General features: G+C 62.5%; 7 protein-coding genes across 23 annotated transcripts; 3 read left to right on the top strand and 4 right to left on the bottom strand.

Annotated features, from left to right (window-relative positions):
* The first annotated feature begins 32,705 nt into the window (after positions 1–32,705).
* On the top strand, positions 32,706–99,535 carry CACNA1H (calcium voltage-gated channel subunit alpha1 H). 7 transcript variants are annotated; one of them, XM_030925381.1, is made up of 35 exons: positions 32,706–32,849; positions 33,099–33,415; positions 73,307–73,418; positions 73,645–73,778; positions 74,140–74,237; positions 76,797–76,956; positions 78,228–78,543; positions 78,687–78,779; positions 79,636–80,425; positions 81,989–82,431; positions 82,788–82,939; positions 83,812–83,997; positions 84,700–84,817; positions 84,975–85,130; positions 85,508–85,598; positions 85,750–85,958; positions 86,756–87,136; positions 87,774–87,874; positions 88,101–88,224; positions 88,314–88,382; positions 88,513–88,697; positions 88,899–89,025; positions 89,190–89,315; positions 89,428–89,517; positions 89,665–89,875; positions 90,215–90,232; positions 91,465–91,616; positions 92,691–92,800; positions 92,992–93,125; positions 93,256–93,326; positions 94,652–94,730; positions 95,681–95,802; positions 95,976–96,420; positions 96,794–96,954; positions 97,770–99,535. In XM_030925381.1, exons 2-35 carry the CDS (start codon positions 33,117–33,119, stop codon positions 98,781–98,783), a joined length of 7,077 nt encoding a protein of 2,358 aa, XP_030781241.1. In that variant the 5' UTR covers positions 32,706–32,849; positions 33,099–33,116; the 3' UTR covers positions 98,784–99,535. The 7 variants fall into 7 exon arrangements, with proteins under 7 accessions (XP_030781241.1, XP_030781243.1, XP_030781246.1 ...); XM_030925383.1 differs by having other exon boundaries at positions 89,656–89,848; XM_030925386.1 differs by having other exon boundaries at positions 89,656–89,875; positions 92,796–92,800.
* On the bottom strand, positions 99,414–103,290 carry TPSG1 (tryptase gamma 1). 2 transcript variants are annotated; one of them, XM_010387793.2, is made up of 6 exons: positions 103,235–103,290; positions 102,667–102,693; positions 101,536–101,707; positions 100,752–101,017; positions 99,959–100,104; positions 99,414–99,859 (listed from the first exon to the last, which is right to left on the bottom strand). In XM_010387793.2, the coding sequence occupies exons 1-6, from the start codon at positions 103,278–103,280 to the stop codon at positions 99,551–99,553; spliced, it is 966 nt and encodes a 321-aa protein (XP_010386095.1). In that variant the 5' UTR covers positions 103,281–103,290; the 3' UTR covers positions 99,414–99,550. The 2 variants fall into 2 exon arrangements, with proteins under 2 accessions (XP_010386095.1, XP_010386094.1); XM_010387792.2 differs by having other exon boundaries at positions 99,535–99,859; positions 99,959–100,155; positions 103,235–103,287.
* Positions 103,291–106,403: 3,113 nt separating this feature from the next.
* Positions 106,404–108,231, bottom strand: LOC104681498 (tryptase alpha/beta-1). 2 transcript variants are annotated; one of them, XM_030924984.1, is made up of 6 exons: positions 108,193–108,231; positions 107,954–108,014; positions 107,629–107,800; positions 107,254–107,519; positions 106,962–107,125; positions 106,404–106,878 (listed from the first exon to the last, which is right to left on the bottom strand). In XM_030924984.1, exons 2-6 carry the CDS (start codon positions 108,012–108,014, stop codon positions 106,714–106,716), a joined length of 828 nt encoding a protein of 275 aa, XP_030780844.1. In that variant the 5' UTR covers positions 108,193–108,231; the 3' UTR covers positions 106,404–106,713. The 2 variants fall into 2 exon arrangements, with proteins under 2 accessions (XP_030780844.1, XP_010386096.1); XM_010387794.2 differs by lacking the exon at positions 108,193–108,231 and having other exon boundaries at positions 107,954–108,035.
* A 10,492-nt stretch (positions 108,232–118,723) lies between these two features.
* LOC104681499 (tryptase alpha/beta-1-like) lies at positions 118,724–121,418 on the top strand. The gene is given in 7 exon segments (XM_010387795.2): positions 118,724–118,736; positions 118,921–118,981; positions 119,135–119,306; positions 119,416–119,681; positions 120,825–120,988; positions 121,101–121,116; positions 121,119–121,418. Coding segments are annotated over 6 exon segments (825 nt in total). The 5' UTR covers positions 118,724–118,736; the 3' UTR covers positions 121,265–121,418.
* A 262-nt stretch (positions 121,419–121,680) lies between these two features.
* On the top strand, positions 121,681–130,843 carry LOC115895289. 9 transcript variants are annotated; one of them, XR_004055496.1, is made up of 4 exons: positions 121,681–121,771; positions 127,234–127,412; positions 130,152–130,251; positions 130,537–130,843. XR_004055496.1 is itself a non-coding variant. In XM_030925477.1 (4 exons), the coding sequence occupies exons 1-4, from the start codon at positions 126,143–126,145 to the stop codon at positions 130,648–130,650; spliced, it is 825 nt and encodes a 274-aa protein (XP_030781337.1). In that variant the 5' UTR covers positions 125,695–126,142; the 3' UTR covers positions 130,651–130,843. The 9 variants fall into 9 exon arrangements, 3 of the variants coding, with proteins under 3 accessions (XP_030781337.1, XP_030781335.1, XP_030781336.1); XR_004055491.1 differs by lacking the exon at positions 121,681–121,771 and adding an exon at positions 124,935–125,063; XR_004055494.1 differs by lacking the exon at positions 121,681–121,771 and adding an exon at positions 124,948–125,075.
* Positions 123,302–125,860, bottom strand: LOC104681500 (putative serine protease 29). The gene is made up of 6 exons (XM_030925479.1): positions 125,744–125,860; positions 125,527–125,593; positions 125,183–125,363; positions 124,823–125,088; positions 123,899–124,062; positions 123,302–123,815 (listed from the first exon to the last, which is right to left on the bottom strand). The coding sequence occupies exons 2-6, from the start codon at positions 125,591–125,593 to the stop codon at positions 123,651–123,653; spliced, it is 843 nt and encodes a 280-aa protein (XP_030781339.1). The 5' UTR covers positions 125,744–125,860; the 3' UTR covers positions 123,302–123,650.
* A 373-nt stretch (positions 130,844–131,216) lies between the features above and the next one.
* LOC104681558 (putative serine protease 29) lies at positions 131,217–134,291 on the bottom strand. The gene is made up of 6 exons (XM_030924458.1): positions 134,135–134,291; positions 133,819–133,999; positions 133,459–133,724; positions 132,206–132,369; positions 131,558–132,079; positions 131,217–131,228 (listed from the first exon to the last, which is right to left on the bottom strand). Exons 1-6 carry the CDS (start codon positions 134,193–134,195, stop codon positions 131,217–131,219), a joined length of 1,206 nt encoding a protein of 401 aa, XP_030780318.1. The 5' UTR covers positions 134,196–134,291.
* Positions 134,292–134,705: the final 414 nt, after the last annotated feature.

Below are 134,705 nucleotides of genomic sequence, written 5' to 3'. Positions count from 1 at the left end.
ACAGATTAGCTTCCTGGGGCTGTCCTGACCACGTGCTGCAAACCTGGTGGCTAAAACAACAAACAGTCCTCCCAGGCGCTGGAGGTGGAGTCCGACCTGGGTATCAGCAGGGTCTGGCTTCCTCCAGAGGCTCCAGGGAGGATCCTTCCGGCCTCCGCCAGCCCCGGGGCCCCCAGTTCCCAGGCTCGTGGCTGTTTCGTGTGCTGGGCCCGGAGCGGCTCGAGTGTGGCGTGTCCACCCGGGGCTGTGGCCGGCGCGGGGCAAAGCTGTCATTGGAGACCAGGTTGGTTGGAGCGAGGGCCACAAGATATGATTTCCATGCTGTGGGAACCGCACAGGTGGGGCTGGGTGCCCCCAGGGGCCTGACCCTGTTGGCCCAGTTAACAGACCTGAGGACGCAGGGGTCCCCACCCACTGCAGGCCCTGGCCAGAGAGGGACACAAATCGCCCTGGTGCACTCTGGGAATGTGGCCTGTTTCTATAACGGCGAGGCCCTCCTGATCTCGGCGGAGAGACGCTCGCCAGGCCTTGGGAGTGGGGCTGCGGGGGGGGCCGAGCAGGACCCCCACTGCCAGGCAAGGGTCAGGGCTTCCCACGGGGCCGCACCCCTCCCGCTGGTGTCCGGGGCTGCCTGGGGTTCTCGAACTGGGGGCCTGCCGTGCGGTCCCGTCTCTCACGGATGCCCTCGGCCCGACATCCCCTTAACATGTCCTGCAGGCCAGGGGTCCTCTCAGGGGAAACCGGCTCCCCCGGCTCCCAGTCTCGGTTCTGACGTCACTTGCACCTCAGCCTCCCAGCTTGTGGGCTGGAATTCTCCATCTTGTTCTAAATGTTTCCCCCGAAACCCCCTCCCACACACAACAGGGAGGCCTGGGAAGCTGCACCCCTTTCCCCGGAGCCCCGAGCCTGGCCGGGGAGGGTGTCAAGTCAGTGGCAGAGTGGAGGTGAGGGTGCGTTTCAGGGGTGACACCCCTCCACGCACCCACAGTGCCCAAGTCCACCTCCAAGGGCTCCCAGGCCCCAGAGTGGGCCCGAGTGCCCAGGGGGCCGGGCCCAAGCCAGGGAGGGTCTTTCTGCCCCTCCCCACCCCAGGGACCAAGCGTGCCCCTCGGAGGGCCGGATTCACACATCCCCCGGCCCGGGTGGTGACTTCTCCGTGCCCTCGGGTTCTTAACAAAGCGCCCGGTGTCCTGCCTGAACTCTGGCCTGCTGCGTCGGTGATCAGTTGGTATTTTTAAACTCTTTAATGGTGTGCGAGTGACATAATGGGGCTCACCATCCCATAATTGTCCCGGATCAATAGGGAGCATTCAGCTTCAGCCAGGCTGCTGCCAGGCCGCCCCTCGGGGCCCCCCGCCTATCCCCAGCTCCGTCTGGATACCCCGGATGGCACCGGAGACTCAGAGGCCAGGGAAATCGTTTCTGGGAGGACTCAGTTACTGGAGTCGAGAGAGACCCAGGGAGGGGTTGGCTGGGCCTGGGTCCCCGAGGGGCTGGGGGCTGAGGGCCACGGCCACAGCCCTGGGCAGGATGCATGTCCTCGTCTGGTATCCAGAGCCACCCCAAGGTTCAGGCTGAGGCAGGTTCCCGTGCAGCCCCGGGGGTCCCGCCCAGAGGCCCTGGTGAGAAAGCACCCTGTGTGTGAGGGGCACAGGGACGCCGGGGCCCAGGTGACCAGCCAGTCCCTCGCCGAGCCCTCTCGGGTCCCTGGGCCTGTCGCCAGCTCTCCTGGTGATGTCAAAGGCCTGAGTCACGCACGAGAGGCAGCCTAGAGCGAGAGGGGACTCTGCAGCCTCTGCTTCAGCAAAACATTGAAACAATCACTCCTGAGGGTGCCACGTGAACACGCTCAGGCAGACAAGACATTGTTTGGGCCCTGATTATCTTCAAGAGAGAGCAACAGGGTATTCTGTGGGGCTGCTCCGGCTGGACGGACACGGGAGGAGGTCCTGATGCCTGGCCGATTTACCCCACACGCGGGCGTGAGGTGAAGACGTCCCAAAGCCCGGGGCCTCCGTGTGCTCCTCCCTGCCCGTCTAGAGACACAGGGTGCCTTGTGACCTGCCCACCGGCCAGCCGTTTCCCACAGCTCCAGGGTGGGCAGGGCCCTGTGTCTCAGCTCAAAAGGAAAAGTCCTAAATTCTCTGCCCCAAGTGGCAAAAGTCCTGGGCCCAGCTCTGGGGTACGGTGTGAGGGAGGGCAGGGGGCAGGGACCCCAGAGGCCAGGGGAGTTTCTGCAAGGGGTTTCCTGGGAGGACCCCCAGAGAGGCACCAGGGTGGGTGCTGGGCGGCTGGGGGAAGACCACCTCCCTGACGTGGACATCGAGGGATGGAGGGAGAGCGTGTGGGGGCCGTCCCAGCCCTCTTGTTCGGGGTCTGAGAACGAGGAGAACTTGTCTTCACACACGACTGGACCCTTCTGCTTGCCCTCTCCATACCTGGACGGGCGCAGTCCCTGGGAGCTCTCAGCCTCCTTCAGGAATCAACTCGTGATCCCTTCACTCAAGGACCATCTATGGCTGCCCACTGCCCATAAGAAAAATGTGCCGTCCCCTTAGCCGGCACCCAAGCCCTTCGATGACCTGCACCAGCTCTGTCCCTGCTGAGGCCTCAGTGCTGCTTTCACCCTGTCCCGCCTGATCAGTCTCCCTCCCCCCTAGGCCTGAAGCACATCAGCCGTGGTCCTACCTCCATACCCACCCGAGCCCTACCCAGCCTCCCGGCACCCTCCACACTCCTCAGCAGCACGGCCCTGTCCTCCTCCAAAGGCCCCTGGAGAGGCTGAGGTCCTGGGGTCTCCCCTATCAGTGGAGGGGGCCAGGCCAAGCAGGCTGGGAGGGGCCTGGTGATAGGGGACTCAGCTCCCGCTGCCACAGGGCTGGGGGCTGAGCCTGCGGGAGCCCCGTCCCTGGTTGCAGGACAGCCAGCTGGGATGGGGGCCCAAGTCCCGGGCTGTGGGGCTGGCTCAGGGCCCTCCCTCTGCAGTCACCCCACCCGCCAGTTCTGAGCAGCCCCTGGTACCTGGGGCCGGCCTCCAGGTGCATTTTGCACATAGAATCTGACCCACACATTGTTTGATAAGGGGAAAATCCTGAAATCCAGGAGGCCCGTGGGCCTTCGCCTCCAGCCTCCCGAGCGCCTTCAATTCTGGTCCCCCGTGTGCAGCTGAAGGTCTTGTCTGCCTGCAGGTCCAGCGGCTGCAACTGGGTGGCTCCTCCTCCTGGGAGTGGCAGGGACTGGCATTTGTGGTCTTCGGAAGCCCCTGGACCCTCTGCAGGAGCCTTGGCTTTGGGCTTCTGGAGTTCTCAGGTACCCGGATTCCTGGCTGCCCTGTGCCTCCGGGACCCCAGGAGGGAGAGATGGGTTGACCCAGGCCTGGTCCCAGTGGGAAACCCAGCAATGCTGGAGGGCGAGGACAGGAGGTGCCCTGTGGGGCTGCCCTGTGAGCTGTGCCGGGGCCCTGAGTACTGCACGCCTGGAAAAGGCCCTCCCCCGTCCCAGGACAGACCCTTGTACAAAGCTGGGGGGACTTCCCTCCAGGGACCCCGCCCTGCCCGGCCAGGCCAGGGCAGTCTCCCCCAACTGCCTGCGCTGCCCCCAGGACCCCAGCGTCCAAGGTGGGTCAGGCTGGACTGTGGGGCTGGGGGAGGCTGCGCAGTTCTTCCCATCAGCTCCTGGGCCAGCGCTGAGCTCAAGTTTAAGTTGCTGGCGCAGGCACTGCAGGCCTGGGGGAGGGGCTCGGCTCTGCACTGTGGGTGAACCCAGGGTCCAGAGCTGTGACGTTCAGGGTTAACAGCAGGAGGTGAGGGCGGTGGCAGGAGGAGCCCTGGGCATCTAGTGGATGGGACGACAGGAGCCACGGGGGCTCCGGGCACAGCTGTCTCCGCGTCGGCAGGTGGAGGGGCAGGGTGAAGAGGTCCCCATCGCTGGACCTAGAAACCAGGGCCAAGGGGTTACCGTGCACTGACCCCCTTCAAGCCCACCCCACCCTGTAATCTCCTCTGCCCTGTAGCACTTCCTGCCTCTCCCTGAAGCTCCCTGGCCAAGGGGAGAGAAGCAGGAGGCCGGGACCGGTGTGGCCTGGGCTGGGCCCCCGTTGGGCTGGACGGGAGCACGCAATAGAGGGGTCTCGGTGTCAGTGCTCCTCCGCTCTGGTAGCTGCACTCGGGGGCGTGGGCAGCCCCAGCTGGTACCTGAGCAGGGGACCCCCCAGGTCCAGGATGCCCTGGTTTGCACAAGGATTCGGAAGCACAGGTAACGGCCCGGGTGGGCAACCAGAGCCCAGGCCACCTGGGGACCCGGGAGCTTCCCCTCAGGGCAGGCAGGTCAGAGCATGGGCCACCGAGCCACAGCTGTTTAGAGCAGGTTGGGCTCCCCCCACCGGCCCCGTTGCCTGGGAAGACAGGTTCAGCGTTGCCTGCAGGGTGGGGGGGCTGGGGTCCCTCAAGGTGGTCCCACGGAAGGATGGGGCCACAGCCAGAAGCCCTCACCCACATGGAGGCCTCGTCTCCACCCAGGCCCTGACCCTTCCAGGGGGTCTGCAGGACTGACGTGCAGGGAGCGCCCCACTCCCAGCCTGAACTGGCAGGAGTTCTGGGTTCAAGAGAAGATGGACCATGGAAGGTGCTGGAAGACCCTGCCCTCCACCCAGCAGGGTCCTGAGTGGGCCCAGCTGGGCGCTCCAGCTCCCCTGCCAGGTGCGGGGCTCAGCCCTTGGGGAGTGGACCACACTGGACCCCTGGCCACAGGATCGACATCCTGAGGCTCCCATGCCTGGCTGGAGGCCCCCACTGCCCTCACCACAGGAAGCCCTGGGACAGCATCCCAGGACAGTGGGGACCTTCCCGGTGGGGCCGTCTCTGACACCTGATGTTCCTCTCTGGGAGCCCATGGGGCCCCCATCCTCTGGCCTGCAGGACCTCTGGGCTGTGGTCTCCCCGAAACTGTCAGAGCACCGCCAGGCCACCCAGGATCACCACGGCACTTTTGGGGAAGCTGAGGCCTATGGAGACGGGGCTAGACCCTGGTGCCCCCGCAACCCTGCTCTGTACAGAGGCCCATGGAGACCTGGCCTTGCCTGAAGGGACCCAGGAGGGGCTGCACCCGGCACGGCCTCTCCTCACTGTGGCCCAGGCAGAGGGGACAGGCAGCTCCCGCTGTCACTTTGGGTCTAGCAGGAAGGTTCCCCTCCGCCCCCTGAGCCTGGAGTTCCACCGTCGAAGCTGCTTGGCCTCTCAGCTCTAAGCCACAGCAGCAGCCGAGAGAACTGTCAGCCCCTCCTGGGAGCAGGGCTGGGGTTGGGAGCCTGGAGCTCCAGGGCCACCCCACCCTCCAGGGCCGGCGGGCCGCGCCTCCCTCTCCCGGCCGTCCAGGGTGAACACCGCCGCGCCTTAGCAAGCGGCAAGACATAAATATTGGAACCCGGGTTCCTCCGTCCTACGGAGATGGAGACGCCGGATGCACGAGGTGGTTGCCTGGCAACCCTGCTGCCGGCGCCCACGCAGGCCCAGCCCTGCCTCCACTCAGCACCTCCTGCTCCGGGCTCCATCTGGCCAGGCTGTGAGAGGACTGGGTGCAGACCCCCTCTTGAGACGGGCCAGGCCGACTCCCTGTCCCCTGGGGTGGGCTTCGGCCCGCAGGCCCGGATGGTGGAGCGGAAGGGAGCCCTGGTCGAATCCCCCTGGGCGGGTGGGGCGTCTGCCGACTCCCCTATCCACAGCATCCTGTTGCCCCAGGGCGCCTGCCCCCAAAAGACAAAGAGAGAGCCAGGGAGTCCCCACCAAGAGCACCCTGGCCCCACTCCAGCCTCTGAGTGACCTCCGGAGCTCCGGCCTCTTTGCCATCCTCAGATGAAGGACTGAGGCGCAGAGACTGGGCCAGCCCGTGGCCAGGTGGCGGGTTGGCCTCATCAGGAGCAGGACCGGCTGATTTAAGAAGTGGAATTTTAGACCAGGGGTGATGCCGCCCGTCCCCATGTGATGTGTGATCCGGGGCTGGCCTGGGCGGTGGGAGGCTCCCAGTGAGAGATCCGTGATGAAGCAGCAAAGGGTGAGGCGCCCTCAGGCTCTGGCTCCCCGGGGCTGGAACTGACTCCACGGTCACCTGGTGAGGGAGGCCCAGGTGCTGAGAGCCACCTGCAATCATATGGCTGGGCCAGAGCTGGAACTGAGAGGCCTCTGCCCTTCTCCCCACCACCTGCTGTCCTGAGGGGGCTCTGGGGACCAAGGAGCCCTCTCCCCACTCAGGACTCACCCACCCGGAGTGAGTTTTGCCGTTTCATCTCTGCAGAGGACTCCGCAGCCCGAGAGCCCCACTTGCTTACCCTCCCAGAGGGGCTCAGGGCCCTCTCTACCCCATCCCCTCCCTCCCCTACAGGGCCCCGGGCCCCTCCCCAGCCAGTCTGGATGGTGGAGACACCTGGGGACAGAGCAGGCAGAGAGCCCTGCAGGGGAGAGCTGAGGGCGTGAATCTGATGACAGACCCCAGGGACTGGTTCAGGGCTGGGAAGGAGGAGACCAGGCACTGGGGGTGGGGCCGTCCTGAGCCAGGTGGGGGAAGCCCTGGGGAAGGCGCCAGAAGGTCCCAGAGGAGGGGGAATGGGGCTGCACTTGGAGGCGATGCCACACTGCATACTCTGAACACCTACTGAATGCGAGAATGGCTGGGCAGGGTGCAGGGAACACCCGGGAATGGCCCCATTCAGGTGGCGGGGGACCGGACGAGACAGCAGAGGAGGTGTTGATAAGGACTTGGGAGAGCGCAGGAAGCTGGACGATGGGACGAGAGGGGCCCCAGGCGGCCCCCGTGTCCCCAGGACACCCCCATCCCTGCTGCTGTCCGTGGGAGCCGTCAGTGTCTCTGGGCTCTGGGTCCTGGGGGGCCCCTGCCGAGGTACATGCCTCTCCATCCCCGTCCTGGTCTCACCCATGGTGACCAGGCCCGACATCCCAGCCTCGCCATAGCCTGGGCATCAGTTTCTTGCCAGTTCTGACTGTGAGGACTGGGGACAGGGGACACAGCTCTGGAAACACCCTCCAAGCAGCAGCTGCCTCCCTCCCTGGTCTCCCATAGAGCCCCTCCTGAGAGCCTGGGGTCCTTGGGCAGACCCCAGGCTGACCCCTAGAACCAGCCCTTTATGGGGTCCCCAGGGCCTCTGGGTCTGAGCCTGTGTTTCTTGCCCCATAACATGGGCAATAAGGGCCATGCCCTGACTTCTGGGGTCATCCACGCAGCAGCAGCCGCAGAGATACCCTGGCCTGGCTCACTGGGGCACAGGCACAGTGGACGTGGGAGGATGGGACAGTTGCCCCACCCAGGGATCCTGCACAGACGCCTCCAGGCCCACATGGACGTGTGCTGGAAACAGGTGATACTGGCCTTTCGAGGCATCAGGCCTGGAAACTGAATGTCTTACTCTGGGATCAGGCTGCCCAGGTCTCACCGCGCCAAGTCCACCTCCAGCCTGTTTACGGGGTGGGGGTGAGCACTGAACCCCATGGTCCTGACACCTTGGTGTGCCTGCCCCGCGGAGGCCGGGTGGGCCTAGGAACACGCCCCTTGTTAGCAGGGTAGTGTCCGGGGTCTTCCCCAACCCTCCTGTCCCCGCATGGTGACCCTCTGGGCACTGAGGGCCTTAGCCAGTGACCACTGGGGTGGGGTCTAAATATCCCAGCTCCCTCCTGAACAGACACAGCGGGGAGGCCCGTGCCCTCCGCTCTGGGACCCCCTTTGTGGCCCTCACACCCAGCCTGGCCGCCCTCCGCCCAGGCCTGTCCCCACTGCTGGGTTTTCCTGGGAAGGCTGCACTGAGTCTGGGTCTCAGGATCTGCTTTCGGAGGGGATCTGCTTCCAGAAACCGGCCGGATACACCTGGGGACACTCAGCCTTCCCGCACTTCAGTCTCCCCTCCACCTGCTTGCCCTGCCTCCACGTGGGCTGCCGCCCCTGCTGGTAAGTGCACGGCTACTGTTTGCAGCCCCCCATCCCAGGCTCTGGCTGGGTCCACAAGGCACGTAGCGTGCTTCACCCTCAGGGTGAACACTGGGGGCCTCATGCCTCGCTGCTGGGGCGTCTGTGCCAACCTGCAGACTGGAGACGGCGTGCAGGGCACCCAGCTGGTGTGTGTCTCCTTGCTCGGTTCTGCCTCTCTCACCGTGCCCCGGGGCCTCTGCAGTCGCTGTGTGGAGAGGGCAGACCCCAGCAGCCAGTCCAGGGCCCAGCACCCATGAGTGCATGTTACATGCTGTGGACTGGCAGCCTCACTGCACCTGGGGTCCCTGTCTCATCCTGCCCCTGCCTTCCTCCAGGCTGCACGCCCTGCCCAGCTCTGCCTGCACCCCTGGGAAAGGTCTGGCCCCACCCCCGGCTCCCCATGAGCTCGCCTCTGCCTCAGGGGACAGCTCTGCCCTTTTCCTGAGGCACTGGACCGTGTTTCCTGGGGGTCAGAGGCACAGTTCATTTATACGAACCAAATGGATGGAGGGCGTTCAGGGACCCCTGCCCCGTCCTCCAGGCCCCCAGCCAGCCCGAGGTGCCTCAGGGCCTGCGGTGGCCACAGCCGTCCCTCCTGGCCTGTGCACCCTCCCAAGGAAGAGCCCCATGTGGAGGCCTTCACTTCGTGAGAGCTGGGGGCAGGCTGGGGTCCTCAGAGACCCCCAGAGGCTGCCCAGGAGGCTGGGGGAGAAAGACCAAGGGCATGGTCTGGGGTCCATCTGGCAAGGGCCAGGGCAGGCTATGGCTGAGGGGCCAGAAGGTCCCTGGGGCAAGGACTGCCTCCGGCCCCTTCATCCCTGTCCTCTGAGGTCTGCGTGATGGGCGACCCCATTCCCGGGTCACACTGCAATGACCTTTGACCTCCAATGTATCCGTCACGCCAATAATGCTGCCCCTCACCCAGGCCACCAGCACCCAGGAGGCTTTCCCGGGTCCACCTGTGGATGTGTCCCCCAGCCCCACACCGGGCCTGCCCTGGGGAACACAGCAGAAGGGGAGGGCAGAGGGGGACCGGTGCAGGTCAGCTCCTCCCCAAAGTGCCTGGCTCGTCTCTTGCTGTCTGCACCTAAATCATCCCCCAAGCTGGCGAGGCTCCCCTGGGTAGGCCAGTGAGCGGGGGTGCAGTGGGGGTGGCGGTGGGTGGGGTGGGCGGGGGCGCAGTGGGGGTGGGGGTGGGCGGGGTGCAGTGGGGGTGGGGGGGGTGGGGCGCAGTCAAGGCGGGGGTGGGTGAGGGTGCAGTGGGGGTGGGCGGGGGCGCAGTGAGGGTGGGGGTGGGCGGGTGCAGTGGGGTTGGGCGGGGGTGGGGGTAGGCGGGGCACAGTGGGGGTGGGGGTGGGCAGGGTGCAGTGAGAGTGGGTGGGGGTGCAGTGGGGGTGGGTGGGGGTGCAGTGGGGGTGGGGGTGAGCAGGGTCGCAGTGAGGGTGGGGGTGGGTGGGTGCAGTGGGGGTGGGGGTGGGGGTGGGTGGGTGCAGTGGGGGTGGGGGTGGGGGTGGGTGGGTGCAGTGGGGGTGGGGGTGGGCGGGGGTGCAGTGGGGGTGGGGGTGGGCGGGGTTGCAGTGGGGGTGGGGGTGGGTGGGGCGCAGTGGGGCTGGGGGAGGGCGGGTCGCAGTGGGGCTGAGGGTGGGTGGGGTGCAGTGGGGGGGTGGGCGGGGACGCAGTGGCGGTGGGGGAGGGCGGGGTGAAGTGGGAGTAGGCGTGGGCGGGGGCGCAGTGAGGGTGGGCAGGGGTGGGCGGGGCGCAGTGGGGGTGGGGTCGGTGGTGAGCTACCCTGGTGCCCACCCTCACCCACTGCACCCGCCCACCCCCTTCCTGGCATGCGGCTGCCCCAGCTCCAGAGACTTCAGTATCAATCCCAAACCGAGACCACCATCCGGGCTGCCTGCCCAGAGCTTCATGGGAACCTGGGACCCGGGTGCCCAGAGCCCAGCTCCAAGGAAGCTCTGAGGCCTGGGCAGCCTGGACGAATGTGCCCCTTGGGTCCTCCCCAGGCCTGGGCCTGCCTGAGCTGGGGGCTGCAGAGGAGCCTTCCTGAGGGTGAGGCACCCATGGGGCAGACCGCCCAGCCTGCAGCCCCCAGACCGGCTGCAGCACAGAGATCCCCGGACTCCCACCCACACCCCCTGAGCCCGTCCTTGGTCTCTCCTGCCTATGCGCCAGCCCTTGGCACGCTTCCCCGTGGGCGGGAGCAACACCCCACCTTCCAGCGCAGAAATCCAGGTGTCTCCAGGTGCTGGGTCCTCACCTTCCTTCCAGGCCTAGGGAGGCGTCCCGCACAAGAGCGGGCACACGTCCCAGGTGAGGGTCTGAGTGCTCAGACCCCCCTGTGTGCACCTGGACAAGCGTCAGGGCCTCCCTTGACCCTTGCTGGGACCCAGGAGCAGGGCTGTGGCTGCTGGTCGGGACAGCTTTGTGCTCAGCCCATGGACTGGAAGCTCGGGCAACGTGTCGGGTTCCTGTGGCTTCTGTGCCGCCCCTGGGGGGTGTCGAACAACAGAATAATCCTCTCTCCCAGTGCTGGAGGCCGGAAGTCCAGCGTCGGGTGTGGGCAGGGCCGCATGCCCTCCGGAGGCCGCAGGGGAGGCCCATTCCTGCCTCTTCCAGCTCCCGAGGGCTCCTGGCATCCTGGGCTCTGGCCTCTACTCTGACTTCTGAGGATGCCAGTGTTGGAGCGAAGGCCCACACGGACGATCCCACCTGGAGGTCCTCGACTAGGGCCGCGTCTGCGAAGATCCTTTTCCCAGGAATGTCGCCTCCACAGGCTCCGGCCGCAGGATGTGCTCACGTTTTGGGGGGTTCCATCGCCCAACCCTGCGCAGGTGGCAGCTCAGAACTGCTTTGCAAGAGAAGGCACAGCCCACAGAGAGCACAGCCCACTGCCTGCCTGCTCCTGCTATGTCCCCGCCAGGCTTCCCCTCCCCACCAGGACAAACCTCCAGCACCGGGACCACCTCGTGTCCCCTCCGGCCCCCCATGGGGCAGAACCGCTGGGTCTGGGGCCACCTGCTTAATTCCAGAGCAGCTCCCTCCTCTGATTAAACAGGGGCGTGAGATCAAACAATTCATTAGGAACCCGTCCTGGGGGAGTGTCTGCTGCCAGGAAGTGGCTTCGACTCAGCCAGAGAGGGGCGGAGGCCAGGCTGGGGCCGAGAGACGCAGAGGGGACTTGGTGGGGATTTGGTGGGGTGTGTTGGGGCTCCCACACAGTCGGGCCGTGTGGGGGCCACTTGGTTTGCATGGGGGCTAGGAGGGGGTACTTGGGGGCACGTGGGATGCCATGCCGGGGCTGCATGTGGGATGCCTGGGATCTGCGTGGGGTCCCCATGGGGTCTGTGGGCCCATGTGCTCAGCCATGCCTGCAGGACCACAGCACCCACCGCCCTGTGTGCACAGGCCACACGAGATTAACCCTTCTAGGACATTCTGGGACCCCCTCCTGCTGGCCCAAGGCTGGGACAGATGCTCTGTCCACCACTGGCTCTGCCCTCCCAGTGGGACTAACGTCTGCCCAGGAAGGCCCCCAGGGAACCCCGCCTGGTGGGTCCGGGTGAGCTCCTGAGCCCAAGGGCAACGGCCACCCCTCAGGCTTGGCTCAGAGCAGGCCCAGGCAGGCTGGGTCAGGCTGCTGCCGGGAGACAGACCAGGGCGGAGGCCTTGGCGGCCCAGACAGGGACTCGGGCTGGCCTCTGGGCGCTGGGGGAGCTGGCCGTTCCACTCTTGCTTACAGAACACAAGAAAGTCCGAGGCTTCGCACTGCCTGGTCCCCTCTGCGTCCCCCTCCCCAGACCTGCGTCCACCCCCAGGTGAAGGGAGTGAGGGCCAGTCCAGTCCAGCAGAGAGGAGACCCCATACTGCGCCTCCCAGGCCACAGGCTCCCACCTCTGCTGTCCCTGCAGCCCTGGATGGCCGCTATGCTGCCAGGACACCAAACCAGAGGCGTGGTCCCCTGGAAGGCTTGCGGCTTCCCCCAGCCCTGCAGGCCTGCTAAAACAAAACCGGGATGTCCAAATGCACCTTACCTGCCGGGTGTTCCCTGGGAGTGGGAGCGAGAAGATCCCCAACCGCTGGGCCTCGCTCCTCCCCGGGCTCTGCCCAGCTTCCCTGTCTGTCCTCTGGCAGGAAGGTCTGCGGAGATAACCAAGGCAGCCGTGGACGTGCCAGGCACCCAGGTCCCAGCCAGGCACACAGCTCCTCTGTCTCACAGCCATGGCCACTCTCTGCACAGGAACAATGACTAAACCCATGTCACAGGTGAGGAGACCAAGGCTCAGGCGCTAAGGACACCTGCCCAGGTCACGCAGCCAGGCAGGCCATCACGCTTCAGACCCAGATCTGCTCTGAGTGATCCAGAGAGGCCACGGCCAGGTGTGGCTGGTCTATGTGGCGGTGGGCTTGCCGAGGCGTCCATGAGGCTCAGGCTCCCTCTTTCTCGAGGTTTCTTCCTCCCTGCCCTGTTTCTCCTCCAGCCCTGGTCACGCCCTGAGGGCCAGCCCAGGGTCCCCAGACACAGGAGGCCTCAGGAAGCGTTGGGTCCACCTGGAAGGCAGCCATGGGCCTGGCCTGCGTGTGGGTTCTGTCTCTGCAGTTCCTGGGGCCTGCAAGACATTGCGAGGCCTGCTCACCTCTTACTTCCTCCAGGCTGACACTCTGCAGAGCCGACTCACCCCAGCCCTGGGAGCTCTGTGCAGAAGCCACTCCCCCGGGGGACCCAGAGCAAACACCACGGGGCCCCATGGTCACGAGGGCCCTCCTGCCAGGCAGTTGGGGTAGGGACGTGGGACACCAGGACTGCAGGGCCCCCGAGGGCTTCCTGACACCCACGGAACCCGCCATGGCAGAGCCAGCCAGGCCCCGCTGGGAGGGACTTGGCTGAGAGCATGGGGCATGCTGGGCCCGGGACGGGAGCTGACTCCCCTCAGTGCATGGGTGGAAGCCCTGCTGGGCGGGGTCTTCACAGATCACGGAGGGCAGGGAGACCAGGCACCTGCCCCACCCCACTCCACCCCACTCTGCGTCTCTCTAGGAGTCCGCTCAGGAACACCTTTGGGGAAGGTGGGTGGGGCACTGGCTGCCATCTGGAAATTCTAGGAGCCCCCCACTCCGGCTCCCGCCTGGGTCCAGAGATGCACCGTTCCCAGGTGTGGGAGGGTGGATGAGAAGGGGCTGGTGGCTCATCTTCTCCCTGGGACAGCACGGTGAGGGACGGTGTCTCTGATGGGCTAACTAAGGTCTGGACCCTCCGCAGAAGGGAGCCCCAGCCTCTCCCGCCGTCTCAGCTCCAAATTCAGGGACCACACCCTCCCAATCCATCCGTGGACTCTGAGCCAAGAATCTTGGGTGAGCCAGCCCCGCTGCCACCTGCGCAGAGACGGAGAATAAAGTCCTCCCCTCAAGCCCTCCCCTCTGAAGGGAGGCCGGGGGGCACCTGCTATATGCCTGGTAGGCAGGGCCTGGGTGCCCCACACTAGCATCCCTCCTCCCAATTTCAGGGCCCGTCCCCGTCGTCTCCCTGGCCGCTGTGCTCCATCAGCTCCTTCTGTTTAAATATTTAATCCAGTTAAATATTAAACCTCTTCCAAGTCCCAATTACAGCCGATCGATTCTCTACCACAGCTGTTCAGGCTAAGCTGACTCTGCCTCCCCACCTGACGTCAGGGCAGCCTGGGGGATTGGGGTGGGGGGTGCCTGGAGGCGGGGGCTCCTGGTGTAGACCCATCGCAGCTCCGCCCCCCTGTTCTTTACCTATGAGACCCCTGCCCAGCACGGCTGCCCCACACACAGACGGCTGGGCAGGGCAGGTGAGCCATGGCTCCCAGCCCTAGGTCCCCTCCAGCTCCCAAGGACTCCATTGGCTGGAAACACGAGAGAACCGTTCTCCGCAGCTCACACCACGGTCTGTCCTGCCCCCCACGGGGCCTGGGATCACCTGAATTATTCGCAGGGTTCCTGTTTTCCTAGTGAGGGCTGGAAGTGGATGAAACCGTCCCTGGGGTGAGGCTGGGCCACAGAGGGGGGACCCTGAGAGCCAAGACCTATTTTTGTTCAAAATTGGTTTTCTTTGTCTTTTCTTTCTTTTTTCTTTTCTTTTCTTTTTTTTTTTTTTTTTTTTGAGCCAGGGTCTCACTGTGTCATCCAGGCTGGAGTGCAGTGGCCCAATCACAGCTCACTGCAGCCTCCACCTCCTGGGTTCAATTAATCCTCCCACCTCAGCCACCCAAGGAGCTGGGCCCACAGGTGCAGGCCATCATGCCTGGCTAATATTATTATTATTGTTATTGAGATGGGATCTTGCTTTGTTGCCCAGGCTGGTCTCGAACTCCTGGCTTCAAGCAATCCTCCCGCCTCCACCTCCCACAGTGCTGGGGTGACAGGTGTGAGCCCCTGCACCCGGCCTCTAAGGGCTTTTAAATATACTGAAAAGTAGAGAAAGCAACAGCGCTAACCGTGCACTCCCTCCGAGGTCTAGGCCCCCATGGTAGGGCTTCAGGGGTGTTTAAATTCACAGGAGGGGAAGCCCCCAACTTCACCTGCCTTTCACCGGCTGCGCTTCTCACCCTTCCCGTGAGTGAGCCCCCCACGGGTGCATAAATGTGTGCATTTGCAGATGTGCAGCAGCTTATTATAAGTTTTACTGAGGTAAGCCACGTGTGGCACATGATTTCCAAACAGTAATAAAATATGGGATGGAGCTCTGCCGTAAATCCCACATGGCTGATGGATTCTGACGGGCGCCTCGGCTGGCTTCAGCCCGTCTCTTACATTGCAGCCAGCCTGAGACTCCACAGAGCAAGGCTGCTCCCCACCTGCCGATTCTTGCCCCGATAAGTGTGTTATCCGTAAACCTGATCTGTGATCCACTGTTCAACTGTTTCTCACCCTGGTACAAATGATATTCCTGAAATGGAAGCTTCTTTCACCTTCAACGCTAATTGTAAGTGTACATGATTTAATTTTTAGTTGCGGCTGCGTTTAACAAGCAGCTCACTCATTTCTTGGGTATTTAACCACTGGCTCTTATGAGCTGGTACGTGTCGGCCCCACACGTGGCTGAGTTGCCTGTGCAGACACCTGCTGGCCTGGCTCTCCCACGTCCCTGCACCGGACCCTTCTGCTGGGGGTGTGGGGATGCCTGCCCAGCGTTAGTTCTCCCTTCTCCTCTCCTTGTCTTCCCCTGGTGTTTTCATGACTTTGGCTTGGCGGTCAGCCTTGAAATCTCCCCTTATTATTTTTTCTTGAAATTGAAATTGGCAGCCGGGCACAGTGGCTCACACCTATAACCCCAGCACTTTGGGAGGCTGAGGCGGGTGGATCACCTGTGGTCAGGAGTTCAGGACCAGCCTGACCAATACGGTGAAACCCCGTCTTTACTAAAAATACAAAAATTAGCCAGGCGTGGTGACGGGCGCCTGTAATCCCAGCAACTTGGGAGGCTGAGGCAGGAGAATCGCTTGAACCCGGGAGGCAGAGGTTGCAATGAGCCGAGATCATGTCACTGCACTCCAGCCTGAGCGCCAGGGTGAGACTCCGTCTCAGAAAAGAAGGAAACACAGCTACAGGGAAGGATGTGGGCGGGCAGAGGAAGAGACTGGAGCCACATGGCCAAATGCCGGGGAAGGCCAAGGGTGGTTAGCAGCTCCAGAAGCTGGGGGAGGCAGGAAGGGTCGTCCCCGCCGTCCTCAGAATGACCGGGGCCCTGCCAACAACTTGAGTTTGGGCTTCCGGCCTCCAGAGTCGTGAGCCAGCGCCTTCCTGGTGGCCGGGACCACCTAGGATGTGATTCTTGCTGTGTGCAGCCTGGGGGCCCCGACATGGGGTGCTCCGGGAGGCCTCCCTGGTGCTCGCTAAGACCCACTGCTGCTTTTCGGTTTGTTTTCAGAGGCAGGGTCTGGCTCTGTCGCCCAGGCTGGAGGGCAGGGATCATGGCTCACCATTGCCTTGACCTCTCGGGCTCAAGCGATCCTCCCACCTCGGCCTCCCAAGTAGCTGAGACTACAGGCGCCATCAGGCCTGGCGAATTGTTTAATTTTTTATAGAGACGGGGCCTCATTGTGTTTTGCAGGCTGGTCTCAAACTCCCGAGCTCAAGTGATCCTCCCACCTCAGCCTCCCAAAGTGCTGGGATTACAGGCATGAGCCACCACACCAGCCAATAAACTGTGCACATTTAAAGCGTGATATATGGACCGTGCGCGGTGGCCCACGCCTATAATCCCAGCACTTTGGGAGGCCAAGACGGGCAGGATCACCTGAGGTCAAGAGCTCAAGGCCAGCCTCATCAACATGGTGAAATCCCATCCCTACTAAAAACATAAAATATTAGCCGGGCGTGGTGGCAGGCGCCTGTAATCCCAGCTACTCGGGAGGCTGAGGCAGGAGAATTGCTTGAACCCGGGAGGTGGAGGTTGCAGTGAGCCAAGATGGTGCCATTGCACTCCAGCCTGGGCAATAAAAGCAAAACTCCTTCTCAAAATAAAATAAAATAAAATAGTGTGATGCATGTACGTGCCTGTGAAACCGCCACTCCACCAAGAGAGAAAACATCCATTGCACGGAAAACTGGCGTCCCTCGCACCCGTCCCACCCCCAGGAAGCACCCCCCAAGCCCGCTCTCCATCACTGTGCGTGAATCCGAGGCCCCGGGATGACGTGTAAGCGGGATCAGCCGCATGCGCTCTTTTCCTCCGGCTTCTCCCACCCAGCACGATGGCCTTGACATTCAGCTTCCGCATCCGCAGCTCACTCGTCCCTGGTACGGCTGAGTCATGTCTCGTGCTCTGAACGTCCGCGGTGGTTTAGCTGTTCTCCTGTCGGTGAACACGTGGGCCGTTTCCAGCTCAGGGCTACTGTAAGTCAAGCTGCCACGAGCACTGACGTAGGGAACAGCGTGTGACACATGCTTCCATTTCTCCAGGGTCAACACCTAGCGGTAGAGAGACGGGATCATGCACCCGGTACACTGTTGCTTTTTTTTTTTTTAGACGGAGTCTCACTCTGTCACCCAGGCTGGAGTGCAATGGCGCCATCTCGGCTCACTGCAACCTCCGCCTCCCAGGTTCAAGCAATTCACCTGCCTCAGCCTCTGGGATTACAGGCACGCGTCACCACACCTGGTTTATTTTTGTATTTTTAACAGATATGGGGTTTCACCGTGTGTTGGCCAGGCTGGTCTTGAACTCCTGACCTCGGGTGATCCACTCACCTCGGCCTCCCAAAGTGCTGGGATGACAGGAGTGAGCCACCACGTCTGGCCAGTGGGTGCATATTTAACACTTTAAGGAATCCCAGAACTTTGGGAGGCCGAGGCAGGTGGATCGCGAGGTGAGGAGTTCGAGAATAACCTGACCAACATGGTGAAAACCCATCTCTACTAAAAATACAAAAATTAGCCAGGCGTGGTGGCGGGCACCTGTAGTCCCAGCTACTCGGGAGGCTGAGGCAGGAGAATCACTTGAACCTGGGAGGCGGAGCTTGCAGTGAGATCGCACCACTGCACTCCAGCCTGGGCGACAGAGTGACACTCCGTCTCAAAAAACAAACAAACAAACAAACACAACACCACTTTAAGGCACTGCCGAACTGCTTTCCAAAGTGGTCGCCATTTCACATTCCCAGCAGCCGTGCCGAGAGCTCCACTTCCCGCTTACCAATGCGTGCTGCCGGCATCCCACCTCTGAGTCCCTCCGACAGGCGGGAAGGGTCGCTGAGTGGTGGTTTGTCTGCGTTCTCCCCTCGTGACCTCTGACGTGCAGTTTCCCTCCTGTGCTTATTTACCATCTGTAAAATCTTGGCTGGCATGTTTATTTCAGTCTTCTGACCATTTTCAAAGTGTGTTGTTTTCTTTTTAATACTAATTTTAAAGGGCCAAGTGCAGTGGCTCACGCCTGTTAACCCAGCACTGTGGGAGGCAGAGGCAAGAGGATCACTTGAGCCCAGGAGTCGGAGACCAGTCTGAGCCGCATACATAGGCCCCATCTCTGCAAAAAAATTTAAAAATTAGCCAGGCACGGTGGCGCCTGTAGTTCCAGCTACCCAGGAGGCTGGGGTGGGAGGATCACTTGAGTCCAGGAGGTGGAGGCTGCTGGGAGCAAAGATTGCACCACCGCACTCCAGCCTGGGCAACAGAGCGAGACCTCGTCTCAAATACTTTTTTTTTTTTTTAATTTCAGCCGTTTTTGGTACATTCTGAGTACAAGCCCTTTGCCATGGATCTGCACTGTGAATATTAACTCCCAATCTGTGGCTTGCATTTTGCTTTTTTTTTTTTTTTTTTGAGAGGAGTCTCGCTCTGTCGCCCGGGCTGGAGTGCAGTGGCGTGATCTCGGCTCACTGCAGCCTCTGCCTCCTGGGTTCAAGCGATTCTCCTGCCTCAGCCTTCCAAGTAGCTGGGATTACAGGCACCCGCCACCACACCTGGCTAATTTTTGTATTTCTAGTACAGACGGGGTTTCGCCATGTCAGCCAGGCTGATCTTGAACTCCTGACATTAAACGATTCCTCTCGCCTTGGCCTCCCAATGTGCTGGGATTACAGGCCTGAGCCACCGCACCTGGCTTGATTTTGTGGGTTTTTTTGTTTGTTTGTTGTTGTTGTTTTGAGAGAGTCTCTGTTTTTGTTTGTTTATTTGAGAGAGTCTCATTCTATCACCCAGGCTGGAGTGCAGTGGCATGATCTCAGTTCACCACCACCTCCACCTCCCAGGTTCAAGCAATTCTCATGACTCAGCCTCACGAGTAGCTGGGATTACAGGCGTCAGCCATCAGGCCCGGCTAATTTTTGAATTTTTAGTAGAGATGGGGTTTCACCATGTTGGCCAGGCTGGTCTCAAACTCCTGACCTCAGGTGATCCACCCACCTCAGCCTCCCAAAGTGCTGGGAATACAGGCGTGAGCCACTGCATCTGGCCTGTGTTTTCTTTAAGAAATATTTGTCTACACCGAGATCACATGGATATTCCCCTCTAATTTCCTACAGAAGCTTCGCTGGTTTTCCTCTGGTGGGCAGTCGAAGAGCATGTGTGTGGCGTGAGGCAGGGGTGGCAGCTCATCCTGGGTTCTTCCAGTTTCCCCAACACTGATTGCCGAGAAGCCTCCTCCTACAGTGTCCATAAGGCAGCTTTTCCTTCTCTCTGCTTTCAAGATTTTCTCTTTATTTTTAGATTTCAGAAGTTTGACTGAGTTGAGCTTGGGAGTGGTTTTCTCCGTATTGATCCTGGTTTGGGGTGGTTGAGCCTTTTGGATCCGTAAGTGCTGACTTTCCAGCATATCTGGGAAATCTGGGGCCATGCTCTGAATTGCTTTTTCTGTCCTGTTCTTGGTTCTCAGCCTCTGAGGCTCCACCCGCATGTGCATTACACCACTTGAACCTCACAAATGTCTCTGAAACCCTATTTCCCTCCTGCCACTCTCCCACTCCAGGGCTGTCTACTGTCCCTCATGGCCTGACCACTTGGACTCAAATCCATTGCTCAAGGCTCCTGTGCACATCAGAGTGCAAGGCCGAGACCCCCAGGGATGGCTGCCCTCAGACAGCCCGGCGCCTCCTTCTCCTGGCGGCACTCAGGCCTCCCACCCGCACACCGCCCACGCCCACTCCCGCCTTCACCAAACACTGCTGACCCCCAGCCCCCACCTCGACAGCTGCCCCCCACCTTGGGCATCCCTCGATGTACAGGCCGGGGTCTCCCCATCCCAGACTCACCTGGCCTGGCACCTGTCTCTGGTTACTGACATCTGACTGGGTCTGAGAGCAGGGGCTGCTTCTAACTTCTCCCCAGGCCTGGCACTCAGGTCCCAGCCAGCACGTCCTGGGCTCACGTGGGACGCTGGACCTCCCAGGAAGGTGCATCCTCCTTCTGGCATCCCCAGGCTGTGTGGCTCCAGAGTCCTCTTTACGATCCAGCCTCAGCCCACCCAGAGGGATAAGGCGGGGGCTCCAATGGCCAGTGGAGGTGAGGACAGAAGAACCCTTGGACCTGTGGGCAGGGGCTGGACCAGGAGGCAGAGGCGGCCAGGCTCTCCGCCGCCTTGGCCCCTCCGCCCCCCAGGCCCCTCCTGAGGCCTGTAGGGCCCATCAGGGGCCAACAGACCCCGCCACACTGGCCCAAGCCTGCAAATGCTCAGGGACCCTTCCAGGTGTCACGCGGTACGCCTGCCCAGGAACAAGAGGTGCCGCTGTTGATTTGCTGAGCCGCTCCACGCCCCTGAGCAGCCCGACGGAGAAGGGCCCTTTCTGCTGTCCTTATCTCAGTAATAAAGCCACAGAAGAGGCTATAAATCCAGGAAAATTAAAGCTTCAGCATCTCCCGGGCAGAAACCTGCATTGCCTACAGCTGCTCTCTGACCAGGGGAGGGCCAGGAGCTGGAGGAAGGTCACGGGAGGCAGGGCGGCGGGGGGGTCCTGGAGAGGCCGTCCTGTCATCATCCCTAGAGCCTCCACACTGACCCCGCGACTGGCCAGGGGACCACCCCCGCCCATCACTCGCAAGGCCTGTCCAGCAGGCATTGCCTGTTCCCCAAGCGCCCAGCCTGTGCCTGGGATTGGGGCTCAGGACCCAAATGGAGGGCTAAGGGGTTGAACCTCCAGCACAGGCCTAAGGCCCAGCTCTGGGCTGGGTCCCCGGCTCCGCCCAGCACAGGCCCAGGTGTGCAGGTGCCCCCGTAGCCTCCTGAGACCCCGGTAGTGGGCGGGCTCATCCCAGAGGAAGCTCCGCTTCGAGGCCTTCCTTCAAGTGGGCCCTGTGCTCACCGTGGCCACTGCTGCCGGACCCTTCGCAGAGCCCGCCCATCCCTGCTGCCCCCGAGTCCTCACACTCTGAAAGCATCCCCTACAGGCCTGATCCCCCTGGTTCCACCAGCCCGTCCCTCTGAGCGAAGGCCACGCCTCCCTGGGGCTGGGCGGGGCCGGGGGCAGCCTGCAGGCTGCTGAAACCTGCAGCCTTACTTTCCAACCCCAGCCCTGCGCCACAGCACCCACGCTCCCAGGTGACCCCGAAAGCACCTGCCACCCCATCCCATCCTCTTTCCCTGAACCCCTGCTCTCTGCTGTCAGTGGCAGGAGAGGGCCTGAGAAATGTACTCACACTGCAAAGGCGATGGCTGCTGCAGCTTGGTGCCTCCTGGAAGGATGTGGCCTTTGAAAAGAAGAACCTAAGCCTGGGCACCGTAGCGAGACCCGTCTCTACAAAAATGAAGAAAATTACCAGGTGTGGCAGGCACCTGTGGTCCCAGCTACTCAGGAGGCTAAGGTGGAAGGATCACTTGAGCCCAGAAGGTCGAGGCTGCAGTGAACCGTGATCGCACCACTGCACTCCAGCCTGGGTGACAGAACGAGACCCTGACTTTAAAAATAGAAAACGAAAAGCCGGGCGCAGTGGCTCACGCCTGTAATCCCAGCACTTTGGGAGACTGAGGCGGGCGGATCACGAGGTCAGGAGATTGAGACTATCCTGGCTAACACAGTGAAACCCTATCTCTACTAAAAATACAAAAAATTAGCCGGGCATGGTGGCAGCGCCTGTAGTCCCAGCTACTCGGAAGCTGAGGCAGGAGAATGGCGTGAACCTGGGAGGTGGAGCTTGCAGTGAGATGAGATGGCACCACTGCACTGCAGCCTGGGCGACAAAGCGAGACTCCATCTCAAAAAAAAGAAAGAAACTCATTGAGGGCCGGATACAGCAGCTCACACCTGTAATCCCAGCACTTTGGGAGGCTGAGGCGGGCGGATCACCTGAGGTTAGGAGTTTGAGATCAGCCTGACCAACATGGTGAAACCTTGTCTTTACTAAAAATACAAAAAAAAAAAAAAAAGAAAAGAAAAGAAAAAAGTTGTCTGGGCGTGGTGGTACGTGCTTGTAATCCCAACTGCTGGGACGGCTGAGGCAGGAGAATTGCTTGAACCTGGAAGGCAGAGGTTGTAGTGAGCCAAGATCGTGCCACTGCACTCCAGCCTGGGTGACAGAGTGAGACTTTGTCTCAAAGAAAAAAAACAAAGCCGAGCGCGGTGGCTCAAGCCTGTAATCCCAGCACTTTGGGAGGCCGAGACGGGCGGATCATGAGGTCAGGAGATCGAGACCATCCTGGCTAACACGGTAAAACCCCGTCGCTACTAAAAAAAAAATACAAAAAAGTAGCCGGGCGAGGTGGCGGGCACCTGTAGTCCCAGCTACTCAGGAGGCTGAGGCAGGAGAATGGCGTAAACCCAGGAGGCGGAGCTTGCAGTGAACTGAGATCCGGCCACTGCACTCCAGCCTGGGCAACAGAGCAAGACTCCGTCTCAAAAAAAAAAAAAAAAAGAAAAGAAAACAAAAACAAAAACAAAAAAGAAATAAAAAAAGAAGCTGATTTACTAGTGCAAGATGGAAAGAACAATAGCCTCTGTCCTCCCCTTGCTGTCTGAAGCCCAGAGGAAATGAGGGGAAAACCATCAGGGTGCTTGATGCAGCCACGCGGCATGGAGGGGTGAACACGCTTGTCATCCTAGCTGGAACGAGGCCTTTGTGGCTGTGCACGTGCACTAGAGGTTATCGAATTGCACATTTTACATGTATGCGGCTTATTCTGTCTCACCACATGGCACTGTTTCAAAGAATGCACTAGAACGGGCAGACTCCATGCAGTGCATCTGCAGGGTGGACTAGTCCTCAGCCCCAAAGAGGAAGCGCTGACTTGCACTCCCAAGATGCACCTTGGAGCACCACGTCCAGAGACAGAGAACAGCCTTGCACACATCGCAGCCACGTCCAGAGACAGAGGACAGCTTTGCACACATCGCAGCCACGCCCAGGGAAGGAGGCCGGCCTTGCACACGTCGTAGCCACGCCCGGGGAAGAGGCCGGCCTTGCACACATCACAGCCAGGCGGGGAGGCAGCCAGGCGGGGAGGCAGCCAGGCGGGGAGGCAGCCAGGCGGGGAGGCAGCCAGGCGGGGAGGCAGCCAGGCGGGGAGGCAGCCAGGCAGGGAGAGGGGCGGCCGGCCTTGCACACATCACAGCCACGTCCAGAAAAAGAGGACAGTCTTGCACACATCGCAGCCAGGTGGGGAGACAGCCAGGCGGGGAGAGGTGAGGTCAGCCTCGCACACATCACAGCCACGCCCAGGGGAAGAGGCTGGTCTTGCACACATCGCAGCCAGGCAGGGAGACGGGAGGCCCCCATTTCCCTGGGGTAGAGCAAGGCTGGTTTTGGAGGCTTGCAGGCAGCCTCTGGGGCCCAGATGAGGGGAACCACCAGGGTCACTTGGACTCAGACGCCCCCACCCAGGATGGCCTGGACCTCATCCCACATGGGTGATGGGGGCCAAGGCCGTCAGAGTGTGGCCCACGACCCAGCCAGGCCCAGGGTACAGGAGGGCCCTCCTGTACCCAGAAGAGACCCCTGTGCCCTGGAGCCCACTCTGAGTGAAGCCACTCGGCTGGACTGGCTTGCACCTGTCCTTGGTCCACACATCCCACCCTGCGCCAGCCTCCAGGACACAATGGCTTCCAGGTGGTGCTGGGGATGGGAGACAAAAGACCTGTGACAATGGCCCCGGCCGGCCTGTTGTGCCCTGTCCCGCCCCAGCCTGCCATGAGACCCTGCTGAGTCCCCTCCAAGGCTGCCACTGGCACCCCACTGTTCTCCAAGGCCCCCAGAGACCCTTAAGGGCTGGGAACCCCGGGGTTCCTGAGGCTGGGGCTGCAGAGTCTCGGCCCCATGGCCAGTACCACGGCCCCCGTTTCTGGGCCAGAATGGAAGGAACAGGCCTTCTTTGGGCTCCCAGAGTGACTGGTCATCACTCTCACGCCTGAGGTGCTGCCATGGCCAGCTCTGGCCCAGGAGGCCTCGTTGTCCCTGTCTGTCCAGGATGTGGGGAGTAGGAGCAGAGAGAAGGTGTCTGTCCTGCCAGCTTCCTGCTGTCCCGTGCCGCCTCCCAGGGAAGGGAGGTGCTGATCTGGGGTGCCGGCCGTGTGGGGGTGCACGGGCTTGGGCAGGCAGCCGGGCAGGGACGGCCACGGCTCTTGTGGGCTGGATACCTGGTCTCAAGGCAGAGCCCTATTGTCAGGCGCAGCCCTCCCTCCCCGAACGTGGACGGCTGCCTGCGACGTGACCCGGCCGGCAAGCCCAGGAAGTCGGTATTAAGTGGAATCAGCAGAGCGTTAAACGAGGCACAAATGATTTGCAATAAATTATATAAATGCTGTCGGAGCTGTCGGGCCGCGGCCCCCAGAGCCCGTGAGGTCTCCTCGGCCAGCCTGGGGGCACAGGCGTCCGGCACCCCCATGGCCATCCCTGGGGCAGCTACGCGGCCTCTGTGGACGCTGCCGACCTTTGTCACAGCCAGGAGGGGGCCTCCCTCGGGAGGGGCTGTTCAAATATTGGCAGTTGATGACTTAACTCAGTTAACCGTAAAGATAAAAAAAATCTCCCGGGTGAGTACAAAAGGAGCTGGAGTCGGAGCGCCTGGCTGCACAGCTGGAGCCCAGCCTCTCTCTGCAGCCAGCGTGTGTGGCGTCGGCCTCTCCACTGGCCGCCTGGGGCTCACAGCCGGCTCCTCTCCAGTTTTCCCACGTGACGCAGGCTGTGGAGTGGGGGCCGCCCCCTCGGTGCCCGACCCCTGGCCCCTCTGCACAGGCCCCCACCCCGGGTCTGGCTCAGCTGGTTCCTCAGATGTCCCTGGGCGGGCTGGCACCTTCTCCAAGTGGCTCCTGGGTGAAATTCCCCCCAAAACACACTCGAGGCCCATACGTGGCCATCTGTGGTTCTAAGAGCTTCGCCCGCTGGGCCGAGAACTGGGGCACCTGGCACCTGAGGGTGGGAGGGGTGACGGACCTGGGGCTGCCTGCAGATCCACATTCCAGGGGCTCCTCTTGTGTGAATCTCCTCGGAGCTCCCGGGGCTGGGCCTGGGCTGGGGGAGAGTGAGGTGGGGGTGTTGAAGGTGGTCCGGTGGCTGGACCTGGGATCTGGGGGACCTGCTGCATTGACTTCTTGAGGACTCCCTAAGAGAGGACCCCACTGAGGCCTGGAAGCTGTGGCTCTGCACCAGCTCAGCCCTTCCTGCAAGCAGAGGGGCCGTGCAGAGCTGGGTGCTGGTGAGGGAGCCAGGCAGGGAAGAGGGGTACCAATGTCTGCTTTGCCACTTTCACGGCCCCGTAAAGTCTGTCTGGAAGCACCCGGCCTGGGCTCACCCCATTCCGTCACTTTCCTTCCCAGGTCAATCCTCATCCTTCCTGCTCCACAGTGATCCGGGGAACTCGGCGGCTCAGGCAGAGTTGGGTGCTGCCAAGCACATGCCCTGTGCCCACCCCCGACTCAGCTCCCTGCCCCCCATGCCCTCAGAAGAGGCTTCCCTGACACATTTGGGGCCAGGAGACTTAACCAGACGTGTCCACCCCAGCCTCAAGGACTTGGCCCAGGCCAGAGGCAGCCCCACTGCTAGGGCCTCCAAGATCCTGAGGACCCCAAGGGGCAGGCTGAAGGCTCTGCTCCCCCAGCCCAGCTCCATCCTAGGTTCTGTCTCCTCCCACGAGGCCACGCCCTCTGGCTCCGCCCCCATGGGGGGCCTCCCTCTTTGTGAACCTTCATCCAGTGCAGGCTCCTATCCTTCATGACTGTTTGCACAGCCTGAGACAGGGCTCACACACAGACGGCTCACCCACTTATGGACACTGTGCTGCAGTTTTCAGTGCACCCAGCAGTACAACCGTCTCTGCAGGTCTCGCTCTGTCGCCCAGGCTGGAGTGCGGTGGCACAATCTCTGCTCACTGCAGCCTCGACCCCTCAGTGTCAAGCAATCCTCCCACCTCAGCCTCCTGAGTAGCTGAGACCACGGGTACCACCACCACACCTGGCTAATTTTATTTCATTTTTTTTTTCTTTTTGTAGAGACGGGCTTGGGTCTCAGTATGTTGCCCAGGCTGGTCTCAAATTCTTGGGCTCAAATGATCTTCCTGCTCGGCCCCCATAAGAGCTTGGATTGCAGGTTTGAGCCACTGTGCCCAGCCCACCATCAACTGTCATCACCCTAAAATAAACCCCTTTCTGTGTTAGTCTGGTTTGTGTTGCTGTAAACAAATGCTTGGGACTGGGTGATTTCTAAAGAAGAGGTTGATCTGGCTCACGGTCCTACAGCCTGTACAGGAAGTAGAGCGCAGGCACCTGCTTCTGGGGAGGCAGGCCTCAGGAAGCTTCCAATCATGGCATGAGGGAAGAACCCAAGAGTCACATGGAGGGAGAGGGTGTCAGGGAGAGGAGGGGTGTCAGCACCCATGTGAACTACCAGAGCAAGAAGGCAGTCATCACCACTGGACAGCAGCAAGCCACTCCTGAGGAATCCACCGCGATGCAAACACCTCCCACCAGGCCCACTTCCAACCCTGGAAGTCACGTTTCAACATGAGATTTCGAAGGACCACACATCCAAACCAAACGAACCGCCTACCTGCTAGCAGTCTCCCCTCCCCACCTCCCCCAGCCCTTGGCAGCCACCCATCTTGGTTCTGTGGATTTCCCTGTGCTGGAAAGCTCATATCAATGGCATCCTATGATGTTTGTCATTTTGTGTCTGCCTTATTTCACCTGGTACGATGTCTTCAAGGTTCATCCATGGAAGTCAGAATGTCATTCCTTTTTTTTTTTTTTGAGACAGAATTTTGCTCTGTCACCCGGGCTGGAGTGCAATATCACAGCCTCGGCTCACTGCAAGCTCCGCCTCCTGGGTTCAAGTGATTCTCCTGCCTCAGCCTCCTGAGTAGCTGGGATGACAGGCATGTGCCACCACGCCCGGCTAATTTTTGTAATTTTAGTAGAGACAGGGTTTCTCCATGTTGATCAGGCCGGTCTCAAACTCCCAACCTCCTGATCCGCCTGCCTCGGCCTCCCAAAGTGCTGGGATTACAGGCGTGAGCCACTGTGCCTGGCCGTGTCATTCCTTTTCAAGGCTGAATAATATTCCACCGTATGGAGAGGCCACATTTTGTTTACCTGCTTATCTGTGGGATACTTGGGATGTCTACACCCTTGGCTTTTGTGAACGATGCTGCTGTGGACGCCCGAGTCCACAGTTCTGTGTGGACACACATTTTCATTCCTCTTGGGTACACTCGGAAGAGAAATTGCCGGGTTGCATGGTAATTCCATATTTAATCATTGGAGGACCGCCTGTTCATGACCACTTTTTATGTGATGAAGCATTGATTTTCCAGAGGAGGAAATTTAAGGCTCAGATAGGGTAAGACACATGTCCAAGGCCACGCAGCCAGGAAGTGGTGGAGCTGGAATTTCAACCCAGACTGTGTGTCTGCAGAGCCAGAGAAAGGCCCAGAGCCTCCCTCCCGGAGTCCCTAGGCGGCGTGCGTGTCCCTCACAGCCCAGTGATCCTTCAAGCACTCCACAGCCCAGCCTCTGCCTGCAGCCCCTCCACAGCCTGTCCAGAGCAGGGAAGTGCCACCTCGCAGGCCACCGCCTTTTCCTCATAGTGCCTGGGGGCCGGTCTTGGGGACAGTGGCGTGGTGCCCGTGCCCCTCCCGTCTTCCACACAGACAACTGTGTAGGTGAGAAGGGTGGGCGGCGTCTAGACGGCGCTGTCCACCCAGCGGCAATAAAACCGGATGTTTCCGCACACAGCACCGTCACAGGCTTTCGCCATTTAATACAGGAACTCTTTTTTTTGTTTGTTTGGTTTTTCTTTTTGAGACGGAGTCTCGCTCTGTCGCCCAGGCTGGAGTGCGGTGGCGCGAACCCGGCTCACTGCAAGCTGCGCCTCCCGGGTTCACGCCATTCTCCTGCCTCAACCTCCGAGTAGCTGGGACTACAGGCGCTGCCACCACGCCCGCCTAATTTTTTGTATTTTTAGTAGAGACGGGGTTTCACCGTGTTAGTCAGGATGGTCTCGATCTCCTGACCTTGTGATCCACCCGCCTCGGCCTCCCAAAGTGCTGGGATCAGGAACTCTTAAAATCATTACTGCTGAGTTAAAACTGTCCTGAGCTCAGGAAAGGGCTCGGGGCGCCCACCAGCCGGCAGCCACCAGGCTCCCCGTCCCACGGTGTGGGGTCATGTCTCCTGCCCAACCCGGTCTCGAGGGTTGTGGATCCCAAAATTCCCTGGGATGCTAGTGCAGTCCCGTCAGCCACCCAGTCAGTGGGCATTTATTAGCACCTACTGGATGCTGGGCAGGAGCAAAGGACGCTCACCTGCTCCCCACTCCAGGGTCACGTGTCTCTGACTCCATGGTAGGACGAAGACAAGAGCCCGCCATGCTTCAGGGCGGCCTATCGGGCTCCGTTCTGCCCTAGAGTCTGCGACTCAATGGGGCTCGACCGAGGCTACTCCCAGGGAAGAAGCCTTAAGGCTAGGCAGGGCCCGGGCCTGTGTCAGTGAGAGGCCCTGTTGCCTGCTCTGGAGGCTGATCCCTGCAGGGGCCAGTCTAGGCAGGGACGCCCCTCTTGTCTGCATCTTCCCGGGGCCTGGTTTCCTGGCTGCATGGGCAGCCTCCTTGGTGGCAGTGGCATGGGTCCCCAACTCACAGGCTAAAGGTAGCAGCAGAACCCAGAGCTGGCTGGGAGAAGGGGTCTCACTGGACACCAGGCAGGGACCGCCACAGCTGGCTCTCCAGGCTTTGCCAGGACAGGACTCTCTCCACCAGCCCTTGGTCTAGTTTCTAGCAGACCAGCCATGGGCCCCACTGCTGCAGGGAGCCAAGGACCAGTCGGGCCGTGCCTGTCCCATCAGTGCCATGCCAGGCCCCACTGCCGATGTCCTCCTTCCCCTGGGCAGCGTGGGCGATGCTGAGATCTGGGGGAGACCCCAAGGGGCCCACCCCACCTTCTTGGGTTCCACCTCATGGTGGAAAGAAAAAAGGAAACAGCAAAAAGCAGAATCAAATTTTCCAGAGACCTGGAGAATTAGAAACAACACATCTGAACGTTCTGTAGTTGAATTAAACAATCTCAATGCCAGTTTCCAACTGTCCTGGGCTTCTCTCTGACGCTCAGCGAAGGGCGCAGGTCACGGCATCACTGCTCTCAGGATGGTTTCCCGTCTTGTCTCACCGGACTGCCTGCCTTTTATGTCCTTTTTTGGTGGAGTCCCTCACATCACGTTGAGGTGGACCCTGCTCCGGCTGCATGAACGCGGCCTCAGCTGCCTCATCTTCTGGCTGATGGATGTTCAATGCAGGGAGTGTCTACGTCCCAGGCGTCCGGGCGCCTGTTCCGCCGGACGTGGACCGCACAAGTCAGTGGGCAGCAGCCCAGGGGACACAGAGCCCTCAAGGACAAGGTGGGCACACTATCCGATTGGCGGGAGTGAGCGGCAGGCGGTGGGAGGAGGCCTCCCTCCCAGACCTTGAGCTGGAAAATGCCCATCCAGGTGCTGGAGCGGCTCCAACTGGTCTGCAAATTGTCCGTGGGATGCCTGGCGACCACACGCTTTCTCAGATTACAGACGCTTTCTTTGAAAAATCACGTCTGTTGGCCGGGCGTGGTGGCTCACGTCTGTAATCCCCGCACTTTTGCAGTCTGAGGCGGGCGGATCACAAGGTCAGGAGTTTAAGACCAGCCTAGCCAACATGCCGTCTCTACTAAAAATACGAAAATTAGCTGGACATGGTAATTACATGCCTGTAATCCCAGCTACTCGGGAGGCTGAGGCAGGAGAATTGCTTGAACCGAGACCAGGAGGCAAAGGTTGCAGTGAGCCGAGATCACGCCACTGCACTCCAGCCTGGGCTACAGAGGGAGACCATGTCTCGAATAAAAAAAAATGTTTTAGAAGTCCGTGGTCCTTTTCTCTTCTGGCGACATCTGGAGAACAAAGAGTGGACAGGAGGACAGAAAGTGGCCGGGAGGGCAACAGCTGCTGTGTTTAGAATTCCAAGATGTTTTCCAGTTGCCCTCTGGGTCTTCCCGCTCCCCAGCTCCCTCCAGCCTGCCACAGGGCCTTTGCACAGGCTGCCATTGCTGCTGGAAAGAGCTCCTGCTTCTCTTTTGGCTGCCGGCTTGTCCTCACGGAGGCCCTGCCCTGGCCTATCTGGGCGCCCCCTGGCACTTAGCTTGGAAACCGTTTCCTCCTCTCCATAGGATGGAAGCTGCAGGGCGCGAGAACGGGGTCTGTCTGGTCACAGTCAAGGCATCTCCACTCTCCAACCGGACCCCTGCACACCGTCCACTCTCAACTGCCATTTGTCCAGCAAATCAACCACAGCCCCTAGCTAGAATCTGGAGCTTCAGTCTGTAGCTTTGCCTTGGCTTCAATTAATTTATTTACTTATGGCCGGGCGCGGTGGCTCAAGCCTGTAATCCCAGCACTTTGGGAGGCCGAGACGGGCGGATCACGAGGTCAGGAGATCGAGACCATCCTGGCTAACATGGTGAAACCCCATCTCTACTAAAAAATACAAAAAACAAAAACTAGCCGGGCGAGGTGGCAGGCGCCTGTAGTCCAGCTACTCGGGAGGCTGAGGCAGGAGAATGGCGTAAACCCGGGAGGCGGAGCTTGCAGTGAGCTAAGATCCGGCCACTGCACTCCAGCCTGGGCAACAGAGCGAGACTCCGTCTCAAAAAAAAAAAAAAAATTTATTTACTTATTTATTATTTTTTTGAGATAGAGTCCTACTCTGTCACCCAGGCTGGAGTGCAGTGGTGTGATCTCGGCTCACTGCAATCTCTGCCCCACAGGTTCAAGTGATTCTCCTGCCTCAGCCTCCAGAGTAGCTGGGACTACAGGCATATGTCACCACGCCTGGCTAATTTTTGTATTTTAGTAGAGACAGGGTTTCACCATGTTGGCCAGGCTGGTCTCGAACTCTGGACCTCAAGTGATCCAAACACCTTGGCCTCCCAAAGTGCTGGGATTACAGGTGTGAGCCACCACACCCGGCCTGCCCTAATTTTTAATGAGCGGGGTGTTGAGAAAAAGATTAGAGGTTCCCAGTGCCTTCTGGACAGGACTCCAATTCAGCATTTGTGTCTCCCCACCTGCTCCAGCCTCTCTCCACAGATGTGTTCAAAGCACTGGGCTCTCCTAGGTCCTGCTCCTCTGTGGCTGGGACCTTAACTGCTCTTTGAAGGCCTAATTCACCAGCTGTGGCCCTCCATCGCTGAGTAGTTGCATGAAAATAGACTAAATGTTTTCTTTTTCTTGAAAAGTAAGCTTATACAGGAGGAGGTACTGCTGAGGAGGACCTGTACCCCAGCCGGGCCTCACACTCTCGCCTTCCAGTTCCTCAGCCCACCCCAGGTGCTGTGTCCTTCTGGGCCCCAGCTGGGCCGGGCCTGTTCTCCTTCCCGAACGGTGTGGCCCACCCAGGGGAGGTCCTGCTTCTCTGCTGCTCACCCGTAGGTGGAAAGCCACAGCCGCCCCACAGCCTCTCTGGATCTGGGGTCTCAGGGTGGGCCCTGCAGCAGGGCCTCTTTGTCTGGAAGGAGAAGAGGTCTCTTCTTCTTCTATCAGGAGCCCCTTATTGGCGGGCGTGCTGAGGTGCAGACCTGGGAGCTCAAGTTCCCTGGTGCACAAAGCAGCGGTCCCAGAAACAAAACCACCCTTCCAGCCTGGAGGGGTGCCCTGGGAGGAGGTGGGAGCCTGGGCACCTGCCCCCACCTGCTGGCACCTCGAGGTGTGGTGAGCCCTCCCTGGGACATGGGCCTGGCCATCCCCAATGTCTGAAGGGGCCACCTCTTCATGACCAAATCACTTGCTCTGAGGGTCCAGGGGAAGGCCCCTCCGCTGGCCTGGCTGAAGGAGCAGCTGCTGGGAGGGAGAGGGGGCCTGCACTTCTCCTCGGGGGTCCCTCGGTGAGTCTCGGTGAGGCAGCGGGGTTGAGGGGTGCAGGAGCACCAGGCCGCCGTCCCCAGGGTCCCCCAGATCCCCACACGGGAGGGGGCTGGAGACGGGGACAAGTTCGCGGAAACTGCCCGTGCGTGTGGGGAAGAGATGCGCATGCAGGAGCACCCAGAATCCCACCCACGGACTCCAAGCCGCAAAGCACAACCCCGCCCGCCCCCGCGCCCCATCACACACGCGCGCGCGCGGGCACACCCGGGACACACACGCGGCGGGGAAGGGGCACGCAGCCTCTCCCCTTCCACGCCCGCTCGGTCCCCGCCCCTCCGCCGACCCGGGCCCGCGTCGCAGTGGGGGTGGGGGCGTCGGCGGCGGCGCGCGCGGCCGCGCGCCGGGGGAGGGGAGCGGCAGCGGGGGGAGGGGCGCGGCATCCGCGGCTTGGCCGCCCCCGCAGTTAGGGGGGCGGGGAAGGACTTAGGTGCTCCCCTCCCACCCCGCTGGAGCCTCCCGCGAGCGCCCCCTGGTGCACCCCACGCCCGGCATTGGCGGGGCAGCACGATGAACGAGGAGCCCCGTGCGGGGCCGTGGAGGGGGCGAGGGCGGGGTCCAACTTCCCCGACCCAGGGGCGGGGTGGGGCAACGGGCGGAGACGGGGAGGGGTGCTCGGGCGCGCGCATCTCGGGTCGGGGGCGGATCCTCCCCGGCACCCCCGCCCGCCCCCGCCCCTCCGCGCCGGCCCCGCCCCTTTCCCGCCCCGCCCCGTCCCCTGCCGCTCAGCCCGAAGTTTCCTGCGCCGCGCGCGGACGGGCTCGAGGCTGGCTCGAGGCTCGCTCTCTGCCTCACCGGCCCCCGGCCCGCGCCCCGCGCCCCCAGCCCCGGCCTCACCCGTCCGCCCAGCGGCCTCCACGCCGCGCCGGGGCCGCTGCCGTCGCCTCCGCCGGGCAAGCCGGAGCCGGAGTCAAGCCGCAGCCGGGAGCCGGGCGGGCTGGGGGCGCGGGCCGGGGGCGGAGGCGCTCGGGGCCGGGGCCGGGCGCCGAGCGGGGTCCGCGGTGACCGCGCCGCCCAGGCGATGCCCGCGGGGACGCCGCCGGCCAGCGGAGCGAGGTGAGACGCGGCGAGGACGTGCGCCTGGGACCCTAGTCAACTTGCGCGGAGCCGGCCGGGGAGCCCCTCGGGGTGGGGGTGGGGCCGCCGGAGGGAGGGAGGGGGCGGGCGGGGGCGGGGGGCGCGTTTGTCTCTAATAAGAAAAGACAAAGACATCCCGGCGGCAGCGGCTGTTCCCGCAGCTCCGCGCCGCGGGAGGCAGGGTGGGGGCGTCGCCACCGGCCTCGGGTCACCCCCTGTCCTCCGTAGGTGCTGCCGGCCGCCACCATGACCGAGGGCGCACGGGCCGCCGATGAGGTCCGGGTGCCCCTGGGCGCGCCGCCCCCTGGTCCTGCGGCGGCTGTGGGGGCGTCCCCGGAGAGCCCCGGGGCGCCGGGAGGCGAGGCGGAGCAGGGTTCCGAGCCCGGCGTGTCGCCCCCCGAGAGCCCGGCGGCCGAGCGCGGCGCGGAACTGGGCGCCGACGAGGAGCAGCGCGTCCCGTACCCGGCCCTGGCGGCCACGGTCTTCTTCTGCCTTGGGCAGACCACGCGGCCGCGCAGCTGGTGTCTCCGGCTGGTCTGCAACCCATATCCTTCCCGGCCGGCGGGGGGCGGGGGGCGTGGGGAGGGCGGGGGTCCGGGGCGCGGGACTCCCTCGGCGTGCGCCCCCGCGCGCCCCTGTAGGTGGGACCTGGCGTGGGCCGGGCGCGCGGGGGTGCAGGGCAGGGGCGCGAGGTCGGCGTTCTTCCTTCCGTGAGTGGCGGGCTTGGGGGTCCACGGGGCGCCTCCGGACTCCCTTCCCCAGAGCCGGCTCCGGACGGAGAAGGTGGAAGCGAAGCGGCGAGGCCTCCGCTGGCTTGGCAGGGAGAGGAGTCGGGGAGGGAGTAACTCTTTGCGCCCCCAAGAGTGTTGGCCAGGACGGGGATTTCCCTCTGGCTGTCTGAACGTCCTGCCCTAGGCAGGCCCCTCGCGGGGGAGGGGGAGGCCAGAGAAGCTGGAGTCAGGGGTGCAAAGTTTTCAGCTGGCGCCTGGTGGTTCCGAGTGCGTGGGGAGACCCGTGGGGTCTGTGAGCGTTGCCAGGGCCTTTTCCATGGAGAGAGGCGGTGACGTTGGTTGTGAACTCGCTTTTTCTGGCTGAACTCGGTGGCGGGGCTGATTTAAGTCATGCGCAGCTTAAGGGTGGGGGGCAGGGAGGCAACTGGCACTGCCCAGGGGGAGTCCCTTCTCCCCAGCCCCTTTCCTGGCTGGAGAGGAAGGGGCAGCCCCTTCTGCTCTTGCGAGAGCGGCACAGACTTACAGCGAAGGTTCCAGAACAGAGTTGGGTCAGGGCCAGTGGCATTTCTGGGATGTACACGGAGGTCCGGGGGCCCTCCAGCAGGTGACCTTAGGGGCGGGTCTCCGCACACCCTGAGAAGGGCCTTGCCTGGTGCCTGTGTCAGGGCTGGGTCTCCCCACCGGCCCTCTGAGGTGGCGGTTGGGTGGCCAGGCTGTGGCTGCTGCTCCGGGCCTGGGCATGGGTGGTGGGCGGCCTAGGGTAGGGTTAACACCGTGCCCGCAGACGTCCCGTATCCGAGGTGAGGAGACAGGCTGGCAGCAGGAGCGGCCTGTGTACACTTCCCTACTTTGTGTGTTTAACTGTACAAATATTAAACATAAAAGAGGAATCAGTACGAAAAAAGTCATAAAGCCCGTGTTTCTCCTTTCCCAAATCTAAACATGGAGTGAGTCAGACTCATCTCTGCTTGTAGAGGAAAGGGAGGCCGCCGTGGTCCCGGGGGCAGCCGGCCCCGGCCAGAGGGCTGCCTCGGAGCCCCACACCCGCTGCCATGGTGGCCTTGGCCTGCGTCGCCCGAGGGTGGTGTCTTCGGGTAGGTTGGTGTCTCTGGGAGCCGAGCTTCAGGCCTGGCCTTGAAGGGCAGTTGTAGGTTTGTCTCCTCTAGAACCAAGGCGGGAGGTGGCCATGCCCCTTTGTTCTGGTGGAAGGTGTTCGGGTGTGGGGTCAGTCCGGCGGTGCCGGCAGGCTGTGGGGAAGGGGCTAGAAGGCACTGCATGTGTTAGGACGGGAGGCTGGCGCCGAGCCAAGGCCTGCGTTCCTTGTTTCCAAACGTGTGCAGACCGGAGAGGGGAAAGAAGCAAGCAGGGCCTGGACTCTCCTCACAGCCCCGAGCCTGGCTGCCTGTTCCCAAGCAGGGCCTGACTCTCTCCTTACAGCCCCGGGCCTGGCTACCCAGTCCCCAAGCAGGGCCTGGACTCTCCTCACAGCCCCGGGCCTGGCTACCCAGTCCCCAAGCAGGGCCTGGACTCTCCTCACAGCCCGGGCCTGGCTATCCTGTCCTCTTTCGGCCGAGAGAGTTTTAGAGCCTGGCCCTGGTGTTCTGGGCTGGCTGTGTCCCTCAGGGCTTCCAAGGTTGTTTGCGTTGCTGTGTGCAGGGAAGGTGTTGACTGGGTGGCCTCACACAGGTGGGATGAGCCCTCCAGGGGGAAATGAGGGCTGGGGGCCGGCAGCATCACGTGACCCAGGCCCAGTTCCCTGGGCATCCTGAGGTGCTGTCCTCGTGGGCTTCATGACCTGACAGGAGGATGCTCTGGTAGCCCGAGAAGGTCTTGGGCGCTGTCCTGGTCTCAGGGCCTGAATGGTGCTTTCAGTCCGGGAAGAGTAGAGTGTGCCCCATCCCTGGTGTTCCCAGGGCTCCCCGGGCCGGGAGAGGACGGGCGGTCGGTCGGTCTCCTGTCCTTCAATAGCATCCCTGGCTTGGAGCACTGGGCCTGCCTGCAGCATGGTAGGACTCCCACCCTCCTCGCCACCAGCACTTCCCAGCCCCAAACCCAGTGATGTGGGGTGTCCCCAGTGTCCTCCGCTCCAGGAGACGTGGGAAGCGGAGCTGAGACCCCAGGCTCGGTTCGTTCTTGGCCCCGTGGAAATGCCCATGGTCAGGTGGAGTGGGCTTGTGGAGGCCCCTGCTGCGTGGCAGTGGGTTGACCCCCCGCAGATGCCTGGCCTGGAGTGAGGATGTGTGTCTTGGCCTCAGAGAGAACCTAAAATAAGCTGGCAGGCCTGGACAGGTGGGAGATTGGCTGAGCCGGGGAAGCCCGTGTGGGCCACGGCTGAGGCTTTCCAGAGCTCTTCAGATTCCTGGGAGTTGGGAGGGGGTGGCTTTGCAGGAGGTGGAGGGGCGGTGGGTGGCTGGTGTGGCCGGGGCGTGTCCTGTAGCAAGAGGGTGCTTCCTGGGCCTCAGCCTCCCCTCCGCAGGGCCCCACACCCCTCCCGAAGAGGGTGAACTTGAGAGGGAGGGATAATCGGATTTGCTCCGGGAGCCCACACTCAGTAATGCGACTCCGTGCTCCCGAGGGGTTGGCAGAGTCCCAGCTGCTGTCCGCCGGGCCCAGCCTGAGCCAGGGTTCAGTCAGCACAGGAACCTGGGGGAGGGCCCGCATTTATCCCTGAACCTTTCCGGAGCCCCCAGGTAGACACCCCGCACCAGGGAACACGTGCGTGCTGGCTCTGTCTCCAGGATGACTCCATCCCAGGCAGAGGAGCCTCTAAGGACGGCCCTGATCCTTATTGATTGGTTTCTTAAAAATATAATTGTCTTAGAACTTTTGGGGCGAGTGCTGTTTCTCCTCCACAGGTTTATTTATAGAGGAAGGTGGGTGGGATCTGTGTGTTGTCGCCCGGCTGGGCTGTGTGCTGCCCGGGCTCCCAGGGTTCCTGACTCTGCGTTCGCCTGCGACACAGCTGCCACCGTCCCGGCACACGGGCGGGGCGGGGTGGGGCCCCCGGGAATGCTTGGAGGCCAGGAGGGGGGACCCTGCCTCAGTCCCTGCGAGAGCGAGGGAGGCGGGCTGTGGGTGTGTAGGGACCAGAAGGTGACCAAGGGGTGCTTGGGGGCTTGGGGATGGCAAGACCCTCTGGGAGGCGTCTCCCAGGGTCCAGGCTCCAAACACCCCGTGTCACGGAGCTCTGAGATGGGGAAGGATATGTCAAGGTCATCAGGATGTTGAAGGGCAGAGCTGGGTGAACCCATCTTGGCTCTGAGGGCCACGTGCTTGGCACAGCCCTGCCCGGGTGGGGACGAGCTGCAGGAGCCTGAGACAGCCCTTCGCGGCATCTCTGAACACTCGGCGCTTGGGCTGTCCCGCTGCTCCACGGGCGTCCCCTGGGAGTGCGAGAGGGCACCCGTCTGGAAAGGGCCAGTCCCGCCTGCACCTGCCTCCCCGGGCTCCACGTGCCCCGCAGGCCCTGCGTGGGCAGGACGGAGCTGGTCGTCCCCTACTGACCTTGCATCGTGGTACCCTCTTGAGCACTGTGTCTCAGCAGCGTCTGGATATCTGAACTGGTCTCAGAGGGGCTGCCTCAGTGGTCGGAAGTCACAGGCCCAGGAGGCCCCAGAACCGTCCCGTGACCCCTGGGCCTGAGCTCCGAGCTGGGGTCTCTTGGGAGGGTGGGGCTCGGCAGAGGCTCTGTCACAGACCAGAAGTCCCTCCTGCCTGGGTGGACCAGGGCGTGAACTCGGTGGTTGCGCCCCACCCATGGCCTGGCTTCTCTTGGCCGTGTTGGGGCGCAGTGTCTCCCGGGGACCCTGGGCTGCCCGTCCCTTGGCCCTGGCATCCTTGCCCGCGTTCTGACAGGAAGGAGAGTTGCAGGAATGGGTCTGTTAGTTTCTGAGGCCACCGACTGGCATCGCAGTGTTCCTGAGGTAGGGGTGGGTTCCCACCGAGCCCTACGGCCTGCCCACGACGCGGCTGGATGTGTCCCTGGCTCCTGGGCTAGTGTAGGGTGGGAGAGGCTGCCTCCCCACCCCCACGGCCGATCCTGTAGGGAAGCAGAGACACAGATGGGGCTGAGACGGGAGTGTTGCAGGGCTCAGGGGGAGGGGCCTTCCCACCCACCGAGAGCTGGGGGAGCCGTGGGGGCAGCTCATCCTTCCCGGGGTGGTGAGAAGAGGCCCCTGGGGATGACGGCAGGATAGGGGTCTGCCGAGCGCCTGTTGGGGTCGTTCCCTTCCCTTCATGGAAGCGTCGGGGCCACACACCCCTTGGGACGTCATCTTGTTCCTGCCAGGAAGTGGGCGTGACACCGGCAGGCTGAGCTCACCCTCTGGGTCGGGGCTACCCCCCTGGACTCAGGACTCAGGCCCCACTGGGGAGGAGTGAGGAGATGGAGCCCAGAGCAGGCCGGGCCCTGGCAGGGACCGTGGGCCTCCCAGACCTGCTTCTGCAGCCGGGGCTGGTGGGGATGTGACCTTGGTGCTCCTGGGAACAAGTTTGCCGGGAGCTCTGGTTCCTGAACCACTCCTGGCCCTGCCGCACCTCCCGTCCCTAAGGCCCCCACTCAGCCCGCAGCCCCGGGACCGGGCAGGGGTCTCGGCTTTCACTATCCTTCTGGCGCCCGGACTCTTCATCACTGGGATCGCCCTTGGCGTTGACTGATCTCAGGGCTCCTGTTTGCCCGCCTGGGGCACTTCAGGGTGGAGGGAGTCCCTGAGCGCGGCCTTCAGCCCCTGGCGGGGGGACTTGGGGAGCGGTGCAGAGTGGGGACGGCCTCTGAACGCCTTGGCAAACGTCTCATGGTCAGGCCCCGACAGAGTGCACGGGTGTCTGTATTCTGGGGTAGAGCGAGGCTGGCCTGAACCCTGTGAGCAAGGCAGGCAGGCGCCCCTCGGACGGTGGGGTGGGCCAGACAGGGACAGACTCTGTGAGCCCAGGGGGCCCAGGAGCCTGTGTGGGAGGAGGCGTTCAGACTGAGACCTGGATGGGGTATGCCGAGGGAAGAGTATCCAGGCAGGGGGACAATGCAGGCCCTGTGGTGGGGGGTGTCTGTATAGCAGATGGGAGGGGGGGCAAGGGCCACAGCAGGCCGTGGGGAGGAGATCTGGGCGCGTGGTGGTGGCACACCAGCGTGATGACCTGGGCCCTGAGGCTGCCCCCGGGAGCTTGTGGGCTGTGAGGAGGCAGAGTGAGGGTGGGGACCAGCAGGTGGGCTGGCCTGGGGGCCCAGGGCTCAGCTCTGCCTCTAGCTGGCGTCGCAACTGCTCCTTAGGAAGGGCAGGCCTGGGGCCAGGCTTAGCGGGAAGTCAAGGCGAGGGACAAGGCTGGAAGGGCAGGTGAGGGCTGCGCAGGGACAGAGGCTGGGAGTGGGGAGCGCTGGTGTCCCACACCCTCAGACCTAGAGGGCATGGCTGCTGCCAGCCCCTAAGGGAGGCTCTCGGGCTTGTGGGCATCCCACTCCGAGCACCCGAACTTCATTCTGGCTGGGGCCGGCTGCGGGCGCCCTCCCTGGCCCGGTGGAGCGCTCAGGGGTGGTTGTGCGTGCTCCCCTCACCTCCCCCGAGGGCTGAGAGCCGAGGGCGATGCGGCCACACCAGGCCCGGCTCCCGGAGCTGCAGAAGAGACGTCCCGTTCCAGGGTCAGGACCGGAGGAATGCGGGGGAGGGACCGGCCTGTCAAACACTCCGGGGATGGATCCACAGCAGCTCTGCTGGCTGAGTCCAGGCCGCGGTCACACAGTCAAGGTCAGGCGAGGAACGCGTTACCTTTGTTTATGCAGATGTCGGCCAGGCCGTCCGTCCAGCCGCCTGCGCTGAGCCCGCTGTGGGAAGGGTGGGGACTGTCCCTGCCCGCCCTCGCGAGTGGGCATTCCCCTCCCTGGCACGGAAGAGGAGTCTTTCCTCTCCTCAGTGGTTCATGTTGGCGTAACTTGGAACAACTCTACGTCGCGCAGGCCCGGGTTGAATTTCCAGGCTGGAGATTAAAGCCCGGCCGCTCACCCTGGGCAGAAAGAAGGGGTGAAATCCGCTGGTCGCGCCCTGAGTGTACAGCCCCGCCTCGGTCAGAGATGGTGGGGGCGGGGCTCGGGGAAGGAGCTCTGCTGGCTCTCAGCCCCTGCCCAGCTCAGGAGAGCTGGCAGCAGGTCCGGGCACCGTCCCCAGAACGCTGTGCCCGCCGAGGATGACAGATGGGGACCGAGTAGCAGCTTGCCGTGGTGCAGGGGGTGTGCCGCCACGTGGCCGCTGGTGTCCCTGGCCTCCACACACTCCTTGTGGGGCGGAGGTGGGCCCAGGCTGACGGGAGAAGCGGGCTGTTGGCGGGGCGTGAGCGCCCCAGGGTTTGATGAGCCGGAGGGTTGATGAATGTGCTCAATGAGGCTTCCTTTGTCCTCTGGCTGTCGCCTGGGTGCTTGCCGGGAGTGGAGCTGTGGGCAGAGAGAGCCTTGGGTGGGTGTGGCCGCCGCCTGCGTTCAGAGGCCCAGTGCAGCATCGACCCGGGAGGCCAGAGCACCCCATCCTCAGGTGCGTGGCCGGCAAGGACCAAGGCGTTAGCCCAGTGCGGCCCCCGCCCAGCCTCGGTGCAGCCCTGGGCTCTTTGCTCCAGTTGAGAGCAGGGCTGGCAGGGAGAGGACCTGGAGGCCCCCACGCTGCCTCAGGGTGAAGAGGCCCCTTTGACCACCAAGGGGTGTAGACCTGACGCAGGTGTACCCCCAGCCCCGCTTTGATGTCTGCGGACCTGCCTCCTGCAGAAAAGGCCTTGGGCGAGACCTCAGCCTCGGCTGGCCCCGCTGGACTCGTCTGACCTTGGGCTGCTGGTGCTGTGGGTGCTTCTGCCGTTGGCGACTGATGGGAGCGAAGCTGTTCCCATGTGGATGGACTGTTAGGTGACACAGGATGTTAGCATTAATGAATGCCGTCACTGAGCCGGTGGCAGAGGTGGGGGCAAGGCCAGGAATCTGGGTACAGAATGGTCTTGGATAGCAGAGAAAGTGCCCGGAGTGGGGTGAGCACAGACCACATCCAAGACCCTGGGCCTTTGCAGGGGTGTGCTCAGCCGGGGTGGGGGCCTCCTGGTCACTGTTTGTCCCATCTCTCCCACCTGGGTTCTGCCTGCCCCTGAGGGTAGGCTCCAGGTGGGGTAGGGGCCAGGGGGAGGGCTTGGAGCCCCGCTCAGGGAGCCCGCGCCTCTGTTGACAACCCCAGGCTGCCCTGTGTTCTCGTCCCTTGTCCCCTCCCCAGCTGTCTGCACCTGGTGGCCGTCGCTAGGCCCCTCACTGGCCTGAGGACTGAGGTGGGGACATCCTGAGTCCTTTTGGACAAGGTGGTCTTTAGTAGCCCCGGACGTTAAAGACTCAGCCTCAGTTGGGTGGAGCCTCTTGGGATTCTGGGGTCTCCCTGGCCACAGGAGGGGAGTTAGCAACCCCTGCTAGCCTGGGCAGTGCCTCCACATGTGCCTCAGTTTCCCTGTCACACCACCTTGGTCTGCTATCTCGGTCACGGATGGAGTGAGGCTCCCAGCAGGCCGGGTGGGAGAAGGGGCCAGATGGGGTCCTGGGGGAGAGGCTGTCGGCCCCGTCCAGTCAGTGAGTGGCCAGTGTGGTGGCTGATGGGGGACAGACCCCTGGCCAGGCCCCATGCCAGCCCTGTCCCCATCTCTGAGCAGCCCCTGGGCCTCCTGGGTCCCCTCGCCGCAGCCTGCCTGTGGGGTGGGCCTGTGGGGCAGGCCTGGTCAGATGCATTAATGGTGGCTCGGGGCAGATCTTTCTACAAGGCAGCAGAGCCATTGCGGTGGGCCAGGCTGTGTCCCGTGAAGTCTGCAGTGGGCTGGCAGAGGTGGGCACCGAGGCCCCTGCTCTGGACCCTGTCGGGGTCCTGTCACCTCCTGGCCGTTGGTTTTCTCTTATGTGAAATGGGCCTGCTGCCTGCATGGCCTCTGGGTGTGTGGCAGGGACTCCTCATCCCCACTCAGTCCCCAGCGTGGCGCGGGACACGGGATCCTGTGGGCCCCATGATCCCACACCCTGGGCCTCTGGCCTCCAGAGCCCCAAGAGGCTGTTGCTGTCTGAGGTCGCTACCTGTGGCACTCTGTTACAGCTGCCTGCAGCCAGGATGCCCCCATCCGCCCTCACAGCTGCGAGCAGGGGTGCAGGTGTCCAGGGAGGCTCCCAGCACCTGCTTGGCCCCTTCCCTGCTTCACCTGCGGCCCCCCCCGGAGGGAGAAAAATGGCCCGTGAGCAGGACGTGTTTGACGCTGTAACAGGAGTCAGCCCCTTTCAGGATAAATCGCAATTGGTCGCCCACTGTGTCAGGTTCCTGCGATGCGGAGCGGCCCCCGGAGAGAGGGTGCTCGGCCGTGAAGTGGGTCATTCGGAGCCTCGGTCGGCGCGGGGGCTGGTGTTGAGCTTGTGTGTCTGTGCCCTGGTTAGAAGCTGCCCCGCACAGCCGGCTCCTGTGGACACCTGCAGTAGGGGGGTCTGTCTAGGAGGAGCTGAGTGTCTTGGGACCCTGTGAAGGGGTCTTGGGGGCCGCGCTTGGCTCTGGTGAGCAGGGAACAAGATGGATGAGACCCGGGCCCACTGACGCTGGGAGGGCCGCGTCCAAGCTCAGGGACTGTCCGCCAGGGCTGTGGCGTGAAGGCCGAGGGGGTATGAGCAGGGGTGGGGTGGTCCTAGGTGGCTGGAAATAGCTGTGGCCAGGTGGGCGAACAGTGGTCAGTGGCCTATGGCCCCTGGAGCCATAGGCCACTCCCTGGGTGCCTGTCCCGGTGGCCACGCGGAGCTGTCTTTGGCTCCAGCCACAAAGGCTGTGGGGGCACAGTGGCCAGTGCTCCTGCCTCCCTGGACCTTGGGCTCGTCTGACCCTGTGTTAGCTGTGTGTTCCTCACTTGTCACCCAGCCTCTCTGTTCTGGGCAGGTGCAGAAAGGGGTAGGTGTGGGCCTGTGTGCCCTGGGGGGCTGATCCTCTGTCTGGGAGGCCACAGCCACCTCCACCAGCTCTGCCATGGACCTTGAGGCTCGAGACTGTGCCCTGGTGCCCGTCTGCAGGGCAGCGGGGGTGGCTTCAGCCCAGTAGGGCCAGGTGAGCATCAGGGATGTTGAGTGGGGTCCGGGTGGAGCAGGGCCTGGGAGGCAGGCACTGGGGCATGGTGTGCAGCTACGAGTCTCCGCACGTGATTCGTGCTCTTGGAAGGGGGTGCTGGTCTGGCCCGGGATTGTCCAGGGAGCAGCCGACCTGTGCCTAGCCCCTCTGAAGCTCCAGCCACACACAGCGCAGCCTGCCACAGGGAACCCGCGTCCAGATGCCGAGAGAGTGGCCACGGCCTGCCGGGAAGGTGTGGAGGGGCAAGGGTGTTTCTCAGAGCCACACACACAGCCCCTGCCCCGGCCTTTGCAGGCAGCCACCAGCCCTGGCTGTGGTCTGATGAGTCAGCCTGCATTAGCGCCTCATTAAAATGGACGGGAACTTGTCCCGGGCTGCTGGGGGAAGCTGGCCGCTGTCTCTGAGGATGGCTCAGGTTACTGCCTTGGCTGGTAGCTGGGACAACGCTTGCCCAAGCCCACTGGGCCACGGGCTCTCGTGCCAGTGCTGACCTCACGCTTGGGTGGCCTCCTGCAGGTGCTGGGGTGAGAGGCCCGGGGACGCCACCTCCTCTCCCTGAGAAGCCTGGTCATTGCAATGAGAAGTTGGGCTGTGTGGCAGCCACCTCAAGGGCCAGGTCTGAGGACCCTCCTGCCTGCGACTCAGTGGCTCAGCTTCTTGGTGAGTGAGGAGGGGAGAGGCCGTGTCTGGCTCAGCTGCCCCTGCCCCAGCCAAGGAGCAGCCAGTGGGCGCGGCCTGACGTGCTGCTGGGGTGTGAGGCTGCGTGGCCGCTGGCTGGGTATGGAGGCCGGCATGGGCGTGGGGGCACGTCTGCCTCCCATGGAAGCCACACAAGCAAGGGCCCTGGGCCTGAGTCCCTGACAGAAAATCCAGGATGCCCATTCAGTTACATTTGGGTTTCAGGTGAGTGAGAATGTTTCAGGGTGAGGGGCGTCCCTGCAGTGTTGGAGACGGGCAGCAGCGTCCTCAACTGCAGGGGTGCGGTCCAAGGCCCCAGGGAGGCCCGAAGCCTCAGATCCAATGAGCCATGTCCCGTACATATTGTTTCTTCTCTACGTTTTTGAGACAAGGTCTCACTCTGTCCCCCAGGCTGAGCGTGGTGGTGCAGTCACACCTCACTGCAGCCTCGATCTCACATGTTCAGACGACTCATGTCTCAGCTTCCCCGGGTGCTGGGATTATAGGTGTGAGCCGCCATGCCGGGCCTCATACTCTGTTTTTTCAGCCTGATAACGGACATGGCTGCTAAGTGGCCATCGGGTGGGCAGTGGCCTGCGGCGTGGGTCTGCTGAGCACGGGCGATTCGGACGCCTGGCAGCGCCGAGCGCGGCTACACCAGGCTCATGGCTGTACAGAATGGGGCACAGTTAAAACCTGGGAGTGAGGCCTGTCCGTCAGAGACCCTTTGGATCTCCCTTCTATGAGATCTCAGTCCTCAAGCCCCGCAGAGGGGCTCGTGAGGTCCTGTTGGTGGAGCTGGGGTCTGGTGGCGCTGCCCTCACTGACCGGGCTCAGGATATGCTGGTCGGGGTGGAGGGTGGCTCTTCACAGCCCTGGGGTCTGGAGGAGGTGTGGGTGAGCCTGTGGCCCCGTTTGGGTTTTGGGGGGTGGGTCGAGTCACCCCTTTTGCTGGTCCCTGGCTTGGCAGATGTGTTTTTTTCTTTGGATGAAGCAAGCGGGCCCCCTTGGTCCAGCATGGGCTGACCTCAGGGCGGTTTGGCTCTGTGGGGTTCTGGGGCGTGAAGGACATGCGTGCGGGGGCAGGAACAGTGGCACTGACCTGACCGGGCAAGGAGGAGGCTGATGGGGCAGGAAGAGCAGAGAAAGTGCTGGTGTGTCTGGGGCCCGGAAGTGGGTGGGGATGCGGAAGGCACCGGCGGACGACTGTGGCGCAGTTGCTGGGGAGATGGGGAAAAGAGCAGGGATCGCACGAGGCACAGGCCCCATTGGAGGAGCATTCTGGAAGCCAGATGTAGCGTCACAGGAATGGCTCCAGCGGGCCTGGGGGCAAAGACTGAGAGGCAGCAGACCCTGACCACAGTTGGTGTGTTTGAAAGCCGGGCCTGCCGGTCCTCCTGGGCCACACACTCGTGACGGCACAGAGCTTTTGTTTTCTAACCTTCCGTGGAATTCTGGGTCACTCACGTGAGGAGGATGAGGCTGATGGTCTGAGGGAGCCGCTCGGCCACATGGGCTGAGCCCCCGTCCAGCGCACTCACAGCCGGGCGGAGAGAGAAGCGCCCGGGCTACCCCTAAGTGGGCTCCGGTGCATCCAGACAAGGGGATTCAGGCAGCACAAGGCAGTCCAGAGCTGAGGCCCCCTCCCTTTTCCCCGCCTGTCCCCCCGAGGCTGTTGCCAGGTGACTGCACGCTGGGGACACCTCTCCTGAGGCTGTGGAGGGGCTGCCTCCCACCCCTGCCCCAGCTGCAGTGCAGGTGGCTCCCCCACCAGCCCGGGATTTCCTTCCTCTCCAGGAGATCTGGGGCTGGGAGCTGGTTCCCCTGCTCCCCTGGAGAGAGGGGTGGGTCCTGTGGCCCCTGCTTGGGTGGTGTGTGGGGCCTGGCCCGGCTGTGTGGGGCAAGAGTGGCGGGCACGCCGGCCCGTGCATCTTGTCATTGTGGTGCCTCTTTCTGGGCTGAGGCCCCTTCTCGGTCCTCCTCGTGCTGCTGGCGCCATAGGGGACGCGTTCCCGTTTGTGAGTTGGAACTGGGTGACTCTGAGAGCTGATGCTGAGATTTCTTGTTTGTGTTTTCTCACTCAGACTCGGAGGATGGTGAGGCCTAGGGAAGGGGCAGGCAGGCCTGAGAGGACGGTGGGTGTTGGGGTGAGGGTGCCTCTTGCCCCTGGGGGCAGGCAGAGTGTCCACGAGGGAGTCCTTTGCGTCCGGAGTGGGGTCTTCGCTGGCTGCTTCTTTCCTCTGCGTGGGGAGTGGAAGACAGGAGCTCCCTGTGGCTCAGACCCTGCTCAGCTCCATGGCTTCAGGGCCAAGTAACGGTGCCCGGATCCCAACCCCTGCCTTCCTCTCAGCCCTGCCGAGGAGGAGGCCGAGGCTAAAGGGCCCTCCGGCTGGCCCAGCACCCACTCGTTCCTGTTGTATTGAGGTAGTTTATCCACCACCTAACTCGCCAGTAAAGGGTCCAAATCGGTCGTTCTTCCTGTATCCTCGGGGTGGCACAGCCCCAGCAGCGATGGGTTCCAGAAGGCTTTCCTCGCCCGAGAGGAAACCCTGCAGTGAGCTGTCTCGGCGTCTCCCGCCGGCCTTTTCTGTCTCCAAGGTTGGCCTGTTCTGGACGTTTCCTGTATGTGGAATCCCGCGCGGTGTGGCTCCTGTGCCGGCGTCTCGTGAGCTTCGTGCAGACTGGTTGTCCGTCCTCGCCACAGCAGCAGAGCCCTGACCTTTCTGCAGTTAGATGTGCCCTTGGGTAGACGGGCTGCAGTGTTTATCTCTTCACCACCGGTGGATGTCTGGGCCGTTTCACTCTTTGCTGCTGTTCAAGGCACTGCCGGGACGTCCCTGCTCCAGGTTCTGGGGAAACCCTGGCTTCACGTCTCTTGGATACAAATCTGGGAGCGGAATTGCTGGATCAGGCGGGAACGGTGTTGAGTCCTTGGAGAAATGGCCGGCTGTTTGCCAAAGCGGTGCTCTCCTGTTGACCCACCTCTCACCCCCAGCTCTGGGGTCCCTGAGCGGTAGTTCTGCAGCTGTGACACCCAGCCCACGTCCAGGGCTGTGGGCAGTGGACACGGCCCTTCCTTTCCTCACTGACCCTTTGGGGCATCTCCCATCAGGAAGCGGTAGCCCCTGACCTGCCCAGTGGGGATGAAACGGGGTCTTTGCGGGGGGCCTGTGGCGTTTGGGCCTCCTGTCCACAGCCTGTCCCGGTGGGCGGGGCTCGCCCGCTGCCCCGCGAATGTCAGGAACCTTGGAGTCCTGACGCACGGGGGTGCGGGGGCGATACCGGCACGGAGCGGGCGGGGAGGCGCCCAGGCCGCGGGTGGGAGAATCTGCTGCGTGTGTTTGCACGGCATCCATCCCTCCATCCGTCCTCTGGAGAATTTCAACACCCACACTTGGAATTAAAAAAAAAAAAAAAAAAAATTATTAATGAGCTTGGTGCGGTTGCCATGGGAACCTGTTGCTAATGAATCTCTGGGGTTTCCTGTTACCTTTGCCGAGCCTGGGAAGGCTGGAGCCGCGCTCCTCACCACGGCAGTGCCACTAATGGGGTTGCCATGGCAACGCCTGTCACTAATCCCCAGCTGCTCCTGGTTGACCGGCCCGGCCTGTGTTACATAAAGCGGTTTGGCCCATGCAAGCCGGCTCCCGGCTAGAGACCCCGAGACCCCTCCCTTGCTCCCTGAAAGGAGCCCACCCTGTCCTCCAGGGACACACCGAGACACGGGAAACGGGACACCTGGAGCCGTGGTGCTGGCACGTGCTTAGAAAGTGCATCTGCAAAGTTGGGGCGTGGCCTGGCCGTCCGTCCACGGGGCCCTGGCTGCCCATGGCCGCAAGTGCCCAGTAAGCATTCGCCTCCCCAGTGCATGGAGCATGTGGGGCGTTTGGAGCCAGGCCTGTTGCCTGGGGCTGCCTGGAGGCGGCCGCTTGTCCCGAAGGCCTGGCGTCTGCATGTCTGTCTGCCCTAGGCCTTCGAATTAGGGGACATTTTGTAAGGAGCCGCTGTGCCTGGGCCAGAGATGTTTTTGGAGGGGGTGCCTGTACCCCGAGAGGTGAACCAGAATTCCCCTGGGGCGTGGTGTTGGGAGACCAGGACGGCCTCTGGTGCCCCCGACCCCTCCAGTTGGGGCGGTTCATGTGGACCCCCCCGGTGACAGTCTCTGCCCAGCTCACCCCGATGAGCCCACCATGTCCCGTCTGTTTGGACGCTGGCCATCCAGCTACCTCCCAGGGCCTGGACGTCTGAGGCCTGCAGCTCCCGAAGCAGGAAGGTCTGAAGCTGGTGGAGTCCATGCAGTCCGACCACCCACCCTGGGCTGTGGTTCCAGGATGAGGCCAATGATGTGGGGAGGCTGCTGGGCGGGCGGGGAGGCTGCTGGACTTGTGATTGTGGCTCCTGCGTGGGCTGCTCTGGGGGACCCTCCAGCTGCCCTGCCGGGTGCCCAGGTCACCCCAGAGCTGCGGAGATGCACCCTGCAGGCAGGGAGGGCTCCCTGGAGGTGGTGGCAGGTGGGGTTGAGGTAGGGAGGGCGACGGCCCAGTGTGTCTGGTGGTCCTCAGTGCCCCCGAGCCCCTCATGCATCGTGCCGGCTGAGTTGGCCCTACGTCAGAAGCCTGCTGGGCCCCCACTCGTTGCCCTCCAGACCCTTCCAGAGTCCCAGGGCACCGTGCCCCACTCTGGGTGCCTTGCCCTAGGGGAATCGTGGCGCCTCCCACCCCAGCCTTGCCCTCCAGGCCTCCCCTGGAGCCTGAGGCCCGAGGAGGGATGGGTGTGTCTGCATCGGGCACTCCCTTCTCCTCAGGCTGCTTCCCACTTTAGGGGCCACAGGGGGTGACCGGCTCTGAAATACCTTGGCCCGTGAGCCTCTAGGAGGTGGGCTGGGCACGCCCGTGTCCGTCTAGGGTGAGTCTGCCCACAGTGGAGTCTTGGGGTTTTCTCTGTCAGGGTTCCGAGTGCGTGGGCTCGAGTGCTCCGTAAGCTCGCAGCCTCAGCAGCAGGAGATGGAGGGAGGGAAGGTTCTGGACCATTTCAGATAAACAGAACGCTGGGTGTGCATCCCAGAGCATGCCTGGCAGCGGCCGGTTTTCCTGCAGTGGGGTGGGATTGGGGTTGAGGCTTGCTGGGGGTCTTAGCCCCGAATGTGGACATGGACGGGCTTCGTTTGCCACTGTGTTCACTGTGGGTGGCACTGTGGCCGGTGGCCGAGTCTTCCTGCCCCAGACAGCACTTGGTGAAGGGCTGGCATCAGATGATGCCTGGGCTGGCCAGAGCCCCCGACCTGCCCTCCCACCTTCCAACATGGGCATTGTGGACTGGGCTGGTGGAGTGGGCCCCGAGAGGGTGGCACGGGCATTCGCCTTGGTCCTCGCCAGCGTGCCCGTGGCCCCCGCGACTTTCCCCAAGCAGCAGCAGCAGTACTTGGCGGGCACAGCGCACGTCTCGAGTTCCCCGTGGGCAGCGGCCCCATGCTCCGGCCTCTCCCGCCGAGAGACACTTCAGAGCTGTGTGGGCCGTGGTTTCGCCTCTGCCCGTCAGCCGGCTCCCGGGGTCCTGGTGCTTCCCTCGGAGATCAGGGAGGCCCCAGCCCACTCCTCGGGATCGGCCACAGGCCGGTGGGGGCAGCTGACACACTGTGGCTGTGGGGGCTTCAGGCCGGCCAGGACTGGTTCCCAGGGGCATGTATCCGTCTGCCTCCTGGGCCTGGTCCCTGGCGCCAGGGTGAGCGGGGTCCATCCAGAGCCCAGGACTGGCTCCCCATGAGGCTGGACATGGGCGTGTGCGGCCACCCAGCACTGCAGTCACGTTGGGAAGCTCAGAGGTTTGGAGCTGGGCGGCTGGGGTGTTTTTCTGAGCATTTGAAATATGGCCTGCCCACGGGTCAGGATCAAGGATGTTTTAATTCCTAATTTAGACTGTTTATGTGCAGGGCTCAAGTCCTGGTGGGAAGAGACAGTGTGGGCTGAACCCCCCTCCCCCCCTCGCCTCTCCAGGGCGGCCTCCCGGCTTACAGCGAGCTCCCAGCCGCTGGGGGGTGCGGGGTCTGCCCGCGGGTGTGCCGGAGGAGGGGCCTGACCTCTGCACCCTGACCCCAGCCCGTCCGGGTGTGTCTCAACTGCAGGGCTACCCAGACCCAGCCCGCCCTGCTCCCACCGCAGAACTTTCTTTGTGAGGGGCAGGGCCCTCCCCACGCCTTTGGGCCTTTCTCTGGAATGGGAGCTGAGGTCGCACCTTGGTGGTGGCCATCAGGCGGCAGGGCTCCTTGGGGCGGAGCCAGCGAGACAGGGCCCGAGGAATCCGGGGCAACGCTGGGCAGACGCAGCTGTCGGCCTGGTTTACCGTAAAAGAAACTCGGAGAGACACGGAGGCGGGGGAGGGGAGGGGAGGGGGTGGACGGGAGGGGATGGGTTGTGAACAGCGAAAAACACGCCCACCACACTGGCCTGCAGCCCCCCACAAGCCCAGGGGCCGTCAGCCTTGGGATTTTCAGGTTTTCCAACTTCAATCAGGGAACACGTCTCTCCCCCTACAGGAGTGATCTGTGGGGCCTGGTCAGCTTCCTGATTTTCATGCCGCCCGAGTTTGCGGGGCCCTCCTCGTGCCCCCACCATCTGGACGGGGTTTCGGGGTGAGGGGTGCTGGACTGTGTCGGGGCTCCCGTGTGCAGCAGGAAGGGGCCAGGTGACGAGGTCATGGTGGGGCAGCTTCCTGCTGCGCCCTCTCTTTCCTGTGGGCCGTGCAGGCCTTCTTTTTGTTTTGGGTGCTGGCCCTGGTCCCGTGGCTCAGGGTTCAAGGAGCCCACCCCACGCTGTCTCCTTGGCTCAGCGGCTCTCGTATGGAGGGTCGGGGTGCCTGGTGTGGGGGCCTTCTGCTCCCCAGGGGGACAGGTGCAGTCGGGTGTCAGGACAGGGCAGACCATCCCTCTAGTTCTCCCCCTACCCGCTGCACCCACAGCCCCTCCCTCCCTCTCCCTGCATACTCTTCGCTCCCTGTCTCACATCACAGCCAGGCCTTTTTCCCTGCTGAGACCCTCACCTCCCCTAGCACATTCCCACCCGCACCCTTGGGCTGCTCTCTGGGGAGACCCGGAAGCCCTTACCCTACCCAGCTGTCTGCTCACCCGCGCGCTGCCCGGGACCACCTTCTTGTGGGGAGGTCTCTCAGGCAGCCTGCTCTGTGGGGCCCTCCCTTGCGGTCTGGGCATCTCGTGGGGGTCATGGAGCTTTGGGACTGTCAGCAGCCCGGGGGTGTAACAGGACAAGGCCCAGATGGGCCGGTGGCCCTGGGGACAGGCTTTCCTTAGAAAGTTACTGGGGTCCTGGAGCGAACCCCTGCAGCCCACTTTTTTTTTTGAGGCGGAATCTCGCTCTGTCCACCAGGCTGGAGTGCAGTGGCGCGATCTCGGCTCACTGCAAGCTCCGCCTCCCGGGTTCCCGCCATTCTCCTGCCTCAGCCTCCCGAGTAGCTGGGACTACAGGCGCCCGCCACCACGCCCGGCTAGTTTTTTTTGTATTTTTTAGTAGAGACGGGGTTTCACTGTGTTAGGAGGGTCTGGATCTCCTGACCTTGTGATCCGCCCGTCTCGGCCTCCCAAAGTGCTGGGATTACAGGCGTGAGCCATTGTGCTCAGCCCCCGCCCACAGCCCACTTTTTGGCCTCAGGCCCCGACCGCAGAGTCCACAGAGCCTGGAGTCTGGAGGAGGCTGACGTGAAGCTTCTGGAAGCAAAGTTTGAGTGGAGATGGGGCTGGGGTAACCCGGTTTTATTTTCCAGGCGGTAAACTCCGTTGGCTGCCGCTGAAAACCAGAGGAGCCTCAGGCGGCTTTTGTTGCTCGGAGCTGTGGGGTTCCCTCATTTCCAGTTTGCCAAGGCTGCTTGGGGGCTGGCTCCGTCCCTCCCGCCTCCTGGGCTGTCCCTCGGCCCACAGTGACCGCCACGCTCCCTCCCTGCTGGAGTCCCTGGAGCTCTGGGCAGCCTTCCAGCGTCCACAACCTCGCCACCCTCCCAGGCTGGGCAGACACTACCCCCAACTCGGCTCCGTCTCTGAGCGCCCACTGGGTCTGAGGAGTCTGTTCTGGGCTCTTCTCGCTCACAGACGAGAGGGTCAGGGCAGAGCCCAAGGCGGGGAGCAGTGTCCATGGGTGTGGGCGTCTTCACAGGCCGGGCGGGCGCCAGGACGGGTGCTGGGGTCCAGGTGCGGCATGGGGCCCACGTGGGCCCCCCTGCCGGGCGCTGTGGAGTCAGAGCAGGTCGGCTCAAGGTCCTGGGGTCTCCGCCAGCCTTTGCTGAAGTTTGAAGCCGGGCTGCAGATGCCAGGACTTCACCGGGAAGATGCTGGAGTGGGCAGGGCCCTGGGCCGCAGGGGGTGGGCTGCACACGGTGGGTGTTGGGGCGAGGGTGGCTGTGTGCCTCGATCCGGCTGGCCCAGGGCGAGTCCGCCCTTCCCGCCTGGCAACGCCCCTGGAGCTTGGCAGGGAGTTGGGGGTGGGGCACGCCCCACAGTGCGTCACCTCAGTCTTCCCTGTTGAGTAGAAAGGATGCTCGGGGAGCAAGGCTGTGCCGTCCCCAATGTTCTAGGCTCTGTCTGAGCTCCCATTACCCTGTCCCTAGGCTGCCCCCAGGCATCCTTCCCTCTCAGATGGTGGTAGCAGGGCTCCCCTGACCCTGCCCTGGGCCTGGCCCGCCTCCTTCTGGGGTGGCCGTGGGGTCCCCAGCAGGACACGTATGTACCTGTGTGTTGTCACGCACATCACCCGCTCAGGAGGGAACCCCAAGGCGTGGGAGCAGCGGGTAGTCTGCACTCCACACCGCTGGATCCTAGCAGGAGCTCCCGGCTTCCCTAATTAAACGATTTATTATTAAAGCAGCTGTTTCCCCATAACTGGCTTCCTGCAGCCACAGGGGCAGAGCCGCCCGCATGGGTGCGGGGCAGGGAGGTGCATGGGCTGTGCTGGGGCACTCTTCTCTCCGGGGCACCCACGGGCGAAGTGGGCTACTGCTGCCTGTGTGCCCCCCCCCGGGGCTCCTGTCCAGGTCCAGGCCCAGCACTGTGGGCTGGGAGGACTCAACAGCTTTGCTTCGCCGAGGCGGGGCAGGGGCTGTGATCAGGGCTGGTACCGCCCCGTGGGGACTCCCGCAGTCAGTGGCCCTAAGCCTTGTCAGTCCTTGGCAGCCAGCCCCAGGGACACCAGGGACCTGCAGGTGGGTACTGTCTGGAAGGGAGGGGTGATGTGGGGCTGGAGTCCCAGGACCGCAGACCTGTCCTGGGCGTGGCGTGGGGAGCCCTCCGTGTGGCCATGGACCTGGGGATCCCAAGTGTCCTTGTGGATATCAGGGTGTCGAGGTGTGGGGCAAGTTGGCGGTCCTAGCGTGTTTAAGTGGCTGACGGGTGCAAGGTGGAGGTGCCCAAGAGGCCGAGGCTGGAAGGGGGGCCGCGGATGACGGGGTGCTGGTGACCAGGCAGGGAGGAACGGGGTGCGGAGCTTTGCAGGGGTTTGAGCAGGTGGCACTGGGAGGCCCAGCAGGCACAAAGGTGGCCAGAGCCCCGGGGTGGGAGGACGTCCGTCTGGAGTGTGGGACAAGGTGTGCTCCCCCCCAACCTCCCGAACAGTGGCTGTGCCTCCGGCCTTGGGACCCGTCCCGCCAGTGTGGACGGACGAAGCCCAGAGCCTCCGCTACCGGCTTCTCTTGCTCACTGTTTACCACTTTAGTATTTAACATGAGAAAATTTTAAAAATTATTTGCTAAGTCACTTAACCACAATAATAAGCCCTTTGTGTGTTAACATAACATGTTCTTTCATGGAAAAGGGTTATATTTCTCAAAACATTAAAAATTCAGTGAGAAGTGGGGCTGTGTTTTGCAGTTTTGCAAGACCCTCTGCTGCCCGGCCTGGTGGAAGTGTCCGGGGACACCCGTAGGAGGGGCGAGGGAAGGAGGGTGGGGCTCCCCAGCCGCCACCCTGAGAACCACTGGTCTAAACCAGCAGGTTCACCCCGCGAGAATTCCCCCACTCCTTCTGAAAGACTGTGGGGGTTGACCTGTGCACACTGTGGGGCCTCACGTCACATGGGGCTGTGGGCATTGACCTGCGTGCACAGTAGGGCCTCGCGTCACGCAGGCCTGTGGAAGTTGACCTGTGCATACAGTAGGCCTTCTGATACGGGGAGCCGTCACCTGGCTGGACTCACAGTCCCTGCAGCCCTGAGACCCACCACAGAGCCATGGTCTCTCAGATGAGGGGACTGAAGCAGAGCGTCCCCGAGGCAGGGCAGAGCTCTTGGCGTCCTCAGTTTGCTCCTCCCTCTCATAGCACCCGGCTGAAGTCTCCTGTGGGACTTTTGGGTTCAAGGCCACCCCACGGCCACGGGCCAGGTGCCTTTCTCTCGCTCCTCCTGGATCCTACCCTTGGTAGGGGCTAGACCCCAGAGCCCAGGACGTGGAGATAACTACCATTTCACAGCAGCCAAGCGTGAATTTAGCCCATTGCTGCCAGGATGGGGGGCTCCATCTCGGAGTGCTGGCACGAGGCTTTCAACAGCTGCGGGCAGTGCAGCCCACCTGGCCCAGCCTGGACTCTGCAGGGTGGAAGCTGGGGTGTGGCCGTGGGGAGGGAGGGAGGGAAGGAGGGAGGGGTGGGGTCGCCGTGGCTCTCCAAGGGAAGCCCCTGCCACTTTCAGGGCTGTCTGGTCCCCTCCCCCAGCAGGGGCAGAGGCACCTTCCAGAACACAGCAGAACAGCGTGTGTCCAGCCCCCAGCTGGGAGAGGAGAGGTGCCCATTGTTAGTTTAAAAAAAAATGACTCAGACGGTTCACAGAGCCTTCCTTTTCCTGCTGGCTTCCAAGAATTCCAATCTGACTTAATGGATCGAGTTGCCGGTGGATCGATTCGGACACGGGTGAGAGCCAGGATGGCCAAGTTGGCGCAGCCCTGGCCTCGAGGCTACCCAGGTCCCAGGTCTGCAGCCAGCTGGCAGTGGGCAGGCAGGGAGCCAGCGGGAGGCCCCTACGCCCACCCTCACCCCCACCCCCCACCTCCACCCCACCAGCCGGGTCTGGCCATGGCTCGGTGATAGGTCTCAGAGCTGCAGGGACTGTGAGGCCAGATAGGTGGCAGCTCCCTGGATTAAGAGGCTTATTCTAGGCACAGGTCAACGCCCCCAGCCCCACGTGACAGGCCCCGCTGTGCGCGCAGGTGAACGCCCACAGCTCCACATGACGTGAGGCCCCACTGTGCACGCAGGTCAACGCCCACAGCCCCACGTGACGTGAGGCCCCCCTGTGCGCACAGGTCAATGCTGCTGGCAGGTTAATGTCCACAGTCTCCATGTGGTGTGAGGCCTTACTGTGTGTGTAGGTGTGGCCACCAAGGGAAGCCTTCCTGCATGTGGGGTTCTCTGCTGGGTTCTGGGGAGCCCCAGGAGGACCACTCACTTTCCCGTAGGTCCCTTTGGTAGTTTTGCATTATGCAGGCTGGTTGTGGGGCAGGGCTTTGAGGGGGTTCACAGGTAACATGGTCTAGGACCCTCGGGACTTCCCACTGCTGGGTCCTTGCTCTTGCTGGGCCCTGGCCTGGGCCAGATGCACCCCTTCCCCTCCACCCTGTAGCTTCCAGCTCCTGAGCACCACTCACTCTAGGTCCGTGTGTCCGGCGTGCCCCGAGCTTGTCCTTCGCCATTGCTGTGCCCAGTCCTGACAGCTGGCCCCATCTGTTTACTCTCATGTCCGAGAACCTGAAGCGGTCCCTGACACACAGTAGTTGTTCCGCAAATGCCTTAGGGAGGAGGAGTAGCCCAGGTGTCCTTCCTAGAGGAAGACCCCGGGAGTGGGTTTTGAGGGCTGCGTAGGAGTGTTCCCAGGCTGGGGAGGTGGGCGGGCGGTGGGCGTTGCAGGCTGCGGGTGAGTTGGGCTGGCCTTGGGATGGTGCGTTGAGGGGTGTGTGCCAGTGGCCCTTGCCCATCTTGGGTAGACCCTGGGCTGCCATTCCTCCTTCCCGGACCCCCAGTGCAGGTTCTGCAACAGCCTGGAGTCTGACCCCGGTTCCTCCATCTGGACCCAGCCTTGGGGCCCAGCCCCGTTCAGGGAGGTGCCTCCCGCTCCCATCACCCCGTCATGGGACGTGCCATGTCTAGCAGGCTCTGCTCTTTCCACCTCATTGCAAATTGGCACAGTGGCTCAGCTGGGTTCTAGACCTAGGGAATTTCAACCCAACCCATTAGACACAAATGCTGTGTGGTTAGAGATGCTGTGTGGTTAGAGATGTTTGTGCCGGAGCCGCCCTGACTGTCAGTTCTGAGCTCGGAGCTCTAATTAGTGCCCGACGGGCACCTCACCCCCACGGGGGGGCAGGGGCGAGGCACAGCAGCAATGTCTCAGAGCTTCCCTGCCCACCCTTGGGTCCAGCTGTGCGGACAGCCAGGCGTGGGTCTGGGAGGGCTGTTGCCGCAGAGTGGGGTCGGCCGCTCCTGCTCTCGGCGGCTCCAGGGCCTCTGCATGGATCCCCGCTGCCGGCTGTTTCTGCAGGGTGGACGTGGCAGTGTCCTGTGGTCGGGCTGAGAAGGCCTGGGGCCAGTACTTCCCACCGTGCTCACAGGTGACGGGCCTGGGCTGCTGTGGGGACCCTGAGAGGGAGTCTGGGTCTCAGGTGACCCCCCAGCCAAGGGGTGCCGGGTTTGAGTCTGCACAGGCCCCGGGACCAGCCACTCTAGCAGTGAGCAGTGGGCAGATGGGGGTCCGGGGGCCGGCTGGGCACAGAGTCTCTGTGGCCCAGTAGGGGATGCACCCTGAAGCTCAGTTTATCTGCCAAGAAAATCGTGGTGCTGGGAGGGGAGCGGAGCGGCCCGCTGGGGAGCTGCCTCTGTCGTGCAGTTACACCCGCCTCCCCGTGGCCCTTCCCCCGAGTCTCCTCACCCCAGGGGACGGGGAGGGGACCCTAAGGATGGTGTGGCCTTCTGGAGGCTGAGTGTTCGTCTGCTGCAGCTGCTGTGAGCATGTCCCACGGACGGGGTGGCATGGGTTCAGCTTCGGTGGGGGGCTGCTTGGGGACAGGCAGAGTCCCCCAGGCTGGTAGGAAGCGCTGGGGGAGGCCTGGGCGGCCTCACTCCCTCCCCACAGGAGCTTCCCTCCGGCCTGCCACACCTCTGAACCCTACACTGGACCCCAAAGGCCACTGTGACTTCAAAGGCTGCCACTCCAGCCGTCCGTCCCGGGCGACCCTGTTGGTCATCCCACTGACGTGTACGAAGGACGTCTCCGACTCTCCGACACTTGGAATTCTAAGTGACACAGGCTGGATGGAGTTTGACTCCACCAGGCGCTGCCATCCCCCAGGCCACCCCTGGGGCCAATCCCCTCCAGGGCCGGGTCCCCTGCTGCCCGGGCCTCAGCCCCAGCCCTGACATTTACACACTGCGGCCGCCAGCACCTTTGGAGACCCAGCCTGAAGTTCAGGGCCGAGGGCCCTCCTCATGGTACGGTGTGGGGACAGCGTCTGACCAAGACCCACCCTTCCATCACCCCAGAGTCCCCAAGGCTGGCACACCTAGCGGCTCATGGTCACACGTGTCATAGGTTTGAGGGCCGAAATCTGACTCGGGCAGAGAGTGGAACAAGCTTCAAGCGGGAAATGGGGTGTTGGGGTGGAAGGAAAGGGACCCCCCAGGGCAGGCTTGGGAGGGGCGTCTTAGTCTGCTGGGGCTGGGACAAAAATTCTGAGGACATGGTGGACGTCTCAGGGCAGGGCTGGGATGATCGGGCTCCGTGGGGGCCGCTTCTGGGTGCAGACTCCTGCTTCTGCCTGTGTCCTCACGTGGTGGGAGGTGGAGGGATCTCTCAAGGTCCTTGTTATAAGAGCATTAACCCCATTTCTGAGGGCTCCCCCGCTCCTGACCTCACCTCATCGCAATCACCTCCCAAAGGCCCCATTGGGTCTCAGCGTCTGAACTCAGTGGGGACACAAACTCTCCGTCCCTAGCAGGTGCCCAGGCTGCGGGCACTGCCCTTTCTCCCTGGCCCCACTGTGATCTCCCCCACCCCCTCTCCCTGAGGCCTCCCCCCACCTCTCCCTGGGGCCTCCCCCACCCCCTCTCCCTGGGGACCCCATGGTCCTTCCCCCCCAGAAACCCTCCCCCAGGGACTCTCCCGCCCCCTCTCCATGGGGCCCCTCATGGTCCTTCCTTGCTCTGCCTGGGACCTCCCCCCCCACCAGGCTCTCCTGCCCTGGATCCTTGGACCCCCCCATAGTCCCTCCCATGCCCAGTCTTTCTGGACCCTCCCCCATGGCCTCCCTGGTCGTCTCAGCTACAGGCTCTTTCTGGTGCTTCATATTCATATCTCAGAGTCCGAACCCACCCCCCAAGTGCCTTAAAATGTGACTGTATTTGGAGATAAAGGCCATTTGGAAGGGGGTTAGGATTAGGTGAGGCCACAGGGGGACGCAGATGCAGAGGGGTGACAGCGGTGTCTACAGGCCAAGGACAGCAGCCGCAGGAGGAGCTGGCCCTGCCTATGGTCTCAGACTCCAGCCTTCAGGCTGTGAGAGAGTGAGTGTCTGTTGCTTCAGCCACCGCCGTCCAGCAGACCGGTGTCCCCCCCCAGAGGGGCCATACTGTCCCTCGGGTCCCTCCCTGCCGCCGGCCGGACCTGACTCACCCCCGGCCAGGAGCTCCTGCACAGGTTGGGGCCAGATGCCCCTGCTCCTGTCTCCACCGAGCTCCAGAAGTCGGCATTGGGGGTGAAGAGACGTGGCAGAGTAGCCGTGGCAGGCAGGGGTGGCTGTCAGGGCAGGGGGAGGATCAGACGGTGGCATCTCCCCAGCAGGGCAGCCCCCATGGCCCTCCTAGCCCCTCTATTTTCCCCGGGGGATAAACTGAGGCTCTGTGACCTCTGTCAGGTCTCAGAGACCCTGTTGGGTGGTGAATGGGTGACCCGTGGACAGCAGGCTGTGGTGGGTGTGGGGCTCGGCCCTCCCCGCATGCTGTTCCTCACACCTGCCTGGGAAGCGAAACCACAGCAGCATCACCCCTGGCTGGGCCTGGCCGCCGCCTCCCCAGGAGCGAGAGCTGTGTTTTTATTTAACGCGCCTCCCGGCACTGGTGGAAGGGGTGTGTGGTGGCCCTGTCGGTGGGGTTTGGTCTCGGGCTCCTGGGCAGGGTGAGCTGGGGGTCCCTGATCTCAGTCACCAGGCTGTGGTGGACGGAAGCCCTGGCTGACCAGGCATCGGGGCTTGGGGACTCCCCCTGTGAGGTGAGGGAGGTGGGAGGGCAGACCGAGCTGCTGCTGAGTGGCTGCTCCGTTCTCCTCATGTATTTATTTATGTATGCATTTGCGTGTGTGTGTTGTTTTGTTGTTGTTGTTGCTGCTGGTGTGATCTCAGCTCGCTGCAACCTCCGCCTCCTGGGTTCAAGCGATTCTCCTGCCTCAGCATCCTGAATAGATGGGATTACAGGCGCCTGCCACCATACCCAGCTAATTTTTGTATTGTTAGTACAGATGGAATTTTATCATGTTAGCCAGGCTAGTCTTGAACTCCTGACCTTGTGCTCACCCACCTCGGCTCCCCAAAGTGCTGGGATGACAGGCGTGAGCCACCGCGCCTGGCCTCTTTTTTTTTTTTTTTTTTTTTTGAGATGGAGTCTCACTCTGTCGCCCAGGTTGGAGTGCAGTGGTGTGATCTTGGCTCACTGCAACCTCCGCCTCCTGGGTTCAAGCGATTCTCCTGTCTCAGCCTCCTGCGTAGCTGGGATTACAGGCACATACTACCACGCCCAGCTAATTTTTTTGTATTTTTAGTAGAGATGGGGTTTCACCATCTTGGCCAGTCTGGTCTTGAACTCCTGACCTCGTGATCCACCTGCCTCGGCCTCCCAAAGTGCTGGAATAACAGGCATGAGCCACTGTGCCCAGCCCATTTTTCTTTTTTAATATATATCTGGTTGCCAGGTGATACCGAGGGGACTGGGCTCTGCTGGGACAGGGCTGAGGGGCGTCATGTGGATGGACGGCCAGCCCACTGGATGCCCTGGGTGGGTCCCCGTCCCTGCATACCGGGCGAGCCGGCTCCTGCGTGTACACAGGCGTGTGGTGTGTGTCCGCGTTGCAAAACACTGGATGTTGCAGGCCTGAGCTGGGTTTTCACGCAGATTGAGACCACGGCGTCACTCACAGAGCATGTAGAGGCGAGAGGGACTCGGGCCGCCGTGGGCTGGGGAGGAGGGTCCCATAACTGGGGGCAGAGCAGGGGCAGGCTGGGTGAGGAGGGGGTACCCCAGGTGTCTGAACCCCAGGTCTGTGGAGGCCCGAGGTCTTAAGGGAGATCCCCAGTGGTGAGACTGGAGGTGCCCTGGGGCGTAGAGGGTGGGCCCGTGTCCTGGCATCCCGGGCGTCCCCACACCCCCTCTGAGGCACAGTCACAGTCTCTGGGTCCTGAGCAGGGCCCGCAGTCACAGCCAGGGCGTGGGGGAGCCAGGGAGGGACTGCTCTCTGTAGCACTGGGGAGTGGCCTGGCTGGCCTTGGCTTTCCTGGGGCAGGGGTCCCCTTGGCCACCACGTGGAGTAGGACGCAGGTAGGGAGGAGCCTGGGTAGGGCGGGTGGGGCAGGCAGAGATGAGATGCAGACTGCGGGGAGAGCTCGGTGCGCAGCGGGGGCCGGGATGCTGCCGAAGGGGAGCCTGTGGCTCCCACAGGGAGGTCGCTTAGGGGAAGAGGACCAGAGTGAGGTCAGCCCTGGTCCACGGCCACCCCTGCCCTGGACTCCCCGGGCCAGCACCCGACCTGGCCGCCAGTGTGCTGAGGACAGACCTGCTGGGCTGCTTTGGCAGGGACTCACCCCGTCTTCCCGCAGGAAGGAGCCTTGGCGGGACTGCTTCCGCCAGCTTCCCGGCCAGACTCAAGGCTGGAGCTCCAGGCCACGTTCCCATGGAGGGAGCGCCTGGTCCCCTGGGGTGGTCTCTAATTTGGGCCGCGGCAGCTGTGCAGTGGCACTCAGGCAGTTATTTCTGGCCTGGAGAATTCCAGCCCGGAGCAGGCCCCACGGGCCCGTCCCAGGGGCGGGCGGTCGTCTTCCCCAGGGTCCCCTCCTGGCTGGGTTTCTGCTGCCCATGCCTTTTCCTTCCAAGCTTGGGGGCATGCAGCACCCTCTTATGGGGACCAGGATGGGCAGTGAGTGATGAGGCCAGAGGAGAGGAGCTCTCACCCGGCACAGCCGGCCCCTCCACCTCCCGCTCCCAGGACAAAGCCTGCCTGACCAGGTGGCCCTGACCTGGGGCAGCTGCCGAGTCCCCGGCAATGGTGGGAGCTGAGCCAGCACTTTGATGCCTGTGTCGGCCAGGAGTCTTGGGGTCTGCTCCACTTTCAGGCAGAACATCCTGGATGGTCGTGCACCCAAGGTGCTTGCCGGCATTGCTACACGCTGCCACCACGTGGCTGGCAGGGCCTCAGGTTTCTCGGCCTGCACAGCCAGGCTTCCCACAGGCACCCAGATGAGGGCTGGGATCAGGCACTTTTCCACTCAATTATGCCTTGAAAAGTTCCCAAATCAAGTTCTGTTAGAGATAAATAGATACATTAGGTCTCTTCCTAATTATCATGCCTTTTTAAATTGAACGCAGTTAGAGAGAACTGTCTGCATGTGCTGCGAACCAACCTCTCCTTTCATCCCTGGAGGTGGGGGACCTGCCCTTGTCTCAGGCCTGAAGAGGGCTGTGCGTGTGTTCTCCACTCGTGTGTGGGGTGAGCCCGGCCCATGCACACAGGCAGCTACACACACATCACACACCCACACCCGGACACGTGCCTCAGGTCCCCACACTGCCCTCACACGCATGCGCTCCTCGCACACGCACGCCCCCACACATGCCCCTCTCACGTACCTCTCGCACACATGCCTTCCTCGCACACGCATGCACACAGGCCCACTCTCCCGCCTGTCCCTGGCTGCTGTGTGCTTCCCGTGCTCCCTGTCCCCCCACACCGATGGGTGCAACGCTCCCCAGGGTGAGAAGTGGCCACCCAGGTGAGCCTGGTGATTCCCCAGGCCGTGGCAGGGGTGGGGCCATGCCTAAGACAGCTCAGACGATGTGATCATTTCAGCTCCTCTGGTGGGTGGTGGGTGGGAGGCTCTGTGGGGTGGGGGAGGCGGGCCTCACCCCGCCTGGGTGCAGCCCCACGGACATAGAGGCGGAGGCCAGGGCCGCTCCTTGTGGGGCCCGAGTCTCCCGAGGCCACTGTGCAGGGAGGAGCTCCGTTGAGACGGAATGTTCCGGCAGCCGAGAGTGAGCCATCCACTCATGGAGCGGTGACTTCAGTCCCCCAGGTGGTAGCCTGTGGTGGGCGTGGGCTCCCCGCACCCCTGCGCTGGGGGTGGTGCTCTCCCACGGGCAGCCCAGCCCCCGTGCCCTCCTGTGACCCGCGGCGCCGGCTGGAGACAAACACTCCATGTTTGGCTGCTGCCCGGGCTCCCCACCCCCCACCGCCCGTGTGAGTCACGCAAGTCCAGGCGGCTGACTCCGGCCGCATTCCCCTGGCCAGGCCACTGGGGAGAGGGGCTCCCACATCGGGGGCCTGACTGGGGTAAAAGCTCAGGGTAGGCTGCACTTTGAGACTCAGAGCAGACTGGGGGGCGACTGGGAGAGGCTAGGGGTGAGGACCAGGACAGAGGCCAGGAGAACTCGCAGCCCCCTGATGAGACGGTTGGTCAGTGTGGCAGGGACCCCCACCTCAGCCCCCTCTTGACGTTGCCCAGATCCTCCGTTCCCTGCCTGGGATGGGGTGCAGGTGATCTCTGTGGGGCTGAGTCCTGAGTCCTGGCCCCAGCCTGAAAGCTCCCGGGGCGGGAGTCGGCCACGGGGTCCATGGGCACTGCAGGTTCGCAGGAGGGCAACTGTCCCATCTCTGGACAGTTCAGTCTCCAGGGCTGGTACTGGTGCCTGTGAAGGAGGCCTGGGCCCCATGCACCACTCCCGCTCCCACCTACTGTGACACCCACCACCCCCGTCCCCCACCCTCCATGACACCCACCCTGACTCCCCCAGCAGCAGGGATTGGCGTGGGACACGGTGGGGCCCTGGGTGGCCGTTTCCGGGAAGTTCTGTGTCAGGCCTGGAGCCCGGGAACCCGGTACCCTCCAGCCCCGTGCAGAGCTGTGGGAATCCTGGGGCTGCCCTCGGGAGCCGGCCTCCCCAGGACCTCTGACAGGTTCTGTTGGGTCTGATGGCACTGCGTCCCCCCACTTTTCCCCAGCACAGAGGGGTCCTCAGGACCCCACCCGAGTTAAAACCCTGCAGTGGCTTCTCCCGAGGAAGGAGACAGGCGTGGGGGGCCGCCCTCAGCGTGGAACTGGGGATCCCGCCCGGCCCCTCCCCCAGCCCTGACCGGGTTTCCTCCTCCCTTGTCTCCATGGCAACGGCCTCCAGGGAAGGAAGAGAAACCTCCTTCAATCAGCGCATCCCTGGCATCCCTGATCCTGGATCGTGTGGCTGCCTTGCCCTCCCTCTTCCCACCCAATCCCCTCCCCCTAACAGGCCCCGCTGGAGAACAGGACACTTGCCTGTTGTGGCGTTGGGGTCGTGGGTCCGGGGGAGGCGCTGCGCTCAGGGCAGACTCTGGAGCTCCCTGGGCACCGTCCTGTCCTGCAGGTTTCATGTATTTTCTGTCGTCTCCCCTGTGAGGCTGGGGGGCGACCCTGGGGGGAGCGTGTGAGAGTACATGCGTGTACACGGGTGTGCACGTGACCTGGCGTGTTGCTCCCCCAGTGGGGCCTGTCCCATCCCACCTGCTGGGAGACTCCAAAGTCTGCAAACATCTGGCTCCAGAATGTCCTCACTGCAGAGGGAGACTGAATTAATTAATTCCCTGCTGGATCGGTTAATTAACCGCAGGTACTCTGGAGCCGTGTCTGTGCCGCCTGGGAAAGGGTGTCTGCCTGGGCGGCCGCGGCTGCCCCAGCGTTTCATCGGTTGCCAGGGACCAGAAGAGTCAAGGCCAGCTGGGCTGTGCCTGGCCCCTCAGGCCTAGGTGGAGCTGGTAGGGGAGGTGGGACACCAGCCCACTTGGCAGGGTGCAGGTGGGGCCGCGCTGGACTCCAGGGCGTCACTCCTGCCCACGGAGGCTTCCGGCGCTTCAGGAATGGTCAGGCCCAGCCTGCCGCATGCACAGGGCCCCTCACTGAGCCCTGAGATCAGGGAGCAGACCCTGGCCAAGGCTCCGGCCCGCTGAGTCCTTGACGGCTTTGGGCCTTACTGCCCGAGGCAGAGGCTGAACTGTGGAGGCCGGCAAGTGTGGGACCGAGGCTCCGGTGAATGGGGGCCACCAGCCCCAGAGGACTCCAGGCGGCTTGGCCTGGGCACCTGCGCACAGCGGCTGTCCTGCCTTCGAGGGACGTGCATGGGGAGGGCTCCTCACCTGCTGCCGTGGGCTGCTCGTCTCCCGGCCCTCAGCCTCATCCTCTGTGAGCCTGGGAGGAGGCACAGATGCCGCATGAGTCTCCGAGCGCCCTTGCCCTCTTGTGGGCATCCGGACCCCCTGGTGGAAGGCAGGTCTCAAGGTGCTGGAGGGCACTAGGAGTCACGTGGCCGGGTGGGCCCAGGGCACGTGGGGGCCTTCTGCCCAGCAAGAGTGGAGGCCACGTGGCAGGAGGAGGAGACGCCCCCTACCACCCCGTGCCTTCCCAGGTGCCGGGTCTCAATTCCCGGTCCAAAGGGCGCTTTGAGTGGCGACTGCAGACAGGCACAGGGCTCCAGCGAAGCTGCCATTTAGAGGGAAAACTGGAAACGCAGGCTGTGGTGATGTCTGAAGTGAGGTTCAGGTACCACGGGATTGGCCGTTTCATTCCACGGGGTTAGCCATTTATTTATTTATTTGACGAGCAGCTGATTTTAAGGAATTAACATTTTATTTATTTATTTATTTATTTATTTATTTATTTATTTATTTATTATTTTTTGAGACGGAGTCTCGCTCTGCCGCCCAGGCTGGAGTGCAGTGGCCGGATCTCAGCTCACTGCAAGCTCCGCCTCCCGGGTTCACGCCATTCTCCTGCCTCAGCCTCCCGAGTAGCTGGGACTACAGGCGCCCGCCACCTCGCCCGGCTAATTTTTTTGTATTTTTTTAGTAGAGATGGGGTTTCACCCTGTTAGCCAGGATGGTCTCAATCTTCTGACCTTGTGATCCGCCCGTCTCGGCCTCCCAAAGTGCTGGGATTACAGGCTTGAGCCACCGCGCCCGGCCGGTAGGAATTAACATTTTAAAGTGCACGGGTCAGCGACCTTCGTGTTGTTGAACCATCACCTCTGCCTAGTTCCGGAATGTTTCCCTCGCCCCAGAGGGAAACTGCGTCCCCATGAGCCCTCACTGCCCAGTCCCAGCCGTCTCTACCTTGCTTTGTCTCTGGGTTTGCCTGTGCGGGACTTTCCGTGTGACATGTGGTCCTTCTGTGCCCAGCTCCTCCTGGCATCACTTCCCCGGGTTCACCCACGTCGTGGCGTGTCGAGCTTCCTCCTTTTTCATGGTTGGGTAATATTCCGCCCTGTGGCCAGACTACGTTCCGTCCATTCATGGGTCTGTTGGACACCGGACTGTTTCCATGATGGGCTGTTGGGGTCGGTGCTGCCGCAGACACGTGTGGGCCCGTCTGTCGTGAGTGCCCGTTCCCTTGTGCCTGGAGTAGGCAGGATTGGCCTTCATGGCCACACCCACCGGTTATCCAGAGCAGGCTTAGACATGCCCTGGGTGGGAGCTGGACTCCTGGATGCTGTCTGTGGGTCCTGCCAGCAGCAACCAGACTCCCACATGGACCCAGCCATCTGCAGAGGCCTCCCCTAAGTCTGCCATTCTGGGGAACCCTGGAGATGCTCAGAAAGCCTAGTGGTGCTGGGCACGGTGGCTCACGCCTGTAATCCCAGCACTTTGGGAGGCCGAGGCGGGCGGATCACGAGGTCAGGAGATCGAGACCATCCTGGCTCACACAGTGAAACCCCGTCTCTACTAAAAAATACAAAAAACTAGCCGGGCGAGGTGGCGGGCGCCTGTAGTCCCAGCTACTTGGGAGGCTGAGGCAGGAGAATGGCGTGAACCCGGGAGGCGGAGCTTGCAGTGAGCTGAGATCCGGCCACTGCACTTCAGCCTGGGCGACAGAGGGAGACTCAGTCTCAAAAAAAAAAAAAAAAAAAAAAGGCTAGGGGGGCACGGGGGTCCACGGCAGGTGAGTAGCTGGTCGGTATGCGTAGGGGTGGGAGGTGGGGTGTGGGGGGGCCGGGGTGTACCACACTGGTCCTCCCCGGGCTTCTCAGTGGGGTCTCCTTCACGGTGTTTTGAATAAAAATGCGCGGCTCCCTCGGGGTGTCCCAGCAGGGCTGTTCAGAAGCTGGGCCCAGGGATCCCGGAAGGCCGGGGCCCACCCTGCTGTGACTGCACAGGCCGGGACTCCCAGACATTTCGTTTTTGTCATTGCACACGCAGGGCCTGGATTCGCCGTGCAGAAAGCCGGACGATGCCGTGGCGGGGGAGTGAATGTCAAAGGGTCACTGTGGACTCTGCCCATGTCCTGAGTGCCCTCATCCTGTCCCTCCCCGTGGTGTTCTCATCCTCCAGAGATCCTCTGGGAACTTCTCTGTATCTCTGCACACACGCTCCTCGAGGTGGCCTGCACTGCGGCTTCTGTCGTGAATGGGGTCACGTGCCCTCCATGACTCGCTCCTCCTGCGCTGTGTACCTTGGACCTGGCTCGGTCCTGATGCCCACGGCACCACTACCACCTGTCGGGTGGCCACGTAACACTTCCTGGTCGGGTGAATGTGCCATGTCAGTGGAGACATTCTGCTCTTCCAGCTCTTGTCGATACGAGCAGTGCGCCCTGGCTCTCAGGGCCATGACCACCACTGTGGCCGGCAGGCTTCAGGGCGGTCGGTTCCACCCCCGTGGCCTCAAGGGCCCTTTGGAGCTGCCGCGGTTCTGAGTGGGGGTGGACACAGACACAGGGCCGGAGGGTCAAGGCTCTGTGAAGGTGGGAAATGCGTCGTTTCGCTCTGACCAGGCGGCCGGTTCCCGGGGATCTCCTGTGCCACCCACTGACTCGCAGGGTCTGCGGCTGGCTCAGCCCCTCCTGGGTCACTTGATGTTGCTTCCCCTGCAGCAAAGGGGACGGAGTCTCCTCCGCACTGCGGGCTGATGGCTCTTGCGAGAATGGGCTTCCCCCATGAATAAGACATAGGGCTTCTCCTTAAGCAAATTGGAAAAGTAAGGTCGAGCGCTCCTGAGAATGAGGGCCGGGAGGGGAGGAGGCGGCCAGAGCGGCGTGGGGCCGTGGGCAGAGCAGGCAGGGAGGGAGCAGCCTCAGCCTTGGCATCTTCTGCCCAGGGCATGGAGGGTTTGCCCAGCCAGGGATGGGTGCAGAGAGGGGAGCACGTGGCTGAGAGTCCTGGCTGCCTGTGACCCCAGCTGCAATCTGTGCCCTGCGGGGCGTAGGGTCCTGAGTGGAGGGCTGTGGCCCACCTCACTGTGGGCTTCCCCTTCCTGCTCTGGGTGCCTTCCCCGCCCACGCCCCTGCCCCTGGCTCGGGCCGCTGGTGCCCAGCTGTTGTGGATTTGGCCTAATGGGGCTGAGCTGGCTGAGCAGATTGCTCTTGGGGACAGCATGTGGGGAGGGAGCGGCTCAGCCTCCCGATCCTCCCAGCTGCAGAGCCCTGCGGCCCCCCGCACTGATGTCAGGATGCAGCCCAGCAGGGAGCCCCACTGGGATTCCTGGAAGCCACAGCCTTGCTTGGGGGCCACTCTGACCATAGAGGAGGAACCAGGCAGCAGTTGCAGCTGGAGACGTCCATCCCTTCGCTGGGCTGGCACTCCCCCGTGGTCTGAGGAGCTGAGGCTGGCCCATGGCTTTGACGCCTTAACCATCTCTTGAGGAGGGGCACACCGCCCCGCCTCCATCCCTCTGTAGAAGCATCTGTCCTGACCTTGCTCCGGCAAACGTGGAGGCCTTGGTGAGGTGAAAACGTGTCCTCCAGAGCCGGCAGGAGCCAGGCCGAGCTGTGTCAGGAGGGTAGATGGAGGGTCTTGTTTTGCAGGGAGGGTCTTGTTTTGCAGGAGGGTCTGCATGAAACCTGTCAGAGCCAGAAGGATGAAATAGTCCATTTGTACAGATGGGGACGCTGAGGCTTAGAAAAGGGGAGGTGCACGTGGAGGTAGAACTGGGGTCAGGCTCTTGCCCCACGGCCCTGGCCTGAGGATTAGTCACGGGGCAGGGGCAGGGAGGCCCTAGCCCCAGGATACCTGAGCCAGCAGGTCTGGGCGAGCCTGGGAGCTGATGTTAGCTGATGTTTCGGGTTGGGGTGGTCCAGGACCACCCTTTGAGCTGTGCTGGTCCCACAGCATGCGGGCTTCTGAGGACCCCCTGTCCTGACCCGGGACCTTGGAGACTGCTGGCTCTGGGGAGAGGGGTCCCACGGCACCTCAGGGCTCAGCTGGCACTGTTTGGGGGTCTCGCAGTCCCGACCTTTGCTGAGTGGCCCTGAGACTGGCTCCTGGCCCCCAAGAATCCCAGGTCTCCAGCATCTTCGGCGCAGAGATAGCAGCTGCCAGGGTTCCCCCCACTCCCAGACACTCCCCCTCACCTAGCAGCGGGGAATGCAGGCCTTGCTGCCCCCCACACAACAGGCAGTACTTCTGGGGCTACCCGCGCCCACGCCCAGGGGCCAGGAGTAAACAGCACCTTCAGAGCTGTGCATTTTCAAGCTGGGAAGAAGAGTTTGGGAGTCTTTTTCCTCCTCTACTCCCCCCGGATGAGAAAGCGGGGATCAGTGGAGCAGCTCCAGTGAAGCTGTGTGTTTCCGGCCAGGAGGCCACTTCCTGGCCCCCAAACCTAACCCCAGCCCTCCCAGCTCGGGTACACCCAGGACAGGCCCAGGCGAGGCGGCCGCTTCAGCACCACGGACAGCAGCCGCCACAGCACTGCCCGCCCTGCGTCCATGCCTCCTGACCTGCCAGGGGCTGACATTTGGGGTGTGCTGGAGCTGGGCCCCTCGGAGGGCCCCCCAGGTCCTGAGAGCTGAGGGGGCTCCTGTGGACCTTGGTGTGGGCCGCCATGGCCACAGGCGGTGCCCATGTGTTAAGGGGAGCACTTAGCACCACAGAAAGGAGGCTGAGGGGCCATCTTTGTTCCAGGGTCCTGAGGGAAGCAGTGGTCTGCAACAGGAAGCCTGCGGGGGTGAGAAAAAGCAGTTCTTCTCCCAGAGATAGAGGAGCTGGTGTCCCTGAAGCGTCCTGGGCAGGACTGGTTTTCTTCGTGGGTGCCAGCTGGGGAGGCCTGGCCCCAGGCAGGGCTGCAGGAGTAGGAAGGGGGCTTTGCACCTGTCCAGCCCCTCAGAAGTGCACAGGCCTGGAGACCTGAGGAAGGGGAGGTGGCCAGGGTCTGCTGGACCTGGCAGGTGCCCTGAAAAGTATCCTTTTTTTTTTTTGACATGGGGTCTTGCTCTGTCACCCAGCCTGCAGTGCCGTGGTGTGATCGTGGCTCACTGCAGCTTCCGCTTCCTGGGGTCAGGCAATCCTTCCACCTCAGCCTCCCGAGTAGCTGACACCACACCCAGCTAATTTTTTTGTTAAATATTTTTGTAGCGGAGAGGTCTCACTACATTGTCCAGGCTGGTCTCGGATGCCTGAGTTCAAGTGATCCTCCTGCCTCAGCCTCCCAAAGTGCTGGAATTACGGGTGTGAACCACCGCGCCCAGCCTGAGAGCACTGATTTTAGAGTGTGGGACTGAGGGACAGGATGGGTACTGTGCTTGAGGGGTCTTTCATCAGGACCCCACCGCCGAGGGGGTCTTCAGCCCTGTTCCCCTGTCCAAGCCTCTCTCTGGGCGGGAGGGGGAGGTTGCTCCTTTATGAGCCTCTGGCCTGCATTGTGGGGCAAGTGAGCCCAGCCCTGCGGGGGCCGCCTGGGGAACATGTCACCCAGGCCAGACTCCAGGAGCTGGAGAAGGCCCCTGTGGTCCCCGCCCCCGACCTTGGTCTGTCAGAAAAGAGGAGTCACTGAGGTCCTGGGGCTTGGCCCAGGGAGATGAAGGAGCGAGGGTTGGTGGGTGCGTTGCCGCTGGCCGGGCCTCAGGGTCTGCTCCCTGCCTGAGGGAGACCCCGTAGCTGAGACCATCTCACTGCGCCGCTGCCCTTGGCCGCCCGGCCCTTCCCTGGCTGGGTTCCCTGACCGTTCTGTTGCCCTGCAGCCACCAGGCCCTGTCCCAGGGCTGCTCCCAGCCACGTTGGCCTGCCTTCCTCCCACCCGCAGTGGAAATTGATTCTAATTTGTAGAAGTTGATTTGAAACCTAAAAGAATTTTTAATTAAAACCCAGAAAATCCATCTGTGTAATTAAGGCTCTAGAAGTCACCGGGCTCCGTGCGATGCAGCCGGCAGATACTGCCTGTCCTCAGCTGGCCACAGAAGTGTGGCCAGGATGGCGTGACACATGAGGGCCAGTCTGCTCAGCCCGGAGCTGCCCGAGCCCCTGCTGGCCTATGCGGGACGTGGGACATGGACTGGCTGCTCCCCTCTCTAGGCAAAGCCCCAGGGGGCACTGGGACCTGGTACATCGGGCAGTCCCTCTCCAGGGTAGGGAGGGCTGGTTGCTGGGGTGTGACCCGGTTGGGAGGTGCCCAACATGCCTGCCTGTCACCTCTTCTGTTGTGAGAGGCCTCCTTGGGGCCCCCCTGGACCCTGCTACACCACCGTCCCCCCCAGATCTGCACCACAGGCACAGGGGTGGGGTCCTTGCCATTGGAGCAGGTCTCTGGGATTGTGGGGCTAATTTCGGGGTGGGTGCTGGGGGAAGGGAAGGCAGGGGATCTACGCTGGGTAGGGGCCCTGTAGACCCAAGAGCTGCGAGCTGGGAGGCTGGCCTGGCTGTGTGGCCTCAGGCACACTCGGGATCTCAGTGAGCCAGCACCTGTGCAGCACCATGGGTCCAGGAGATTTGAGGTTGCCAATGTCGCCAGGCATAGCTCAGGAGGCCATCTGCAGTTGGGGTGCCTGCAGGCCCAGTCTTGCCCCTCTAAGGCCTTCAGCTGTGTGTGTGATTTTGGGGGCCCATGCGCCTGGATGGGAGGGGCTTACTGGAGCCACACCCCTGCTTGGAAAAGACAGTGCCCCATCCCCCACTAAACCAGATGGTCTGAGAGGTCGGGGAGGGGGACCCAGGCCCCCTTTTGGCTTCCTTCATAGCCAGTCACAGAGGCTTGGGGTGGGTCTCAGTGACATAGTAGAAGGGGCAAAGGTGTCCAGGTAGGACCCTGGCTTGGGGACCCCTAGCCGGTTGTCTTTGAGGAGTGACTAAGCACTGGGTCCCACCCACCCCTGCCAGCCCCTCTGTGCCATGGGGGCAGCTCTCATGGTGACTGGCGCTGACTGGCCCTGGGCTCCGACACCATCCACTGTACTCTGCCGGCTGGACAGGCCTAGAGATGGCTGGTCAGAGGTGCCGGCCCCTTCCCGTCTGTCCCCATTGGGCTCTCCACCGCAGGGTCTGGGCTGGGTCCAGAAGTCAGCATTCCCCTCAGTGCTGGGGAGGCCATGCCGTACCTTTAGCTCTAAGTCCTGAGCTGACTGGGGTGGCAGGAACTGCCAGGGTCAGGCAAGTGGCTGGGGGCCAGCCAGGGTGCAGGGAGGGTGTGAAGGGCCTTGTGTTCAGGTAGCTCCCTAGCTTAGGGCACCCCCCACTTCAGCTTGGACATCTCCAGGGTGATTTCCAGGGTGATTTCAGAGCAGGCCTGGGAGAAATCGGGCAACGGCTGGAGACATCTGGAGGCGGGTCTCGGCCCTGAGTGGTGGAGTCCAGGGGTGGCTGGAAACTGCCTGCTTTCGTAGTGGAATGTGTGTGTGCTGGTTGGGGGCCCAACTTGAAGGAGAGTATGGAGAGAGGGGACAGAGAGGTGGCCTCAGACACCCATGGGACAGTCTCACCACCCCCATTGGGTAGACAGGTACACTGAGGCCTGGGATGCCCTGTGCCCAGGGAGAGGCAGTGCCACCTACAAGACCCATGGCTCAGCCAGGCTGGGGTGGAGTGCAGTGGGGGCTCAGGTCAGGGAACACCATTCCCCACACCTGCCTCTGCTGTGTCCTGTCCTGGCTGGGTGCCTTTGAGCTCCCCGCTGCCAGCCTGTTTCGTTGACTCAAGAAAACCCCTCCCCCTGGGAAATGACGGCCCTTGGAGATGCACAAAGACAGTCCCCAGCCACCCCCGCAGAAAGGTGCTATTTGCAGCAGTTAGGGGACAAAGGTGCCCGAGGTGGGGGGCAGAGCCGCCATCCATCGTCGTTCCCTTGCACTGGCATTGGGTCAGGAGGCCGGGAGAGGCCAAGGGGCCTGGCACGGCTTCCACCGCGGGGCCTCGGCTCCTGCCCGCCCCCCCCACCTTGAGCAAGTCACGCAAACCCCACCCCCACCTCGTCCAGCAAGGACTGTGTTCCGAGGCTTGCTGTGAACGTGCTCACACACTGGCCGCTGGGCTTGCACTGGGTGCGTCACCGGTAGGCGGCAGTGCGTGCTGTGGCCTCGCCCACCTACGGGACAACGGCATGGCGTGCCAGCATGCCAGCTGCCTTGGCGGGAGGCTGATTTCGGCTTCTTGCAGCCGTGTTACAGCAGAGGGTCTGTTACTGCTGAACCCATTAAGTGTAATTACTGCCCTCTTGGCGGGAATGCGTAATTACATTGGTGGCCTGGTAGCCGTGGCACTGGCATCAAATGCTGACCTGCCAGGAGGCTGGGGCCCTGGCTTTGTGGGAGGAAGGGTTCCGGGATGGGCTGCTGGGGTCCCTGAGGGAGGGGCTCCAGGCTGGACTGACAGGCGAAGGCAGGGAAGGTCCTCGTCACCGAGCCTCTTCCCCTCCTACTGTGGCAGCTGCCCTTGCTGTCATCCCTGAGAGTTTCGGACACTCAGACCCTGACCTCAGTGCTGCACGCAGCACCCGGGACCTCTGCTGTAGTGAGCATGGCCCGTGTTGGGCAGGGGGCACTGCTGCTACCATCATCCGGGTCCCAAGCAAGTCTGTCAGGGGTGAGGGGGAGCCCCGGGCACTGAGGCCAGTGGTCTGCGCGAGGTGGGTGCCAGGAAGGGCGGCCACTGAGAGTCAGGCATAGGCTCAAGTCCAGAGCCAAGGGTGGGGATGGCCACCAGGCTGCCTCCGAACTAGCTGTGAGTGGATGCCCAGCTCCATCCCCTCCTCAGTTCCCACGTGTTGGGGACGGCAGGGGCTGGCAGAGCTGGGGGACTTCCCGAGGCTGTTCGCTGACAAGTTGGCGTTTTCCAAATGCCGACTTCTGTCTACCTTAAGGAAGGTCCCTCCGGGTCCACAGTCATCCACCGGATTGCCCCTCCCTCCTTCCTCAGGTTCCCTGGTCAGAGTGGGGCCCTGCAGCCCTGGGACGGAGGGCCCAGAAAGCCTGTCCCAAGTGTGCTGCCGCCCAGGCCAGGAGGGTGAGACGGGGAGTCCTGTCCCGGTGGGTCACAGTACCCGGACATACCTTGGGGCCCTCCCAGTTGCACAGGGTGCCCTGCCTGCAGCCCCCCAGCGAGGGAGCCCTAGGCAGCCTGGGCCCCACGTGGGCAGCTAGGCTCTGGGAGTCTGAGTGGTCCTCACTGGGGCCTCACTCCTGACGCGGCCAGCCCACCGAGGGCTCCTGCACCCCGCTTTCCTGATGAGAGCCAACGCCGGGGGCTCGGGGGCCGGGCCTGGGACGGCGACCTCCACGGCGCAGAGCCCGGCCAGGCGCGGGCTCCCAGCGCCACCTGGTGGCTGCTTTCAGGACTGTCCGTGGGCCCTGCAGGTCCCCATCCTGGACGCCCCTACGCGCGCACACCCATGGCGGGACACCGGATGACCGGGTGGACACTTGGAGGGCCCCGTGGGGGCGGGTCCCGGGCTGCGCCGGCGTGCTCCTTAACCCGCGGCGACACGTGGTTCGAGCATGTGAGCATGCTGGTGATCATGCTCAACTGCGTGACCCTGGGCATGTTCCGGCCCTGTGAGGACGTTGAGTGCGGGTCCGAGCGCTGCAACATCCTGGAGGTGAGGGGCGTGGCTCGGGGGTGGGGCGGGGGCGTGGTTCGGGGTGGGGCGGGGCTAGGGCGAGGTGAGGTTCAAGGCCGCGCGGGGCGGGGGTGTGGCTCGGCGTGGCAGGGCTGGGGGCAGGGTGAGATTCGGGGCGGGGCTCAGGCTGGGGCGGGACTCAGGATTGAGGGGAGTGGGCTGAACTGAGCCGTTCCATGGGCTCTTCTGATTTCTCCTCCCGCAGGCCTTTGACGCCTTCATTTTCACCTTTTTCGCGGTGGAGATGGTCATCAAGATGGTGGCTTTGGGGCTGTTCGGGCAGAAATGTTACCTGGGTGACACGTGGAACAGGCTGGATTTCTTCATCGTCGTGGCGGGGTAGGCCCCGCCTCGGAGAGGCCACAGCACTGACGAAGGGGCCCCGCCCCACCCCGCAGGGATCCCTGTGTCCCACCTGTAAAGAAAGATGGGCGGTGTGTTCTGGAGGGATCCAGGTAGAACCAGGGACCCTGTCTGGGACTCCGGAGATCCTCTTTCCTGGGCACAGGTGAGGGAGGTGGCCTCGTGGTATGACCAAGAGTCGTGCTCCTGCTACCTTGGGGCCTATCCTGGCCGGTACAAGGCCCTCCGGGTGCCGGGCTGGCCGACTCTGTGCCTGCCTACCTTGCTCTGCACCCCAGCCCCACCCCTGGCCGCCTAGGCCCCTCACTGAGCTGCTCCCTCTCGACCCCACCCCCAGCATGATGGAGTACTCGTTGGATGGACACAACGTGAGCCTCTCGGCTATCAGGACCGTGCGGGTGCTGCGGCCTCTCCGTGCTATCAATCGCGTGCCGAGTAAGTGACCAGCCCCACCTGGGCTTGAGACCAACAGGCTTGCGTGTCTGCCAGCCCTGCAGAGCCCTCAGAAGGGCTCACAGGAGCACAGGACTGGGAGGTGAAGGTTCCCAGGCACTCAGGCCCCAGCCCAGACCCCAGCACTGGGGGGGGGCCCTGCCACTCTCCGTGGGCCCTGCAGGTCTGGGGAGAATCAAGCTGGTGGCGGGGGGCAGTCAGCATTCATAGGGTCCCTGGCTCCCACATGGCCGAGTGACAACCTCGGGTTCCTTCTCTGCATGGCATCTGGGGCAAGGCTGGGGGCCAAGCAGATTCCTGGTGAATTTGCTGTCTGGCGCATCCTAGTGTGGCTCATGGCTGGTGGAGACACCCTTGTGAGTGCAGCTCAGCTCACCTGGGGACTCTGTGCAGCATCCCCTTCACTCCCACACAGGCGAGGGGAGAGCCTGACACCTGTCCTGAGGACAGCTCACCCTCCCTACCCGCCACTGCTTCTGGCCCCCACCCTCCTGCTAGCAGCCCTACCCAAGGGAAGAGGGGAAGCTGGCTGGCCAGGGCTGGGCCTCTGTGTCCCCTGCTGAGCAGCTGATTTTCTAGAAGGAAGGCTGGAAACCCTTGAGGACTTGGCCAGCAGGTGTGAGGAGGGGGCCCGGTGGAGAGGAGCTGCTGTGTGTCTGCTGTGCGCTGGGGGCGAGGGGGGGCAGAGGAAGAGCTTCCCGGAAAGTCACATGCCTGCTTGTTTGGGAAAGATCCTGTCAAACCCGGGCCACCCATCTGCGTCAGGCGATGGGGTGGGACTGTTCTTTAAAGCCCCCAGGGCTACATTCAGCTGCTCCGGTTCCTGGCGGTGGGTGCAGCCCCCACGAGGCCGTAAGAGGCCCGAGTGCACACTGGGTGTAGGAGTGGCCCCATGTGTGCACATGCCGGTGTAACACAACCTTTGTGGCTATCTAACCAGGATCCTGGTGGTCTTGGCACTCAGGGCTTGACCTGCAGCACCCCCACAAAGTCACAGATCCACAGGGCTAGGCACTCCTTCCCCTGGAGCCTCTAGCTTCCCGAAAGGCAGGTGCCACTTGTCCCCGAGCCGCTGGTCCCCGAGCCTGCCTTCCCCCTGCCTGCCTTGGCTCTACTGTGTGGCTCAGATGGGGCTTGAATACTGTGTGACTCTAACTAACAGAGCCTGAACCTCAGTTTCTCCTGAAATAGTGGCGTACAGGGGTACCCATGACCCCAAGGGTGGCTGAGCCTGCAGTGAGTGGACGCACGTGTGGCTCTTGGCCCTTTGCCCAGCACCCACTGTGTGCTCAGTCTGCACACCGGCCTGGCCCCACTTGTTGGAACATGAAGTAGCCCGGCACACACAGCCCCCTGGAATTCCACGGATGTTTACTTTTCAGGTTAAATTCCCAGAGTGGCCCTAATTGTCGCCAGCAGCCTGGCCTCCTGGGGACCTGCTCGTGTCTCGAGGGAATTAGGGAACTCTTCCAGACTGCATAATAAGGCTCCTGATAATGAGGGCACGTTCAGGGTTGCATCCCATTCTGTTGGCCTGAGGTCCACTCTGATCCCTGGATCATCTGTGATCTTTGAGGCAGTGCGGTCTGGCCAGGGCAGTGCTCACCGATAGCTCTTGTCGGCTCTTTTGACACTTCAGTGCCCCTCCTGGCTCTGACTCACCCCATGACCTGAGGGGCCCATTTTGCCATTGATACCCTAGGGTGCTGGGTGAGACCTTAGCGTCCCCAGGTTCCTGGCCCAGGGCTCTACCTGCTGCCTCAGCCTGGCGTTCGCGTAAATTTGGGGAAAAGGACGTCTTGGGGGAGCAGGCCCAGGATGGAGCAAGGGGCGCATGGGGCTTGGCTGACCCCCTTGCTGGATTAATCTGGAGTTCACGTAGCTCATAGCACCCAGCACTGATGGCTTCAGTGCTACCTCTTGAAAAGCCACTGCCTGTCCTCCCCACCGCTTCCAGCAGCCTCTCTGACGTGGGGCTCTGCTCTGGCCGGATTCTCACTGGGCATCAGAAAGTTTTCAGGATCCCAGACCTGCTGCAGAGACCCCCGGGAGGCAGCGCACCACCTGAGATTCTGGGACTCCCAAGGCTGCTGCTGCCTTAATGGCAACTTCAGGGTGCCGCTGGACAAGCCTTGAGAGCCACTGGGCTCCGCCTGGTCATCCCGAGCCCCTGAGATGCCGCATGGTCAGACCTGCCGCGGGCAGTCCCCTGCCTCCGCTCCCACCCCTCCACACCGCAGCCCTCCAAAAGCAGCAGACCTGCCCTCCTGGGATGGTTGGAGGTGGAGACCTGGCACACCTCTGGATGTGTGTCAGACCCCAGGGTGTCAGTGTCCCTGGAGGCTGGCGGTGGTAGGAGGGGAGCCTCGATCACCCTAGGGGTGCAGGAAAGTCACCAGGGGGTGGCCTGAGTCAGTGTGCGGTTGGCGTGGACACCCGCTGTGAACAGTGGACGGGGCTCAGCGGACCCAGGAGGGGCTGTAGCCCCGAGGACGCTCCTGCAGGGCTTAGGAGTGCCATTCCTGGCCCTGCTGCCCACAGGCATGCGAATCCTGGTCACTCTGCTGCTGGACACGCTGCCCATGCTCGGGAACGTCCTTCTGCTCTGCTTCTTCGTCTTCTTCATTTTCGGCATCGTTGGCGTCCAGCTCTGGGCTGGCCTCCTGCGGAACCGCTGCTTCCTGGACAGTGCCTTTGTCAGGTGCCCAGGCCCCACCCCTGTGAAGCCCTGCCCACCATGCATATATAACACACCATGTGACTCCACCCAACGCAGTTACCACCCCACGTGGCTCTGCCTATCATGCAGTCACCCGCCCTCCACCCCCACCTTCGTCATGACTCTGTCCGCCGTGCAGTCATCTGTCTCTCCTGCACCCTCTCCCCCTCGCCCCCCTCCCCCCCGTCATGGCTCTGCCCACCATGCAGTGATCCGTACCCCCCCATGGTTCTGCCCACTATATAGTCTCCACCCACCATGCAGTCACCTGTCCCTCCTGGAGCACCCTCTCCCCCCCGCCGCCCCTCCCCCCATCATGGCTCTGCCCACCATGCAGTCATCTGTCCCTTCCGCCCCCCCATGGTTCTGCCCACCATATAGTGTCCACCCACCATGCAGTCACCTGCACCCTCCCACCCCCGTCATGGCTCCGCCCACCATGCAGTCACCACCTCACATTGGCTCCGCCCACCATGCAATCAAGTCCCCGCCTCACATGGCTCCGCCCACCATGCAATCAAGTCCCCGCCTCACATGGCTCTGCCCACCATGCAGTCGCTGGCTCAGGGGAACCACACCATAGGCCCCGCCCCCAGTGCCGCCTCTTCTCAGCCCGCAGGACACGTTAGTCCCCACACTCCGTCCCTTCTCTTCACCCCTCACCCCGGGGTCCTCTCATCCCTTACTCTGGAATCGCCTCTGCTCACCTCAGGGTTCTCTCAGCCGTTGCCCTGCAGTCACCTCTCCTCACCCAGGGAGCCCCTCAGCCCATGCCCCGGGGTCCCCTCAGCCCCTCTCTGGGATTTTCTCCACTCCCACTCTGGGGTCCCCTCCCCTCAGCCCTCACCCCAGGGTTCCCTCCCCTAGTCCCTTGCTCCTCCCCCCTCATCCCCTTCCAGGAGGAGCTGAGGTCTGAGCCTGGGTTTCTGGCTTCTGGGTCCTCCTCCCTGTTCTTTGTCAATTTTTTTGTCTATCCTTGTTCCTTTGTGTTTTTGTCTCTCTATGGATTTGGGCTGAGGAGGCTGTGGTTTCTGCAGCACCACTGTGTCCTTGACTCTGGTTCTGGCTGTGTCCCCTGATCCTGGTCGTGACCCCCGGTCCTATCACGCCCCCCGACCCTAAGTGTGCCTCCCTAACCGTGATTGGTCCCCTGGTCCTGACCCTGATCACGTCCCTGACCCTGATTGTGCCCCCGACCCTGACCGTCCCTGACCCTAATTGTACCTCTTGGCCCTGGTTGTGCCCATCCCCAGGAACAACAACCTGACCTTCCTGCGGCCGTACTACCAGACGGAGGAGGGCGAGGAGAACCCGTTCATCTGCTCCTCGCGCCGAGACAACGGCATGCAGAAGTGCTCGCACATCCCCAGCCGCCGCGAGCTACGTGTGCCCTGCACACTGGGCTGGGAGGCCTACGTGCAGCCACAGGCCGAGGGGGTGGGCGCCACGCGCAATGCCTGCATCAACTGGAACCAGTATTACAACGTGTGCCGCTCGGGTGACTCCAACCCCCACAACGGTGCCATCAACTTCGACAACATTGGCTACGCCTGGATCGCCATCTTCCAGGTGGGCGGCAAGAAGGTGGAACGGGGACCCTGGGGCACGGCAGGGGAGCGGGTGGAGGACTTGCCCCCCAGCCGAGACCCCAGGGGGCACGGGGAGGAGGAGGAGGGGTCGTGCGGGCCCAAGTCCAGCCACTGCCCCCCCAGGTGATCACGCTGGAAGGCTGGGTGGACATCATGTACTACGTCATGGACGCCCACTCGTTCTACAATTTCATCTATTTCATCCTGCTCATCATCGTGAGTGTGGGCGGCAGCGTTCGCCGTGGTGGGCCCTGGTGTTAGCTGGCTGGAGGTGGGGTGGGGTACCTGGGTGGTCACAGGGGCTTCTGTCTAGCCTCTAGCTGAAGGGAGCACATAGGGGAGGGAGGCAGAGCTTGCGGGGGTGGGGAGGTGCGGTTGGGGACCTCAAGAGGCCATGGCATCACCTAGACAGGGTCCAGTCCTGTGGGTGCTGGCTCAGGGCTGAACAGCCAGGGACACCTCTGGAGAGTACATAGCCTCCCAGCGCAGCTTTCCACAGCGCGTGTGGCCGCAGGTGTGCTCCTCACCTGGTCCTCTCACAGGCCCCATGGGGTCCCAGCAGAGTTGGGTTAATCAGGCCGCAGACATCTGTAGGGTCCTGGGTGTACCTAGAGCCACCCTGCAAGGACCCAGCAGGTAACAACAGAAGCAGACAGACATCCCCAGCTTGTTCTCAGAGAGCAAGCGAGGAGAACGAGCAGAGATTTGCTGCACACTGGCTGGTGCTAAGGAGGAAACACACCTGGGGTGCTGGGGAGGGGAGAGTGGCCACCGCTGAGAGGGTCACCTCAAGGGCAGACCTGCAGGCGAAGGAGGGGCTGAGCCACATGGAGAAACAGGAAAGAGGGTTCCAGGTCCTTTGTCCAAATAGGCATAAAGCAGCTACTGTGTGCCGCCTGCTCCAGACGTGGGGGCTCAGCAGTGAACACCGCAGCAACCTGCCCATAGCAGGGCACCCCGCCCACTGTGCTTATGGCGTGGCCCCCACTCGAATAGGCAGCGCGCAGTAGGGCTCAGTGGCGAATCAGAGACTCATCCACTCACTGCCACCCGCCTGCCCGCCCCGTCACAGGTGGGCTCCTTCTTCATGATCAACCTGTGCCTGGTGGTGATTGCCACGCAGTTCTCAGAGACAAAGCAGCGGGAGAGCCAGCTGATGCGGGAGCAGCGGGCGCGCCACCTATCCAACGACAGCACACTGGCCAGCTTCTCTGAGCCTGGCAGCTGCTACGAAGAGCTGCTGAAGTATGTGGGCCACATATTCCGCAAGGTCAAGCGGCGCAGCTTGCGCCTCTATGCCCGCTGGCAGAGCCGCTGGCACAAGAAGGTGGACCCTAGCGCTGTGCAAGGCCAGGGTCCCGGGCACCGCCAGCGCCGGGCGGGCAGGCACACAGCCTCAGTGCACCACCTGGTCTACCACCATCACCACCACCACCACCACCACTACCATTTCAGCCACAGCAGCCCCCGCAGGCCCGGCCCTGAGCCAGGCGCCTGCGACACCAGGCTGGTGCGGGCCGGTGCGTCTCCCTCACCACCCTCCCCAGGCAGCAGACCACCCGACGCAGAGTCTGTGCACAGCATCTACCATGCCGACTGCCACATAGAGGGGCCGCAGGAGAGGGCCCAGGTGGCACATGCCGCCGCCACCGCTGCCGCCAGCCTCAAACTGGCCACGGGGCTGGGCACCATGAACTACCCCACCATCCTGCCCTCAGGGATGGGCAGCGGCAAAGGCAGCACCAGCCCCGGACCCAAAGGGAAGTGGGCCAGTGGGCCACCAGGCACTGGGGGGCACAGCCCCTTGAGCTTGTATAGCCCCGATCCCTACGAGAAGATCCAGCATGTGGTCGGGGAGCATGGTGAGGACCCAGCCCCACCCCATGGAGGCAGTGGGACCTAGGCAGGGCGGGCAGGGTCTCCAGTGTGTTGTTCCTGCAGCCACTCTGAGCACTCTCATGAGCCCAGCTTTGATTTGTGGAACAGACCAGCCATGCCTCTGGCACCCATAAGAAGGGAAAAGAGGGAGGTCCTGTCCCCGTCAGTGCCAGATCAAGCCCCCTGTGGCCCACATCTCACAGCAGGAGTGGTGGCCGCAGAGGTGGGATTCTGAACCTGACGAGGCCTGTCAGACCCTCCTGGGCCAGCATCCGTTGCCCCTGCCCAGCTCCGAGAGAGACCATATGCTTGTGTCCACAGTCTGGACGCTTCCCTGGAGGATTTGCAGCGCCCTTCGTGGCCATTGAGGCTGGCCCCGTTTCTAGGTGGGGACACCGAGCAGGGGAGTGTGGGGGAGGTACCATCACAGAGTCAGCCAGTCAGGAAGAGAGAGGCTGGTGCAGGATTCTCCTACCTGGGGCCTGGGCCTCCGTTGACCAGGTGAATGGGAGACTGCAGGACACCCAGATGGTTCCACACAGGCCTGGGGGTCCTTCCTGGTTCTGTACACAGATGTAGAGACACAGGCAGGGGTGTGTCCCCCGTGGCTGGGATGGGTGCAGCTGAGGTTGCCAGGATGCTGTGTGCCCTCATGTACTGGTACCCAAGGCATGCAGGCAAGAGTGTCAGGGGCGTGTGCTTCTAGCCCTCGAATTGTGGGAGTCCAGCCACTGTGCATAAGAGGCACACGGGTTCCAAAGACAGCATGAAAACATCACGGGATGGCTTACTGGTCATTATTATGTCAGTTTGGTGTTGGAGTGATTGTGGTTTGCTTGCATGGAGTCAAACAGAATCCCATAGCTAACTTCGCCTGTGTGCTGTGGCTGCTGGGAAGTGCCTGGTGTTATATTTCTGCAGATGGCACAGCCTAAGGCAGGCAAACGTCTCTGCACCTGTGTGTCCCTGCCTCAGCAGGTGAGCAGGAATGTGGCTGTGGGGGTTGGGCCTGTGTGCCCAGGTGTGTGTGTGAATGTGCCCAGTATGTGCCCGAATGTATGGCTTTTCTGATGTCTGTGGCTGCTGTCACCACGAGCTAGTGGGCTTAGAACAGTGGGAACTCTCAGCAATGGAGGCTGGTGGTCCAAAATCCGGGCGTTGCAGGGGTGCTTTCTCTGGAGGCTCTGGGGGAGAACTCTCCTCACCTCTCCTACGTTCTGGTTTTGCCAATCCCCGGCTTGTCGACACGTCCCTGCGGTCTCTGTCTGTCTGCACGTGGCTGTTTGTTTTCTTCTTCTTGGAACAGTCATGGCTCAGGGCCCTCCCTACTCCAGGGTAGCCTCATTCTTCATTCTTCCTTTTAATTCATGACACCTGCAAAGATCCTACTTTCTGTGAAGTCCATTTGCAGGTTCTGGAGGTTGAACTCTGGATGGATCTTTTTGTGGGGGACACGTTCACCCTACCGCTCCTGTGTGTGTGGGTTTCCAGGCCCCTGTGGCAGCACCACTGAGTGGGCCTGCCCCTGTCTGTGCCCTTTCCCACAGGACTGGGCCAGGCCCCTGGCCATCTGTCAGGCCTCAGCGTGCCCTGCCCCCTGCCCAGCCCCGCAGCAGGCACACTGACCTGTGAGCTGAAGAGCTGCCCGTACTGCACCCGTGCCCTGGAGGACCCAGAGGGGGAGCTCAGTGGCTCAGAGAGTGGAGACTCAGATGGTCGTGGCATCTACGAATTCACACAGGACGTCCGGCACGGTGACCGCCGGGATCCCATGCAACCACCCCCTGCGATGGACACACCAGGCCCAGGCAGCCCCCGGCGGCGGGCACAGCAGAGGGCAGCCCCGGGCGAGCCAGGCAGGCTGGGCCACCTCTGGGCTACCTTCAGCGGCAAGCTGCGCCGCATCGTGGACAGCAAGTACTTCAGCCGTGGTATCATGATGGCCATCCTCGTCAACACGCTGAGCATGGGCGTGGAGTACCATGAGCAGGTGCGGGCCGGCCTGCGCACAGGGCTGGCTCCCTGTTGTGCTTGCAGGGCTTGGGGAGTCTCAGGAGGCTTCCAGCAGCCCCAGTGCCTGACCTCATGGTAGGACAGTCAGGCAGGGCCCCAGAAAGCCGGGGATGGTGAGGATAGGAGACTAGGTATGCTGAGCCTCTGCTGGAGGGAACCTCCTCGGGGTCCTGGCCTCCTCTCTAGATAGCAACCGATTAGGCTCCTGAGATGCTGCTGCAGCCCTTCTGATGCCTTGGGTCTTGATGCAGCCAAACCTGCTCCTAGATAAGTGCTGAGGAGGGTTGGGAGCCATGGATGGGGCCACCTGATTGTCCCCACCTCTGCCTGCAGCCCGAGGAACTGACTCACGCCCTGGAGATCAGCAACATTGTGTTCACCAGCATGTTCGCCTTGGAAATGTTGCTGAAACTGCTGGCCTGTGGCCCTCTGGGTTACATCCGGAACCCGTACAACATCTTTGACGGCATCATCGTGGTCATCAGGTGGGTCCCCACCCGCTCCCCAGGCCAGAGGGGCCCGGGAAGCTCCACTGTCTGGCAAAGAACCCACCTACAGAGCAGAACCCTAAGCACGGGAGGAAGTGCTGGCAACGCCACAGCTCTTTATGACAAGCTGTGGGAAGCAGGTGCTTGGTGTCCTCAGTGCCCCAGGGGACTGTCCTGGGCAGAGTCCCCTCCCTAGACTCTATGCTTCCCTGCAGGCACTACTGGATACACACCTGTTAGGTCAGCTACATCTCAGAAGGGTGTTTCTGGAAACTAGCAGAGCTGTTCCCTGCAGGAACAATGCAGGTGTGCAGTGGCCTCAGGGCTGAGACGTTTAGGGCCAGACCCCGCGAGAAAGACCAGCTTAAAAGGCTGAATCATGTTTGCCGCTGGGGGAGCATTTGCCGCAACAAAATTAAACCAGAAAGGATTGGGAAAATTTGAGGGGAAACGCTGCCCGTCTTCCCCTGGAAGGAAGCTCATCCCTTGAGAGTAGAGAGGGGTGAGGGGTCTCCCACCCCGGGGCAGGGAGCGGGTGAGCAGAACGGACAAGCCAGATCTGGCTGTGGAAGTCCCGGGACAGGAGAGGGTCCTTGGCGAAGGAGCTTCCTTGACCTGGCCGGAGCCAGGCTTCTGCTTTCCCGGGGGTGCTGGGGCCAGACAGCCGCTGGGGCTGTCAGCAGGTCAAGAGGCTTTTGAGGTGCGTCCGCAGCTGCTCATGCCTCCCGATGCAGCCAGACTTGTTCCCATCTGTGGGATGCGGCACACGGGCCACTGTGGCTCCCTGGCTGCTGATCATGCTTCCAGTGGGAGGAGGGCCGGGGTCGGGGACCATGGCGCCGCTGACCATCGCCCCCACCCATCCGCAGCGTCTGGGAGATCGTGGGGCAGGCGGACGGCGGTTTGTCTGTGCTGCGCACCTTCCGGCTGCTTCGTGTGCTGAAGCTGGTGCGCTTCCTGCCAGCGCTGCGGCGCCAGCTTGTGGTACTGGTGAAGACCATGGACAACGTGGCCACCTTCTGCACGCTGCTCATGCTCTTCATTTTTATCTTCAGGTGGGCCCCCCAGCCCGCCCAGCGTCTCAGCCCAGGGCAGCCGGGAGCACAGGCCCGGGGCACCCCCAAAGAGAAGGAGCCTTCCCACCACCAGCCCCAGGGCATCTGCAGACACTTGGCCTCCGCTGCTTCCATTCGAGAAGCACTGATGGGGCACCTACTGTGTGCCACGCACTAGACATGCAGGGAGTCAGATGGCAGGGTTCAGAGATGGGTTGCCAGGTGGACAAGCTGGGGACTTACTCAAGTAAGGGTAGAGTGCCGGGGGTGGGGGCGGGCACCAGGCTCCAACTGGGCTGTTCTGGGCGCCCGCTGGGTGCCAGTCTAGCCTGGAGCTCAGGGTCAGGGTCAGCTGGAGGATAAGAAGCCAGGCAGGCGGGGTTCTCACGGTCCAGAGGGGCTGAATGAGGCAGGTGTCCCAGGTCCCAGTTGCCGCCCGAAGCCGGAGTGGTCTCCCGACGTCTGTCCCACCTCTGGTCTTGGTCCTCTCGCCTGTAGAAGGGACATTACTGAGTTGTGGGGGTAGGAAGTCCCTTCTAAGCCAGAGACCTCGGGAGCCCAGGGAGGGTGGGGGGCTAGGAGAGCCCAGACGGCCAGAGCCAGCCCTGCCCTCCCTCCTCCCACTCTCCTCCCCTCCCCCACCTTCTTCCCCTCAGCACACCCCTGCTTCCACCCTCAACACGCCCCTGTCCCCGCCCTCAGCATCCTGGGCATGCACCTCTTCGGCTGCAAGTTTAGCCTGAAGACAGACACCGGAGACACCGTGCCCGACAGAAAGAACTTCGACTCCCTGCTGTGGGCCATCGTCACCGTGTTCCAGGTAGTGCCCAGGGGTGCCCTCAGCAGTGCTGGCTGCCGAGTCTGGTCCCCAAAGAGGTGGATGTGCCGTCCTGCGTGCCCAGAGCTGCCTCCGTCCCAAGGACTTGCTGGCATTTTGGGGCTGGGCTGACCACCCCGGTCCCCCTACTGTCCCCCAGATCCTGACCCAGGAGGACTGGAACGTGGTCCTGTACAACGGCATGGCCTCCACCTCCTCCTGGGCCGCCCTCTACTTCGTGGCCCTCATGACCTTCGGCAACTACGTGCTTTTCAACCTGCTGGTCGCCATCCTTGTGGAGGGCTTTCAGGCGGAGGTGAGGAGGCAGGGAGAGGGGCTTCCAGGAGAAGGGGCTGCTGCCAGGAGGAGGGTGATGAGAAGTAAAAAGGGCTTTAGGTCAAGGGGAGGGGTGTGGGGGGCCTGCCAGGAGGTGAGGGATAGAGAAGGGAAGCTGGCTTCCATGAGGAGGGGGCCTTCCAGAAGGAGCGCGGAGGCCAGGAGCCCAGCGGAGTGGGCAGGGATTGGTCTGGAGAGGCAGATTCCTCACCTACCTGCCCCCACCTTGGCAGTGAGATCATCCTCTGGGTCCTTCTGTCTACACCCCACCTCCCAGGCCGGCCCAGCCTTCCGTCTGGCATGAGGGGTCCCCACTCACAGGGCCCTCATCTCTGCCTTGTGCTTTGCGGGGTACAGGGTGACGCCAACAGATCCGACACGGACGAGGACAAGACGTCGGTCCACTTCGAGGAGGACTTCCACAAGCTCAGAGAGCTCCAGACCACAGGTGCGTGTGGTCGGTGGGTGGTCTGGGTTCTGGTGGGTGGAGTACACCGGGCTGGCTGGGCAGGGCCCCTAAGGGCACATCCTAGGTGGGGGGATTCCTGATCCTGGGAGCCTGGCAAGTCTAGGGGCCCGTTCCTCCCTCTGCCCCACAGAGCTGAAGATGTGCTCCCTGGCCGTGACCCCCAACGGGCACCTGGAGGGACGAGGCAGCCTGTCCCCTCCCCTCATCATGTGCACAGCGGCCACACCCATGCCTACTCCCAAGAGCTCGCCATACCTGGACGCAGACCCCAGCCTCCCAGACTCTCGGCGTGGCAGCAGCAGCTCCGGAGACCCGCCCCTGGGAGACCAGAAGCCTCCGGTAGGGGCCATCTCCTGCCCCAGCCCCCTCAGGCCCCTTCAGGTTTCCCCCACCTGGCTCCTTATGGCCTTCCCCAAAGACAAGTGAGGGTCCCTCCCCCCATGCCCATCAAGTCCCAGCCCTGTGCAGAGACTGAGGAAGAGTGTTCTGGTTTCTGTAAATGGAAGCTGGGGCTGCTGTTCCAGGAGGCCGGTGTGAAGAGGCAGACGTGGAAGTTCTGTGCGCCCAACGGTCTAGCAGAGTGCGCAGCACACAGCACGGGAAGACCTAAGGCAGCTGGGGGCAGAAGCATGCCCGGGAAACAGATGGCAGGCCAGGGGGGGGGTTCCGCTGCCACGAGAAGCAGCCTGATTCCCTTTACGGCCAGGGCATCTCTCTGGGTCCGGGGAACTAGAGGGGAGCAGACAGTACCACCCGCAACAGTCACGGAGCACGGGAGTGAGCCAGACGCCCTAGCAGGGGAGGAAGCGGGGCAGATGTGAGGCTGAGCCACAGACCCAGCATGCTCTTGGGGACGCTGGGGCCACCCGCGCTTTGTCTGGTCCTGCGCTGGTTCTGGCCCCTGACCCAGCAGAGCTCAGGGCCTCACCCCCACAAGGCGGGCACCCTGACCCTCATGAGCTGTGCCTATGGTTGGCTCGGTGGGCCCCTAAAGTCGCAGCCTCCACCGTGCTTCCTTGGCAGGGCTGTCTATGCATTAATTGATCCACGTATGGTTTGCACACAGTGCTCCATAAATGCCAGCAGTTGGTGTTAATAGTGGTGCCGCCAGGCCACTGACTCCCACCACCCCCCAGGCCAGCCTCCGAAGTTCTCCCTGCGCCCCCTGGGGCCCCAATGGTGCCTGGAGCAGCCGGCGTTCCAGCTGGAGCAGCCTGGGCCGTGCCCCCAGCCTCAAGCGCCGCAGCCAGTGCGGGGAACGTGAGTCCTTGCTGTCCGGCGAGGGCAAGGGCAGTACTGACGACGAAGCCGAGGACGGCAGGGCCACACCCGGGCCCCGTGCCACCCCACTGCGGCGGGCCGAGTCTCTGGACCCACGGCCGCTCCGGCCGGCCCCCCTCCCACCTACCAAGTGTCGCGACTGCAACGGGCAGATGGTGGCCCTGCCCAGCGAGTTCTTCCTACGCGTCGACAGCCACCGGGAGGATGCGGCCGAGCTTGACGACGACTTGGAGGATGTGAGTGCGTGGCCCTGGGCCCACAGCCGTCTCGCCTCCCTCTGTCTGGGGCAGGTGCTCTGAAGTGGGATTTGAGATGGGATTCAGGGCATGGTGTTAACTGGGGAGATTCAGAAGGGGAGAGAGGCAGGCCAGGCCAGGGAGGAATCCAGCAGCATTCAGGGATTCAGCCACAGCCGATCCCCAAGTCCCCGCACTGCCATCTGGGGGCCATGTACTAAATGATCCATGTACAGTCTGCATACGGGGGCTGCGCCCTGCACCGTGGGTCAGCCGCTGGCTGAGAGCTGCTGCCGAGGTAGGGCCAGGCATCCACTAGACTCTCAGGCTCCTGTTTGTCAAGGACCACTCCCCAGAGCCAGGGCCCCAAGAGTACCCACTTACCTGGCCCCGTGGACTCCCAGCATGGGTCACTGTGCCATCCCCAGGGTAGGGAAGGAGGCGGTTATGTGGTATGAGCCCCAGAGGCCAGAAGGCCAGAGCCCAAAGGCCAGTGGGTAAGGAGTGAGGATGGAGAAGGCTGAGAAGGTGCTGGGAGGAGGGCTGGGAGGAGTGGCCTAGCTGAGCGCAGAGGGCCCTGGTGGGGGGCCGGGCAGGCAGGCACAGGGCTCTGAGAACCCAACTTTTCATTCCCCAGAGCTGCTGCTTCCGCCTGCACAAAGTTCTGGAGCCCTACAAGCCCCAGTGGTGCCGGAGCCGGGAGGCCTGGGCCCTCTACCTCTTTTCCCCACAGAACCGGTGAGGAGGCTGGGTCAGGAGGCTACATGGCTGGTTCCAGCCCACGGGACCCCTGCCCCCAGGTCCCCACTGGGCGGGGCTGGCACTTGGTGGATATTTCCGGGTGGGCACACCTTCTCAGACCACAGCGACCAGGGCTGAAGTGGAGACCTGGCCAGGGCTGTCTTGCGACCCCCATCCACTCTGCTGTCTGTGCCCCACCTCTCACCCGCTCCCGCCCACCCAGGTTCCGCGTCGCCTGCCAGAAGATCATCATGCACAAGATGTTTGATCACGTGGTCCTCGTCTTCATCTTCCTCAACTGTGTCACCATTGCCCTGGAGAGGCCTGACATTGACCCCGGCAGCACCGTGAGTCAGCCAACCCCATCGTCCCAGGCCACCACGACCCCCAGGGAGGGATGGAGTGGACACAGCCCCCCACCGTCCTCTCCCGGCAGGAGCGGGTCTTCCTCAGCGTCTCCAATTACATCTTCACGGCCATCTTCGTGGCGGAGATGATGGTGAAGGTACCGCGGGGCCCGGGGACTGCCCCTCGTTCCCAGGCGCCCATTCTGCCCTCATCCCCACCCAGTTGCGTGCCAGCTTCCCAGACCCCCCAGGCCTGAGCCTGAGATCAGTGCCATTGGCCCTCCCCAGGTGGTGGCTCTGGGGCTGCTCTCGGGCGAGCACGCCTACCTCCAGAGCAGCTGGAACCTGCTGGATGGGCTGCTGGTGCTGGTGTCCCTGGTCGACATCGTCGTGGCCATGGCCTCGGCTGGTGGCGCCAAGATCCTGGGCGTTCTGCGCGTGCTGCGTCTGCTGCGGACCTTGCGGCCTCTGAGGTGGGGACCAGGGGCACCCCTGGACTCCTGGGGCAACCTGGAAGCACAGTCCCCTGACGCCACTGTCCATCACTGCTCTCATAGTCCTGGGCTGTTCGCAGGCTGCCCAGTCATCCCCACCTTGGGGCCTTTGCTGAGCTGTGCCAGCGCCTGGCAGCTGCTGCCATAGATGACCGCAGTGTATCCTTCGCTCTCCTCCAGGGTCATCAGCCGGGCCCCGGGCCTCAAGCTGGTGGTGGAGACGCTGATTTCGTCACTCAGGCCCATCGGGAACATCGTCCTCATCTGCTGCGCCTTCTTCATCATTTTTGGCATCTTGGGTGTGCAGGTGTGTGGCCCCCATGTGCCCGGGGGTCTGTCTTCCCAGTGTGGCTCCCAGCAGTGCTACTGTGGGACAGGGAGGGACAGCTCGGGCCTTACTCGCGCCCCAGGAGGCCCTGTGTGGGGTGGGGCACAGGCCGGGCCCTCCGCGGTGACCGCCACACCCATCAGCTCTTCAAAGGGAAGTTCTACTACTGCGAGGGTGGCGACACCAGGAACATTTCCACCAAGGCGCAGTGCCGGGCCGCCCACTACCGCTGGGTGAGGCGCAAGTACAACTTCGACAACCTGGGCCAGGTGGGCAGGCGGCAGCAGGAGGCGGGGGGAGGGGTCTCCAGGACCCCCTGGAGCGAGAGGGCCAGCGACCCCAGCTCCAGCCCTCCTCAGGGACCCTGGCTCTGGCCCTCAGGCCCTGATGTCGCTGTTCGTGCTGTCGTCCAAGGATGGCTGGGTGAATATCATGTATGACGGGCTGGACGCCGTCGGTGTGGACCAGCAGGTGTGCACAGGCGGGTGGCCGGGTCACCTCAGGGTCTCCCCCACGCGGCTGTCTTGGCCTCTGGGGACTTGTGGGGCCATCCTGGGCAGGGCACCTGGCGGAGCAGGCGGGCGGGGACCCACCAGCTCTGTGCCGCAGCCCGTGCAGAACCACAACCCCTGGATGCTGCTGTACTTCATCTCCTTCCTGCTCATCGTCAGCTTCTTCGTGCTCAACATGTTCGTGGGCGTTGTGGTCGAGAACTTCCACAAATGCCGGCAGCACCAGGAGGCAGAGGAGGCGCGGCGGCGTGAGGAGAAGCGGCTGCGGCGCCTGGAGAGGAGGCGCAGGAGTAAGGCGCTCCCGGTGGCGGTGGCGGGTCGGTACCTATGTGCCCACCGGGCCCTCCAGCCCTGCCCGCTCCCACCCCAGCCTCCCCGAATGGCTCTGCACGCCACCCGCCTTGCCTGGGCCTGCATGGGGGCCGGGCCTTGGAGGGGCTGGCTGGAGAAGGCCGATGGGGGAGCCCGCCACAGCAGGAGAGGAAGCACCCCCAACCCCGTCCCCAGTGCCCAAGGGGCAGGTTCCCCACCGAGTCCTCGCTCCACAAGGAGCCAGCACAGCCCCCGAAATACGGGAGCTGAGGGAGAGCAGGGAGGGCTCCAGGCCCGAGCGCCCCCACACCCTTAGCCCTCAGACCATCTCCTTGTCTTTCCAGGCACTTTCCCCAGCCCAGGTACCGGCCCTGCCCTGCATGCCTCAGGCCCCGCTTCTGCGGCCGCTGCTCGGGGAAGGGCGGGCATCCCAGGCCTGCTGGGGTCCTCCGCAGGGGGGGCACAGGCAGCTGGAGGTGCTGGGTGTGTGGCGCAGGGACGGGCTGTGCTCGCCCACTGGTGCCTGGGCTGCTGTGTGCATGCATGCGTGTGGCTCTGCCCGGCTCACAGTCTGCCTGCATCTCTGCCGTGCACCAGGACACCCAGAGCAACGAGGGGCCACCCACACCCCTGCAGGCCTGTGGCTGCCCCGTGTCCTTGCTGGTCCAGCCCGACTGACTGCTGGCCCCCCCTGGCTGCCCAGGCTGCACTGAGTGCTTCAGTGACTGCATGCTGGCCCGCAGAGCATGAGGGTCGGGCGGGGGGTGTATCCTGCTCTTCCAGGCACTGGGCCAGTGGTCCCCACCCGTGTGTGGTTCTGTGGCCGAGGCAGGTGCTAGGGTGTGGTGGCAGCTCACGCCTTCACCTACTGGAGCTCCTCCTCGTGCGTGGAGGGGCCCTGGAGGCCGAGCGTTCAGTGCACACCTGCCTAGGGGACACACGCAGATGGTGGACACCGACTTCAGATGGTCTGGAGTCTGGCAGACCCTAGACCACAGCACATGGCCCCTTGGAGGATGGGGAGGGGAGGGACTTGGGCTGGTGGCCAGAGGGCAGGTCACACTCTTGTCTCTGCTCCAGTGAGGCCCTGTGGGCCCGGAGATGAGTGGGGCTGCTCTGCCCAGCCCTTCCTCAGTGTCTCAGCCTGAGGCCAGACCCGGAGTAGACCACAGAGGCCCAGCCACGTGCTGCGCCAACCTGGGAGCTCCAGGAGGGCGGGGTGTGCCCGGCACCCAGGTGGGATGTGGGGAAGCCATCTCAGCTTCGAACCCACTCTTGGGGGCTGCCCAGGACGCGGCTGCGTTGCTGAGGAGGTTAGTCAGCGGCCTGCCCCCAAGGCCTGCTCCAGCCCAGGCCTCCTGGCCTAGCCAGCTTCCCAAGGAGCTGTATCTCACTTAGAACAGGGTCCCTTCCCTGAGTGAGTCCCCCTCCAGTCTGACGTGAGCCCTGCCATGGGGCAGGGCCAGCCCCATCTTCACATCTGAGCCGTGGGCCCCCACTTCTCCCCTGCACTTGGCCACCTGGGAAGAGAATGGGGTCTGCAGGAGCCCGGGGCAGCCCTCCCGCCTGGCGCTCACGGCCGCCCTCCCTGCAGAGGCCCAGCGCCGGCCCTACTATGCCGACTACTCGCCCACCCGCCGCTCCATTCACTCGCTGTGCACCAGCCACTATCTCGACCTTTTCATCACCTTCATTATCTGCGTCAACGTCATCACCATGTCCATGGAGCACTATAACCAACCGAAGGTGGGTGCAAGAGGGCGCTTCCTTCCCGCAGACCAGGGCAGCGAGGGGGCCCTTCCTTCCCACAGACCAGGGCAACAAGGGGGCCTAGGGGCTGGGGCACCCCCAGTGGGGCAGCTAACAGCACGTACAATCCAGGACTGGCGCTCCGCTGAGCCCTCACTGGGGTTTGCATGGGGGATGTGGAGATTTTGTGTGAAAAAAGGTCTTTCTTTTAACGTTGATTGAAACTCCCCTCCCCCTGCCCTGGGGGCCCCTCCCCAGGCTGGCCATGCACGTCCCACCCGTGAGGAGGGGCTGGCAGGCCGTGCATGTCCCATCGTGGGGAGGCTGGCAGGAGACAGGCAGGCCTGAGGGCCTGAGGTGGAGTTTCTCTTTACTCGGGTCCCCCTGCAGCCCCTCCTTTCCTCAGTGGAAGGACGTGGTCCTCCCAGAGGAAGGAGGTAGTCTCTGGGTAGCAGTAAGCCTTTGAGGCTGAGCGGACTCAGCTCTGTGGAAAGCATTTTGTGTGGAGCTGAGGATGGCCGTGGCCAGAGACCAGGAGCCTGGGCGGGGAGGGGCAGGGTCTTCCCTCCCCAGAGGTTCGTCCTCAGAGGATGGGGGGCTCCAGGGTCCATCCGGGCAGTGCCTCCCAGCCCAGCCCAGGCTGCATACTGTAGGTGCTCAGAGTTGGGTCCTGTGAGCCCATGTTCCCATGCCCCCGAGGTGCTCAGGTCGGTAGAGGATGGTTGGGAGGCCAGGACACTGCCGCCGGGGCGCAAAGATGGCTGCAGCGTGTGAAGTGGGCGGGCAGCTCAGGGTGGCTTCCCGGACCGGAGACCGTGGTGTTCAGCTGGGCCTGTGGATGCTGGGAGAGTAGCTTTCACTCATTCACCTGGTCAGACGCTTCGGAGCACTGCCTGTATGCTGGGCTGGAGGAGGGCCGAAGAGGCTCCCGGTGCCCAGGGAGGAGCTGCTGAGCTGACCTGGGAGCCCCCGGGCCGGCCCCCGGGGTCACTCACAGGCGTGCAGAGTGGGAGCCAGGGGAAGAGGGGTGGCCCCAGCCCCACCTCAGCCAGCCTGACCCTCCACCCCCAGTCTCTGGACGAGGCCCTCAAGTACTGCAACTACGTGTTCACCATCGTGTTTGTCTTCGAGGCTGCACTGAAGCTGGTGGCATTTGGGTTCCGTCGGTTCTTCAAGGACAGGTGTGTGGGGCAGGGCCGTCTCGGGTTCCGGGGGCGCCTCAGGGCTCTAGGGGCTGGGGCAGGTGAGGCCGCAGGCTTTTCCACGGGAGTCTGCAGAAGTGATGCTGCTGAGCCAAGGCGGGGACCCCGGGCGTGTGCACCGAGCTGAGGTGGGGACCCTGGGTGTGTGCACTGAGCCTGCGGCCTCGCAGGTGGAACCAGCTGGACCTGGCCATCGTGCTGCTGTCACTCATGGGCATCACGCTGGAGGAGATAGAGATGAGCGCCGCGCTGCCCATCAACCCCACCATCATCCGCATCATGCGTGTCCTCCGCATCGCCCGGGGTAGGTGCCTGTGCGCCTGCCAGGTGCCCTCTGCGGGTGGAGGGTGGGGGCTCGGCCTTAGTTGGGAGTGAGGGTAGGTGCGACCGGGGTCCCCAGCCCAGCCCTGCTGACGCTCAGCTCCTGGCCCTAGTGCTGAAGCTGCTGAAGATGGCCACGGGCATGCGCGCCCTGCTGGACACCGTCGTGCAAGCCCTGCCCCAGGTAGGTGGAGCCCGCACCATCCTCAGCGCAGGTCCCACATGCCCCCGAAAGACGAGGTTGCAGGGAGGGTCTCGCCGCCCCCGCTCTCCCTCGTTTGTCTCTGGTCCCTCGGTTGTGCGACGGCTGAAGCCGTGTCCCTGCTGTGTGCATTGCGTGGCTTGGCTGGGCTGGCAGAGGTGGATCCAGCCGCTGCCCTCTGGCCTCAGTCCTCTGGGCAAGACTCATAACCGGGGCCACCTGTCCAGTGCACTTCCAGAGGCAGGGGCCGTGGAGAGCCGGAAGGATCCAGGCAGAGTGCAGCAGGTGGCCAGGGTGGGTGTGTGTGCGCCCAGGACCACACCCAGGATGCAGGCGTCAGCCGCAGGCCCGGGTGCCCCTCGGAGCCCACATGGGCCCAGCCTCCCTGCTTCCTGTGCCCCTGGACCCTGCCCACATCCTTTCTGGCCTCCACAGCTAGGAGACCCAATGCAGTGTCCCGTCCGTAGCCTCTAGTCCACCTGTCCAACCTTCGTGTCCATCCATCCACCAGCCCAGCCACGTTCCCAGCCATCCCCCACCCCCACGGCTGCCCATGCATCCGGCACCTCCTCTTCCCAGTCATTTCTCGTCCCTGCGCCATCTGTCAGTTGCCCCCTGCCTGTCTTCTGCCTCCCACCTCAGCTGTCCCCACTCACCCTGTCCTCAGCGGCGTGCCTAGCTTCGTCCGAGTAAGACTCCCGAGGGCCCGGTGCCGCTTCACCAGGTGCTCAGCTGTGCAGAGGAGGGACGTGGAGTAGGGCAGGCCAGGCCAGCCTTGGAGGGTGCGCCGCCCGGCGGAGTAGTGTGTGCAGATGCTGGGGCTGGTGGGGTGGTCCACAGGAGAGCTGTGACAGGGGAGGGGTGAGGCCCAGGCCACCTGCCAGGACCCCTCAGTCAGCTGCGTGCTGGCCTGGGCCCCACCATGAAATCTCTGAGGTAGCCCCTGAACAGGGTGGGCGAGAGCCCCGGGGGAACCTGCTGGGCAGAGAGTGTGGAGTGGGCTCCGGGCCAGAGGCTGATGCTCAGGGGGAGGGCTGAGGAAGAGAGAAGCCAGTGTGGGCCAGCACGGAGGGGTAGGTTGTGTCTGTCTACCTGGTGAGGCCGTGGAGCCCCGGAAGGGGCGTGGGGCTGAGGAACGGGGGTCCCCGCCCAGCTCTGGGAGCTTGCTTCCACTTGGCTTGGGCTGGGAGCGCATGGAAGAGGGTGGGCAGGTGGGGCCTGGTGGCTGAGGCGCCGAGTGCCCTGCAGCATGGGCTGAGGCCTCCCTGCCCGCCTGCCTGACCCGGCTCTGCTTCTCTCTCATGTAGGTGGGCAACCTGGGCCTTCTTTTCATGCTCCTGTTTTTTATCTATGCTGCGCTGGGAGTGGAGCTGTTCGGGAGGCTGGGTGAGTGGCCCCTGCGCCCTCCTCCTAGCACACACGGGGTCCTGACAGGCACCCCCGTGCTCGTTCACTCACAACGCAGTCACATGCCTGCGAACAGTGTGGGGCCTGATGGGGGCCACACACCCGCTGGGCGTCCTCACCCGGGCCTGCGTCCGAGCCTTTTGTGCACGAGGCCAAGGCTCCCGTGTCGACGTAGAGGCCTGCACCCAGGCTTGTGACACGTATGCGGACACGCACACAGGAACACAGACACAGGGATGCCTGCCACACACGAGGGGAAGCGAGTACACGTGGAGATGTGCACACATACATCTGGAAACACGCCGCCATCCCTAATGCCACGTGGTCCCAGGAGACAAATGCTGGCTGTGTTCCCTCACCTGGTGACTGGAGCCTCCTGAGGCTCCCACCCAGGCCTCAGCCTCAGCCCAGGCTGGGCGGGGCAGGCGGGGACCCTCCTTAGGCCAGGCTGGGCGGAGCAGGCGGGGACCCTCCTTAGATGGCCCAGCCCTGCCCCTACTGGGTCCCACTTCAGACAGCCCAGTCCCTGCCAGGTCCCTCCCCCAAGCCCCGTTCTGACGGGTGTGACATTGTCACAGTCCAGCATCTGTCCACTGGGCAAGTTGATTCTGGTCAGCCGGCACCCACTTACCCCCCACCACGCACAGTCCCAGACACAGACGATGTTTCTTCCATGGTTTGGGGTCGCAGCCGCCAAGCCTGATGAGTCCCAGCCAAGGTGCGGCAGCAGAGGCCTCAGCCCAGGGGCTCCGGCCTCACACCCAGGGTCAGCCTCTGCTGGGCAGGTCAAACCACCGGGGCTTTGTCATCCACATTCTCTGGGCTGACCCTGCCTCTGGGCTCCCCAGGGGCCATGTGGAGGCTGGGTGCATGTCCCGCCTCCACCCAGAGCAGGCGCGGCTGACCAGGCGTCGTGTCCCTCCCTTCAGAGTGCAGCGAAGACAACCCGTGCGAGGGCCTGAGCAGGCATGCCACCTTCAGCAACTTCGGCATGGCCTTCCTCACGCTGTTCCGCGTGTCCACGGGGGACAACTGGAACGGGATCATGAAGGTACCTGCCGTGGCCGTGGCCGTGGCCCTGGCACCTGGCAGCCCCAGCGGGGTTTCAGGTTTTCCCAGGACGGCCGGGTCCGTCCTTGCCGGGCAGGGGGAAGGGGACGGCACTCTCAGGGCGGTGCCCACAGGTGGGTGTGGACCCCAGCCTGCAGCTGCCCCCCACCGCAGGACACGCTGCGCGAGTGCACCCGTGAGGACAAGCACTGCTTGAGCTACCTGCCAGCCCTGTCGCCCGTCTACTTCGTGACCTTCGTGCTGGTGGCGCAGTTCGTGCTGGTGAACGTGGTGGTGGCCGTGCTCATGAAGCACCTGGAGGAAAGCAACAAGGAGGCGCGCGAGGGCGCGGAGCTGGACGCCGAGATCGAGCTGGCGCTGGCGCAGGGCCCCAGGGGTGCACGCCGGGTGGATGCAGACAGGCCTCCCTCACCCCAGGAGAGTCCGGATGCCAGGGACACCCCAAACCTCCTGGTCGCACGCAAGGTGTCCGTGTCCAGGATGCTCTCGCTGCCCAACGACAGCTACATGTTCCGGCCCGTGGTGCCCGCCTCGGCGCCCCACCCCCGCCCGCTGCAGGAGGTGGAGATGGAGACCTATGGGGCCAGCACCCCCTTGGGTACGGCAGCCAGTGGGGCCAGCGGGGAGACGCGTCCTGGGTGGGAAGCAGGACAGGGCAGTGAGAGGGAGGATGGCCGGACAGGGAGGAAGATGGGGCAGGTGGGAGGGAGGATGGGGCAGGCCAGGGTGGGGCCGGAGGATGGGCAAGAAGGAGGATGGGGGCAGGCAGGAGGGAGGATGGAGGCCAGGTTGGGGAGGCCGGGTGTGGGCAGATGAGGGGAGGACTGGGTGGGCAGGTGAGAGGGAGGTCGGGTCAGGCCGGGGCTGGCCAGGAAGGAGGATGGTGGCAGGTTGGGGGAGGACGGTGGTGGGTGGAAACTGGGTAGGAACGCAGGGGCAGAGCTGCCAGCTTAGATTCTCCCCTGCCCCAGACTCCATTGCCTCTGCACACTCGCCGCCCGCGGAGTCTTGTGCCTCCCTCCAGATCCCATTGGCTGTGTCGTCCCCAGCCAGGAGCAGCGAGACCCTCCATGCCCTGTCCCCTCGGGGTGCAGCCCGCTCCCCCAGCCTCAGCCGGCTGCTCTGCAGACAGGTGGGAGAAGCTGTTGCCTGCTGTGGAGGCCGGCGGGTGGGGACTTACAGGGACGCCTCCTCTTGTCTGAAGTACCAGCAGATGAGGACAAGGGCCAGGGAGGGCGGCACTGGGTCCTTGCGGCTCCGAAGTTTTCTGCCTGCTGCTTGGTGGATCTCGGAGCATTGGGACTGGGTGGGCTTGAGGCCTGTGAGCCTGTGACTACGGAGCTCCTGGCTACGGGGACCGGAGTCTTCTTGGACCCACAGCGTCAGGCCCCACAGTGGGCAGACAGCAGTTTCTCAGGCCCACCCCATGACAGGCAGACGGCGATTTCCCAGGCCCCATGTGGGCATGTGTCCCATGGTGGGCAGACAGCGGCTTCTCCAGTCCTGGCTTGTGCTCAGATGTCCCAGCCTCACCCACTTGCAGCCTCGGCTCCTCTTCCTGCCTCTCCCTGCCTCTTACTGTCCAGTGCAATACCCCCATACCGCATGGGAGCAGTTAGGAGAGCCCCATCCTGGGATGCCCAGCTGGGCTGCTGGTGTCCCGGGGTGGGGAGGTGGCCTCAGCCTCAGCTCTGTGCCCCTGGGGGCCATGGCATCTTTGCCTGCAGAGCAGCGGGCACAGGCTTTCCCCAGGAGCCTCACAGGTCAGGAGTGAGACTGGGATGTCCACACCAGTGGCTTCCAGCCCCATCTCGAGGGTCAGGAGCCACCCAGGCACCTGCCCACTTTGGCCTCTCCAGGACCTGGATGGTGAGGGGTCCCCGGGCCCTGGCCACTGATAGGGCTCTCCCAGGTTCCTGCTCCTCACTTTGCCTCCACGCCCCACAGGAGGCTGTACGCGCCGATTCCTTGGAAGGGCAGATTGACGGCCCTAGGGACACCCTGGACCCTGCGGAGACTGGCGAGAAAACCCTGGTGAGGCCGGTGTCCCAGGGGGGCTCCCTGCAGTCTCCCCCACGCTCCCCACGGCCCGCCAGCATCCGCACCCGGAAGCACACCTTCGGACAGCGCTGTGTCTCCAGCCGGACGGCAGCCCCGGGTGGAGAGGAGGCCGAGGCCTCGGACCCAGCCGACGAGGAGGTCAGCCACATCACCAGCTCCGCCTGCCCCTGGCAGCCCGTGGCCGAGCCCCAGGGCCCCGAAGCCTCTCCAGTGGCCGGCGGCGAGCGGGACCTGCGCAGGCTCTACAGCGTGGACGCTCAGGGCTTCCTGGACAAGCCGGGCCGGGTGGACGAGCAGTGGCGGCCCTCGGCGGAGCTGGGCAGCGGGGAGCCTGGGGAGGCCAAGGCCTGGGGCCCCGAGGCCGAGCCCTCTCTGGGTGCGCGCAGAAAGAAGAAGATGAGCCCCCCCTGCATCTCGGTGGAACCCCCTGCGGAGGATGAGGGCTCCGCGCGGCCCCCCGCAGCGGAGGGCGGCAGCACCACCCTGAGGCGCAGAACCCCATCCTGTGAGGCCACCCCTCACCGGGACTCCCTGGAGCCCACAGAGGGCTCAGGCACCGGAGGGGACCCTGCAGCCAAGGGGGAGCGCTGGGGCCAGGCCTCCTGCCGGGCCGAGCACCTGACCGTCCCCAGCTTTGCCTTCGAGCCGCTGGACCTCGGCGGCCCCAGTGGAGACCCTTTCTTGGACGGTGGCCACAGCGTGATCCCAGAACCCAGAGCTTCCTCTTCAGGGGCCACAGTGCCCTTGGAACCCCCGGAAACAGAGCCTCCCGTGCCCGTCAGTGACCCCCCAGAGAAGAGGCGGGGGCTGTACCTCACAGTCCCCCAGTGTCCTCTGGAGAAACCAGGGTCCCCCTCAGCCACCCCTGCCCCAGGGGATGGTACAGATGACCCCGTGTAGCTCGGGGCTTGGTGCCGCACAGGGCTTTGGCACCGGGGTCTGGGGGCCCCGTTGGGGTGGTAGCCCAGGCGGAGCCGTGCGTGGACCCTGACTTGGGTCCTGTCGTGAGCAGAGAGGCCCGGGGAGAATGACAGCCCAGGCCCTGGTTCTCTGCCCAGTGAAGCAGGAGTGGCTGCTGGGCCCCCCGAGCCCCTGTCCTTTCTGGTTCGGGGTTCTTGGAGTTTTGCTGCCAGCTGAGGCTGTGCGGGCGGCTGGGTCAGCGTCCCGTCGTGAGAGAAGCTGCGTTTGTGGGACGAAGACCAGGCACCCGCCAGAGAGGGGAAGGCACCAGGCTGCGTCCTCTCAGGCCACGCATTGTTACAGGACACTCACTGGGGGACTGGGCCCCTGCCGGCAGCAGGTGCGGCCACTGCGGCCCAATGCCACCTTCACTCACAGTCTGAGTTCTTGTCCGCCTGTCACGCCCTCACTACCCTCCCCTTCCAGCCACCACCCTTTCCGTTCCGCTCGGGCCTTCCCAGAAGCATCCTGTGACTCTGGGAGATGGTGACATCACATCACGAAGGAGCCGACGCAAATCGGGCCTCCCCTCCATCTGGGGGCTTTGGCTGCGAAATTCCCGTTGACACCTTTGTTCTGTGTGCTTTTACATTCAGGTTAAATGTTGCAATAATCGGATGCAGAAGACCCAGCTTCTCAAAGGAGAGGGAGGGGGCGGAGCGGAATAAATAGTAACTTATTTAAGAAATGCACTTGGATTCCTGCCGTCAGTCAGGGGCGGGGAAGGGAGCGCCATCCCCAGACGGGTGCAGCAGGCACTTGGCCAGCAGGACACAGGAGACTAGCAGAAGGAAGAGGCCGGGGAGGAAGAAGCCAGCCAAGAGGGCGAGCCCGGGGTACCCAGACCCTGAGCCCCCTGAGGCTGTGGTGTGGCGGCGGATCCAGCTCACGTAGGCGGGGACACGGGTGTAGACCCCTGGCTTGTTGGGGCGGCTGCAGCCCTCACCCCAGCTCACAATGCCAGCCTGCACCCAGGCACCGTTCACCTGGCAGACCAGAGGCCCCCCAGAGTCATCCTGAGGACAGAGAAGGCGAGCGTTGGGAGCCAAGAAGGTGGGGAGCCCCTCCCTGGGCTGCACCCGCCACCGTCCTCTGTCACGGCCTGGCGGGCTCACCTGGCAGGCGTCCCCGGGACCCTGGGCACACAGCATGTCGGGCTGAAGGATGCTCCCCCCAGGGCCAGGGTAGTCCCGGCGGCAGGTCTCTGTGTCCACCACGGAGACTGCCACCTCCTGAAGGCTGTACGGGGGTGGCAGAGGCTCTGGGGCGGGGGAGACAGGCTTCAGGGAAGGTTGGAGCACCAGGCCCTGCCCTGGGGGGATGGGAGACCTTGCCAGACACAAGTCCAGTGCCACTGTGACCCTCGTCATGGCACGTGATCTGATGTTTGGCCGCTGCTCTGGACCCACACGATAGGCTTTGAAAAGGGACAGGTTGGCCGGGCGCGGTGGCTCAAGCCTGTAATCCCAGCACTTTGGGAGGCCGAGACGGGTGGATCACGAGGTCAGGAGATCGAGACCATCCTGGCTAACATGGTGAAACCCCGTCTCTACTAAAAATACAAAAAACTAGCCGGGCGAGGTGGCGGGCGCCTGTAATCCCAGCTACTCGGGAGGCTGAGGCAGGAGAATGGCGTGAACCCGGGAGGCGGAGCTTACAGTGAGCCGAGATTGCGCCACTGCACTCCAGCCTGGGCGACAGAGCGAGACTCCGCCTCAAAAAAAAAAAAAAAAAAAAAAAAAAAAAAAAAAAAAAAAAAAAAAAAGAAAAGGGACAGGCAACGGGGGCGGCCTTGGCCGGGTGTGGAGGCCACCAGGAGCAGGTGGTGGCATCAGCGTCCCTCAAACCAGTTCTCTTCCCGCTGCCCTTGCCTCCCTCCATCCCAGCATCCCCACGCAGGCTCCTCACCTCCCTCCCGCGTGTAGCCCCAGCCAGTCACCCAGCACTGGCTCCCAGGGCAGAAGTCATCTGAGGCCTCCGGGAGGCAGACGGGCAGGATCCGGCTGGAGAGGGTCACGGGGACACTGAGTTGCACCAGGGCGATGTCCCCGCTGGACCCCGGCGGTCCTGAGGGGCTGGAGTGCACGATGATCTGCCTCACGGTGGAGAAGTGGGGAGACAGAGTGATCTCCAGCTCCCCCAGGTGCACCTGGTAATCGGAAGAGTTCAGGGACCTGGGAGGGAAGGTGGGTGGGTGTTGCGGGCATCTGTGCCCTGAGGGGCTGGCTGCAAAGGCTGGAGGTCAGCATCGGCCCTGCCCAGACCCCACCCCTGCGGGCATCCAAAGCCCAGCTCTTGCCTCCTGGGCTCAGGACACACACAGCCTGGGCAGTGGCCTCGCCCTCCAGGGTCCAAGGACCACGGCAGCACCTTGTGGTTCCTGCCAGCCCCTGGAAAAGCCAGCAGCACACCCGAGACCAGCAGGGGCTGGTCAGGAGGCAGATTGCAAGCTCAGTTTCACATGAAGAGACAGCGGCGGGGACGCGGGAGGGAGCTGTAGGTCCCTAGAGGCCAGCCAAGACGGCAGAACCTCACAGAGGGGGCAGCCAGCCCCTCCCTTTCCACTGGAAGGAAACGGGCCCAGAGTTCCCGAGCCTCAGAGTGAGTCCAGACCCAGTGGAGGCCTGTGCGCTGGCGTAGGCCCCACTCAGGCCTGGACGTTCAGGCTGCCCCTGCCCAGCCGGACACTCACCCGGAGAAGCAGTGGGCAGCTGTGAGCACCCACTGGGGGCTGAGCAGGGACCCGCCACACACGTGCACCCTCCGCAGGCGGAGGCTGGCCTGCCATGGCCATGCGCCGGCCCGGGCCGCGTGGCCCCCTACGATCCGGCCTCCTGCACCCGAATGCTGCGGCTGGCCACACCCTAAGTCGAAGGAGGAAGGGGTGGCTGGTGGGGATCCCAAGAAGCCCACTGTGCTTCCTCCAGGAAGCCTTCCCTGACCATACCTGCCTTCTCAGGGACTTCCCTGTTCAGCTCCCCCGTCTGCCGGCCTTTCCCTACAAGCATCGCGGGTGCAGCTGAAATGACACCCTGGCGGCCGTGCGCGCGCCCAGTGCGCAGGCTGCGGCTTCTAAGTGCCGTGCTCCACAAACTAACCAGGGCTCCCGGGCAGCTAGACAGGGGCTCAGAGAATGGTGGAGCCCCCGAGAAGGCCCAGGATGCCGGGAGTGGCTGCCTGGTGGGCAGTTTTCCTTCAGGGGAGGTGGAGATGTTCGGAGCTGGATAGAACTGGGGGGTACACGCACTGTCCAAGGTGCTCAGGGTCTCTGAATTGGACGCTTGATAATGTAAGTTTATCTTCTGTGAACTTCACCTCAGTAAATTAAAAAGAAATTAGGAAGTCGGCTTGAGGCCCACCGGCCGCACCTGGGGCCGCCTGAGCTGGATAATTTTGCTGGCAATGGAATGTGGCCACTCGGCTGAACGGAAGGGAAGCTGGGATGTAGACGGACGTAGATATTTACAGATAGGGAGTGGGTCTGGGGGTGGGGCCTGGGCTCTCCTGCACAGCAAAGCCCCCAGCTGGTTCCTGGGCCACAGTGGGGACCCTGCGGGGGGGAAGTTCAAGGAGGGCCAGGTTGTTTCTATGGCCTCGAAGCATCTGCCAAGGTACAAACTGACCGCAGTGGTGGGGGAGACAGCCCAGCCCCTGCCGCAGACCCCGGCCAGCCTCCCTCAACCGAGAGATGTCAGCAGAAACCACCTGACAAACTATGGCCTCCCCAGTGGGACCCCCAGGGAAGGAGAGGGTCGTCTCCGAGGCCCCCCTGCCAGGCCTTGCCTGCACCCACCCCCACACCCCACATCTGTTGGAGACGTACCTGGCTGCAAAGCCCTGAGGGACACACCTGCGGGAAAGAGACGGGAGGGCCCAGGATGGAGGGGGGCTGCCGAGGGGAGGGGTGTGCAGGCTCCAGAGGCCCCTGCCACACACCTGCCAGGCCTCAGGGTGACACTGGGGTGGGCCCTGGCCCTGAGCGGAGGGGCCCGGCCTGGTGAGGCTGGGTCAGCCGCTGTCTTACTGACCCAGGGCTGGTTGGAACCAGCCGTGGGCCATAAACGGCAGCTGGAGGCTGGGAGTTTGGCCTCAGGCCTGGGCCTTCTCCCCACCCTCCAGGTCCTGCTCAGGGGAGAAATCACCAGTATTCTGGGTCCTGGGACTCCCGGCACCCCCAACTCCCACCCGCACCTCCCTCCTGCCTCTGTCCCCAGGCACGGACAGCCGGGCCTCCAGCCAGGGGTGCAGTCTCTTCAGAGGAGACACGGGACCCCACAGGGTGGGGACTCAGCGTGTTCCTCCCTCAGGCCAGCCCCCAGCTTCACCCCCACCAGGGGTCCAGGCAGGAAGCAGATGCCCCCCCATCCTCATATCCAGGCCAGGTCACTCACCGGGCACAGCCAGGAACAGCAGGAGGCCATGGGCCCCGAAGGCCATGGTGTCTGCCCAATGTAGGGAGAAGGAGGAGGGCCCGCCTGACCCTTGGACCTGCTGGGCGTGGGGGGTAGGAGTGGCCACACACCTGCTGTCAGGCAGGGCGGGAGGACGGAGGAGGTGGGAGCTCCACAGACGGCCCCACCTGTTCCTTCTGCACATCTTCTAAGAAGGGTCGTCGTCTCTGTTTATCCCCATGTGGATGCCACAGCCCTGGCACCAAGTGGCCAGCAAGGCCCAAAGGCACAGTGGTGAAGGACAGAAAGCAAGCACCACTTCTCACCCTCTCTCTGCTCCGGGGCCAGGGCTGAGGCAGAGGTAAGTGTTCCTATCAGTGCCGCCCCCTCCAAGAAGCCGTCCCTGGCTCCCTCAGAGCACACTGGCCCCCTCTCCTTCATCCCCTGGGAGCCCAGTCCTCGGGGTTCCTTAGGAGGGTCCCAGTCAAGGCCCAGCAGCCCCATGGAGACAGCTCAGGCCCTCGTGACAACCACCCTTTGAGACGTCCCTGTCCCCACATCCGGCAGCAGGTCCCGTGCTCGCTCGGCAGATCAGATGGGGACCGTCTCCTGGCCCGGCCTGGACTGGCCCTTCCTAACCGTCCTGGCCGCCCCAGCCTGATGACCCAGCTGATTAGGGGCCCTGGACAGTGCCCGGGACTTTCCTGCCCCCCTCCCCAGATCCAAATCACAGGCCAGGCTGGAGGGTCCGCCTGAGACCCTCTAGGTCAGGGATCCCCTGTTTGATGTGGGGAACTGAGGCACGGGGGTGGAGTTACCTGACCACCCACCAGGGTGTGGCCTCCTGGGCACAGACTTGGTCTCCTGCGCGCCAGCACGGGGGGTAGCCAAGGCTCCCAACTGTAGCTTCAGTGTTTTTCCTGGTGACGAATAAGGACAACATCAGCCTCTCCCTTGGCACACAGGCCCAGCAGTGCACCCACGACCGGGCACCCTCCTCCCTCACGGGAGCCGCACACCTGACGGCAGGGGCACACCTGGAGGGGTTGCCTTGGGGGAGGCAGGACAGTCCCACCCCACACAAGGGAGCAGGATCTGAGCCACCAGTCCCTGGCCCAGGGCACCCCTACCCAGGGCGATGTCATCCAGTGGGGAGGGAGCCTGAGGGGCAGGGTCTTCATGGAACCAGGTCCTCTAGTCCTGACCTCCGGGGCTGTCCCCAGGTCCCCACAGGCGGGGACTTCAGGGCCCTCACCCGTCCCAACTCAATTCACCTGCAGCACTGGGGACCCCGTCTCTCTGCCTGTGCCCAGCACGCCACTCCCGGCAGAGTGTTCCACAGCACCCAGATTCCAGGTCTGCTGAGAGAAGGAAGCTCCACGCACCATCCCGTGAGCCCCACATTCCTGTGACGTGGTGCCTTTCCCCACTGTCAGACAGGAGAGCCAAGTGAGGAACAGGGAGGGTGCCTGGCCCTGGCTATGGCCCCCGGCATGGTGTGGTCTCCTGTAGCCCAGGGCCCTGGGAGACCTGGGGTTGCTTCTGTCTGCAGTAACCTGGCCACCTGGGCACTGTCCCCTCAGTGGGAACCCTGTCCCCCCCACTCGCCCTCCCCCTCACACCCCCGGGGACAGGGAATCAGGGCCTCCTGCCAGCAGCCATGTGGGTGGCCTTGGAGCAGGTCCCCCCATCCCAGTCAAAACGCAGGTGGCTGCAGCCCTGGCCAGCGGCCTGCCTGCCACGTCCTGAGAGACCCTTCCTGCTGAAGCTGACGGTCACGTCCGCCAGTGGCACTGGGCTGAGCTTCAGTGAGCTTCCCGGGAATCTTGGATCTAATTTGGGAAGCTCTGGGACTGGAGCCTGCCCCGCCACCTCCACCTAGTGACCGGCTGCTACTGTCCACCTTCCCTTACACCGGAAACCCCATCCTGAGGGGCAGTGTTGCTTCCCTTCGGGTCTCATGCCTCCGACTCCCACCCCGCAAAACCGCCGCTGGGTGTGCAGAAGTGCTCACTGGGAGTCACCCCGTGCTGTCCCTGTGATCCCTAGAAGGTGGGATGGGCCAGAGGGAGGAAGGAGGGCCGGAGTTCCGGATCGATCATAAACAAGACGCTGGGCCTGCAGGACAGAAGCCTAGGGATGGGCTCGTGGTGCCCCTCTGCCCCCGCCCTCCAGGGGCTGCAGAGACAGAGGTCACGTGGGACTGAACCGGGCACTGGGAGTCGAGTCCACCCCTTGCAAGGACAGAGGTCATTTGCAGAGATCCGGCAGACTAAATGCACATCTCTGCATCTGACAGTTGGAAGGAAAGAGTGAATGTTTTTTTAGAGAGTTTTTTTCAACCAGAATAGCCTAGCCCCACATTTCATTTATGAGTATAATCATGTTCAAATATAAAACGCAAACAAGAGCCTGGGATAAAATGCGACACTCGCCAGACGCAAAGGGCTCAAGTATTGATGTAGAGAAAGACCTCAAAATGAATTTGAAAATCTGAAACTCAGGCCGGGTGCGGTGGCTCACGCCTGTCATCCCAGTACTTTGGGAGGCCGAGGCAGGCGGATCACTTTGAGATCCGGAGTTTGAGACCAGCCTGGCCAACATGGTGAAACCCCATCTCTACTGAAAATACAAAAATTAGCCGGGCATGGTGGCAGGCGTCTGTAATCCCAGCTACACGGGAGGCCAAGATGGGAGGATCGCTTGAGCCCAGGAGTTCAAGGCTGCAGTGAGCCCTGATCACACCACTGCACTTCAGCCTGGATGACAGAGTGAGATCCTGTCTCAAAGCAAACAACTGGGCAAAGCAAAAGCGTTGGACAGAGGGGCCGGGAGAAGACCTCGTGAGAAGCGCGGGGTAGGGGCTCGTGACGGGCAGCCCCAGGGCTCCCGGTGACCATGCTCTCTCTTGACCCAGTTGTGGGGACCTGGCTGTCCTTTACAATCATCTTTAAATTGCCGGAGTGGCTCTGTGTGACGTGAATGCTGGATGCATTGTGTGGGGAGAAGCCAGCCCCGGGGACCAGGGCTGCCCAGGAGACCCCATCCCACAGTGAACGGCTGTGCCTTGGGGACCGGGAACCCGCAGCTCCGGCAGCTGTCCCCAGCACACCTGGACGCCGCCTCCCCCAGTGACATCCACAACCAGAAACACAGCAACCCACACCAGTGATTTTCATGCACTTTAATGAAGTCCAGCGCTCAGAAGGATTAGCGCCCACCACCAGCTACCCGGGCAGGGGAGGGCCGGAGGGCCCGGTGCAGGGGTCAGGCTTAGGACAGAGGAGGGGGCTCAGGATGGGGAAGGGTCCTCAGGACAGGGGAAGGGGCTCGGGACAGAGCAGGGGACTCAGGACAGGAAGGGGCACTCAGGACGGGGCAGGGAAGGTGTGGGGGACAGTAGCCACCTGTGTCGGAAGCAGTGGTGTTTTGGACAGGAGGGGCTGGCCCTCCGCTGACCTGGGTGATACAGGCCTGGCTCAGGGCTTCTCGGGGACGTAGCGATGGATCCAGTCCAAGTAGTAGGTGACGCGGGTGTAGATGCCGGGCCGGTTGGGTTGGGCACAGCCCTCGCCCCAGCTGACCACGCCCGCCTGCAGCCAGGTGCCATTCACCTTGCAGACCAGGGGCCCTCCGGAGTCGCCCTGCAAAGGGCAGGGGTCAGTGCTCACCAGCCAGGCCCGGGCGTGGGGGCTGTGATGCGGGGCGGGGAACACGCAGAGCCCACCTGGCAGGAGTCCCTCCGGCTGTTCCCGGCACACAGCATGTCGTCACGGACGATGCGGACGTCGTCCCCCGTGTAGAGGCCAGAGTGGTATTTTGCATCACAAATGTGGTTTTTCATTATGGGGACCTTCACCTGCTTCAGGGGAAATGGCGGTGGGAGGGGCTCTGCAGGTGGGAAAGAGGGTGCAGACTCAGGAGGGGGCCCGGCAACCCCCACCCAGAGCCCAGAGGGAGCCCAGGGACTGGACTGTGGCTAAGACCCAGCACCCACTTCCCACTGTCTCCAGCCCCACCATTATTGTTCACGTCGCCCCAACCGGTGACCCAGCATGGCGTCCCCGGGGGGAAAGTCTCCGAGGCAGGGGGCAGGGTGACCGTGTGGACGTGGCTGGAGACGTTCACGGGCTCCTCCAGCTCCAGCAGGGCAATGTCCGCCCCAGTCTGGACGGTGTAGAACTGCGGGTGCACGATGATCCTGCTGACCGGCAGCAGCTGGTCCTGGTAGTAGAGGTGCTGCTCCCGCAGCTGCACCCTGAGGTCGGCCAGATCCTTGACGTCCCTGGCCAGCGGAGGCTCCCACTCAGGGCCCTGGGCAGCCTCCAGGAGCACCCGGGAGCCAGGGCACACATCCGGCCCTCGCCCACCCCACCAGGCCCCGGGAGACTCACGGTCCCACGCAGTGCGCCGCGGTCAGCACCCACTGGGGGTGGATGAGGGAGCCCCCACAGAAGTGCATCCAGTACTGGCCGTGGAATCTCAGGCTCACCTGCCAGGGCCACTTGCTCCCGGGGGCCTCCTGCCCCCCGACGATGTCCGCTCGCTGCAGGGCCTGGCTCGGGGCTGGGGCAGGAGCCAGTTCAGGACCAGGAAGCAGCCCCACAACTGGACCCAGCCCTTCCCCGTGCGGGGGCCAGCCCGGCCTCCCCAGAACCCACCCAGGCCCTGGCCTGTGGAATGTGGTGAGGGGCAGGGTGGACCCCGGCTGGGACTCACCAGGGGCCGCGTGGGCCGGGCTCACCAGGAAGGGCAGCGCCAGCAGCAGCAGGTTCAGCATCTGGGGAGCAAGGAGGGGCATCGTGGGCCTGGCCAGAGCTCACGGGACAGGGCTGGGGGCTGCAGATTGTGGGGTGAAGAATGGAGGTGGGACAGGGGGCCTGGGTCTTGGTGCTCTGAGGCTGGGCCACTCTGCTCCAGGTGACGCTGATGTCAGGTTTCTGAGAGTGGGGACTTACCCTGGCCGCTCCCTGTTCCTTCTACCCAGCAGGCTTTCCCCTCCCCATTTATCCTTCCAGATCAGGACGGGGTGGAGGAGGGGCCACTGCGCCCTCCCATCCAGATACGGAGGAAGTGGATGACTCAGACCCAGGGCCCCCATGTAACACGTGCCCCCGCCACCCTCATGCCCTCTGTGTGTGGGGCTGCCAGGCAGGCCCCACCGAGGGCTGAGCACTGGAGGCTCGCAGCTCCACCTGTCAGCTGGTGGATCCCAGCAGCGGAACGCACCACCTTCCCGCTAGTGGGATCAGCTGCCCTGTCCCGGTGCCAGGAGGCCTTCAGGCACAGCTGCACCCAGGCGGCCTGGCTGCCCCATGCTACAAGACCAGTTGCCCCGAAACCTGTTTCCCCAAGAGGGACACGGGATGGGGAACTCATGACCATGGGCCACCGTCCGAGAGACAGGAAGGTGCCCACGGGGTGGGGACATGACAGGTGTCACCTCTCCTACGGACTCCGAATCCACGGGGTGGGGCCAGCCCTCCTCGACTCACTTGGTGGGGGGCTCACAAGAGACCCCCTTGTCAGATGAGGAAACAGCCTTGAGAGGGGACAGCACCGAGTGTCCTCAGCCAGGAAGGGGCCCTGCTCTCCACCCCTGGTATGAGACGCAAGTCCTCCTACAAGTCCTCAATGTCCACCTCTGGGGTTGTCCGTGCAGGTCCCCTGGTCTGCAGGTGCCTCATTATCGTGGGATCTGAGCTTCATCTGCAGAGGGAGTAGACGGGAGTGGGGTGCGACCCCAGGAGACCCAGCCCAGCTCCCCAAGGACTCACCTCCAGCCCCAGCCCAGCTCCCCACGGACTCACCTCCAGCCCCAGCCCAGCTCTCTGTGTACTCACCTCCAGCCCAGACCCAGCTCCCCATGGTCTCACCCCCGGTCCCAGCTCCCTGTGCTCTCCGTCCATCCAGCACTGACACTGTCCCTGCAGGTCCGTCCATCCCACCTCCCGACTCCCCTGGGCCTGCTGGTCACTGAGGCCTCCAGCCAATCTCCTCCCCTTCTGAGCCCCAGGAACCCCTGCCTGCCCCCCAACCCCCAACACAGGGGGTCAACCCCCAACAGCCACTCCAGGGCTACCCCTGCCCCCACCCTGCCTGGGACTAGCCTGTTTTGGGGCTGACTCTGCACACGAGGCCATATCCACCTGAACTCCTTCCAGGCAGCATCCCCAGGGGAACAGGCAGGGGTGGCCGAGACCGCTCCTCCTCATGACCCTGCTCCTCATGCATTCTCTGGACAGACTCCCCAGAGGCCTCCACCTGCCCCGTCCTGGTTCCATGAACGAGGCCCACAAGATGGGACCCTCAGGAGCCCAGGAAGTGAGGGGATGGGGTGATGGGGGACACCAGGGATGAGGGTGGGGCAGGGACACAGGAGACACCAGGGCTGACGGTGAAGAAGAGACTCAGGGGACGCCAGGGCTGGGGGAACCCAGGGACACACGTGACGCCAGGGCTGGGGGAACCCAGGGACACACGTGACGCCAGGGCTGGGGTGTGCAGAGGGCTCTGGCACCCCTGCGTCAAGGGCTCTGGTCCCTCCTCCTAGGAACGCTCCGATTGGTCAGGCCTGGGAGCGGACCAGTCGGCACCGTGGGAATGCGAGTGCTTTGATTGGCTAACACTGGGCCCATGAGGGCGAGTCCTGGGCACCCTGCCCCATCCCCGGCCCCTCACCTGGGGTGCTGCAGGGCTGGGGTCCAGGCCATTGACAGACACTGGGAAAGAGGCCACACGGGGCAATGTCCCCGAGAGAAGGGTGGGGAGCCGGGTTAGACGACAGCGACATGTCCGGACTCAGTGCAGCAATGGGAAACTCAGCCCCAGGAGCTTGCTGGGCTGGGGAGATGGACACTGGCATGTGGAGAGGCCCAGGCAGCAAGGGCTCATGAGGCAGAAACCTGGAGAGGAGAGAACGGCACAGATGCCCGGAGGCATCTGCAGGGGGGTCCCCCTGGCGTCCTTGGCCCAGTGCGGGAGATGCAGAGACGCAGAAGTCACGTCAGAAACAAGAACCACCAGAGAAGATGGGCAGAGGAGTCCGGGAGTGCACGCAGAGCTGGGAATACCGTGTGTCCCCACGAGCCCAGTGTGGAAACCTTGTCAGAGGCCGGCACTGGAGAGTCCTCAGAAGGGTATCGAAGGGTACTGGGGGGAAAATATTCCCAAAACCGAAGGCTTCTCTGGATCCACCCTCACAAAGTTGCAAAGCAAACTGCAGACGGATCCAAATGATTGCAAGCAACTTAACTGCCTGTGAGAACACATCCCAAAATGGTGTCAAGGAATCGAACACAATCCAGCACGCAGCAGAACACTCCGGAGAGTGTTCACGAGACATGGCGGCTGGTCAAAAATAAGCAGGCGGCCGGGCGCGGTGGCTCACGCCTGTCATCCCAGCACTTTGGGAGGCCGAGGTGGGCAGATCATGAGGTCAGGAGATCGAGACTATCCTGGTCCACAGGGTGAAACCCCGTCTCTACTAAAAACATAATAATTAGCCAGGTGTGGTGGCACATGCCTGTAATCCCAGCTACTCAGGAGACTGAGGCAGGAGAATCGCTTGAACCAGGGAGTCAGAGGTTGCAGTGAGCCGAGATTGTGCCACTGCATTCCAGTCTGGCAACAAAGCGAGACTCTGTCTTAACAAAGAAAAAAAAAAAAAAAAGTAGGCATGAAAAAGGTTGACCCTCCAATAAAAAAAATCAGTCATGGCCAGGCATGGTGGCTCACACCTGTAATCCCAGCACTTTGGGAGGCTGAGGTGGGTGGATCACAAGGTCAGGAGATCGAGACCATCCCGGCTAACACGATCAAATCCCATCTCTACTGAAAATACAAAAAATTAGCCGGTCATGGTGGCGGGCGCCTGTAGTCCCAGCTACTCGGGAGGCTGAGGCAGGAGAATGGCGTGAACCTGGGAGGCAGAGCTTGCAGTGAGCTGAGATCCGGCCACTGCACTCCAGCCTGGGGGACAGAGCAAGACTCCATCTCAAAAAAAAAAAAAAAAAAGAAAGAAAAGAAATGTGAAAGGAAATTCTGCAGAAAGAAGATAAGAGATGAAAATCTAGACCTAAACTAAGGGAAGGCAAGCTCTGGAAATGGAAACAGCTGTGACTGTGTAAGACAGTTTTCTCTCTCAAAAAATATTGGAAAGAGAATTGACAGTCTGACGCAACAACAGTAAAGCAAGTGCAGGTATTGTGTGGTTTATGGAATACACACAGGTGTGATGTGTGCTACAGTAACAGGAGGATTCAGGGGAGACTAAAAGCAGGTTGTCCCAAGGTGAAATTGCACATGAGGTTGTATGGCGTTTTGGAATTCATACACTTTATTTATTATTATTATTATTATTTTTGAGACAGAGTCTCACTCTGTTGCCCAGGCTGGAGTGCAGTGGTGCCATCTCGGCTCACTGCAAGCTCTGCCTCCCAGGTTCATGCCAGTCTCCTGCCTCGGCCTCCCAAGTAGCTGGGACTACAGACGCCCACCACCACACCTGGCTAGTTTTTTGTATTTTTAGTAGAGACGGGGTTTGACTGTGTTAGCCAGGATGGTCTCGATCTCCTGACACCCGCCTCAGCCTCCCAAAGTGCTGGGATTAGAGGCGTGAGCCACCACGCCCAGCCCATACACTTTATTTTTTAGAGCAGTTTTAAGTTTACAGACAACTAGGCAGATAGTACAGATAGTATAACCCCCACACCCCCTCCACACACACACAGAGTTTCCTGTGATTAACATTTTGCAATAGTGTGGTGCATTGTTACAGGTGATGAACGATATTGATACATTATTACTAACTAACGCCCACAGTTTCCATGAGGGTTTACTCTGTTTGTTGTACATTGTGTTCTGAGGGTCGTGTGTGGCAATTGCACAAGTCATGTGTCCACCATTACTGTATTATGCAGAATACATCCACTGCCCTCAAAATCTCGTGCTCCATTGCCTCTCCCCCTCCGCAACCCCTGCAAGCTATGGATATTTTCATTGTCTCTGAAGTTTTGATTTATCCACCATAGATGATACACTGTTAACTTTTTCCGACTGGCTTTTTTCACTTTTTTCGCAGTTAAGGCCCTTCTATGTCTTTTCAAGGCTTGATAGCTCGTTGCTTTTATTTATTTATTTATTTTGAGACGGAGTCTTGTTCTGTCACCAGGCTGGAGGGCAGTGGCACGATCTTGGCTCACCACAACCTCCAACTCCCTGGTTCAAGTGATCCTCCTGCCTCAGCCTCCCGAGTAGCTGGGATTACAGGCATGCACCACCACGCCCACTTAATTTTTATATTTTTGGCAGAGACAGAGTTTCACCATGCTGGCCAGGCTGGTCTTGATCTACTGACCTCAACCTCGTGATCTGCCTGCCTCAGCCTCCAAGCGTGCTGAGATGACCGGCATGAGCCACCGCACCCGGCCGGGTTGCTTATGCTGGGATGACAGGCGTGACTACGTGCCCGGCCGGGTTTCTTGTTCTCTTTAATGTTGACTTTCAGAGTTCTTGGTATATTCTGGATAATCATCCTTTATCAGATACAAGTTTTGCAAAGATATTCTCCCAGTCTGTGGCTTGTCTTTTCCTTCTCTTAACAATGTTTCTTTAGAGCAGAGGTTTTTAATTTTTATTTATTTATTTATTTATTTATTTATTTATTTTGAGATGGAGTCTTGCTCTGTTGCCCAGGCTGGAGTGCAGTGGTGCAATCCTAGCTCGCTGAAGCTTCAACCTCCCAGGCTCAAGCGATCCTCCCACCTCAGCCTCCCGAGTGGCCACCGGTCTGTCCGGTTTGGGGGCAGTGCTTTGCCCGTGAGCCCAGTTCTCAGATGGCTGTTCAGCTGTGTTTCATTTCGCCCAGCGTTTCCGATGTGGTTGTGAGGATGGGCTTGATGACTTCCAATCCCTTTGTATGTCCGAGTGGGAACTGAATGTATAGATATATTTTTTATTGAGAGAAAATTAAATAAACAGAATGCACAGACCTGAAATGTCCAGTTCAATAAATTGTGATGATTCCAAACCTGTGTAACCATGGCGCAAAGCAAGATGTATCACCCTAGGTTGTCTGCTCCCCGCCCCTTCAGGCAGGTGACCGAGAGGTGAGGAAACACTCTAGGGTGATGAAAATGGCCCGTGTTCCTGTCGCTCCACCTACGGAGGGCTTTGAAATTTCCTTCCAGCAAGATTTGTCTTTTTTGGTGCAGAGATCTTGCATGCCTTCTATTAAATGTATTCCTGGTGTTTGATTTTTTTATTGTGTAGTAAAGGGTATTGATGTTCGCGTTGATCTTCCAATATTCATGGCTGGCATTTAGAAATAAAATAATACTTTTGGTATTGGTTTTGTATCTGGCAGCCCCGCTAAGTCCCTTATTCCAGGGTGTGTGAAACCCGGATTTTCTAGGCAGCAATGAGACGTCTCTCTCCCTCCGGAGCGCTGCACTTCCCCGAGTCTCCACCAGAGGGGGCCCCTGACCATGCAAAGCGGAGCCCGGGAGCGGCCGAGGCAGGTGCTGGGAGAAAGCCGGGGCGTTTGTGGGAGGGCGGTGTGGGGGCGGGGAGGGGGCAGGGCAGGTGCGGGGAGGGGGCAGGGCAGGTGCGGGGAGGGGAGGGGAACTTCCAGGGCTGGAATAGGCCCTGCGTGTGACCGTAGCAGGTAATTGCGCCCTCTCTGCCTCAGTTTCCCCACGGGGAGAAGAGACTGTTCTGGGGTGCGAGCCCAGGCTGTGCAGGCCTGGAGCGGGGTCTCCCTCCAGGCCTAGCCTGTGGCCATTGTCCTCCACTCCCCTGGGAGGAGGGAGCTGGAGGGCCTCATGCAGGTCAGGGGCCAAGGGTCAGAGGTTGGGGGAGGAAGAGCCACTGACGCTGGCCCAGAGATCGCTTAGCCACCAGACGCAGGAGACAGCCAAAAGGAGGACGAGTTGGGGGAGGAGGAAGAAGCCCCCCGGAAGGGGGGCTGGGGAGCCGCCTGAGCCCCCGATGCTGGGGCCGGCTCGCACAGGCAGAGAGGAGGGTGTAGACCCCTGACCAGTCCAGGAAGCTGTAGCTCTTGACCCAACTCATGACACCAACCTGCCCTCAGGAACCATGCACCTGGCAGACCAGAGGCCCTCCCGAGTCACCCTGAGGGCAGAGAAGGCAAGCACTAGCAGGTGGGGGGCCCGGTTTCCGGGCTCCAGCACCCCCACGCTCCGTGCCCAGCCTGGCTCATCAGGTGGCTTTCGTTGGGGAACCGCAGAGTGAAACCTCAGGGAGTGCCCACCGCACACCCACGGAAACGGCAGAAGCTTTCTAAACAGTCAAGCTCTGCTCACATCTCCACCCCACCCCTTCCCTTTCCCTCCAATAGATTCGGTCCTAAAGCCTCGCGTGGGGCGGGTCCCAGGGTGGACCTGGGGCGCCACAGCCACACTGGCCCAGAGTGGGGGGCACACGGGGGATTGATGAGATCAATGAATTGGGGGTGGAACCAGCTTCCCAGTGCTGGAGAAGGCGGCCCGATGGGAGAGGAGAAATGCAGAGTAAGCCCCGTGGGGTGGAACCAGAGCTGAGGCACTGTGAGAGCTCATGGTTTTCATTATAGAGACGGCCGTGTGGATGTGTACGTGGGAGTGTGTGCGTGTCAGTGTGTGTGTGCATGTGTGAGGGTGTGCATACGCGTGTATGTGTGTGCATGCGTGAGTGTGAATGTGTGCATGTGTGTTCATGTGTGCATGTGAACATTTCTGTGTGTGCATATGTGCATGCGAGTGTGCACACGTGTGTGCGTGAGTGCACATGTGAGAGTGCATGGACCAAGTACATGCATGTGTGGGCATATGTGTGTGCACGCACAAGTGTGTGTACATGTGTGAGTGTGAATGTGTGTGTCCTTATTTGCGTGTGAGCATTCGTGTGTGCATATGTGCATGTATATGAGTGTGTGTGCACACATGTGCATGCATGTGAGTGCATGTGTGAGTGTGCATGGATCTAGTATGTGCATGTGTGTGCGTGTGTGTGCACACGTGTGTGTGCGTATGAATGCATGTGTAAGTGTGCATGGACGAAGTGTGTGTATGAGTGTGCATGTGTGGATATGTGAGTGTGCATGGATCAAGTGTGTGCATGCGTTGCATATGCGTGAGTGTGCGCTTGAACCCAGAAGGTGGAGGTTGCAGTGAGCCGAGATCGCGCCATTGCACGCCAGCCTGGGCAACAGTGTGAGACTCTGTCTCAAAAAATAAATAAAATAAGATAGATAAATAAAAACTAAATATCCATGAGTCAATGCCGATATAAATAAATAGTTGAAGAAGTAAACAGTGGGGGGAAGAGACCAGGTGCAGTGTGGCTCACGCCTGTAATCCCAGCACTTTGGGAGGCCAAGGCGGGGGGATCACGAGGTCAGGAGATCGAGACCATCCTGGCTAACACGGTCAAACCCCGTCTCTACTAAAAATACAAAACATTAGCAGGGTGTGGTGACGGGCATCTGTAGTCCCAGCCAGTCCGGAGGCTGAGGCAGGAGAATGACATGAACCCGGGAGGCGGAGCTTGCAGTGAGCTGAGATGGCGCCACTGCACTCCAGCCTGGGCGACAGAGCGAGACTCTGTCTCAAAAATAAATAAATAAATAAATAAATAAAATAAATGGGGGGAAGAGACAAATTTCCATGCAGAGTTCAAAATAATGTCACAGCCCTCCCCTCTCATGGAGGTGGAGCACAGCAGAACCCCCAACCCCACCTGGCTAGTCAGGGGACTTCCTTCCAAACACTGCAGCACTGAGGCCAACAGGGAGGGGCTGCACAGTGAGGAACCAGCTATGCCTGAGCCGGCGGTAAATCAGGTTGACGGCTCTCTCGACCCCAGGCGACTCCACGCGGCCCCACCACACGGCAGGAAGGCACTTCGCCTCTGTGCCCTTCCTCCCAAAACCCACGACCTCAGGCTAAGCCTGAGAAAAACGTCAAAAAATCCCCATTGGCTGGCACTCTACATCCCGGACATCCCGGCCACAGCATCCCCTCCAAGTCCCCAGGACACCACCTCCCTGCGATGCCAGCTCCCGCGTCTCTGAAACCCCGGTAAACTGGAGTCACCCAATGATCGCCAGATTTATTTTGCGTTTTCATTCTGAACTGGGTGGAACCTTCTTGAGCGTAGAGGGTCCTTTCCACTGTTTTCCTGAATTGTGGGTTCTGTTATCGTTTTTATATGTTGCTGGTTGGGCATGACTAGAGTTCAACTTTTTGCTGCTGGACGGCAGAGGTAGGACGCGACGCTTCCTGAGAGGCTCCGGGGCAGGCCCCACAGGTCCATCCACCTCCCCTGGGACCCAGCCCTGCAGCACCCCAGGTGAGGGGCCAGGATCGGGGGAGGGTGCCCAGGACTCACCCTGATGGGCCCGGTGTTAGCCAATCAAAGCACTCGCATCCCCACGGTGCCGACTGGTCCGCTCCCATGCCTGACCCAATCACAGCGTTCCTAGGAGGAGGGACCAGAGCCCCTGACCGGAGCCCTCTGCACACCCCAGCCCTGGCGTCACGTGTGTCCCTGGGTTCCTCCAGCCCTGGTGTCCCCTGAGTCTCTTCTTCACCGTCAGCCCTGGTGTCTCCTGTGTCCCTGCCCCACCCTCATCCCTGGTGTCCCCCATCACCCCATCCCCTCACTTCCTGGGCTCCTGAGGGTCCCATCTTGTGGGCCTCGTTCATGAAACCAGGACGGGGCAGGTGGAGGCCTCTGGGGAGTTTGTCCAGAGAATGGATGAGGAGCAGGGTCGTGAGCAGGAGCGGTCTCGGCCACCCCTGCCTGTTCCCTGGGGATGCTGCCTGGAAGGAGTTCAGGTGGATATGGCCTCGTGTGCAGAGTCAGCCCCAAATCAGGCTGGTCCCAGGCAGGGTGGGGGCAGGGGGAGCCCTGGAGTGGCCCTGTGTTGGCAGTTGGGGGACAGGCGGGGGGTCCTGGGGCTCAGAAGGGGAGGAGGTGGGCTCAAGGCCTCAGTGACCAGCAGGGCCAGGGGAGTCGGGAGGTGGGGTGGACGGACCTGCAGGGACAGTGTCAGTGCTGGATGGACGGAGAGCACAGGGAGCTGGGACCGGAGGTGAGTCCATGGGGAGCTGGACTAGGGCTGGGGTGAGTCCGTGGGGAGCTGGGCTGGGTCTCCTGAGGTCACACCCGCACTGTCGTCTGCTCCTCCCTCTGCAGATGAAACTCGGATTCCACGATAACGAGGCACCCGCAGACCAGGGGACCTGCACAGACAGCCCCAGATGTGGACATCGAGGACTCGTAGGAGGACTTGAGTCTCATATGGGGAGTGGGAGTGATGGAACAGGAGCACCCTCATCTCAGACAAACACCGCCGCTTTCAGCTCCAGCTCCCTTTCCAGCCTCCTGCATTTCAAGGACATCACTTCTCTTCTAACTACAAGCAGCCAAAAAGCAGATAAGGCAGGCTGAGCACAGAGGGAGGTGGAGGGAAAGTCTCTTGGGTAACTGCCAAACTTCACCCTCATACAATGGGTCCCAGTAAAACAGTGGGCCTTAAAACCACCTTCCTTTCCCTTCAGGTGCACTAAGACAGGGAAGCTAAAAGCAGACGGGGTACGCCGTATGCCTGCAGCTGCAGGAAGATGTATGGGAACAGACACACAACTATCCCTCCCAGAGTGGCAAAAAGAAGAGTCACAGAAGCAGTCCAAGTCTCTGATAAGCTCTCCTGCCCTCAATCCTTAAAACTCTTAGTCTCTAAGAGCGTGTGGCTCTGACCTAACTCAGCCAGCCGCCCCTCTCCGGTTTGCTTAAAATAAAACTGTCCCTGTTGACTGTGAGGCTGCCCTTCATGTTTCTCTCCTCTTTCTTTAATTCTTACAGGGAGCAGGGCCCCTTGCTGGCTGAGGACACTCGGTGCTGTCCCCTCTCAAGGCTGTTTCCTCATCTGACAAGGGGGTCTCTTGTGAGCCCCCCACCAAGTGAGTCGAGGAGGGCTGGCCCCACCCCGTGGATTCGGAGTCCGTAGGAGAGGTGACACCTGTCATGTCCCCACCCCGTGGGCACCTTCCCGTCTCTCAGAGGGTGGCCCACGGTCATGAGTTCCCCATCCCATGTCCCTCTTGGGGAAACAGGTTTCGGGGCAACTGGTCTTGTAGCATGGGGCAGCCAGGCCGCCTGGGTGCAGCTGTGCCTGAAGGCCTCCTGGCACCGGAACAGGGCAGCTGATCCCACCAGCGGGAAGGTGGTGCGTTCCGCTGCTGGGAACCACCAGCTGACAGGTGGAGCTGCGAGCCTCCAGTGCTCAGCCCTCGGCGGGGTCTGCCTGGCAGCCCCACACACAGAGGGCATGAGGGTGGCGGGGGCACGTGTTACATGGGGGCCCTGGGTCTGAGTCATCCACTTCCTCCGTATCTGGATGGGAGGACGCAGTGGCCCTCCTCCACCCCATCCTGATCTGGAAGGATAAATGGGGAGGGGAAAGCCTGCTGGGTAGAAGGAACAGGGAGCGGCCAGGGTAAGTCCCCACTCTTAGAGACCTGACATCAGCGTCACCCGGAGCAGAGTGGCCCAGCCTCAGACTCAGAGCACCAAGACCCAGGCCCCCTGTCCCACCTCCATTCTTCACCCCACAATCTGCAGCCCCCAGCCCTGTCCCGTGAGCTCCGGCCAGGCCCACGATGCCCCTCCTTGCTCCCCAGATGCTGAACCTGCTGCTGCTGGCGCTGCCCTTCCTGGTGAGCCTGGCCCACGCGGCCCCTGGTGAGTCCCAGCCGGGGTCCACCCTGCCCCTCACCACATTCCACAGGCCAGGGCCTGGGTGGGTTCTGGGGAGGCCGGGCTGGCCCCCGCACGGGGAAGGGCTGGGTCCAGGTGGGGGGCTGCTTCCTGGTCCTGAACTGGCTCCTGCCCCAGCCCCGGGCCAGGCCCTGCAGCGAGCGGGCATCGTCGGGGGGCAGGAGGCCCCCAGGAGCAAGTGGCCCTGGCAGGTGAGCCTGAGATTCCACGGCCAGTACTGGATGCACTTCTGTGGGGGCTCCCTCATCCACCCCCAGTGGGTGCTGACCGCGGCGCACTGCGTGGGACCGTGAGTCTCCCGGGGCCTGGTGGGGTGGGCGAGGGCCGGATGTGTGCCCTGGCTCCTGGGTGCTCCTGGAGGCTGCCCAGGGCCCTGAGTGGGAGCCTCCGCTGGCCAGGGACGTCAAGGATCTGGCCGACCTCAGGGTGCAGCTGCGGGAGCAGCACCTCTACTACCAGGACCAGCTGCTGCCGGTCAGCAGGATCATCATGCACCCGCAGTTCTACACCGTCCAGACTGGGGCGGACATTGCCCTGCTGGAGCTGGAGGAGCCCGTGAATGTCTCCAGCCACGTCCACACGGTCACCCTGCCCCTTGCCTCGGAGACTTTCCCCCCGGGGACGCCGTGCTGGGTCACCGGCTGCGGCGACGTGGACAATGATGGTGGGTCCGGGGACAGCGGGAGGCTGGGCCAGGTGGGCACCAGGTCACAGTCATGGGCCAGCCTCTGGGGTGATGGGTTCCCTCGGGGCGGCTCAGGGAGGGGGATTCTGGAGGCCAGGATGAATGGAGCGGGTGGGGGCGAGAGGCAGCAGGTGCCCTGAGCAGAGACGGTGAGTCCAACAGGCCTGGGCGCACCCCAACCCCAGGGCTTGGGCAAGTCCCTTAGCACCTCTGTGCCTCGGTTTCCCCTAACCTGAAAGGGTGCATCAAAAGTTCGTACGTCACGGACTTGCTACGTGGAGAGAGAAATCACAAGGGGGTCTTGCTGGAAGGAGCGAGACGGGTGCTGGGATGAGACCTGCCTGCCCTCCATCCCTGTGCCACGGTCAGCTCAGGGTCTTGGGACTCCAGGTCGTGGCAGGTGCTGTGGGGGGCTGGATGAAGTTCACTCTGACCCTCCATGAGGCACATTTTCACTTCTAGTAGGTCTTGTCCCCATTTTATCCATAATTCAGAGCAAAGCTTTGGGCCACAGCCTGAGCGGCGGCCCTGAGCTGTGACGTCGGGGCCACTCAGAGGGGGCCGGAGCGACAGTCCTGCTCTTCCACTGAGCAGCGGCCCTGGGCTGTGACCTCGGGGCCACTCAGAAGGGGCCAGAGCCACAGTCCTGCTCTTCCACTGAGCAGCGGCCCTGGGCTTTGACCTTGGGGCCACTCAGAGGGGGCCGGAGCCACAGTCCTGCTCTTCCACCCCACACAGAGGAGAAGCTGAGCCTGGGGCCCTGTGTTCCCCTCGACTGTGGGTCTGACTGTGGACCGTGGGCCCAGCCCAGACCAAAGTCAGCTGAGCCCCGGGGGGGGGACAGGGGCCCAGGCCCTGCACTCCTGTGCCATGGATCCCAGCCTGGCAACCTCCAGGGCCCTCCCCTCCCTTCCCCAGATGGGGCTTAAATGGGGCCGGGACCCAGGATCAGCCTCAGGGGAGGGGCCCGGCCTGCACTCGCCGCCCTTCCCCCGGGGCCGCAGGCACAGGACAGTGCTGGCCACATGGCGCTGTCTCCCCGGCCCATGACTCGGCCGCCAAGTCCACGCAGCAGCACCCATCCAGCCCCAGGCCCGGCTCCACCTCCCCCTCCGCCCACAGTGCAACTGCCGCCGCCATACCCACTGAAGGAGGTGGAAGTCCCCATAGTGGAAAACCAACTTTGCGATGCGGAATATCACACCGGCCTCCACACGGGAGACAGCTTTCAAATCGTCCGTGATGACATGCTGTGTGCGGGGAGCGCAAAGCACGACTCCTGCCAGGTGGGTCCTCGTGTCCCCCACCCTGATCCCCGGAGCCTGGCTGGCAAGCGCTGACTCCCCCACCCCGATCCCCGGAGCCTGGCCGGCAAGCGCTGACCCCTGCCCTTCGCAGGGCGACTCCGGAGGCCCCTGGTCTGCCAGGTGAATGGCACCTGGCTGCAGGCGGGCGTGGTCAGCTGGGGTGAGGGCTGTGCCCAGCCCAACCGGCCCGGCATCTACACCCGCGTCACCTACTACTTGGACTGGATCCAGCGCTACGTCCCCAAGAAGCCCTGAGCCAGGCCTGGGTTACCGGGATCAGCGGAGGGCCAGCCCCTCCTGTCCAAAACACCACTGCTTCCGACCCAGGTGGCGACTGCCCCCCACACCTTCCCCCATCCTGAGCCCCCTCACCCACCCTGAGCCCCTCCCCTTTCTTGAGCCCCCCAATCCTGAGCCCCTCCCCCATCCTAAGCCCCCTGCCCCCTCCCATATCCTGAGCCCCCTCCCCCATCCTAAGCCCCTCCCCCATCCTGAGCCTCCTCCCCCACCCTGAGCCCACCCCCAGGCCCCCCTGCCCCTCCAGCCCTCCCCCGCCCAGGTAGCAGGTGGTGGACGCCAATCCTCCCGAGTGCTAACTCTCATTAAAGTGCATGATGAAAAGCAGGTGTGGCCGTCAGTGTTTCTGGTCGTGGGTGTCACGTGGGAGGAAGGGTCCAGGTGAGGCCTGGGGCAGCTGCAGGAGCTGCAGGGTCCTGGTTCCCAAGGCACTGTGGAGCGGGGCCTCCTCAGCAGCCCGGGTCGGTGAGTCGGGGCGCTGGTGGCTCCGGGTTTGGAGGAGGAGCAATTAATTTCGGTCTCCTTGCGGCAGAGGGAGGCGATTTCTCCCTCAAACACGGAAGCCTGCCGTGGCCGCACTGAGGGTGTGAGTCCTCGGCTTCTCGTCTGGGTCTTGGTGTACTGTGAGTCGCACAGATAAGGGGCTGCAAGGGAGGGACTCTGAACACTTCGAGGGCAGAGCAGGGTCCAGCGGGGTCTGGCTGGGCAGGGACGTGGCTCGGAGGACTTGGGAATGGCACTGATCACTGCCCCCCACTTGTCTTAGAAAGCCCAGGGAGCCAGGGCAGTGTGGAAGGCCCCGGAGCCCCCCGGGAAGTGGCGGGTACAGCTGGACCCTGGACCCCGGATCCCAGCTGAGGGCGCCCTGGGACGCAGGCAGTGGCCACGTCCCCTGAGGCCCCGGGCTGTGTCCGGCAGGTCTCACCCTGGACTTAGAGCAACCGCAACCTGGCCTGGGGCTCCCCGCTTCCTCCCAGGAAGGGAAGTGTGAGGAGCGTAAGTGGCAGCCACATCCCCGGGAAAGAAAGAGCAGTGCCCCACCCGTTCACAGCCCGGGAGCCTTTCCCCACTGCCTTGGAGTGCGGTGACTCCCCCGGCCGGGGTGCCCCTGCCTGCTCTGCTCTGCTCTGCCCCACTCCGGAAAGACCAGGGACGTGGGAGAAAGTGTAAACCCGGATGTGGTTTCTGCACGAAGGCTCAGAGCCTGGGTTTGCCCTGAAGCCCTTGCCCTGTGGAGGTCCACCCCACCCTCACCCCTGGGAGGGACAGGCAGAGCAGGCAAGGGCAGGTGGGAGGGTGAAGGCCAGTCCCTCAGCCGCTCACCTGCAGAAACTTCTGCGGAGGAGCTGGGAGCCCCCCCACCCCACTAGACCCTCCCTTTTGGCCTTCCACCTCTTCTCTGCCCTGCGGAGGTCCCGGAAACGCAGGGGCAGAGCAGGAAGCCCCTGGTTTGGGGGACCCGGGAGAGCTGATGCTGGAACCACACATTGACCTGTAGCCTGGGGTCTGGACGCTGAGTGTGCCCAGTCCAGCTGCAGAATGAACAGGGCGGGAGGAGGGACAGAGCCACTCTGGGCGTCACCTGCCCCTCCGAGCACTGCTCTCCCTGCCCACACTGGTGTGGCCCTTAGAGGAAGTGGCCCAGGAAGCCATACCATGTGGAGGTTCGGTCTCTTGCCGCCGTCCACTCCCGTCTTGCCCTGCATGGCAGTGTCTGAGCTCTGGAACCCGACGCCTGGTATAGGAGGGAGTTGGGGCAGGAGTCTAAACCTAACCACTGCCCTGGGAGGCCAGGGCCCAGGGACACGGAGACCCCGGCACAAGAGGGGCGTGCAGTGTGCGGGCCTGGATCCCCCAAGCCCCCACCCACCGCGCCTCCACCTCCGGTGAGTTTCTTGCTTTGGTTTCCTTATCTGGAAGCTGGCATTGAAGCAGCACCCGTGAGTATCTCCCCCAGAGGACTGGAGACACACATCCACACAGAACCCAGACCATGAATGTTCTCAGCATCTCTGTCACCATAGCCAAAACATGGAGGCCTCCAACAGGAGATGGCTGAGCAAACCGTGCCTGCTGCAGCTCGGAACGCAAATCCACCCCACAGAGACGACACACACTCTGCCCTTTCTCAGCTCTTTAATCAGACAGAGATGTAGGGAGGCCCTGCCCTCCCTTCCCCGGCACCTTCCCTACCCCAGCATCAGGGAGGTCGTGGGTGCTGAGGAGCCAGAGAAGCCGGCCTCAAGCTGGTGGCCTGCAGTGGAGGCCGAAGCGGAGATCGCTGGGAGAAGGAAGGTCCTGGTCCCTCCTCAGCCGACCCAGATGGGAGCCCATCCCGGCCTGCTCAGGGCAATTCCCTGACTTGCTGCAGGATCCAGGGCACGTAGGTCTGGACGCGGGTGTAGACGCCGGGAAAGTCCCGCAGGGCACAGCCGTAGCCCCAGCTGACCACCCCCACCAGGCGCCAGGACCTCCGCACCCTGCAGACCAGAGGGCCGCCGGAGTCACCCTGAGGAAGGGAAGGAAAAGGGTCACCGCTGAGCTCTGCGGTGGGAGCAGGGCGGGTAGGCAGGGCAGGCCGGGGGCACTCACGTAGCAGGAGTCACGGCCCTCGCTGCCGGCACACAGCATGTCATCCAGGATGAGCTGCCGGTCACCAATGTGCCTGGAGGCATTGCGGTACCGCTGCTCGCAGACGGCGTTCTCCAGCACCTGCACACTCACCTGCTGCAGGCGGTAGGGCGGTGGCAGTGACTCTAGGGGGAGAGGTGACACGGGCTGGCACAGCGGAGATGCCCCTGCCATGCACCCAGCAGCCCCAGTGCCGCCCCTGGGTGGGAGGGAAGGTGGCTCCCCCGCTGCGAAAGGCCCCTCATCCCTGGGTTTCAGGCTCCCGGCCTGAGCATGGCGTGTGGGACCCCAGGAGGTGTGAGGGCTCGTGTCTCCCTCCAAACTCCCAGGGCTCACAGTTGGACGGACCAGAGAAAAGTGGAGGGATGAGTTTTTCTGGTTTTTTTTTTTCCCCTCCAAAAAATGCCTTTTGGTTTTGAGGTGTTTTTGTTTGTGGTGGGTTTCTTCTTCTTTTTTTTTTTTTTTTTTTTCCTTTTTAGAGATGGGATCTTGCTATGTTGGCCAGGCTGGCTTCAAACTCCTGGGCTCAAGCAATCCTCCTGCTTCTGCCTCCGAGTGCTGGAATTACAGGCATGAGCCACCACGCCCCCCCCCCAAAAAAAAAGAGTAAAAGCCTTTCTTAAGTAGAAAAAAAAAGGGAAGTGTTTTCCCCTCTGAATATTGAGTCTGGGGCTTGGTCTGGCCATTGGCAGTCACGGGACCCCCAAGTCTCCAGGCCCGGGCAGCACAGAGCCGTAGGTAAAGCAGCTGGAGGTGCTAGCGCAGCCGTGAGCGGCTCCATCTCTTCCCTTCCTGGAACTCACCCCCCAGAGCCCTGGAATGAGGCGTTTTGGGCCCACAGCCTGAGTCCTTCCCCATCCCCCATACAACACGCACCCAACGCACCCAACATCCCGATTGCGCCCCAGCCAGTCACCCAGCACTTGTCCTTCGGGGTGAGCTCCAGCGAGACCGGGGAGAGCTTGACCGTCCTGACATCAGCGGCACAGATTACGGGGTTCACCAGCTGAAGCAGGGCCACGTCCGCACCCAGCCCCGCGGTGACGTAGTTGGGGTGGACGATGATCCGGCTGACGTTCAGCAGTCCCCGGCCCCCGTACAGATACACGTCCCCGGCGTGGATCCGGTAGGTGGACGGGTCAGTGTCCTTCCTGGGGTAGGACGCACCCGGGCTGCTCAGGGGGCCTGGTCTGCGGCGGCCCCACTCCCACCTCCCCTCACTGGGGTCCCCGGCCCGGGACTCACCGGAAAATGCAGTGGGCGGCGGTCAGCACCCACTGGGGGTGGATGAGGGAGCCCCCGCAGATGTGCACCCAGGAGGCCCAGTGGTAGCTGTAGATCCTCAGGCTGACCTGCCACGGCCACTTCCCCTGGGGGGCATTGTGGCCCCCCACGATGCCCACCAGGTCATTCTCGGGAACGGGCACTGGGAGCACCGGGAGGAGGTCAGGGAACCCGGCCTCTGCCACCCAAGCCTCACCCTGCGCCTGCCCTCAGGAGAAGCCGGTCTGTGCACGTGTGCCCTGGATCCTGGGGACAGGGGTGGCAGAGCCCCTGGGAAGGGAGGGCTGTGTGGGGTCGAGACTCACCTGGGCTCCCTGTGCTGCAGCTCCCCAGGGAGGAGATGGCCAGGAACAGCAGCAGCAGCAGCAGCATCTGAGGGGAGAGGGCGTGGGGTGTGGGCTGGGGGCTCAGACCCGGGGTCAGGGGAGAGGGTGTGGGGTGCAGGCTGGGGACTCAGACCCGGGGTCAGGGGTGGGGGCCAGGAGCCGCCTGCAGGCATCAGGGAGAGGATGGTGCCCTTACTGTGCGGGCACTCAGCAGCTCCCTTCCCGGCGGGCACTCAGCAGCTCCCTTCCCGGCGGGCACTCAGCAGCTCTCTCCCCGGCGGGCACTCGGCAGCTCTCTCACCGAGCCCCTCGGAGCCCCTTTATCCTCAGCCGCAGGAAGTGGGCAGCTGCCTGGTCAGTCCTCTCCTCAGAGGAGGGGCGGCGGGGGAGTGGCCTCTCGTTCAGCTGGGTCGCTGTTCCCACCGGCATCGCCAGCCAGAGTAGAGCCAGCAGGGTTAGGGGGAGAGAAGGGTGTCTCAGCTGCGACTGCAGAAGCACCAACAGCTTCCCCCACTGTGGGCGAGGCAGGTCAAATGGCGTCCCCACCTTGAGCCACCCCTGGCGATGCTCAGAGTCAGGCGGCCAAGATTCCTCGATGCCCAGGGCAGGTGGTGACAATGTTGAAACGTGGGCAGAATCCCTGCCCCGGGGCTGCACGGTGGGCTCTCAGCTTCCAGAACCCCTGCCCACAGGCAGATCAGTGCACAGAGACCGAAAGCAGTGGGGCTTCACCAAGGCCTGTGCCCACGACCTGAGGCCTAATCATCACTGCACGGGTGGAAACGGGGCCCAGGGGAGCCGAGTGCTGGCCATGGAACCCAGCACCCGGGGCCCCATGGCCAACCCCAGGCTCTGTCATCCCAGGTCCACGCAGCAGCCCAACCCGGGGCCCAGCTCTCCTCCGCTGGTGGCCGGGGCAGACGGTTCTCTTCCTCACAGAGATACCTGTGCCCCTGGCCCACTGGGACGACCTGGCGGGTGCGGTGTGGACATCACTGCAGGGGACTGGAGGGGCCCCTCCCCAGACTCCACCCAGGGCACCATAATGGAATTCACCCCAACTCTGGGTAGGACGAGCAGCTCAGCCAGAGGTAGCAGAGTCTCCTCCTCCTGGCTGGAGCCCCCAGCTCGCCACCAGCCCCACCCTCAGTCCCCTTCCTCATCCACCAGGAACAAGCCTCTCCTTGGTGACTCAGGAAAGCACTTTCAACCCCAACTCAGGCCCCTGCCCGCTGAGCTCACAGCTCTGAGTGGCCTCTGGGTGGCTGGTGATGCCAGTGGTGACAGTGACTGAGTCCTTGGGGCTGGCTGTGCCTTGGGAACCACAAGGAAGGTGGCTGGTGAGACAGCACTCCCAGGCCTGGAGCTGCCTCCAGCCAGGGAGTGGGGTGCAGGCCCTGAGCTCTGCTTTGGGGGTCCCAAGCCAGGCTGTCCTGTCTGTCCTCAGCCCTGCCTGGCCAGGGGGCCTGGGCAGACGGCACTGGAGTGGACAGAGGGAGCCAGAGGGCCCGGAGCGGGGCATGGGATAGCCATGGGGCAGCCGACTCTGGGCGTGGCGGAGTGTGGGTGAGTGGAGTGGCCAGGAGCTGCCGGGATTTAGGACTGGGAATCTGAACCTGGGAGGCTTTGGGACAGCCCAGGCAGGGCCGAGCCCCACAGCCAATCAGAGGACACTTTGCTTCCCAGGCCTGGGAAGAGCCAGGAGGCACCTGGAGAAACAGCCCGCGAGAGACCTGGAGGGAGAACAAGACGTCCCAGCCTCTTCCGCCAGGGTCAGCGGGCAGCGGCCCTCAAGTGAGAAGGAGAATGGAGACGGCAAGGCTGCACGTCCTCACGCCCCCACCTCAGCCTGGGGCTCACTCCTGGTAAGGCCACCATGGCACAGTGAGGGACACAGGGGCGGGACGAGGGCCAGCTCTGAAACACCGTGCGTCCTGCTTTCTGTGCTGACCACGGAGGTGCAGGTCCATCCCTCAGAGACGGTCCTGGCTGCGGCTGTTGGGCAACGGCGCCTGGGAACAGGATACCTGTTTGTCCTGATAGGGTCGGGACCAGACCACCATGAGAGCGTTTGGTGATAGGATCAGAGGAAGGACTGGGGGCCGCGCAACCGTTAAGACTGGGGTCAGAGGCCCTGGCCAATGATAGGGTCAAGTCCAGGCCTGCGGCCAGGGCGCCGGAGCCCAGGGACACCATTTGGCGAAGGATGTGGCTGCTTCAGGCCAGTGTTGCAAAAGGGTTGGGCTGGAGAAAAGACCAGGGAGAGGGTCCCAGCTCAGGGACCCAGGGGCCTCAGAACAGAGTGTGCAGAGCCCGAGGTCGCTGGGACCTGGGAGATGAAGGGTTCATGACCATGATTCTTCCATGTCCCAAGGTCACTCAGCCTTTGTGTAGAAATGGAACCCTGGTGTCCATCAGTCTGGCTTCCCTGGTGTGGAGTCAGCTCTCACAGACCTGCAACGTCCTGCCCGCCTCCTTCCCGGGATCCTGGGAAGACGTTTCCTGGGCACAGGTTGGAGTCTGCTCCTCGTCCCGGGCGTCTGCTGGGCTTCCCCTGGCACCCTGCACACCGGGTGCCTGCTGCTCATGCTGGGCACCCCTTTGTGACGAGGCCACTGAGCTGCACTTCCTGGGTTGGGAGACCATTTCCCAAAGGTGTTTTAATGGAGCCATTGAGTTTGTGATGAGCTTAAAACTCGCATTGGTATGACTTGAAAAACCGGAAAACATTATCTTCTTCCAATGTGAAATCGTTTTTAAGGTAAAAGACCTAGGCCAAAATACATTTTTGAAGTAGAAATTCTGCATAATTCTATACCCTGCAGTCCCCGCTCTCGCCACCTGCCGTCACTTCCCTGGCGTACGCACGTGTGTTCATGAGAGACAGCTGTGCGGTGACGGTGCTGTGAACACTTCCCTCCCTGCTGCCAACCTGCAGGAGAGATGTCGTGCTTAATGGCGTGTCGTACCCAGCTGTATGGATTTAGGGAAACTTATTTCACCAGTTCTCCATGGACATTTAGGCAATTTCCAATAATTTGCTGTTATAAACAATAATGGGAGGAGCCGGGTGCGGTGGTTCACGCCTGTAATCCCAGCACTTTGGGAGGTCGAGGTGGGCAGATCACGAGGCCAGGAGTTCAAGACCAGCCTGGCCAACAGAGCAAAATCACATCTCTACAAAAAGTATTTAAAAAAAAATTAGCCGGGTGTGGTGGCACACACCTGTCATCCCAGCTACTCGGGAGACAGAGTCAGAAGAATTGTTTGAACCCAGGAGACAGAGGTTGCAGTAAGCCCAGATCGCACCACTGCTTTCCAGCCTGGGCAACAAAGCGAGATTCTGTCTCGAAATAATAATAATAATAATATAAATGTTCTTGCATGTACAGAATATGTATGCTTGTCCCAGTTAATTACGCACAATGCATAATGCTCAGTCACGTGTGTCTGAGTCCAAAATGATACCCAAACTGAGTATCATTTTGATACTGAGCCATTGAGATCCATCCACTTACCCATCCGCCCATCCATCCATCCACTCAATCATGCACTCATCCATCCACTCACCCGTCCAGCCATCCACTTATCCATCTATCCGCCAACTCACCCATCCATTCACCCACCTTCTTAACCACACACCCACTCACCTATCCACCCATCTATCCACTCAACCATGCACCCGTTCATCCACTCACCCATCCAGCCATACACTCATCCATCTATCCACCAACTCGCCCATCCATTCACCCATCCTGCCATCCACTCATCCATCCACCAACTCATCCATCCATTCACTCATCCTCTCGACCACACACCCACTCACCCTTCCACCCATCTACCCACCAATCTATCCACTCAACCATGCACCCATCCACCCACTCACCCATCCAGCCATCCATTCATCCATCCATCCACCAACTTGCCCATCCGTTCACCCGTCCTCCCAACCACACACCCACTCACCCATCCACCCATCTATCAATTCACTCAAACTTGCACCCATTCATCCACTCACCCATCCAGCCGTCCACTCGTCCATCCATTCACCAACTCACCCATCTGTTCACCCATCCTCTCAACCACACACACAATCACCCATCCACCCATCTACCCACCCATCCATCCACTCACTCACCAATCCACCCACTCACTCATCCATTCACCCATCCACACATTCATTCACTCACCCACTCATCAGTCCTTTTTTTTTTTTTTTTTTTTTTGAGACAGAGTCTCACTGTGTGTCCCAGGCTGGAGTGCAGTGGTGCGATCTTGGCTCACAGCAACCTCCGCCTCCTGGGTTCAAGCGATTCTCATCCCTCAGCCTCCCAAGTAGCTGGGACCACAGGTGTGTGCCATCATGCCCAGCAAATTTTTGGAATTTTAGTAGAGTTGAGGTTTCACCATGTTGGACAGACTGGTCTCGAACTCCTGACCTCAAGTGATCTGCCCACCTTGGCCTCCCAAAGTGCTGAGATTCCAGGCATGAGCCACCACACCCGGCCTCCATCCATCTATTCTTCTATTCTCCCATCAACCCACCCACCCACCCACCCATCCATCCATTCTCCCATCTTCTCATTCTTCCCTCTCTCCTCCAGCTTGTCACTCATTATGACTTATCCACGTACTTTACCATCTATTCCAATTATCTGGATGAGACAGGCCACCCCAGCCCTTCCCAGTCGTGCTTCTCTTGGGGTGAGTTGAGGGGAGAGGTGTGGGTCCAGAGCTGGGGGAGGACTTCTCCAAGTGTGTGCAGGCCAGCCTTGCTCAGCCCCGTTCTACCCAAATTCCCCGGGGACAGAGCTGGGGGCTGGTGATTTAGAAGGATGAACCCTGCCCAGTAGCAGAGTCTGAAATGATTAAATTTCTTTCCTCACAGTGAAAATAATTTTATTGTTCCCTTTATGTGCACAGTGCAAGTTTGCTATCACTGCTCTAACGATGCAGTGAGATGCAAGGGTGTCTGGGCTTCTCCCGCAGGTGCAAGCAGTTTTTCCGACTGGCACCACCCTCTATCCAGCCTGCAGGCTTATCCTTGCAACCAAGCCACACCTGACGCCTCCGGGGACCACTCAGGCTTCCCTTCTGGGCTAAACCTGACACCCAGGGGAGCCGCCTCTTGTTCTTCTGTGGACTCTTCTGTCTATGACATGACCTCCTGCTGCATTTTTAAATCCCCGTCACACACCCACCACCTCCAGGTCCTGAGATCGGGGTAGGACAAGTTTATTCCCCTATAGCCCAGGACATGCCACCTAGTGACATCGGTAGAATGAATGAATAAATGAATGGCATGAATGAATGAGATCTTTTTTTTTTTTTTTTTTTTTTTTTTTTGAGGCGGAGTCTTGCTCTGTCGCCCAGGCTGGAGCGCAGTGGCGCGATCTCCGCTCACTGCAAGCTCCGCCTCCTGGGTTCACGCCATTCTCCTGCCTCAGCCTCCCAAGTAGCTGGGACTACAGGCGCCCGCCACCTCGCCCGGCTAATTTTTTGTATTTTTAGTAGAGACGGGGTTTCACTGTGTTCGCCAGGATGGTCTCGATCTCCTGACCTTGTGATCCGCCCGTCTCGGCCTCCCAAAGTGCTGGGATTACAGGCTTGAGCCACCGCGCCCGGCCGAATGAGATCTTGAAAATGACTCTGAATTGTGTGTGAACCTGCTAACACCCTTGCTTGGTGACGGGGTACACGGCATGTAAAACGCAATCGGGGTGGGGTGTGGTGACCTATAATCCTAGCACTTTGGGAGGCCGAGGCGGGTGAATCACCTGAGGTCAGGTGTTGGAGACCAGCCTGGCCAACATGGTGAAACCCCGTCTCTACTAAAAATACAAAAATTAGCCGGGTGTGGTGTTGGGCGCCTGTAATCCCAGATACTCAGGAGGCGCTGCACTCCAGCCTGGGCGACAGAGCAAGACTCCATAAAACGACAACAACAAAAAACCACAATAAGGAGTGGTGACCCCAAGGTTGGAGGAGAGGCTCTGAGCCTCTCACCCACCCAAACTCCACCTGCCCAAGCCAGGCCTGCTCCATTCCCCCAGCACTCAGGGATTCCAAATGGGAGAGCTGGACCACCCACTCTGCAGCCCCAAAGACCACTCTGACCACCAGCCTGTTGACTCAGACAGTTGTTTAATAAGATGATCACAGCTGCACAGCACCGCAGCTCCATGGGGGCCTCCGCCCTCTTCTCGGGACTGGCAGGGAAGGAGAGGGGAGGAAGAGGGGATGGGAGCAGGGCTGAAGCATGGAGAAGTGGGCGGGAGGTGTGGGTGGAGGGGATCAGAAAGCCCCACCAGGGAAAGTCGGGACAAAGCTTCCGCCTCCTCCGCGGATCCTCAGGCCCAGGAAATCGGGGCCCACACTTCCTGATTTCCCAGCGGATCCAGGCGACATGGCTCTGGACGCTTGTGAAGACGGCCAGCAGCTGGATCATGGAGCAGCCGATCCCCCAGCTGACCACGCCCACCTGGACCCAGGAGCCTCCCTTCCTGCAGACCAGGGGCCCTCCGGAGTCCTCCTGCAGGGAGAGGGGACAGTCACACGTCTCGCCAGGGACCTTGGCACAACGGGACTCCTTGTCCAGCCTCGAGAGGCCCAGACCAGGAGAAGCCCCCTGGGGCAAGGCAGAACCCAGACATCTTACCATGCAGGGGCCGCGGCCCAGGCTGCCGGCACACAGCATGTCTTCTAGGATGACCTTCCCGTTGGCGCTGGTGTGCAGATACTCCTTGTAGCCCTTCTCACAGGCCTCATGATCTTCCAGTGGGATGTGCACCTGCTGCAGGCGGTAGGGTGGGTGTAGTGGCGCTGGGGGTGGAAGAAGGGAGTCAGGAAGCAGCAGGGGGCTGTGTCCCTGACACAGTGGATTCGTTCACACCCGCCACGGCCAAGGCGGCCACAGGGAGCGGTCCCGAACCGCCTGTGACGCCCGGGCCTGGGGCTCTGGTCCTGCTCTCCTCACTCCGACCTGGAGCCAGCCTGAGCCTCAGTTTCCCCATCTGTCCTGGGTGGGAGTGTGACCTCAGCCCATGCTGTGATAGACGGGCTCAGATGCCGCAGACAGACCCAGGCTGGGTCGTGTCCTGGCATTCACGTCCCTCCAAAGCTTCAGGATGGGGTCTAATTTAGAAATAGATTCTTGGCAGATTGATTAAGGTGGGATGAGGCCATGCTGGGTTAGGAAGGGCCCTAATTCCAAGACAGGTGCTCTAATGAGAGGCAGAACAGGAGCGGCCCCAGCCCAGAGGAGAAGGTAACACAAAGACCCAGGCGGAGATGGGAGCCATGCGGTCGTGAGCCCCGGGACACCAGGGCCACCAGAGGCTGGGAGAGGCCAGGAGGGACCCTCCCCTAGAACCGGGGCGGGAGCAGGGCCCTGCCCACACCTGGACCTCGGGAGAACACATCTCCGTGGTGTGCAGCACCCAGGATGCAAGTCTTGTCATAGCCCCAGGACACAGACACGGAGGGCACTCGGGGCCCTGCAACCCAAAGGTCCCAGAACATAGGAAGAAGCGTGACTTCCCCCATCAAAAAACATAACCAGCTGCTTCCTCCCACCCCCACCGAGCAGAGTGTGAGGGCAGCAGGCTGCGGACCTGGGGACTTGAACCGATTCCGCCCCTGCTGCTGGCAGACCCGGAGAGCTGTGAAACGCCCTTTACCGTCTTTAATGTAAAACGAATATTAGAGCATCAGGGCGGCCACGGGGGGCTGTGAGGCCGCGCCGGGGGGACAGCTGGGACCTGCGGGACGCTCCTTTCCTTCCCTGTCCCATTTATTTCTGAGCTTGTGAACCAGCCCCCGAGGGACCTGCCTCCAGGAATGGGCATGGAGGGGAAAACTGGGGAACTTCCCCACGCCCCTCCACGACCCTGGCCCCCCAGCCATTCTCACCGTAGTAGGACGTCCTGCCCCAGCCGGTCAGCCAGCACTCGTCCTCCGGGGTGAAGTTCAGGGCCCCGGGCGGCAGGGTGACTGGCTGAACATTGCTTGCCGCGCCCACGCGGGTGGCCAGCCGCAGCAAGGCCAGATTGAATCTGAGGTGGGCGGCGACGTAGTTGGGGTGGACGATGATCCGGCTGACATTCAGCAGTCCCCGGCCCCCGTACAGATACACGTCCCCGGCGTGGATCCGGTAGGTGGACGGGTCAGTGTCCTTCCTGGGGGAGGACGCACCCGGGCTGCTCAGGGGGCCTGGTCTGCGGCGGCCCCACTCCCAGCTCCCCTCGCTGGGGTCCCCGGCCCGGGACTCACCGGAAAATGCAGTGGGCGGCGGTCAGCACCCACTGGGGGTGGATGAGGGAGCCCCCGCAGATGTGCACCCAGGAGGCCCAGTGGTAGCTGTAGATCCTCAGGCTGACCTGCCACGGCCACTTCCCCTGGGGGGCGTTGTGGCCCCCCACGATGCCCACCAGGTCATTCTCGGGGACGGGTGCTGGGAACAACCAAAGGAGGTCAGGGAGCCACCCTCCTGCAATGCCAGGAGCTTCCAGGTCCTGTGGACAAGGGGGTCAGCTCTCTGTCCTAGCCCAGTCCCTGAGGTCCAGTGTGGGATGGGGCCAGGACTCACCCAGAGTCTCGGGCATGGAGCCCCCCAGGCAGGGGAGGACCTGGAACAGCAGCCACAGCATCTGCACAGGGAGGAGAGGGCTGGGTGGGAACAGCCGGGCAGGACCCGGGTCTGGAAGCTACAGATGGCTGCCGGTGGTCAGTGTCCTCACCGTGGTCTGTGGCCACAGCTGCCCTCCTGGACCCGCCCGGAGCTACTTTATCTTCCTTGCAAAGGAAGTGGGTGGGGCTCGGTCACACCTTCCTCCCCCTCGGGGTGGGAGCAGTAGCTCCAAGCCTGGGCTGTGACCAGGCTGACCATGAGGACAGGGGCCACCCGCAGCCCCTCGCATCCCCTCTGCTGGGCCAACAGGGGCCCCGCACCCGAGTTCCCTGTCTACACCAGTGGCTCCCACCAGGGACATTTGTGGTTGTCAGGGATATGGGGATACCACCCACATTTAGTGGGAAGAGGCTGGGGTCGAGGGGCTAAATGTCCACGGTGGACAGGGTGGCCCCACTGCAGAGGATCCCTGGCCCCAAATGCCCACAGTGCCTGGGTTGTCGCCATGCTGCCCATTCTCGTTATAGTG

The sequence above is a fragment of the Rhinopithecus roxellana genome, chromosome 20 (genome assembly GCF_007565055.1).
Source record: "Rhinopithecus roxellana isolate Shanxi Qingling chromosome 20, ASM756505v1, whole genome shotgun sequence".
Classification (NCBI taxonomy): domain Eukaryota; kingdom Metazoa; phylum Chordata; class Mammalia; order Primates; family Cercopithecidae; genus Rhinopithecus; species Rhinopithecus roxellana.
Note: the sequence above shows the minus strand (reverse complement) of the source record. Positions and strands in the feature narration are given on the sequence as shown.

Bases quoted from the DNA above. Each gene is read 5' to 3' on its own strand.
- LOC104681498 (XM_010387794.2), bottom strand. From the start codon at position 108,035: ATGCCCCTCCTTGCTCCCCAGATGCTGAACCTGCTGCTGCTGGCGCTG. The intron at 107,520-107,628 runs GTGAGTCTCCCG...TCCGCTGGCCAG, and splicing joins GCGGCGCACTGCGTGGGACC to GGACGTCAAGGATCTGGCCG. The intron at 106,879-106,961 runs GTGGGCTCTGCG...TGCCCTTTGCAG, and splicing joins GCCGGAGGGACTCCTGCCAG to GGCGACTCCGGAGGGCCCCT.
- LOC115895289 (XM_030925475.1), top strand. From the start codon at position 126,143: ATGCCCAGGGCAGGTGGTGACAATGTTGAAACGTGGGCAGAATCCCTG. The intron at 126,615-127,233 runs GTAGGACGAGCA...TTTGCTTCCCAG, and splicing joins GGAATTCACCCCAACTCTGG to GCCTGGGAAGAGCCAGGAGG. The intron at 130,252-130,536 runs GTGAGTTGAGGG...CTTCTCCCGCAG, and splicing joins CCAGTCGTGCTTCTCTTGGG to GTGCAAGCAGTTTTTCCGAC.
- LOC104681558 (XM_030924458.1), bottom strand. From the start codon at position 134,195: ATGCTGTGGCTGCTGTTCCAGGTCCTCCCCTGCCTGGGGGGCTCCATG. The intron at 134,000-134,134 runs GTGAGTCCTGGC...GGTTGTTCCCAG, and splicing joins CTCCATGCCCGAGACTCTGG to CACCCGTCCCCGAGAATGAC. The intron at 133,725-133,818 runs GTGAGTCCCGGG...GTCCTCCCCCAG, and splicing joins GCCGCCCACTGCATTTTCCG to GAAGGACACTGACCCGTCCA.
- LOC104681500 (XM_030925479.1), bottom strand. From the start codon at position 125,593: ATGCTGCTGCTGCTGCTGCTGTTCCTGGCCATCTCCTCCCTGGGGAGC. The intron at 125,364-125,526 runs GTGAGTCTCGAC...CGGTGCTCCCAG, and splicing joins CTGCAGCACAGGGAGCCCAG to TGCCCGTTCCCGAGAATGAC. The intron at 123,816-123,898 runs GTGAGTGCCCCC...TCCCTTCCTCAG, and splicing joins AGGGCCGTGACTCCTGCTAC to GGTGACTCCGGCGGCCCTCT.
- CACNA1H (XM_030925380.1), top strand. From the start codon at position 33,117: ATGACCGAGGGCGCACGGGCCGCCGATGAGGTCCGGGTGCCCCTGGGC. The intron at 82,432-82,787 runs GTGCGGGCCGGC...CTCTGCCTGCAG, and splicing joins GCGTGGAGTACCATGAGCAG to CCCGAGGAACTGACTCACGC. The intron at 85,959-86,755 runs GTAGGGGCCATC...ACCACCCCCCAG, and splicing joins TGGGAGACCAGAAGCCTCCG to GCCAGCCTCCGAAGTTCTCC.
- TPSG1 (XM_010387792.2), bottom strand. From the start codon at position 103,280: ATGGCCTTCGGGGCCCATGGCCTCCTGCTGTTCCTGGCTGTGCCCG. The intron at 101,708-102,666 runs GTACGTCTCCAA...CCTTCGACTTAG, and splicing joins CCTCAGGGCTTTGCAGCCAG to GGTGTGGCCAGCCGCAGCAT. The intron at 100,156-100,751 runs GTGAGGAGCCTG...CCATCCCCCCAG, and splicing joins GGGCTACACGCGGGAGGGAG to GGCAGGGCCTGGTGCTCCAA.